Here is a 141,864-nt window from a genome sequence, read left to right as displayed (position 1 = left end):
ACTTGACACCCCATTCTCCCAAGTGGGGAAAGCCTCAGTTCAGGGCATTCAGCTGCAGCTGGGAAACTCTGTGTGCATGGGATCAGAGGGATGGTACCACAGCAGGGAAAGGGAACCAGAACAGCCAACATGAACAGATGTTGGATTTGAGGGCACAGGAGAGCAGAGCAGCAGCACTGTGAGAGCTGCAGGCTTGGTCTCAGCACCCTCACTGCTGATCAGCTGATGTGGACCTTAGACACTGTCCCAGTTGATGGCATTGTGTGTGACAAAGCTACACACCCAAGGAACAAGCTGACCCCACACTTCAGCCCTGGTTTGTAATACCATGGAATTACAGATTGGAGCCATAAAAGAAAACAACCAAAATGCCTCACTGAACTGTGCAACAGCACAACTTACAAATACACAATTCTTATTTTAATCAGTTATCAGAAAAGTGATTACTCTGCCACAAACAACTAGCACCCTCTCCCTGGGCTTTCATTTATTTAAGGTGCTGTCTAGAGCTGCAATAATCACATATTTGAGTCAGATACAAGCTTTCTGTTCAAAACAGGGAAAGAAAATGTTTTAGCATAAGTATCTATAACATTATTTCTCACTTCCTGCAAGTTGCAGAGAGCCATTTCTTCTCACTATGTATTCTCACTTGGTGTTCTGTTAAGCTTCCAAGGAGAACACAAGTCAGAAGTGTGCTGGAGAGCAGCAGGAGTAAAAATACAAAACATCATCATTACCTCGAGGCAAATCACTGCCACTGGGATCACAAGAATAAGCTGGAAGAACAGCACTGGCTTCTCCCACCTCACTCACTGGGGGAAGAGGAGCTGAATAAATTGGGAATGGCACCGAAGAAACTGCTACAATTGGAAGGAAACAAATGTCACCCAAAAAGTCAACTTTGTCATGGTATATCAAACAAGTGAGGTGTTAAGTTACACAATTCAGTACGTACTTTGACACCTCAGTGCCCCTAAATACAGACTCTAACACAACTCTGTTCAGCAGTCACTTTGAAAGGTGCCCAGAAGAAGTTTTAAAACTAGATGGGAAGGTTTCAATCTCTCAAGCCTTAACTGCACTTCTACCTGCCAGCTGTATTATTCCCAGTTAAAGGAAAAAAGTATTTTTCAGTAATTTCTTTATATGAGAAGGCAGGCCAGACTTCTAGGACAGACAGTTATGTAAGAAAAAACAGACAAACTAATTACTTCAAGTCCTCAGAAGTGACAGTAAGCCCACAAAAAAACCAGGAAAGGTTTGAGACGGATTAGGACAAAAATCTTCTGGACAGACAACTGTTAAATATTCATTTAGGTGGCTCACATCTCTAACACAGCAGCAGGTTGGCACCAGTGAGCAGACAGCTTTGAGAACCCTGCTGACTAAACTCTTATGCAGAGTAGAAAAAAACAAAAAGAGAAGTGAGACAGAACTGAACAGAATGGAAGGTAGGGATTCTTTAGATGCTAAATGAAAAGTCATAGAAGACAGAAGTGCTCTTTGCAAGAAGGAAAATAACTCTTTCATAATCGCTATTTTCCAAGAATAAAGCAGGTACAGTTTTTACAGGTAGAGAGTGCCCCCTGTGACTATCCACAAACCTGATCTCTTTGCACAGAAGAAACAAAGGGTGACAAAAATGAACTGAAACACCCCAGCCCATGACTCTCCTGGCAGTGATTGTGTTCTAGAGGCTTGCTACCTCAACTCAAGAGGAAAATTAGCTGTAGGAAAAGGGAGGTGAATGAAGGGAGCTGCACTGAACTTCTGCTTTCCAAAAAGGATTTTCTAGCAAACACTTGGCATTAATGGTTAAAAGGTGGCAAGGGAGGAACCCCAAACAGATTTCCAATTCCCATAAAAATTCAGGTGCAACAGTCCCTTCAAAATAAGAAATCAGCAGCCAAGTTATAACTACAGAATTTTAAACCAAAGCAAGTGCCACTTTTTAAAAGCCTTTTAACACTTGTTTTGGATGGGGGAGGAAGGGAGGGGAAAATGTAACTGAAAACTTGGAAATCCAAGTCTACAGCTGCAGTCTGTACACTCTACCTGGCCTCCCCACAGAAAAGGGAGATACTAGGACAGGCTGAACTGCTGTTTGTGGGGGAGCTGCTGTTATGACACTGGCTGGAGTGGTGGCAGCAGAATTTGAAGAGAGACCTGTAGCTGGAGCAGTATAAACATCTGTGGAGGTGGAAACTGTTGCAGAGTTCACCAACACCTGGGAAAAGAGTCAAGAGTATTCAACAGTCTGCCTCTGCAACTGGCTTTGACAAAGACTATGAAAATACCACACACTTCAAAAATGCTCACTTCACACAAATGCATCTTGTAAATCCTAACTGTAAAGGCACTATCCAAACTCTCTAGAAACTGGCTTGAAAATACCAGTTTAGAGCTGCAGACACCTGCAAGGCATCTTCTGTTTTGCTTGTATCTGCAGGGAATTGCATTCTCTGCTACCAGAGGTTGTGAGGGGTCCCACAAACTGTCACAGTCCAAGCAGAGTGGTTACCTCTCTGCAGGGCCAGCACAATGAAGTGTGAGATACAGCTCAGAGGACCAGACACTACCTGCTGGGGATAGCTGTAAGAAGCCACTTCATCTTGAGGTGCCATCGAGACTGGCCCTTCTTCCTGAAGGGATTCCAAAGCAAAGCATGGTCCATTTCAGTGGCAAAAAAAGCCACAAGGCACACACACCACACTCCTATTTTTTATTTTTCAATTTATGGACTATACACCCAGAGTGTCTTTTGTAGCTCAGTTAAACACAGTTTGATTCTGGCATGTTCAGGACTGCTTTCACACACACTGTGGAGCAGCAGGTGACTAATGATTTCATTTCAAGTAAAAAAAATTCAAAAATTCCAAGATAAATTCTGTCACAGGTGAGATCTCTCCAGTCCCATAGAGGACTAAGATTAACTGGAATATAACCTGAAAGGTGGCCTAATAAAAGCAAGTGCTGTCTGGAGCAGATAAAGAAAAGTAAGCAGTACTCAAATTCACATTCTCTCTTTGCAGAAGAAAAGGTGGAAAATCATCAATGTATCCCATGCAATTCAGACTGCACTTGCAGACTCAGATAAAAACCTCACCATTCAGGGAGGAAAAGAATGGTGAATATATTAAAGAATGCTAATTTCACTTCTTTTATTAAGTCTCTGGCCTATTATGCATCCAAGGATAGTTTCCATGAATTCCACATACCTCAAGGATGTCAAATCTGAACAGTCTGAATAAAACTTACCAAGTTTGCTGTAGGTTCTGCTGAACTAAACACTGTTACAGTTTCACAGTTGGGATCTGGAGGACACAGGCAAAAAAAAATTGAAAAGAGATCAGTTAAATCTAATCCTTCAGAAATCTATAAAAAGCTCATAATTGAGTGTATTACATTCATCAAATGTTCTACCAGTAAAGACTAAACTTTTACTTACCTGGAGATGCATAGATATATTCCTCATGAAATTTCCCTACAAGGGAGAGAGAATACAAAGTTTTGATTCAGAGGAAAAAAAACCAACAAAGGAGGGGGGGAATAAAAAAGCTTAAAGTTGGAGTTACTGAATTACATTTCAGTGCATCCCTTAATAAACTCCTTTCAATATCATCTCACTTTGTCTCCTGTAGAAGATTAAGGAACCTACTTTTGACAATGAGAAGTACATTGACAAGATCTTAATTTTTCCCCCATCAATACTTTAAGAACTCACCATTTTCACTTGCTTCTTCCTCCTCCTCCAAGGCACTTAAGGTCTGCTTGTTAGATGGAACAGAGTTTGGATTTCTCCTTGCTACCCAAAATGTCCCTGGACCATGGACAATGGGAGCAGGGCTACTGTGGCTCTGAAAAGCAAAGTTAGAAATGATTTAGAACCTTTCCATGCTCTATAGACAGACACACAGAAATGGGATGGCAGGCCCAGCTTGCTGCAGCCAAAGCTTTCTAGAAGCATCATCTGTGTGTCCATTCCAATGCAACAAACATTTCTTCCCTTCTCCTTCTGTTCTGCCTTGCACTCTTAAGGCAATTTAGAAACTTTACCATTGTCCTATGGCATGCAGTGAAGCTGCTCCCTCCCAGAACTCAGGCAGCTTTATCCCAAGCTCTAACAAAGCTGCAAAGGAGGGAGCAGATCCCAGACAAGGCTGCTACCCCCAGCATGTACTCATGCATTCCTCGTTCTAGAGCATTCCCCCCACACCAGCAGCACATCACTTCAGCCAAACACTGATCACCAAGGAGAAAGATCATCCTTAGTCACAACTAGTGGAAGCAAAAGGTGGCTGTTGGCACAGACAGCACTGTGTGCACTAGGCTGACCCACACTGACTATTTCAGAGAGCAGCACACCCCAAAAAAATCACCCACAGCATTCCTTCAGTGTTTTACATGCCCTTTGCTGCTGCACTGGAATCAGTGCAGTGAAATCTTTAGCTGCACCCCAATTTACAGGATCAGTTCTCTGAAGGAGGAATAAGGATTGAGATGCTCCAGTGAAAGAAGCTGATTCACTCTTTTGTGATGGCTAAGGTGACACTCAAAACTCTCCTCAGAAGACACTGGTGACTACGAGATCGATAAAAGGCTCAGAGAGGCTTGAAAGATTCCCAAGGTTGAAGCAGAGGTGGCAAGTCAGAAGATTCTCCCACCAGGCCTCAGCAGCATGGCAGAGTCCTCTGTGAGATGCATCTTTCCCCAGGAAATGTCACATTCCTTCAGTAAACAAGACAAGGAAGAGACAGAGAAAAAGCTTTGGCATAGACAATAAAGTCACTGAATGAACATGAAAACCTATTCATTAGGAGCTGCAGGCAAGTCTAGCAAAGGGGGAGAAAAAGCCACTGAGCTGTATTGATTTCATGCTGGAAAAAAGAAATTGCAGGATAATGTGTCCTTATTCCTTGGCACTCTCAGAGGAAAAAAAATCAGAGCAAAGATTACAGATCTAGTACATCAGAGCAAAGAAAAATTGACTGGTTCTAAAACAGCCCTAAGCACATTCTCTCTCCCTCATTTAAATACAAGTCTAACATTAGTTAAGTTCACTGCTTCAACACAGCAAAAAAATTCAAACATACCAGGGTTTTTTTTTAAAAGTCTGTTTCCCTATTCAGATACTTATGTATAAATTTAACTTTTTTAGTACACCCAACTTTGGACTAGGTTTAGATTCTAAATAAAGGGGAAAAAAAAAGGCATTTTAAACTTTAAGAATACACTTTGCCACTTAATCTGTAACTCAACAAAATACTGCTTTAAGAAAAGTCTAGGTTTGTAATTTTTTCTTGTTTCTGTAGCAAAAGAAACTGTGTCAGGAACAACATGTTAATCCAAAACATCACAACTACCAATTCAAAGGAAAAAATCCAGGCTATCACTATCCAGTTTCTGAATTTTGCTACCCAAATGATAAATTATAGTGTGGCAAACAAGTGAAAAGCTTTCTCCCACAATATTCAGAGCTAGACAGACATGCACAGGAGGAAAAGATTTTGTTTTCAAACTGCAATAGAAAGGAGAAACATTATTATGTTTATGAAAATATGCTTAAAGGAAAACAAGTGTTGCTACAGATGATACAAAGAAAAGGAGTATCTAGAAAAACTGAGGTTTCAAGTAGGTTTTACAGAACTAGACTAATTTCAGTCTTCTATTATCAGAAATGCAGTCACTGCTAAATCTCACTCCAAGAATACCTAAATATACAACAGCTTTTTTTGGTTAAGAATCACTGTGCATTAGTTTCCTCCTCTCTGCATGAGAGGCTTCAGCTTACCCTTTGTTCATAACTCACAGGCAGAGCAGGGAAAGCAGGGTCATCATCTCCTTCAATCTCACAGAAGGTTACAGCTCCTTCTGGCCCCTGGGGCTCCTCTGCAGCCCCTGTCACAAAGCCATAGTGGCACTCCTTGCTCCCACACTGCAGCGGGCGGCGGCTGCGGCTGTACGAGCTGGGGGAACAGAGAGCGGGGCACAGTCACCACCACCTGCATGTCACCTGCTTCCTTCTGGCAGGAAAATTAACCCACAAACACCAGAGGTTCATGTCCAAAAAGGAGACAGAGGAGGAGACAGAGGAGTCCTTTTTGCTTTATTCCAATAAAGGGAGAGGCCATGGGGTCTCAAATTTTTGGAGGATGCAGCCTCCTTTTTATCCTCATTTCCTGGATGCATTTCCCTCTCTCTTTCCCCATTGCTGAGGTACTTGAGAGGTGCAGACTTCCCAAACACTGATACCTGAGATTCCTCTCTGATGTACAACCCTCCCTTTTAATTTTTAAATCTTACAGAATTCATAGTTTTTCCCCATTGCTTCTTTCATCTTTCAATATCCAATTTCATTTCTCAGCAAACCTACAGTTTATAAAGGCAAATATCTCTTTCCATTCATCAACCAATGGATCCATCCCATTGTTTATCTCTCATTGCTAGTTTTATCTGCTAGCAGATCCACAGCTGATTTGTAAAGACAAATCCAACATTCCTCTCAACTGTAACTCAGTTCTTTCTGTACAGCCACAAGAAACCTGCTCTTTCACACTCTGCTGCAAACAGGCAACTCACACCCCACCATCCTCCTCCCCAGTGCTGGGTAGAGCATTTTTTGGTGGAAGAAGTTTGTTGTCAATCACAAGGACATGCAGGAGAAGCTGTTACAGCTCTGACAGCCTCTCTTCCCTGGGCTGGGGTAAAATGCTATTTGAGGGCCAAGCATGCTGTGCCTGTCTATAACCAGGCAGATCCCCTGAGTCTAAGCTGCAATTCTCAGGAAGTGCCCCTCAGCTGCAGTTTTACCTGAACAGCACAAACTCCCTCCTGAGCAGTCTGCAGCAGGAATGAACACAAAACAAGAGGCCAACTGGTGCTTCCAAAGCCCCCTACCTCAGCATGGCGGAGTCGCGGTGGTGCCTGGGAGGGTTCTGCTGGTGATAGGGTTTGTAGGGTGCCATGGCTGCCCCTCCCTGCGAGCAGTGGATGGCAGGGAAGCGCCCTGAGGGAGCACTGTGCTGCAGCCGGGGGGGCAGCACCGGCTGGCCCCTGCTGTAAGCCACAGCCATGAACACTTCCTTGCCACGGACCTTCTTGAGCATCCTCTTCCGTGTTTTCATGTCCATTTCTGCAGTTTCCATTGAGGACAGAAAAGAGATTTACACCTTAAACCTGAGCTAGGGTCTCAAATGATAAAGAGAAGAATTAATATTTGAAGCCATAGAAAAGAAAGCCTAGTGGCCTAGTACAGAAAAAGTGCATTATAAATATGGAAACTTCAGACCTTTCTTTAAAAGGATCAAGCAGGAATTCTACATGATGAGGACACAAGCATCTGACATGGGAGCACCTTCCCAGCTTCAACTGATCCAACCACTACTCAGTGTTAAAATCTCTCTATGCAGGCTGCATTTATTTATTAAAGTAAAAAACCCACCCAACTCCTCCAAATGAAATTGAAACCATATTTAAGTGACTGAGGAAGCCCTGGTCCATCCATGCATTTCTGCTAATTCCAGATCAGACAAGCTCTCTGTTTCACTGACATGTCTTTTAGATGGTTCTAGTTGGTAAATTTGTTCTGGGCAATTTTGAGCAATACCAAATTTACTCTGTATTTCAATGGATTTACTCTTCTGCAAAGGCAAATTCATCACTGTCTGAAAGATAACTTTCCATCAAACCCCTGCAGTGGCCAAGTTTTACATCACAGGGTGAATTAAGTCCCTTCCACTATCCAGGCTGCAACAGCTACAACTGTCATGAGCACCTCCCCTACTTCCCCAGGGATGGAATGCTTCTGGAAGCCTTGTACAAACCTATTCCTGAGAAGTGTCCACCTGTTACTTTCTGGTAAGTTCCTCCTCTTCTGTTGGGAGCCACATTCCAAGCAAGGACAGGAGCCACTTGTGACACTGGCTTTAAGTTTGCCAGAGGAACTGTGTGCCTGCAGGAAGGACAGCCACCTTAGCAGTGCCCCAGGGATATACTCTGCACAACAACATAAGCTGAAGTAACACCAAGACAGAGGAAAATAGTTTGTGAAAATAAATAATCTGTTTCTCTGGATCAAGCATACACTACTGATAGTTGTTAATTAGAAAAGGCAAGGCTTTAATTTGAACACTATTTACTTTCTGGGTCAAGTCTCTCTCCCCTGCCTGCATTTATGTGCCTCCAGAGGTACATCCAAAAGCATGGGACAACACAGCATTTTTGCAGGAAGCTGTCAATCCCAGCTTTGCAGGAGGGTGAATGATTGAACAGCAAGGGGGAGAAAGTGATTAGATTCTCCAGAAGTGCCAATTATTTCGTTGCTTGGGTACAACATAAAAACTCCAGAGAAACCAAACAGCAGAGGGCAATTTGCTCTCTGTGAATTAAATCCAAACTGCCAAGATCACTTTTACATTCCAGTGAAGGAAGAGCAGCAAGATTTCACAGAAAGCATTACAATAATGATTTTGGTCATTAGAAATCCAAGAGGAAAATCAAACCCCTCAACCAGAAAGAATTTAAACTTGAAGTCATCACCAGACTGCTTACTTTTCTGCCAGCTCCTCAACAAATACAGTCAGTGTGTTGCTCTCCTGTCCAACTTCCTGGATATGAGCATTGTAATACTTCTCTCCTGGTTCCAGACACACCTGGAGAGAGAACAAGGGAAGCTCTAAAAAAACCCCAAACTGCATCAGAATACTGTCCACAAACCACTAAAAGCAAAGGCTGCTCCTAGCATGCCCCATGTTACTGAGCTGGCCCAGGAGTCTCAAAATACTTCTTCAACACTGCAACCAGAATAAGGAGCACTGTACTAACTTCAGGGAGGACAAAAAGAAGTAAAATCAGTCTTGTGAGCAACTGAGAGGCAAGGTACCTGCTCCCTAACTTATTTTTATCCCCTGTGCCAGCAGATAAGCTCCAAGGAAGACTGCTGCTTAAGAACTTGAGGAGAATAGAAGACAAAGTAGGAAAAGGAAAGCTCTGCTCAGTGAGAAACAACTGAGTGAACCATTAGCACTACCTTAAAGAGTGATAAAAAAATACATCCTCACTATATATGACATCAGAATTCAAAGAAAATTGACCTTCCTTTCAGCATCTCCTGTCCAGATCATTCTACTCCTCTCTTTTTAGCTCCTCCCTTTTTATGTTATCTTTCTCAACAGTGAAGTAGCAAAATATTTTTATAAGACTATCCAGAATTGTTGCTTAGCCCAAGTGAAAAATCTAAAGACAACGACATCAAATGCACCCCCAGTGTATTTTGAGCTCTGCTTGAAACTTCCACACTCAGACAATGTGGATGACTGGTTTGAACTGAATCCTTAAACTGCTTTGCTATCACACCACCAAGTCTAAGGGTGGATTTTAGAAAGAAATTACATTTAAAAGAACATCTACAGGGAAATGAGAATGAGAAAAGTGTCAGAAAATCCAATGAAATCAAATGATTTCATGGTTTATCACAGACCATTTAAAGTAGTTCTAACAGTTTAGCATAACTGGGTCTCCTTTGAGTACTAACCTGACACTTGTCTCCTAAATAGTATTGTCTCCCAGCAAACACCATGTAGTCAGTTTTTTGAAGCTCTAAAAATAAATGAATAGATAAATATATAAAAGGAGGGAAAAAGCCTTTAAGCTACTATTCTTTCTTCACATATCCTATACACACTTCATGACAGCACCCAACTATAATTTATGGGCCAATTGAGTTAAATACTTCCTGTGCACACCTGAACATTCCCCATAGTAACAGTGGAGTAACTCTAGATGTTCTTACAATAGATTATATGTCACATGAGACATTAACAGCCAGATAATGCAGCAAGCAGCACTACTGTAACACTGCAGCTTCTGTGGGGGCACAGAGCTAATCCTGCGTTTCATACAAACCCTGGAATTAAGAATGTTGGACATCTCTTATCTTGCCAGAGTCCCAGAGGCACTTGGCAAACAAGAAATGCCATCCCTGAAAAGCTAACATTGCCTTAACTCTCCTTGCTGTTAGATTTCAGCTTTTTTTACCTCTGTTCCTTGCCTGGCTTCTCTGCATGTCAGTATTCTACACAGATAATTGGTTACCACACTCTGTTCCAAGAATTTTAATGATCCTCATTACTGATTATGCAGTGGTGAAATGCTGGAGTTCTTCAGCATGCAAAGCACTTTGGGTCAGACATCAAGTATCACTTAAAAACTTATCTTTCTTGGTAACTTCTTGCTTTACAGATCAGCCACTGTGAATGCCAAAAAGCAGCTAGCCTTTCTCAAGCCACAAGAACTGAAATCTCTACAGAATGTTCAAGCCCAGGAGGGCTGGGAGGCAGGAGAAAAACTCATCTGACAGATCTCAATGCTAAATTTGAGATCTTCATTATTATACAATTCTGAGGCCAAAATCATGCTCTAAAAAGAAGTCTTTGCACACATGCTGTAACAAATACTTTGAATGCTTTCCAATACAACAGAATGGCAACAGTTCTGTGCTCTGCTTTGAATCCTCCTATTTCCTGTGTACAGTCAATAAGTAGCAGAGATCAGATTTTTAGCTACCTTGTACCATTATACAGTATCACAAGCTGGGTATTTTGTACTTTGAATGCCAGACAGGAAACCAAGAACATGTCCTGCCTATCTGCTGGGTTCACCTGTGTCTCTCACATTTCACTTGTGAGTAAACAGGTGACAGGACTCAGATTCATAAATTTAATGCTAAGCCTACTACAGGAAGGGTTTTTTGGCTTTCCCCTTTCCAAAGATACCTTTTCTGCTGTCCAGCCAAACATCAAACTCCACATTTCGATAGATAGTAGAGTCCAGTGCCTTCAGCACTTTATAAGGAACAGGCATCTTTGGAGGATTTTCTGGAGGCTAAAAGCAGAATTGGAATGGAGCATTAAGTGCATTTCATGTCTTCAGCACAGCTTCTATCCTGCCAGCATCTGTGCACCATTAAAAAAAAGTACAGATACTATTTTCCAAAATTTTCACTTCCACTGAATATCCCTAAAAACTAAAACTCAAGAGTATGAAAACAGATCCAGGCATTCAGGTGCTGAGCAAACTGACTCTGGAAAGCAGAACAGGCTCAAGAGTAACACTTGGCAGGCTCTGTACTCAAAAAAAAAAAAAAAAAAATCGAAGTCAGCCAGACCAATGAAGCCACAGCTTCAAAAGTTGGTGAGAATTTCAGTTTCATCTGAAAACTCTACTTCTGTAGAGTTTCTAAAAGTATTCTGAAGCAATTTATACTATGGTCAAGACAAAAGTGAACTAATTTAAACCCCATTCAGGGGAAAAAAACCCAGCAAATCAGGAAACATCTGCTAAGCTCCATCTTTTGGGGGAAATAAAAATCAGCTAGAGAAGAACTAGAGAATTTCAGAAGGGAAAAGAGCATTTCCAATTTAAGAGAAACTCCAGGGTAAAATCAAAAGACAAGTAGATGGAAGAAATAAGCCACCCACTTGCCAAAAAACACATTTTTAGAAAGTGATAAAGAGGATTTAGCCCTAACAAGGCTAACATTATACAAAGAAAAAAAATCCAAAAGCAAACCACATGGAATTTTCCCCAAATTGCAAAACCTTTTGTTCTTCAATGCCTTGCTTGAACTTGGTTTCCTGTGGATTGTCAGCATCATTGCCTTCCCAGTCATCCAGCCTAAAAAATTGAAAACAAGATTACAAAGAGCTACAACACACAATTTCTAGCTAGCATTAATATCACCAACTGTTCATACAACCTGAAAAAGCACCATGGTGCCATCAAGTGGCATGTTTAGCCTTAAACACCAGCAAGATGCAATGCAGTGCAGGACAAGCCTTTTCCAAGCTTTATGAACTTGACCTTTGCTTGTTCCAAAGTCCACCCCTAAGGAGGACTACTGCTGGCATTAGGACAGGATGCAGGTGATCCCACTGATTGAATTCTTGCATTGTCAAGTAAAACAAGACACTCTGTAGCAGGTACCATCAAATCAATGCTGTCTGCAAGCATTCAGAGGCTGCTCTCAAGCCTTTCAGAGCTATGGAGGCTTACAAGAGTAATAAGTTCTCACTAAAAAAATAAAAAAGCTCTAATGAATAAGGAGCAATTTTACTTACAAATAAGCTGTCATTTTACAGAGTAACACACAACTATAACACAGCCTGCAGCAGAGGATATTCAATTATGTGACACTTCCAGCTCCAAGGAAAGCACACTCTGTTCCACTATATACTGCAGCTTTGTGTATGTGTCATAACATAGGAAAAGAAGAGTTACTATTCCAGAAAAATTCACAGAAACTTGGAAAATTTGTCCTCTGCAAGGTTTAAGGCTTTTTTTTTTTTTCTTCCTTCTTACCAGATCCCCTTCCCAGCATACTACCTCTTTTCTGATGGATTTCTGGGCACTTTTTCATGGAGACAACCAAAGTTTGCATCCTCACTTCCTACAGGAGCACTGTTTCTGTTCTTCTTGGATCCACTTCGAAACACCTCAACTGCAGACCTTAATTCTTCCTCATCCATGCCAAACACATCTTTGTAGAGGATCTCATATAATACAGCTGAACAAACCAACACAAAGCTCAATAATACGAGATCCAGAAGAACACCTGCTGTTTTCAAGGCAGGCAGATCTTCAGATACTATCTACTGTTACAAGGCAGCAGTGACATCAAATGTAGTTAAGGAAAGCATGATAGAGTGACTCAGCTGGGAATAAGGGACCTCTGGAAGTCATTTGGTCCAACACCCACTTAATAGGTAAAAAAAATGGTATATTTTTATGCATAGACTCATAAGTGAGCTTTCATCTCTCTTCTCCCCACCCCTGAAAACTGAAACCTGCCTCTAAACAAATGGAAACACACTTCTCTTCCACAGAAAAATGATTTCAAGTTTACCCTGGCAAATGGCAGCATTTTCCTGAAATTGTTTTGTGTACACAGAGTCATAATGGCCGTTACCGGAACAACACAGTAAAATCTGGGAAAATAAAAATAAAATAAGGTTTTAAGGCTGGAATGATGTAACCCCAAATTCTGATATCCTTTTATTCTACAGTGGACATCAACTCATCAAGAAAACAGTAAATATTCTTCATAAAATAATGAAAAAGCTGTAGCATCAGTTCAAAACTGAAATCTACATAAAGTCTTGATATGATACAAAGAAAAAAAAACCACCTGTACATCCTGCTGTACTGAACTTGAAACAGGTTGTTTCCAAGATCACCATTTGCTCAAGAGGTGAAATAAATACAACTCACTGAGTGCAGCACCCCCAAGACATACTGTATCAAGTGTGAAAGGCACATTTCATCCTTCTCTGCCTGAAAGGCTAGAAGAGAATTTACTTCTCTAGCCCTTAAAACCTTGCTTTTAAGAAACAGAAGAGATGCTTTCAGCAACACATGCATTGACACACCACGAAACATGTCCCACCAAACTTCTTGGCACACAACCACAGGCAACTACAACAGGCAGAAGCCCTGAGGCAGCTGTCAGCACACTGCCAGCAACGATGCTTCCCAGAAAAGCAGCTCCCAGAGGGAGCAGAGTTGCCAGGACTCAATTCTGTGTGTTCTGCCAACACAAGCTCTCCTCTCGTGGTGAGGAGGAGCAACACCAGAAGGAGCTGCTGCCTGAACTCACAGTGTAATGACAGACAGCTTGCAACACTTAATGAGAGCTCTGGTGGGAAAGCCTTGGAGGGCAAACACGCATTTAGACCATGCTGTTTGATTTTTAAACTCAGCTCGTTTTGGATTTAAATTAAGCTACACAGGAAACTGTGCAGAAGAAGAAAGAAGCACATGTAAATGAAGACAGCAATGCTCATCAACAGATCAGCAACAGCTGCAGCAGCACAGGTTCAGAGCACACTGGCCACCTTGGCAAATGTGGCAGCCCACACTGAAATCCACACCACAGCAGCTTCACTGGCATCACGCCTGAAGCAGCCACATCATTGTGCACCCACATCTACACAGCTCCAGAAAGCACCAGAGGGGTCAGATGCAAGGTAATACAGAATATTTGTCCTTTCTGCTCCTCCCTCTTGCCCCCAGCCGTAGTTCTGATGTAGATAAGCTGTTCCAATAGCTCCCACTCTCAACTGGGATCAGTTTGTAGGTTACAAAAATCAATCTGTTTGTTACAGTCATCCCATCTCAGTAGCTTCACCTCTTCAGGGGAAAAAAAAAAAATGCACAACTCATCCAGCTCCAGGAAAAGTAAGAAAACAGACTGGCAGGGGAACAGAAGGAAACTGCCTTCACTTCTACTGACCTTGTCTTCAAAGCCATTGTCTGTAGCACGTGTGGGTGGCTTCCCGGGGTACCGGTACACAATAAAGTCTTGCCTAGGTAAGCAGAGGGAAAACAAAATTTGCAAGAGCACACCTTCAGCAGAACCAGCTTATGAAGAAGTTTCCAGGGAGCAGTTTAGAGCTGTTGGTTTACAGTAAAATCAAGCAAAGAACTTTTCCTGATAAATGAATGCTACCATAAAGCAAGATGACCAAACCTATCTTGAGGGGAAAACAAAAATTATCTGTGAAAGACCATGATATTTACTCACAGATTAAGTTAAGTACTTCTGCTTACAGAAGGGTGCTCAAACACTGAGACAATTCAGTCTAAGTCACTTAAACACCCTGCAAAAGTGCAAGGAGCTAGTCATTCTTACTAAACTTCAGTTATTCCTTTAGTATTGCTACAAAAGGAGGCTTCTATTTTCTACCACTAGAGAGCCAGACTGCTTTTTACAGACAGCAGCACCTGCACAGGTCTGTGTCACCTATGACATAAATAGCAGCGTTTACACACAGGTAGGAAAGATGCTCCTCACTTCTGGAGCTTTCAGGAACACCTACATGAGTTTTAGTCACACCAATAACTACCACACAGGGTTTCCACTGCACACAGCTCCTTGGTTTTCCCCATTTTCCACGCTTCAGCCACTAAAAGCAAACATTTGGCATTCAAATTTAATATCAACAAAAAGATAAAAAACAAGCATCTCTGGAAAGCAACCCTGCCTTTAATCCCCATTAGAATAGGTGCTGTGATGGTCCCATTTACATGTTAGTTAATTAAGTTTTTCAGGGAAGCATTTCTCATCATGTTTCACACACTCATCTCTCAGTGACAAACACACAAAGTTCAGAACCTCCACACCAAGTGCAAAACAAAGCAAACCTTAAGAAAGAGGCACTTACTTGTACATCATTGATAAAGCACTTATTTCCAGCTGGCCAGCACTTTCCTATGCAAGATTGAGATCATGTGAGATAGCAGAGACATCTAAACATCAACAACTATATTCTACATTTCTGTAGTATTAAAATTCTGTACTATTAAAATACAGATTCAAACTCACCAGTTTGTTAAAGCAATAATGCAGTGAAAGCTGAGCTGTAAGGATTTGGGTGAGAGTGAAATAAAAGGAGTCTGGCTATAAGGGCTGGCCACAACTGCCAAAATCAGTAAGACTGAGCTGCTGCCAGAGCTGCTCCAACATATCACCTTAAATAATTTTTTAAAACTGCCATTTATTTCAGAAACTGCTGCATTCACCAAGATGATTGGTTAAAGACTAAAGAACTAGAAGTTTGAATGGCAAAGGAAGAAGCAGGGGATTGTAAAGCCTGACATACATTTCATTTAAGGTACACTCCACATATTTTGCTTTTTTTCTTCTTAGAGAACTACATTTATTAATAAGATTTTACTTTCCAGCCTGCAGAAATTGCTCCTTTGCACCCATGCAAATTCCCCACTAAAACTGAGATTGTATACAATTTATTCAGTACAAACCCTTAGTATTACTTATGCAATTAATTCCCCAAGATTTGGGACTAAAACAACCCCACAAACTCAAATAACCACATTTTAAATAACTACCTAAACACCTTCCTGTTCTAGTCTCTTCAAATTTAAATCTCTTAGCAAGTCTTAGATCAGGCTTACCTTTGGATCTCCTAGACGTTCTAGGTACTTCTCAAACGAGCCTTCCACATACTTTTAATGAAACAAAGAAGAAAAATATAAAAACGTATGCAGTTAGAAAGCCAAATTAAAATTAAACCTAAACAGTACTTAGCAGCTACCAGTTGTTAATTTGGAGGGGGCAAAGCATAGGAATGATTTGGGGTATCAATGTGAGAATACCAAGAGATTCTAAAAAAAAAAAATTAAGGACATGAGTCTAAGTAATATTCAAGTCCTCCCTAGATTAGATGGACCACTTAAATGCGATTACAGGGAAAACAAGCAAACAAAAACTCCAAAACCACAACAATACCCTACAAACCCACAATGCACAGACAAAACCAACCAAAAAACCCACTTCAAAACTCCATGAGTCTATGCAATTATTCCAGAATTTCCTGACATCTCTCAGTATTAATTTCTTGCTCCAAAATCCTTCACATTTCCCACCTACTGAACTCTGCAATGGTCACTCCACAGAGAATACACTACACAAATAACTTGCCCTACACGCTGCGTAGGTTTTAGTAACTTGCTTGTTTTCAGGAACTTCAGAAATGAAGTCAAATAAAAGTTGTGCAACTGCAACGCAACATAAAGAAGCAGGCACCCTGTCATTTCTCTGGTTTTTCAGGCACGACAAACCATCGTGTTCTCACCACGGCCCCTTCCCAACCACACGCACCCAGCTCACACAACACACGGTACTCACGGATTCAAACCTAGACTGGTGCTGCCTCATGAACGCGACACAAGCTCTCCTGACTTCCGCGTGATGAATTTGAGATGAGAACAGCTGGGAAAACAACGGTAATAGAAGAGAAAGCGTCAAGAGTTTAACTTGTTAGGCATAAATTCTCCACCTTAACGCCACCACGACGGGGGCAGGACAGAGTCTGGGGGGCACCTCAGGCTGAGGGGGGCTCAAGTGCCTGGAGCCGGTCACAGCCATCCCCACCTAGCCCCACGGCCATCCTCACAGCCATCCCCACCTAGCCCCACGGCCATCCCTCCCTAACCCCACAGCCATCCCACGGCCATCCCCACCCAGCCCCACGGCCATCCCCACCCAGCCCCACACTTTCCCCGCCATCCCCGCTGCCGTGCCCTCGCTCTGGGCCCCCGGCCGGGTCTCCAGGAGCACCCCCGGCCCACCCTCACCCCCAGCCCGCTCCGGGCCTGAGGCGCCCCGGCTGCCCCAGGCTGCGCACCTGCTCCGAGACGGCTCGGAAGAGGCAGGAAGCGTCCTTAGCCGTCATCTTGCGGTAGAGCCCCAGGCTGCCCAGGTAATCGTCCATGGCCACCTCGCTGAAGGACTTTTGCCCGAAGTACTTCTTGGAGCCTTTGTGCATCTTCCCGGCCGGGGCGGCTGAGGCGGGCGGGGAGACGCGGGCGAGGCGCGAGGCGCTGCGCGCGGCCGCCGCTAATGAGGAGCCGCTAATGAGGCACCGCGCCCACCTGCGGGACGGGATGGGATGGGATGGGATTGCCCGGCCCGGCCCGGCCCGGCCCGGCCCGGCCCCGCCCCGCCCCGACCCCTCGGAGCCCGGCCGGGGCCATTTTAGGTTGTTTTATGGGAATTTTTTAGGGTGCCCGGCTCCCAGCGTGGTGCGCATCCCAAGCGGCTGCTCCCTCACCTGCCTTGGCCGAGCTCAACTTCATCGCCGGACTGCAGAGAACCAGCGGGAACATCAGCTTATCCAAAATTCCCTCCTGGCTGCAGGCGAGTTGCTAGCAGTGGGTATGAAATAACTCCATATAAATCGTTAAGGGAGTGAAAAATCTTGGTTGTTTCTAATTAAGTATTTGGGGCAAACTTTGGGGGATTGGCAAAACTGACCCTTGCACAACTGTGCGGCCTGATTTATTCCACCTGATTTGCTTGATTTGAATGCCTCTGTGTACATTTAATTTCCTCATCAGATGGGACAATTCAGGAGTTTCATTTTCTTGTTTTACACAACAAAAGCAACCCCCTTCCCAAATGAATAATGACCTTGTAGGAAGGGCAATTAGCACCCATTAGGCACTTCTAAAGTTCTAGAGCTTAGAAGCATAAGAACATGCATGAACATTTTAAAGTTTAAGCTCCCTTTGGTTTTCAGTTGTTTTCAATTTCAATGCTTTAAATTGGAAGCTCTGATCAGCAACAAAAAATCCCAGAATGGCTTGGGTTTGCAGGGACCCTAAAGTTCATTTGGTTCCAACCCCCCTGCAATGGGCAGGGACACCTTCCACCATCCCAGGCTGCTCCAAGCCCATCCAACCTGGCCTTGGACACTTCCAGGGATTCAGGGGCAGCCACAGCTGCTCTGGGCACCCTGTGCCAGAGCCTGCCCACCCTCACAGAGAATTCCTTCCTTCCATATAATGTAAATAGGAGACCGTGGATGTGCAGAAGTCCAGACTGATGGGTTATGATGTGCTAACACCATGCAAAAGGAGTGATTGTACTGCCAAGCCCCTTCCTGTCCTGTTTAACTTTGTGGGTAAATCACCCAAACCCAGGGCAGCAGTTTGGCAGCAGGTTTGCAGCTCATGACTTTTTTCACCCAGATTCACCACGTGCCTTTTTCCCTTTTGAGGCTTAAATCTCTTACTTTAAAGCTGTCTTTTCAATACTTCTGTAAACACATGAAACAAGAGCTGAAGGCATCTGCAGAACATCACAGAAATATCAACAAAGCAAATTTATTTCCACCTCTACTTGGCAAAAATGGTCAGGAGATCACTATGCATATGCCATGTCTGTAAACAAGTAATTTAGGTTGTCCTGATCCCTGGAATTACCATCCCAGGGCAGCTTTTGTGATATAAACATGTCAGTCCATGCAACCAGACAGCTCATACTCCCTCCTTATTGGCATTGTACTTTTTTAAGCATGAAGCTGAATGAGTTTGGCACTAAACTGGAAGTAATTTAATATCAGTTTATATTAAATGATATTTCCTTTGAGTGTTAGGCCCAGTTGGCAGATCTTAAGTGTAGGAGATGAGACATTTTATTCCAACTTTTTTTTTCTCTGTTTTGTTTATTGTAACCCAAAAACTTTATCCAAGAATGAAGCAAACTTTTCTGGCTGTCCAGGAGGAAAAGGTTTCAAAGCTGACAAGTCCATTGACTGCAACGTCTCCACAAGAGTGCTGTAAAAACAAAAAGCAAAAATTAAAGAAGGAAGGTCTATCCCACAGAAATATTTAACACCATTTTCTTTCTATTCATCCATACATAACTCTTTAGTATGGAAATATTAAATAAAGATATGTATGGAAAGGAAGAGAATGCACAGAGCAGCAGGCCTCAGCCAGGACTGGCTCATAGGCAGCACTGCTGAGAGCACACTTCCATCAGCTTTCAGAGACAAACAACTCAAACTTTTTAATCTTCTGTGGTTGTAGTGCTGGGAGACTGAACAAGATCTGAGGCTCTTCTCCATAAACCATAGGAGGAAATCCATCCTATCTGAACACATGGCAGAGTTCTCCCCGATCACAGAGCCAGAAAGAACAGCTATGTCAATCTGTTACTTGCTATTATCAAGCTGCAAATAAAATGCTTGGCACTGCCCAACACAAAGAAATAAAAATTCCAAAGCTGACAGAAGCACCAAGATAATGAGTTTAAGAAACTTGCTCAATATAAATGAATGCCAGGCCTGTTCTGTTCAGAAAGCTTTTCTGGAAGGTGAAATTCTGCTTGCAGGGCAAAAGGAACAAGATGTAGACTAAGTAATGGGAGTTAGATTTTCTCTGCCTTCAGCTTAAAAGTAATCTGTTATTTTTAGAGTGGAGTCAATTACAAGTAGAGAAAATAGTAAAATAAAGTAAAAACCAGGAGAGTAAATAGACCCAACAGGAGGTGGGATTTTTTCATGTGTTGCTTGCTTGTGGGGTGGGAGTTTTTTTGTGTGCTTTCGTTTTAGTGGGTTTTTCTCCTGAAGTGACAGGCAGTAGATCTGTGAAACTCCTTGTCAGAGGGTACAGTGGATTCAAGAAGTTTGGTTAAGAGGGCAGCCTGAGAAAGCACTTGAAAGACAAGGGTACTTAAAGTTGCTAACCAGATAACATCTGATTTATGAATCTCCCTGAATCCAAGTGTTTTTCTTCTTCTAATCTAAATACATGTACCCTCAAATGGAAAAAAATAATTAGAAGAGACCACGATCAAAAAGCTTGGTGAGTGTATTAAATTACTACCTAGTGTTAGTCTATTCACTCTGGAAAATCTAATATCCAGATAGAGATTACAGAGAAGGATGTACATTTCCTTGTTGCATTCTCAGTTCTGCAGTCACACGGACCGAATGTTCTTGTCCAGCAGGAACAGCCACAGCAGCTCCCTACCTGCAGTTACAGTAGAGGACACAGCCATCTCTGTGCAGCTGTTTGGCCAGCTCCAGCTGATGGTTGTCCATCAGCTTGTCATTTATTACTACTATTAGTGGTTTTCCTTTCTCTAGAGTCTCCAGGCAGCTACCAGCACCTATGAGAAAAACAGAAAACAGGGTGAGAGATAAAATGTATGAAATATCCCCCTATTTGCTGCTGAAACAGGGGAGCCTCTCAAACAACCCAACTCTAGCTGTGGATCTCAGCATTCCCAGCCAGCCCCTGAGCCAGAGAACCTTCACCCCAGCGACCTCCCGCAGCCCCAGGAGGCAGCCGGGGCTGTACCTGCGTGGCTGATGACCAGGTCTGCGCTCTGCAGCTCCTCAGCCAGCGAGTCCTTGAAGCGGAACACTTCCACCGCCACGGCCGAGCTGCTGCCGGGCTGCGGCAGCGAGCCCCGGCCCACCTGCAGCACCAGCCGCTGGTAGCCGCGGCTCTGCAGCGCCTGCGGGGCAGGGCGGGGATGAAGAGACGGATGGTGACGGGGGTGGAATGAAGGGGACGACAGAGAGGGTGTGTGAGGGGTGTGCCCAGCTCCCGACTATCGCGGCCCGGGTACCGCTGCTCCCTCCCCTTCCCACACAGCCCGCCCTCCCCTCCCTCCACCCTCCACGCTTGTGCCCGCGGCAGCCCCCGAGCGCTCCGGCCCCTCGGGCACCACTGCCACAGGGAGGGCGGGGCAGCTGAGGCGCGCAGGCGCCAGCCCCGGGAAGGCGGCCCGGGCCGGAGCCGGGGCCGGAGCTGGTGCCGCTGTCTCGGCCGGCTGACCTGCAGCGCGGGCGGGGAGCGGGCGGTGGCGATGAGCTCGTCGAAGCTGGTGGTGCCCACGGTGACGAACACGGACTTCATGGCCGCCGGCCGGGCCGCGCTGGGGCCGCCAGGGGGCGCCGTGCTCCCGTGCAGCGTTCCCGAAATGGCGGCCGGGCTGAGGGGAGGGACGGGGAGGGCCGGGCCCGTGAGGGAAGGAGGCGTTCCCGCCCTCCCTTTCCCTCCCTGTCCCTCCCGGTCCCTCCCTGTCCCTCCCGGTCGCTCCCTGTCCGTTACCCTGGCTTCTCTTCACGGTTTTTCCCCGCCCGTTTCCTCGCGGAGGTGCCGCTGCCCTGTGGGGTTTGCTGGTGTCACACCAGCCGGGATAGTGGCCGCTCTAACGAGCCCACAGTCCGGCAACGTTTAGAGGGGTAGGCAAGACTTTCGGATTTTTTAGACTTTTAAGGAGGAGAGGTAAAAAAGAAGTAAGTTTGAAAAAGGGATTCGGAAAGTTTTGGCCTCCACGTGTTATTTCAGCATCGGGGACCCACATAATTCACGGACAGCCTGTCTGGGTGTGTTCAGAACTGCCATTGCCAGAGCAGGGCTACAGCACCTTCCCTCCACAGACTGGCATTGGCACAAGCCTCCCACAACACTTACTGCGGGAGTAACACTTTAACTTCTACCGCAAAATTATGAATATTAAATGTGTTAACACAGTGTTATTCTCTGAAGAGTAAGAATGACCCCTTAACAGTTGCACAAACCAAGCTGGCAGTTTTGTTTCTTAATAGTAACACAAAGGTAAACCAAAGTTAGACATCTAAATCTATTTATTCCCTAAATTAAATTCAAGAGATGAGGTCACAACTGTATACACATCTGTGTATACAGAGTGTTGGAAGAAAGATGCAGCTGTCTTGAGGATACCTCTGATTGCCATGTTAATGCCTTGTTCACAATGCTCATTAGCCCCCTGTTGTTTTCATTTAGCATAATGAGCCATGCTGAAATGTATTTATTTTTTGATTAAAGCAAGTAGTGCTGACAGCAGGCACTGTCTGGAGGAAAAATGCAGTAGAACAATATTGGTGTCCTGAGTGCACAGGAACTTAGTGGCTCTGCCCAGACTCATCCAGCTCTTGCTGTTGTCCCTCAGGAAAAAGAATCTGGGAGCTGACGGTGGCCACAACATGAGCCAGGTAAAGTCCTCACCAACAGGCCATGGTCTGGCAGTAACAGGTCCAGTGACCATCCAGAAAAGACATGGACACAATGTCAGTCCAGGAAACCCAAACAGCAGTTCAGGAATAGAATTAGCAGCAAAGACACCCACAAGTCACTTCTGTCACCCCAGCATGGGAAGGACATAGCTAGGTGGGTCTGGAGGAGAGCCATAAAGAGGATCAGGGGTTGGGAAGACAGGCTGGGAGAGCCCAGGGTGCTCAGCCTGGAGAAGAGAAGGCTCCAGGGAAACCTTAGGATCCCCTCCAGTGCTGAAAGGGACTCCAAGAGAGCTGGAGAGGGACTTTGGACAAGGGTCTGGAGTGACAGGACAAGAGGAATGGCTTTAAACTGAAAAATAGCAGATTTAGACTGGATATTGAGAAGGAATTCTTCCCTCTGAAGGTGGTGAGACCCTGGTGCAAGGTGCCCAGAGAAGCTGCGGCTGCCTCATCCCTGGAGGTGTCCAAGACCAGGTTGGATGGGATTTGGAACAACCTGGGATAGTAGAAGGTGTCCCTGTTCATGGCAGAGAGTTAAAACTGGATGAACTTTAAGGTCCCTGCAAACTCAAACTATTCTATGGTTCTATATAAACCCCAAGGTTAAATAAAGTCCCTGTCCAAGAGTGTGAGTGGAAGCCCCAGCTGAGACTGCTCTGGGCAATTAGGAACTATTACTGCAGTCAGGGCCCTGACAGCTGTTGGACAAGAAGGTAGACTTGGCATGAAAGGAAAATGTTAATTTTTCAGGTGTTGGAGATGAGGTTCAGCACCTGGTAAAGGACAGGATAACTAAATGTTAGTGGTTTTGGTTGGTTTTTTTTTTTTGCCTGTGTCATTGAAAGTCAGTGTCCTCTGCAGCTTGCTCTTCCATCTTCATGCTGTATTAGGGGCTAGAGGAAAAAATATTCACATGTAAAATTGCAACAACTTAAATTTGTGTTGGAGTTTTCACTGGAGGGTACACCCCACTTGCACATTGCATCAGGCTTGTTAGGGAGATTTTAAATGGAAGAGAAGAGGGAAAACCATCCATTAAGGCACTCAATTTCATGCTAATTTGTACCTGCTGTTTTAATTAGAAGTTGCTAAGGTATAAGTAGAATTTTGCCCATGAGTGCTTATGCTGTGGTCTGTAAGAACTATAGATCACTCTCAAAATGGGGTACTTGGAGCTGATCCTGTGCAGTTTTAAGGCAAGTAGAGCTCATGTAATCCAGGCTTGGTGCTGTGCCTTGCTTCATTGCTGCCTCTGGCCTGTGTTCTACAGCTAAAGCACACAGGGATCCTGCTCACAGAACTGACTGACAGTGACTTGTTTGCAGTCAGATCAGCTCACTGAGCTGCACAAGCAGCACTACCAGCACAAGGGAGGTGGCAGAGCTGTACTTTAGATTTAGTCCATCTTAAACATTGGGGGATTGCACTTCTGTTCACCCCTTCTTTGTCATAAACTGCAGGTACATTCTCTGAGCCCTGTGGCCCAGACAGCTTTTGAGGCTGACCTTGTGTGAGCTTAGCCCTGCTTGGGCTGGGCAGTCTCTCTTTGCAGTGCCAGTTGTCTCTCTTCAATCTGTATGTGTGTGGAATTATCAGGACAGTGCAGAAACAGGGGCTCAGTCTGGTCCTGGACCCCTGGGAGCAGCTAGGAAAGGGCTGAAATGGAAAATAGGTTCTTGGGAGACCTTGTGACCATCTGTGCTTTATAAGGCATAATTTATATTTTCTTCCTGTGACAACATCTGGGCAAGAAAGTGAAGATGTCATGATTGCAAGCTGTTTTTTGTTGAGAGAGGAATGACATATCCCTCCCCTCTTCTCTTTAGCTGGTATTTGAAATGTTTCTGGATGGCTCAGTTTTGAGCATTGCCACTTTGTATTCAGTTCAGCTTGCCACAATTTGCCCAGAAAGATGCATAATTGTACTATTCAGGGGTAAGAAAGTTCATGGAAATAATCTAGTCAGCTCACATCTTTGTTTCTGAAAACTACATCCTGCCTTTAGTTTGCTCTTGAAGTCCAAAGGCTGACCCACAACTGTGGAGATAAAACTCTGATGACCCCTGAAATGCATGGACTGCAGTGTGTCAAATAATGAATCATTAAAAAATACACACCAACAGGAAGGCAGGAAACCTGTATGAGTCTACAAACTTTGATTTTCTTTGAAGGAAAAAAAAGCCAATGACTGGATAGTTATTGACTTTCCTTTCCCTTGTATTTTGTGCACAGATTGATTCTCCATGTGGCTTGTCCTATAATGCTGCAGCAGATGACATGAGGCACAGGAGAGCAATTAGACTTCTCCACACTAAATTTATGTTATATTTCAGTACTTTTTCTATGTCTATAAATGGGCAAAAAGAGTAAAGATAGTCCTGCTTCTCTTTCTGATTTGCTTTATATAAATATGAACTGAAAAAAGGCTTCCTTTTACTCTCTCATTGAGATATAGTACCAATGAGGTTTGAGATTTTTATTGCTGTGGGGAGCTTTGAAAATCAGATAGAGGATCTTTTGGGGAATAATTCCTTCATATTACTGTGATTCAGAGATGCTTGGCCAGGGAAAATAACAGAATAGCATTTGTCAGGCAAATGTCAACAGTATTCTGTGAAATATTCCATGCCATTTCTACATCCTTTGGATTGTCTCTTTGTGGGTTTGTTATTTAGCAGCTGGATTGACAGGTGGATACACAAAGGCTCAGACTGCCTGGAGACAGGGAGATGTTGGATCACCTCCTCCTCGGGGCTGGCTGGCAGAAGACAGACACCAAAGCACACAGAGGAACTCTTCTCACTAAATACCCCACGTGTGGAGTGGGAGAGGAGGCTTAGCCAGAATGAGTGGCCACCATTGACAACTCTCCTGGATTTTTCTGAATTCTGCCTCATTTGATGGTGTGCCTTGAAGCCCCTGGTTCTAGAATTATAGAATCACAGTTTTTAAGGCCTTATGTTTCTGAAGAGGAGGCAGAAAACCAACTCAGTGACTCTTAAGGCCCTGAAGACACAAATAATAATTGTTAGAGATCTATAACTATGTATCTGTTTGTTACTCCTGTTTTGCTTTGTCTTTAAACAATGTAATGATTCCTTGTGACCTGAGCTTCAGGAAGCTCAGAGTTCGCTCATTTATGAAAATAAAGTGCTGCTGGTCTTTGCTCTCACCTGAAACAGGAGGGCATCTCTACACTGGGATACAGCACATGCTGTGTTTCTATCTTTGTTACAGGGATTTGTACCAGCCCTGGAGCTGGATCCTTACTGATGCTTGAGGCCTCTGCTAATTTTCTGTCATAAATGAAAGAACCAGAAAATGGGCTTCATCTCAAATAAAATTTCTCAAAGCTGGCTAATTTTCAGTAGTGTTTGGGTTACTGGGAGATAAAAGGAAATAATTTGAAGAGCGGTGGCAAACCAGGCAGGTGTGCAGAGGTGGGAGGGAGTGTGAAGTCTGCTGCAAGGAGCATTATCCTGGCTGTGTGCTGATGTCTCCTGGCAACTGGTGCCCTCAGCTCCCCTGGGATCCTCCACTTGTGACAGCCTGGTACTGCTCCTTGCTGTCTGTGGGAAACACTTGCCACCATTGCTGCCTGCTGGCCACCAGCAAACACCTCCACGACAGTCCACCGTGCCGCTTCATATTCCTGCATAATCCCTCTGACAACCAAATCTATTAAAAATTCATTTTCATCCAGGCAAATCAGACTCCCTGAAATCAATTGAGCTTTGTTCTCTGAGGGCAGCTTGTGCTGGTGCAAATATAATCAAATCCTGAGGTGCCTTGCATGCATTTTTACAAGCACTGAGATGGAATTCATGTTTCAATTATTCTTTTTTATGTGCATTTTTGAAGGACATTAGAATATTATGCTCAAGTAAACTAACAGTCTTAGATCTTTGGGAAGGAACTCCAAGTGAGCTGAATTACTTTTCCCAGACAGTCCCAATTATGCAAGTACATACAAATATCTCTGTTTGCCATGCAGCATAAAATCAGGTAAGGGGGTGAACCTAGTGTGAACCCAGACTAAATTTCACTTCTGTCCATTTGCCTGCAGGTTCTCCAGAAGCTGGCTCAAGAGAGCAGCAGTTCATGCAGTTTGAATTGTCCTCCAGAAGTATTCAGGGACTCCTAAGTCAGTCCATCGATGAGGTAAATGGATTTTGGAAATATGTAAGCTTTCTGAATATGCCATACAATTAATGAAAGCTGTTCTAATTCTGCTAGGAAAGCAAAGGGATGTTGAGCAGACGTGAGCAGTGGTGTTTATACCAGCAGAGGGCTGCCTGCCTTGGCTGCAGTGAGGGCACCCAGCCTGCAGGCTCCGTGTTGCTCCGTCTTTTCTGCACAGCATCAGCATCTTCCCATTTGCAGTGCCTGGTTTTAATTGCCAAGCTGCCTCTCAGAACCGAAGTGAAACAGTGAAAGCATTTGAGGTTCACTTCCCAGCTGGCCAACAGCCACAGCCAACACAGATCAGCTCTGTGTCTGAAAATCCAGTGGTGGTGCATGGACTGAACCTGCCTGTTTGCAGCCAGTCTTGTTCAGAGGAGCTGTGCCCTCTGCATCATCCCCTGCTGCTTTGCAACAGCACTAGGGGTGCTAAAAGCAGTGGCAGTCATGATTCATTTCTCTCTGCTGTTTGTTTGTGCTAACAAGATGATAGCTTATTATTTACAAGCAGTCTAGTTTCCATTAGACATTAGGGATCACAGCAGCCACAAGATACTCAGCAAAACCACTGAGCTCAATTTGGAGATTCTTTAACAGCTCTGGGCCACCAGTTTTTTGTGTGTGCATGATATACAGTGTGTACTGAGGAGAATCAATAGCAGAAAAATCTTTGCATGCATTTCCTGTTTATGGCTTTCTTTTTATCACCAGAAATGCGAGAAATGTTTTATGCAGAGGCAAACCAGGAGGTTAATGGTATGCAGTGAATTTCACAAAGATGAAAAATTGTGGCTTTTAATTTTCTATGGATTTGTGCAGAGAGACATGTAAGAGAGCTCTAAAGTCATATTTACACTTGTGTTTTGAGTGTGTGTGCGTGTGTAGTTTACAAATAAATCCTCTTATTTAGGTATCAACATATACTGGTGAATCTTCTTTCAGAATTTCTTGTCATAATTCCAGGATAACATTAAGCTGTTTAAAATAAATCATCATTCTACAACTCACTGGGAAATATTGGACCAGATTAATCTGAGGTACAACTGAATTGAATCAGACTTCAGTGTTACATTTGGGAGAGCCATTGTTACTGCATGCACTAATGTCAAAACAAGAATATTTTTCATTATCTTGCCTCTAGAGAAAGCTGCTGAACTCAGACTAGTCCTGTTTGCTTCACCCTTTAGCACACTTCTGCATGGCCACCTGTACTTTCATCCACAGTAATTTTCCTTTTCCTTTTCCTTTTCCTTTTCCTTTTCCTTTTCCTTTTCCTTTTCCTTTTCCTTTTCCTTTTCCTTTTCCTTTTCCTTTTCCTTTTCCTTTTCCTTTTCCTTTCCCTTTCCCTTTCCCTTTTTCCTTTCCCTTTCCCTGCTGAAACCAAGAGCTGTTCAGCTGCTGAATGTTTGTGTTCATTAAGTGAGTCTTTGTGTACCAACGTTTCCTGTTACAAAACACTGTTCTTGTCACTGTGCCATCTTAAACGGTGATTCATGGTTAAGTCTGTCCAAATGAAGGGCCTTGGTTTTGGTTTTTGATTTGTAAGGGTATCACAGATTAGGCTGAGGGTAGACTTGGTGGTGTCTCAGGAGCTCAAGACAACCACCTGTGTATGTTAAAAGTCTCTGTAGTCCAGCCCAGTCTTTCTCCAACCGGATAAAGAGTCAGGAGTTGTCTCCTGTTGTTTCCAGAGGTTGTTTATTTTATCTAATCTAAGGAGTTCTTTCCCTGACCAGCCAAGATCTGCTCAGCAGGTCAGTCCCAGACACACTGCCCACCTTCAGGGTGGTATTATCTTTTTATACTATAAACTACATAAACATTATTTACAATTATCTTCCAATACCTATCACTTATATTGTACAGTCTGGTTCTACTCTAAACCAATCTAAAAGTGCCAACATCACCCAGAAGATGGATGCTAGGAAGAAGGAGGAAGAAGAACAGAACATGCACAAATTCCTCCATCTTGACCCTAGATCCCTATTCTAAAAAATCTTAAAATTCTACTTTTTTACCTTGTGATAAACTAACTTATACTCTACTTATTTTTTGTGGCTTGTAACTCTTCATGCAAAGGTGGCAATTTTTTCCAGGGGCTAAAATCAAAGGCACAGGGGTCTTGGGCTCTGTGCCAAGGTTTCTGAGCCCCCTGCCAGGGTCTCAAGCCATCCAGGGCAGCCAGAGGGATGTCCTGGGTCCCACATAGACTGAAGCCCTAAATCTGTCCAAAAGTGGGGTGAAGCATGGCAGATGTACAGACAGGTCGTGTTTCCCTGCCTTGCTTGGAAGGTGGAGCTATTAAAGCTGAAAAATTCTTCACACTTCACAGCATGGTCCATGTTTAATCCTTTTGGTAATGGCTCTGAGGTTTCAGTGTGGGTATGGGCAGCTGGCCATCAGAAATTGGGCTGAGGACCCTTGCAGGCTGCTGGGCCATCATGGTGTAGAACAGCATCAGGCTGCTGTCACACAGTGCTGAACTTGACCCAATGCTTTTGCCATGAAGCAAATGATTTCCTTTCCTGTCCCTTATCAAATGGATGGAATTGCCTGGCAGCACCCACACTTATATGTTGACACTTCTGGCATAACTAGGAAAATAAATTAATTTTTTGAAAGGTAATAAGCTTGATATTAAAGAAATGATTCATGCCTAAGATCAAAAGGAAATGTCTTCTGAAGGAGTGTCCCATGTCCCTCCAGGGCCTTCAATTTCTGTCATCATAGGAAAAATCATTCCCTTTGGTTTCTCTGAACCTGGAATTTCACTTTTATTTTGTGAGGCAGTGACTTGGTGAGGATTCAGGTAAAATCTTCATTGATTCTGAGACTGGTATTACACAAGGTACTGCTGGGATATAGTGGTCCCTTACTGTTTTCTGTTTATGAGCAACCTACCCCAAGGTGCTAATTAGCTGGAGGAGCTGAGTGTGCACAGAGCACTGGTTTGCTCCTCTGTAAAAATACATTTGGGGTTGATGTGACTCGGCTTAATTGTGAACATCCTGTGTTTTCTGAAATCAGCAAGGTAACAGCAAAAATTTGCAAGACTGGTATTTTTCTCCTAAAAACTAATTATAAATATTTGTTTAATTTTTAATAACAACTGTCCTGATTAAGGGTTTGTTAGATGCAATAAGCATATTTAAATACTTTGTTTCTCTTCCACAAAACCTGGCCACATCTTGTTTGTAATCAATAAGATCTGTTCTTGGGGGTTGGTACCTTTGTTCTGTGGTTGTCATCAGCTATTTTCTCATCCCAGGTGCTGTGCAGGCTGGAAGAAATTCTTGTGTGCCTTACTTTGACATGCAAATATAATTTGTGCCATTCCAGGTGTTTCTGTTCTGACTTCAAGGATGCCTGAACAAACAGGCAAAGCATGGCTGGTTGTAATCTGTGGCTTCTGAGATTGGGTAATGCACATGCCTTAAATGCTTAAATGCTTGAAAAAATTAAACTGATCTTAAGTTTTATTTTGCTCAGAGGAAGAAAGTTCATGTCAGACTCAGATGAAAGTATTGAAGATATTTGTGGGTTCTGGATAATAATGGTACATCAGATTTAAATTGAACCCTGTGCTTCAGAAGTGGCTGCAATAGGAGGAACCAGCATGATCTCCATGGGTTTATGTAACAAAAATGAACACCAATTACAGTGCATTTTTTCCACTGGGACTTAGCCCATCATTTTGTCTAATTATGGTGTGAATCCCAGAATGGAGAAACCCTTCCTCTGTAAAGAACTAATTCCCCCTAGAAATGCTAAAAATCTCAAAGAACTCCAATTATAATGAATTTTGCAATAACTGAAGAGAGCCTGTGCCAGCCACAGAAAAAAAAAAAAAGAAACAAAATGAAAAAACCCAGAAAAACATGAAGGACGAGCCTGGGAGACAAAGAAGGAATGTGTAATAGTTTGCATACAAACTTCTCTTTATGTAGACTTGTAGTAAATAAAATGACTGATCTATGAAATGTTACTGTGAATTGATTGCTGATGGATTTACTGATATACAATCAAGGAATGTTGTTGGATCAGAGAAACTTGGCAAGAAAATGACTGAAAACATTCTACACCGCTAAGAAATTCTGAGACAATGAGACCAGTAGTTCTGACACCAGGCATGTTACATCCCAGAATGGTTTGCTTGTGGTCAAGAAGGGAAAAAAACCTCTGATTTCCTCACTCACAGCCCTATTCTTCAGCCCAAGTTCCAGCATTGATTTGATTGGATTTCTGCAGATCTGAGATGGTTCACTGAGCTGCAAAGCTCTGCTGAGGGTTGTTCAAAAGACTGCTGAGCGACAAAAAAGTCAGCAGAGAGGAGAGCTGCAAGGCTTCTTTGGCACAAAGGAGGATGAGAATGACAAAGATTAGGCTGTGGTCACTCGGGGATGAAAACTCCACATACATGTGTTTTATTTTGCCTGATGTTCTCTTACGAGTTTAAAACCAGCACTATTAAATAAAGAGGCAATGTTTAATATTGAAATTGCCTTCCCCAGCTGTCTGGTGAAATTGAATCCAAACTCTTATTTTCCTTTAATAGAATGTTCATACTTCAATATGTTCATACTTCATAGCACTGAATGAAAGATCTTTCAGACTCACTTACAAGAAAGAATAAACAGCCTTCCCCAGAGCACGACTGGATTTATTTACAGATTGCTCTGCTAAAAAAACCCAAACCAAATGATGATTACTGCTGCAAGATAATACCTTGGGAAGTGAAAACCTGGTACAGCTGGATCTAATCACTTGAGGGAGTGACAACAGCTCTCAAGGCTTCCTGGCTGTGGAGATGTTTGTCAAGTTTGTCTTTCCTTCAAAGCAACGATTGAGAGAATTTATACACCCAGAAAGACAAAATCTCTGTTAGACAGAACCTTGCATCTGTCAGCTCTTCCAGCTTCAATAACACTGAACTCAAACCACGTAGCAGCAGTCCAGGGAGAGCTGGTAATTTTCTCCTTATATTACCTTTAAATTGCATTCAAAGATTTTATCTAGATAACTCCTTGCTATCAGTTTCCCGTGTTCTTCTGTGAGTTGTTGTCACAGTGATGTGCCAAGGTAAATGGAAGGAGCAGCACATGGGATGTGCTGAGGCAAACTGGGCACAGCCAAGCTGTGTTTGCTGCAGCTGACCTCAGTGGAAGGGTGTTTTTGCTTCTCCAAAAAGATTTTCAAAGCAGGTCGTACCTAGAAAAAGCAGACTCATGGTCTGACTGCACTCCCAAGTGCTAGGCTGGCAGTGCAGCTTGGACTCCTGCATTTGGTTTGGCTGTTTCTGGTTTCTCAGCATCTGCTGCCTGCTGGGAGGGAGGTCACATTGCTCTGAAGTGACAAATGACTGGTGCTTTTGTATGTTTGTCTGAAAAAAGTGTACTTTTACTTTCTGTGAACATCACTGGCACTCTGCTGTGATTCATCCCTGATTTACTGTGTGGCTGTTGTGTTTGGGTTCAGCTGGATCATGAGTAAAACAGCAGGAGAAAGCTACAGTCACACATCCATGCACAGCAGACCTTCCTTGGCCTTGCACACCCTTACATGGATTAATATTCTCTAAATAAAGTCATGAGTACTTGTGTGCCTGCATAAACTGGACACTCTGACCTAAAGCTTTCATAAATAACTCGCTCTGTCCCCTGCTCTTGAGGTATTAATAATTCTACTGTTCTCAAGTTTCCTCAGGAGGATAAAAAAAAAAGAGGCAACAATGCTGAATAATCAGTGTTCATAAAATGGAAAGGCTTATCTGAGCTTTTAAGTGGAAGAAGTGGCACCAAATGTAAAGGTGTGCCTACAAGCTTTATATCTGAACTGTGACTTGCTGATGGATTTGGAAAACAGTTTTCTAGAAAGGCCTTCAAGACACCCCACTACCTCAAAGTGTGATAAACTGTTCCTAATCTCTTTGTAATTGCTGTTGTCTACCATGGACTGTGAAAGCACTGAATTTCCACAAAAGGAGTTTCCTTCGGGGGATGTTTTAAGAATTCAAAGCCAGCAAAATTAATTGAAAAAGTAGAAATAGAACAAAATCTCACCTAGGCTGGGTATACACTCAGTCTGTCAGCATTTATTTTCCAAATTGCTTTGCAGCAAATTATTATTCATCTGAAGAGTGTGAGTGGAGGGAAGCAGGTCAGCAGAACAATGATGTATCTATAGAAAATTGATGGATAGTTACCAGCAAAAGTCAAACAAAGGAAAAGCAGCCTCAGCACTCTGATCCCAGGGGTTTCTTCCTGAGAAGCTTGCAGAAGTGCATGTGGAGAATATTGCTGTGCTGTGGTTATGTTACCCATCCCTTAGTGTTGGTCATGCTCTGAAACAATAAACAGCTTGGAAATTCAGCACAGCATTAGCCCAAATCAGATGCTTTCAGGGTGCTTCCCACTTTCCTCTGTTTTGTTGGGCACAAACAAGAGGAAGTCACATTTCTTCCCCTCTAGGTGTCAACATGAAGTGCAAACTCTGTGTGTGGCATTCCCATCCTGAGAGAGTCAGTGCTGAAAGGGCTGTTCAGAGCTTTCCCAAGGTGTGAAAGCTCCAAAAATGTGAAATGTGAAATGAAAGATTTGTGAACAACAGCAAACCCACGTCAGATTGATTCTGCAGTGACAAGCTGTAAGATTTGCCACTGAGTCTAGTGCAGCAAACTCACCCAGCCCAGATCTGAGCTTCCTGGGGCATTATGTGCTGGTCATACCACAGCAACTTGGGCAGGTCCCTACCACCTAAAGGTTATGGAGTAACATTACAAAAAGTGCTGCAGGTTAACTGCTGGGAGCATGAATTAGTTTGAATTAGGATTGCTAAGGCATAAGGAGTCGACTGGAAACACCACTTGTAAGTTCTGGGCCAAAGACACAATTCTGATATGGGAAGAAGAATGGGAAGCTGGAGGATGCCAAAGCCTGTGGTACACTCAGATCCAGCTCATGGCTCTGTGTCCTGTAAAGAGTTTGCCATGCGGCACTTGTTCAAAGCATAGTCCAGGGCCAGTTTGCTTCCACATCTCCCCTGCATTGTAAGGAAAAGCTTCTCTGCCTGTTTGCTTACACATGTGGGGCACACAGAAATATCCCAGAGGGGTCCCACTTGATCCTTCAGGATTGTTGGTACGAATGTGTTGGATTTTTTTTTTTTTTTGCTGTTATTGTAGTTGTTGATAGGATTTTTTGGTGGTTTTTTTGGTTCTTTTTTTCATAAAACTACATAAATAAACTTCATCCAGTAGCTATTGTGGTTCCAGTGTTTGAGGACGTGGAAGAGGAGCTGGCTTCAGGAGAACAGCCCAGCTTAAGAAAGATAAATTTCTTGCTTGCAGAGAAGAACAGATTTCAAACATCAAAGAATGTTGCTGAGCTCTCATTCGGCTTTCAGGTGCCTTTTGTTGTCTTGTAATTGATTTTTATTAAATGGTGCTGTGAGAGTAGGACCATGGCAATGCAGAGAGAATTAATGCAGAGTCAGTCAGCTTAGGAAGTCTGTGGCTATTAGCTTGATCAAATTATACTTTGAAAATGGGTTAATAAATCTAGAGGAGAAGGGAGGGAGGAGAAGGTCTTTTGAATTATTCATTATTTGTTTGACAAGTTTACATCACCATGAAATGCAGGTGGGAGTATAAAGAGTGGGTTATTTATTAATTACATATGAATTGCACAGACCTTTCCCTCTTGCAGCCAGATCTGCTTTCACAACTTAGCTTTGACTACAGCTGGACAAATTATTTTTGCCTTCAGCTGAAGAAATTCTAAGTACAGTAGTTTCACGAATACAAGCCGCACGGATTATAAGCCGCACCCCCGGTGCCTCGACAATGTTGCTGTCTTTGTCAATAGATAAGCCGCACCCCGAATATTAGCCGCACTTTCGTTCGTGCGCAGCTTTCACAAATTGGCCAATTAGTAACAGGATCGCGGCATAGGGGGCTTTACTGGCTCGGGGCGGGGCCAGGCAGGCTCGGCCTGCTCATGGTTGCCGACGGGGCCGGGTGGCCTAGCTCAGCGCCACGGCTCGGCGGGGCTGGCCGGGTGGTACTGCCGCCGCCGCCGGGCTCGCTGGCCCCCCTCTCCCGTCAGCACCGCCCCGCTGCCGCGTTCCCTAGCCCTGCCGGCGGCCTGCCGCCGCCCGGCTCGCTGGCCGCCGCCGCGTTCCCTAGCCCTGCCGGCGGCCTGCCGCCGCCCGGCTCGCTGGCCGCCGCCGCGTTCCCTAGCCCTGCCGGCGGCCTGCCGCCGCCCGGCTCGCTGGTCGCCGCCGCGTTCCCTAGCCCTGCCGGCGGCCTGCCGCCGCCCGGCTCGCTGGTCGCCGCCGCGTTCCCTAGCCCCGCCGGCGGGCTCACCAGCCGCGGCGCGCCGCGTTCCCTAGCCCCGCCGCCGGGCTCGCCGGCCGCGGCGCGTTCCCTAGCCCCGCCGGCGGGCTCGCCGGCCGCGGCGCGGCGCGTTCCCTAGCCCCGCCGCCGGGCTCGCCGGCCGCCCCCTCCCGTCTGCACCGCCGCCGCGTTTCCTCGCCCTGGCCGGCACTGCAGGCCCCCGCACCGCCGGGCTCCCCCACGCTGCTGGCCCCGATTCTGCTGGGCTTCCCCCGCTGCCAGGCAGCCCCACCCGCCGGCCTTCCTGCTTCTGCCATGCTCCCCTGCACTGCTAGCCCCAGTTCTCCCGGGCTCCCCCGCCCTGCTGGCTCAGGCTCTGCCGCCCGCCCCCCACACTGCTGGCCCCGCCTCTGCCAGGCTTTCCCACCTCTGCCGGGGCCGGCCGGGCTCCAGCTTGGCTTGGGGCTGCCGCGGGCTCTCACTTCCGTGTTGGCAGCTTTTAGAATTTTGTTAATAGATTAGCCGCCCCGGAATATTAGCCGCACTTCCGGGTTTCCACCAAAATTTTGGTCAAATTGGTGCGGCTTGTATTCGTGAAATTACTGTACCTTTGAAAAATCCAATCCATCAAAATTCAAATCCAGTTTATTTTTTTTTCACTCTTAACATCAGTCAACTGAAATGATACTTTATTCTTCATAATTAAAGGACTGAGGAGGAAATGTTCATATATCACATTCTGGAGAGCCAATGTACAATAAACCAAATTATCATTGTGGGGTTTTTAGGCTTTATTTTGATATCTGTGCCCACAGAATGAACACCAGGAATTGAAGACTGCTCTTACTCTTGCTGGAACTTCACAACCTTCTGGAAAAGCCTGAGGAAGGTGAAGATCTGAGAGGGCTTTATGGGGTAAGGTTTCTGGCAGATGGAATGCATAACACAGAGTTCCTTTTTGTGAACAAATGTGAAATCTGTGTCAGGAACCATAAATGAAAATACCTTCCCCAATCCATAAGTGTTTTTTCCTTAACATTCTGTGTAGTCTTTTTTTGAGCTCACTGCAAAGATCCAGCAGACTTCACCATCTCTTGCTTTATTTTTCTACCAAAATGTCAACATTTGAGTCAACAGCTCGTGTACCAACAAAATACTGTTTGGGATTTCCCCTTTCCAGATATATCTGCATCTGAATTTTTAATCATGAATGTCACTGTACAGCTGCCCACTTTTTGTAGGGCACACGAATAAACTGTGAACAGACTTCCTTTCCTTTCCAGAATTAAGCTGAAGTGTAGGCACAACACAAAGATGTATCTTCTTTGAAAAGAGGTACAACCATTGCACGATTTCACCTGACTTGCTGCCTAAGCTGTAGCACAGCAGGTGATTTGTGGCATTACCTGCCAGCAGAGGAATTTTCTGCATGTCTCCTGCTCTAAAGCTGGATCTGCCTGCACTTCCCTCACAAGCAGTTAGCTCAGCAGTGACTGCAGGGTAAGGATATGTAAGGATATAAGTTCCTAGTGAGGACAAGTCACACATCTAAGTTTTCATTAATGCTGTCAGTTAGATGGATGGGTGACTTCACATAATTTTTGGATTTTGAACGTTTTTATTTCTTTTTCAAGTAAAATCGAGAAAGGTGCTTTGGGAAGGATCAAGGATCAGGGTTGGTCCTCTGCTGACTTATGTTGTTTGCAAAATCAAGTTTTTCTCTGCAGCCCTGAGAGGATATGAAAATATTTATGTTTATTCTGACATAGAGAAGGAATATATTCTACATATCAACCCTTCCTGCTGGACACTTAAGGGTGTGTTAATACAGGAAGTTCATGCTTGTGGAAGGAAATCACCTGGGTGAGATTACTCAAGGACTAATCCTGTATGGCTTGGGGAGTCACACCATATTCCTGACTGTGCAGAACTTCCAATAACCACTTCTTAAAGCCAAAGAATGCCAAACTCCGCTAGAAGCCACCCACCAAACACATCCCAACACATCCCTCAGGTCTGGGACACTGCAAATGATAATGAAAAGAGGGGAAAGGCATTCTTCTATTTCTCAGTGGGAAAGTTTTAAAAATATACTGGCATTGTACAGACAAATGAGGCACCCTGAGTGCCCCTGGAGGTGCAGATGTGTCAAGTGGGACAGAGACTTGATGTGAAATGGAGTTTAGAAAGGAAAAGTTGTCATTTTTGTGTGAGAAGATAGGGCTGCCTTCCATAAGAGTACTCCATAAAAATATCCAGTCTGCCCAAAGATACCATCTGATATATAAAGAGATTACTCATTTATTTAAAGGAGAGTTACTGAATAAGTGTTAAAGTGTTGTGAGACTCTTCTGAATTAACAGAAGTGTGATGGAAAGAAGCTCAGTCCTGACCTGTACCTCAGGGGCCATTTTGGCTGAGATCAGAGCACTCAGAATTTGATACTGTCATTTTCCATCAGTAGGTCTGGTATTTTATGTCAATAAAAGCCTGTCAATAAAAGCTGAGTCTGTCCTGCAGACTCTTGGATACAAAGCTTTTCTGCAGATAGTTGTGCTGGGAAGCTAATGTGGTTTAGTTGCTGATTTAGTGTATTAGAACATTTCTGGTCTAGGTAAGTTGTAGCTTTTGAATGGAGAAGTTGTCCAGGGTAAATCAGATGTTGAGCCTGGGCTAAGCTGCCTCGTGATGACTCAATGAATGACACATACCAAACCAATCTGAGCAGCGTAGATTTTTGTTAATTTTAAATGTCATTGACTAACTCAGTAGCCATCTGTCTTAGTTGGATTAATATCCTGATCATCACACAAAATTCTGGCTCTTGTGCAGTACTGAGAGTCCAGGAGCCAATCTTCAGAGGCAGTGTGGAGCCACCACCCTGCCTGGTGTTGTCCCCACAGAGGATAACCTGCATCCTGCCATTTTTCCAGGAAAACACAGCCAGGCATGGCATGGAGACACTGCTGAGAGTGAATTTTTTGCTGTATTCCCTCACACAATCACTGTTCTGGTTCACTGTCCCAAGCCAGGTTGGACAGGGCTTGGAGCAACCTGGGATAGTGGAAGGTGTCCCTGCCTATGGTAGGGGGTGCAACAAGATGGTTTAAAGTCCTTTCTAACCCAAAACCATTCTGGGATTCTGGGATTCACAGATGTCAGGGTTAATGAAGTAAAAAGGAATTATTCAGTGTAAGGAAGCAATGTTTAAATGGTTTTGTACTCAATACATCAGTGAGAAGTAATCCTGCCCATGGATCCAATCTATCCAGTGGGGGTGTTGCTTGTGAGAGGAATGTTGGATTTGTCTTTACAAACAAGCTGTGAGTCTTGTGCTGGATAAAACCTGCACTGAGAGGTAAAAAAACAATGGGATGGATTCCACTAATTGATGAATGGAAAACGATGTCTGCCTTTACAAACAAACTGTAGGTTTGCTGATAAATGAAATTGGATATTGAAAGATGAAAGAAACAATGGGGAAAACCCATGAATTCTATAAGAATTTAAAATTAAAAGGGAGGGTTATACATTGGAGGGGAATCTCAGGTATCAGGTGTTTGGGAAGTCTGCACCTCTCAAGTACCTCAGCAATGGGGAAAGAGAGAGGGAAATGAGGCCGGGAAAATAGGATAAAAAGGAGGCTGTGTCCTCCAAAAATCTGAGAGATCCCAGGGGAATGCCCCATGGCCTCTCCCTTTATTCCAATAAAGTAAAAGGACTCCTCTGTCTCCTTTTTGGACATAAACCTCTGTTTGTGGATTAATTTTCCTAATACTTGTCATTCTGCTTCCCCCCTGCCAACCATCTGTAAAAGCCCAGATATTCCCTGTCCAAACAGCTCACCCAGACCTTTAAAGGTAAGCAAAAAACCTGTTGTACACAGAGCATTTGAAGAAAAATTCTGTGCTCCTATCACAGGTTCATCTGACAGTGTCTTCTCTAATTTTGCACTGGGTTTGTGTGAGGACTTTACACTTTCCAAGCCTTTGCAGAGAGGAGAATTGGCAAATAAGAGTGTATGTACATGTGGAAAACATCCAGGGGACTTTATTGCTGAACTAGAGTTAAACTGTAATAAAGGGGATAAGCTGTGTAAAATACCTGCCCTTTAGAGATGTGGCTGAAACAATTCACTGCAGGTTTTTCTGTAAGAGGCAGTGGCTCTCCCAGGAATGATTTACCATATTTGGTTCCATCTTTTCCATGCACAGAAGCAAAGCCTACCTCTGTACATCACTCACAGGACTGGGACAGATTGCTGTTCCATAAATTCAAATAAACATTTCTTTCCCCCGTGCAATTCCATCAGGATCACTGCTATCTCTGTCTCTCAGTGCTCAGTGAGTTTGTTTTTCCATCTGCATCTTCCCTATTAGTCTGTGTCCAAAGCTGTTCCCATTCCTTCTTGCAGTGCCAGGCCTGGGCATTTCCTCAGCTTTCTTTGGAGGAAAACAAATGAAAAAAACTTTGGAAGAACTCCTCTGTCTTTGGAGGAAGAAAACCCAATATGGATATGAGAGAACATGTTATTATGAACTTGAGTCTGTTAGGAGAGCAATGTCAATTGGGCTCTCAAAACTTAAAATGGATTTTAATTACTGAGTGATACTGGGAGGCCCAAAAGGCATAAAATGTTTGTATTCAGCTCAGTTAATATAAGGAGGACTAAGGAAGGGGTAGAGTGTCTTTTCAGTTTTTTATCTCATTTTAAACCTTGCTTAAATTTTGGCTTTATTCTCTTTCCTCTTTAAAGTTCTGTCTCTTTTTGATATCTGGTGTGCAACTATTCACTACATGGGTTCTAATGTCAGAAAGATGTGGTTCCAGCAGGTGATGAAATATTTCTGTATTTGTGAAACTCCATTGTTTAGTTGCTGTTCAAGTGAAAAAAGAGAACAATTTAATGTTTTCCTTCTTGAATAGGGGAAATGCCTGAGAATTTTCAAGCTGCTGACAATTCCTGTGTGTGCCCCGTGGGCTCTTCCCACTTTCACTACTTAAACTTTGTTGATTCAGCGAGAGAGGTCAGCAAACACAGGCTCCAGGACACATTCTGCTATGTTCCTCTGGCTTTTTGGCTGTCATTAATGCGGTTCTTAGGTTTTTAGAGGGGTGTGAGCATTCCCTGACAGCAGCAGGTTTCTGTAATGTCGATTTTATGGAGGCTGCACACGTGCTGCCTGTGGTGCCAACAGCCAGTGACACTCTCCAGATGCTGCTGAGGGGCTCAACAGGCAGCCAGAGCTTCTTTCCAGCACCTTTTGCTGACCAAAACACCTTTGCCAAGCACAGAGCTCTCTTTGCTGTGGGCTCCCTAGGTGGTGGGGATCCTGCTGTGCATCTCCACGTCTGTGAACTGCTGCGCGTTCTCAGTGCTCTCTGGGGAGGTGATGGGGGACACCACGTGCTTCAGGCGCAGGAGCATGGAGAAAAGCAGGATCAGGAGGAGGGCCAGGAGGGTTAGGAACAATCCCACATACACATAGAGGCCGGAATATTTGTCTGCTGCTGTGTCTACTTCAGTAGCCAGAGTTGGAAGGTGGACGCGGCCAGTCAGGTTTCCGCGGAACTTGAAATAAATCTCAGTCATTGCTCTCTGTCAGCTCTGGTCCATTTTCCCTATTTACCTTCAGATCTCCTGTCTCACCAGACTCACAAAGGAGGTCAGAAGAGGAAGCTTAGCACAGATGGCATGATGGCTTCAGCATGAGATGCTGCATCCTCTCGGTGTCAAGGCTGCTGCTCACACAGTCGAGCAAATTGCGAGGGACAGGGCTTTGCAAACCACTTTGCACATTGCTGTCATGATGACAGCGAGCATCACACTTGTGTTTCACACTTCCTTCTGGCTTTTATTTCATCCTAAAAATACTTTGGGTCTCCTTTTGGGAGGTCACCTTTGGGTGGTGAAAAGCTTTGGTCCTTCTCTCAAGCTGAGCTGCGAAGGTTTGCACAGCTTTGAGCTTTGCAAGTGTTGTTTTTCCAGACAGACTGAGCAATCAGCTTTCTGCCAGCTTCTCTCTCCCACAGCAGGTGGTTTATCCTTGGGTGAGCTGGGGAAGGTTGCTTTCTGCTTTGCCAAACGTCTGGGGGAACTCTTCTCTCCTAATTCAGGGCTTAAGGAGTATGGAGCTCTGAGTTTCTCATTAGCAACGGTCAAAAAGTCGCCTTTCTAAAGGGAAAAAAGTGAGAGAGAAATGACACCAGGTACCAAAAGAGCCTAGCCTGGATGTAGTATCTTGAGAGCAAATAGATAAGAAAACCCCTGTCATGCTCCTGCGAGACACTTTGAGATGAGGAGAAACACTGAGTATTTAACTTTAGAAAAGCGCTGTGCAAATCTAATTGTTAATGTCCTCTCTGGTAACACATTACTTAAAGGTGCAAGAAGACCCCACAGGCTGTGGAATCAGAAGTTAGAGAGGAAGGGGAGATGTGAATCCAATCAGTTTTTTCCATTCTATGTGTCATTTACTGTGTATCAGCACCCTCCTTTTCTGAGGCTGGATGCACCTGGCAGCTGTCCAGAGCCCTACCTGTGCCCCTGGAGCCACTTTGCTGCAGGATGTGACACTTCCCTCACCTCCTGGCAGCAGAATTTACTAGAAATTGAGGGAATCTTAACGTTTTAGCAGTTTTAGTTCTTCCAGCTGGAACCAGAAAATGAAAATGCTGAAATTTCACTGTAAATGGTGTACTCAAAAGCATTGTGTTCTGCTCTGATAAGACCAGAATTTTGGTTTTAGCTGAAACAAAAATGAAAGCACTGAACAAACTAATGCAATAATTACCATTAGCTTGGTAATATACTATGATGATCAGAATAAATGAAACATTAGGTCAATATAATAAAAGCTCTGACATGACATTTCACCTAAATGACATATTGCCACAAAACATTTTGACTTTCAAGGGACTCAGACTTTCACTACAAGCTGCTTTGGCTCATGTGATGAGGAAACACCTGATTTGCTGAGGTTTTGGAGAAGGGACATGGGGGCTTGGATAGACTTTGCCTCCCAGCTCCTTCCTCAGTACCAAAGCATTTGAGATAACAGCCATCCACTTTAGGGAATACTGGAGCAGATCCTGCTCAGCAATAAACTGGCCCAAATTTCTGATTGAAAAAATGACCTGGGGATTTGAATTCTGCAGTCCCTGTGTGGGCAGGGGACTCTGAGCTGTGCTGTGTGTAGGAGGCTGTGGGCAAGCTCAGTGTTTTTCCAGGGGCTGACCCAACCCCTCTGGAGTTATTGTGGCAGAGGGTTTGTGGCTGGTTTTAGGCAGGGCAGCCAGGCTCTTTTGCTCTCGATTATAGGGCAATAACTGTGATTTTCACACTTGCAATCTATAAATGGAAATTCTTCCCCCGTGAAGAATATTCTCATGTTACACAGCAGGTGGGAAATGGAGGGTGTGAGGGTAACTGTATTAAATTCTGCTTTTACAATATGATTTCTCTGCTGGTAATGAAGTGCAACCAGTCTGGAATCTGACACTTGTGTGAGTTAAAGTACAGAGCAATGTCTTTGCCCACCCATCTGCTCTGTTACTGAGATAAAAACCTAGTGCTGGTTTCTCTCCTTAACGAGCACAGAGCTTAATGACTTTATATCCTTCGTAAAATTAGACTGCAGAATGCTAAGGACATTAGTCTGAAGTTCAATAATTAACTATGAACCAAGATGTTGAATTAGTAAAGCTCAGCTGGGCATTTATTGATAAAGGGAGCAGATTAATAGTAAGAAGTATTAGCAATGGGGAGCTGGCACTGTTTGGGTGTTTTTTTAGGCTCAACTATAGATTTGTCAGGAGCAATGAACTATTGAGGCTATTGAAAGCTGCAACATTAACTGCATCTTCTCCAGAAATGAGCCAGAAATAATTCAATGGCTCCAGGCAGCCCCAAGGATTTTTGCTTTTCAATCTATCAATTATCCCATTGAGCACATCTCTTTGGATACCAGTAGATTTAGATTTTGTACACTCCCCTTTAAGGAATAGAAGCTGAATGACTGTAGAGACCAACACAACATGAAAATAGGTGGTGCACAATAATTCTGAGTGTAAAGCAGGTCAGGCTATAGCTGTGAATGACTGGGGTTAGAGGAGGCAGAACCTCACTGGTTACCATGAGGAGCCCTGAAGTTCTTGACACAGGAACATTCCCTGTGATCTCAGTTTCCAAGATTTAGGTTTCCAAGATTTCAGTTTCCAAGATTTTATTTCATTCTCTGGCTCGACAATGCCCCAGTTCTGAGTGATCACTGGTGCTCAGTGGGTGCAGATTGATTCCGAGCAGACGCCTGGGGTTTTTTTATCATGGGATTTAAAAAAACCAAACCCAAACCCAACACATTTCATTTAATAAAAATCTGTAATAAAAATAGAAGCCTTCACACACAACAAGAGAAGGGTTTTTTCCTAGAGTGTGTCACCAAGACAGAAAATTCATCAGCCAAAACTTCATGGGTACTGACATTACCAGCCTCCCACTGCAGCTATCAGGGTGTGGGGAGCTTTAGGTCTGGGGAGTGTTTATGAAGCTGCATTGCTCCATTCTGCACATTTGGAGGTCACAGGGGAGCAGAAAGAAAGATTTTCCCCCCAAACAATGCACACAGGCAGTACAAACTGATCCTGCAGCTGCAGTAAATGTTTTTGTCTTGCCCACCTGCTTCTTTCTACTCCCACGTTCAGTGTGAGCACCACTTGCCAGCACAGCATCTCTGAAAGTGCAGGCAACTTTCCTGAGCTCCCCTGTGCTTCTCCTCCCACTCTGGCTCTTACACACAGGTAAGTGGGACAAAATAGAACAATTATTTGTGTGGCTTCTTCAAGTGCACCCACCTGGCTGGCAAGTGCAGGGTGGTTTGGGGCTGGACACACAGCACCAGGTGTGTTCTGTCTAGGTCACCCTTATAGAAAAATATCAGCACTGAAGAAGGGCAAATAAAACGTCAAAACTATCAATTATTAGTTATCAATTCCATGATGGTTTGCATTTTCTCCCTCAGATCCAGGGGGGTGTGAGGGGTGGAAGAGAGGCAGAGGGGGGTGGTGGTGTCTCCTCTTCTACTGGCACAGAGGGTTTGTTCTCATGCTGAACATGTGTGAGAGTGCTGGCTGTGGTGGGGAGAGAAGAGAATCAAGAGATTCAAGAGAATCAGTTACCTTTCAGAGCAGGCAGCAGTGTTGGGATGAGGCACCAGTCCCTGCTCCAGAGCACGAGCTCGCTGCTGATTTTCCTGGAACATCTCCTCCAGGTGCTGGGATCTGTGCAGAAAGGATTCTCTGCCTTATCCCCGGAGCCAGGACAGCATCCTTTCGGCCAAGTGCACTTTTCCTCCTGTGCTGTTGATCTCCTGGCAGGGGTGGCTCTTTCTGCCGGTGCTGGGATGTCACCAGAGCAGCATCACCTCCTTGGCAGGCAGCAGGACAAGGGGGCGAGGAGCCTCCTGTGGCTGAGCTCGGATGGATGAGGCAGGCAGACCCTCCCTCGGCAGCGAGGCAACAGGAGGGGATGAGCCGAGCTCACGGGGAAGGGAGGCAGGCTCTGAGCTCAGCTCACTGCAAAGTTTGTGCGAGGCTCGGCTTAACTCTTTCGTGCTTGCAAGGCTGTGCTGCCTGCTGATTGAGGAGTGGGATGAGCCTGGAGGGCTATGAAACAAATACAGCTTAGCAGTTTCTTTCATTTTCTGGGGGTGCAAAGGTTTGGTTTGTTGCTGTTTTGTTGTTTTGTGCCTCCTGGGGAGGATAACTCCCAGCTGGGGTACAGACAATGTCACCTTTCAGCTGAGACCCCCAGGATAGTCCCCAAGCACTGTTCTTTGTTGGTGGAGCTTCTGGTGCTGTTTGGTGATTTGGGAAGGGCTGTGTTGAGTTTACAGGTCCTGCCTCCCCTGAGTCGTTTGAAACTGCAATAATAAGATAACCCAAACTCTGCAGTGTTGCAGGCAAAAATGATTTTTGCCAATTTACAAAGGACAGATTTGCAGACGAGATGCCACAGAAATGACGCAGAGGGAGCCAGGGTTGGGTGAGAACCCAAAGCAGTGGATCTCTCTGATTGCCACACCTTTGGACCTGCATTTCTTCACCCTCCCAGGCTGACAGAGGGGGTGTTCTGTGACAAATGTCAGTTTGGGATGCATTGCAGCTGTCCCCAAGGTGCCACCGGCAGAGGAGGTGACCAGCACATGAGATGGAGGAGCTGCAGTTTGCAGCTCTGAGCACAGAGCTTGTGCAGCTGTGAGCAGCTGGATTTCATGTGCCTGTGTCCCTGTGTCCCAGCAAGGGCTGGAGGCACCTTTGTGGGGTGAACCTGACCCACAGCCCCACACTGACCTCTGGGCTTGTGGCAGCTCCCAAACTGTCTTTCATGGCCTGTTTGGGGCACTGGAAGCTTCCCCTCTGAAAAGTAGGTCCCACACAGGGGTTTGGGAAAGATGAGTTAATTCTCTCTCTGCAGCTTTCTGTGTGACAAAATAGAGACATTTAATCTCCAAACTGTCTCCTAGAATAGCTTTCCCTCTCTGGTTCCCCATGGCCACAGCCTGAGCAGAGGGGCCAAAGGGTAATGAAAGCCAGAGCTGCACAGCTCTTTCATCCTCCTGGGATGTATTATAAATCCATCTCTCTAAAGGCTCTCCAGTCTCTGGAGTTCACAAGCACAGTGTATTATTACAATGCTGCACTCTTTAGATAAATAAAACATAGTCCCTTAAAAGAAACCCCAATTCCTCCTTGCTTCTGTGCAGGGATGAACTCTCTGTAAACCAAGACATAAAAAGTGGCTTTGACTGCTGATTTTATTTCGTATTTCCTTTGTTGGAATATCAAGTGCTGTCCCCAATATTTCAGTCTGTGCCACCATTCCCTGCTAGGCACACAGGAATGAAAGTGCAGTGATAAAGCAGAAGGAAGACTGTATTTTTCTCCTAGAATTGCTACAATTGCTGCTTTACCAACAAACCACCTGACAGCACCTCCAGACCCTTGGTACACATCCTTTATTTAAGAAGAAACAAGTGAGAGCTCTGTTTAAGCAGGAATTATGTTGCTGGTTGAATTTATGAGACCCAGAAGAGACAGATATGTTGAAACCTTGCATCTTTGTTTGCTATATAATGCTAATGAGCAGTGCTGAAAGGAAAGGCTCTCTCCCTGTCCATGCCATCCAGCTTCTCTGCTCAGCTTTTTTCCCCTTTGTTCGTTTTGCAGTAAATTATCTCTCCCTTTTGTAGGACCAAACTGCTGCTTGCTGGGTGGGTGCACTTGGATTTCTTGTTTGCTTTGTAGCAGGGTGTAATAATGACAGATGAATTTTAAATACTGCCACAATTTATACCAGCTGAGGCTGATGAATGCTTGACTGAATGATTGCTGAATTCCCGAATTGTTGAGAAGTATGTAAATTTTTGGGACAATCAGTGACAAATTTGTGTTACATAAAATGAAGGTGTACAAATTCCCTTGGAGATACTCAGGAATATCACCCCAGTGAATGTATATTTTTAAACAGCCTTTGGAAATTTGGGGGCAAAACCCCAGGGAGTTTGTTGGACTCTTCCCTTTGCACTATTTGGTCTGTGTCTCAAGCTTTTAATCAGGCCATTTTACACATCTTTCTCATAATGATCCCCACCCATCTTAGAGTGAAATTTGGATTTAAGAAGAAAACAAGATCTCTGAATGATTGTTAGTGAGGGTAATCTGTGTGTTCCTGTAGGGATTCTTGTGCTACCCTAACTCATGAATCCTATGAACACAGTAAATGCACATTTTGGGTCTTTAAAAATTCCTTGCAGTGCAGCTGCAGTGAATGGAGAGATGCTGAAGCAAGGGGAAGCTGTTTGTCTTGGCAGACTGGGATCTGTTGTAAATCTGTTTAATATGTTTTGTTCTGGACTACAAACAGGCTTGTAGAACACGTAAAATACATGTTTTGGCAGATTTTAAATCAAGGGTCTCTAATGGGTGGAATTTAAAATATGATAAATATTCAAGTCCATGTGAATTGGGTCCAGCTGCCACCAGCTTTGAGGGAGAAACAGCACAGTCCAAGAGGTGGCAACCTTGGAAGCAAAGACAGTTGCCACAGGCTTGTATTAGCCCACAGCCAAATGCTGTGACTTCTCTCTGTCTCATTTCTTTTCCATGAAAAAGGAAAAATTATTGTTCCCTCCCTGCAAAGTGCTACGTAAATGCAGTGGTCATGTGTGCCCTGCTCCACCCAGCCTCTTTCCCTCTGTGCATTCCCACAAAACCTCCTTCTGTCCAGCACACTGTGTCTGAAAATGCTTCAGCTTGGACTGAAAGAGTTTTGTTGCTTTGAAAGGCTCTGAGGCTGTTTTGACAATTTGGCTTTGTTTGGAACTTCATCATGGCAATGCTTCAGTTTATTTATAGAAACTTTGTCTCCCACAGATGACTGAAGAGATTCAGTGTTGTCTGATGCTGCTGCTAATTTTTAGGAACATTTCTAATTTGATTTACAGTTGTCAGTGAAGGGCTACATTGTTCTGCACAGAATTCAGTCTGGAACAGCCTTGAGCTTCATTTTTGTGAGTGAGCTTGTGGAGAAGGCATTGCATGTCCCCAAAATGGAATCAGCACCACTTACAGAAGGGCAGTGTTTGAGATAAATCAGTGAGGGCTGGCTCAGGTAGGGCCAGCTGGCAGGAACAGGGTCCTGTGAACAGCCTTTGGAGCAGGGGGTGTTTGGGAAGCACATTCCACCAGCATCCAAACCACAAGTTCATGCCAGCCACCCTCCATCCAGCTCCCACATGGATCACATGGACCTTGGCAAAAATTAGTTGAAAAATGAGGCAGGAATTGAACTTTAAACAGATCCTGTGTTCTCCAGCCCATAGTCTGGTATATTTTCATTTCTCCTGAAGTAAGATAGCCCTTGCAGCAGTGCCTATTTTTAAGGGCATTCAGCACAAATTCCAGCAGCTTCATGCAGGTCTGGAGAAACTTTGAGATGCACTGATCCTTTGGTTTTGGCTGGCCAGTTGCTAAGATACAACCTGAGAGATGACAGTGAGCCACTGTGCTTCACTCACTGGAAATGGGCTCTGGTTTTTCACCCTCCCAGCCCAGCCTGTCCCAGAGCTCAGCAGGGCAGGGTGGCAGGACCTGTATGATGGATGAATAGTCCATGAGGACAATGGAATTTTCTCCTTCCCATCTGCAGGGCAAGTGCCACAGGGGCTTCAGTATCAAACCAACACCTGAGCTGTGTAAATGTGTGAATTTTGCATGTTTTGTGCTATCTGCTTTCCTCTGGGCATTCTGGATGGAGCCTGGAAATACATTTTGTACTCCCAGCTCACTTCCCCCTACCAGTTCCCTGCTCTGGCTGTGGACAGCATTTCCCTCAGTGTTCTTGGCATCACTCCATGGTCACTCCTGTCACCTCAAAACCCCTCCCAGTCCACCCAGAGCTGTGTGCAAAGAGCCCTTGGGCTCCTGTGGCTTCTCCCAGAGTTCTGCCTGCAGGAACAGCTTTAACAGTAGGGTTAATGCTTAGCTAGGAATCCTGAAAGGTGCTTTTCACAGCACAGGTGATGTGAGGGAGGTCTCAGATCAGCTCACAGGTGTCAAAACAAAGGCATCACCTGAGCTTGCCAGGCAGCACTTGTGACCACAATATTGATCAGTAATTCCTGAGCAGATCCATCCCTAAGTTAGGGTTAGCTCCAGCCCTAACTCCCCATGGAGTTCCCTGTTAAGCAGGATGGCATTTTGGCTTGAGCCCAGTGCTTGTAGACTCAGGTATTGACCAAATCACTGCTGCCAAGGGACCCACGAGGCAAATCTTTAAAATAGGAACAGATAATTCCTGGATTGGGACCAAATCCTCCCAGCCAGGCTGTGGAGCTGAATGCAGGGTGGGTAGAGCATGGGGAATGTGAGCTGCAAAACAGTTAAACCCTTCTCTGAAGCCTCTGATGCCACATTATTTGCATGATTCACAGTTAACAGATGGGCTTCTGCTTGTATTGAGGGGGGGACCAGTTCTTCAATTACCATCATTAAATAATAATCATGACTGTTTATACTGAAAGGAAAACAATTTCGTGATGACCCCATTACACCAATTTTTGTTTCCTCAGTTTGTTTGTTTTAATTCCAGTCTTAGGGAAGAAAATCTCTTTTCTCAGTTCTCATTTACAGAATATGCAGCTGAGAGAGCTCTGCCCACCCACACACTTTAACATTTCAGATATCAGCATTTCCATGCAGGACTGGATGAACTCTTTCTAAACCTGTCTGGAGGAAACATGGTTGAAATCTTCACAGCAGAAGAGTGAAAAACAGTGAGGGATACAAATACTGCCATGTCTGCTCTGCCACCCATTTCCACTGCAGTTTTGAGGAAATCCTCTGTTTGGATGCATCTGTTCTGTACAGGAGAGCACAGCACAGAAATCCTGACCTGCTGCCAATTGTACTAAAAGAGTTATCGTAGTTTAAGCTCTAAAAAATTAATCTTACAACTGATACAAAAGCCATTCATGTGTTTCCCTTTAATCCCTTCTCAACAGCAGGGATCTCTCTCTTGCCATGGCTCCCTAAATACTTTGGGCTTCCACCCCAAAGCATTTGTACCTCAATATCTGCCATTTCCTGACACAGAGCCCAGGAGTTGCCCTGTGCAATGTTACCCCACTTTGTTCTACTGCACTGAGGGGATGGGCAGACAGTTAATTCACATGAACCAGTTCTGAAATCCTTTCTGATTCATGGGGAGCCCAGTTGGTGCTTGGGCAGTGCTGAAGAGGAGAGCAGGCAGGATGAAGATGTGAATAACAACTGCACAGTGTCTGAGTTCCCATTTTGTTTCACATGAGGCATCTTTATGCAACGATTTTTACCTTGTCCTGTTCTCATGTGAGAGTGGAGACAGGATGTCAGCCCAGACAGCCCCTCAGTCTGAGCTGTGACAGCAGCTCCTATACATTTATAGTAAAGCCAGAGGATGTTTCCATTTGATGCCTTTGTTTGTCTTATAGCAGTCACAAGTTCCCTCTTCCCCAGCCCCTGGGTCAGTAGCAGAGCAAGCTCACTGGGCAGTTCCACTTAATTATTGTTCATTTTTGGTGAAAAAAAAAAAAAAAAGAATAAGCATCCCTGTGTGATTCTGCTTAACTGATGTGCCCTGTTATTTATAGCCAGTTTTTGTCCCCCTTCCAGCCTATGTGCCACAAAATACATTTCCCTTCTGTCTCCAGGATCAAGTTGTCTGGGAAGAAACTGTTCTATGAAAACACTGTACAAAAAGCTTATTGAACAACCCTTCCTTTTGAACAGAAGACTGATCTCTCTTTTTATTTTTAGCCTATTAACAACAAATGCTGCTTTATTGCCTCACTTTCCATAGATGAAGACATGTTTTCAATTTGGACAAAGATCTCTACCCAGAAGGATTCACCACATGGCTCTGCATGGCCACTTGGTCCTTTTCCTCTGCCTTGCTCTCACTGAGCTCTCACTGGAAGCAGGTTTATCCATGCTCCAGACTGACTTTGCAGCAAGTCCCCGCTTCTAAAACCCCACACTTCTCCTGCCCTGGGAATCAGCTCCACACTCTGAGCATTCTGCCACATGGACCTGGTGCTGGAATTGGGAGAGGGGAGCCCCTTGTCCTCCCTGCAGGGCAGTGGTGGCCAGCTGAGCTGTCCCTGGCTACAGGGAGGGCACTGCAAGGAGATGGGTGGGCATGCCAGGCTGCTGCTGAACATGGGTTTTGTTGGTATTTAAACAGCAGTTCCATCATTGAGGGACATCATTTAAACACCCTGGGCCAGGTCCTCTCTCCACACGATTCCCACTGGAGTTATAAAGGCATTCAACCCTTCTCTGGCAGTATTTAGGAAATATGAGGTTTGTTCAGTGTCCATTCAGTGCTAGTGCTGTTCTCTGTAAAGCTTTCAAATACTCTATTTCCACTTCTGGAAGGGAGAGGAGCTTTTTCTGTCTTACCCACTAATGCCAGCAAAATCCCTGTTCCCATTTCCAAGGATTTCAGTCCTGTGCTGCAGGGAGGACAAGGCACATTAGCTACTTCTGCATACAATTTATTATCAACATTTCTTCCTGCTTCAGCTTTGCTTCTGATGACAGGCTCAAAATAATAAGGAGAAAGAGTAGCAAGTGCAGAATAATGTGCTGAACTGCTGGTGTCTTTCTTAAGCTGGAACAGGAGCATGTAGAGTCTGTGTGATGTTCTGGGGCTCTCAGCACAGGTCAGTCCTGCAAAGATTATCCTGGGAATAAATATATGCATTAAAATGGGATGAAAATGTAAGAGAATAGACCTCTGAGGGCCACTGCTTTAGAATGAAGAAATCTCCACAGCCATGAGCTTGGAGTAGGCTCAGAACCATCAGCTATGAGATTTTCACACTGCTCTGTAGAAATTTCTATGTCCCACCAGGCTGCAGGAGTGCCCTGCCTGGTTTAATGCAAACAGCTGAATCAATCATACAGATAATGGTGAGAGTGCAGCTTAAATTCCACTGGGGATCAGTAAAGTCCAGTCAAAGAACAACTTTACAACACCCAGCAGTACAATCAACTCTGCTGATTTAAATATAAGTCCTCTGAAGGGAATTTACATCTCTGAATCTTCCTGAACCAGCTGAACTGCTTTCAAGAGGGAAGATTTGTACCACTACTTTTTCTACTCATAAAATGCCTCTTGCCCTTTCACATTTTGAGATATTTCATTTTCAGTGCCTATAATTCCACAAGGTACCTTCAAGTTGTGTAAAATACACAGACACTTTGCAGTGCATGACCTGTGGTATAGAAGCTACCTTCTCCCATCCAAGATTTCCTGTTGACAGGAAAACACTTTTTAAAAGAAAATTAGACAATCTGGAATCCTTTCCTGCTCTTTGTCCCAGGAAAGCACAATATCAAACCTGATGGCAAGACAAGGTCCACAAAAGAATCACTCTTTTCAAAGGAATCCAAGACAAGCTCCACAAAAGAATAACTCTTTTCAAAGAGTTCAAAGAGGAATCCTGTGTTAATAGAACCTGGCACATCAGTCTCTGCACTCCCAGGTTCCTGTGTCAGGAAATCATGGCTGTCACTTTTGGAGACACATCCTGTTCTTTCTGGTGCTGGGAGATTGAGGTCTTGCTCAGATCTGCTGACATGTGAGGATTCTCTTTGTTGCCCTGCTTGTGGCTGTCACAGCACATCAGGTTCATTACCAGCTGAGGTAAGATTTGTTTTATGAGCCTGACAGGAAATGTTGATGTGTCTGAGGTACTTGGGATAATTCATCTGAGAAAGGGGGTGAGTTCCTTGCACAGGAACATGCTTGTGTGCTGGAAGGAGCTACAGCTGAAGGGAGTGCAGCTGTACAGAAGAATTCCATCACAAATGATTGCACCGTGTCACCTTCCCTTAAAAACCTTGGCCTGACATAGCCAGGTGAGGGATGCAGCTGGCAAGCTGACATTTCCCTCAGGAAATGCTCTGTCCTTCATCTGGTTCCCCCCTCCCTTCATTAGCAAAATCTTTGATAATTAAATCACTGCAAAAGCAAATGATCTCTTGGTGTAATTCATTTGATAATTCAGCCTAAGCCCCACATTTCTCTTTGCACAAATGAAATTAGCTCTGCTCACTAAAGATCTGCTCCTGAGCTACCTGCTCACTCACACAACCCCTTTCCTAATTAGATGGCTGATACCAGCAAAGCATGGCCTCATTCCCAGCACAGGGAAATCAAAAAGGTGCTTCTCACTGGAGAGGTCCTGGCAATGTAACTGATGTAAAAGAGAGGGAGAGATTAATTTCTGATTTATTTTTCTCCCATCACTCAGCTATGCTTCCTTTTCTTTAATGTGTGTTTCTGAGAGAACTGGATGAAGTTTTCATAAATGCCTATTTCAGAGAAGATCAGCATCCAGGTTTGGCCTGGAGAACACAGACTTTTTAACAAATACCTTTTTGAAGAAGAGCAGCACCCAGGTTTTTCCAGCACAGACTTTTTCCTGGAAGAGCTGCTCTGTAAGTGCCAGCAGACAGTTTTCCCCATTGCATCCCAGTCCAGCTGCCCCAGAGGGATGCAGCACCTGCAAGGAGGGTTCCACTTGAAACAAACCCCATGGACATGCTTTCTGTAGTTGCTGTCTGTGGATGAAACTTGAATGTTTTTTCCATTAGAAATCAGAGGGGTGTGATGGTCCTTGGCTCTACATCCTTCCCCCAGGGGAGGGGGTATCAAACAGCTTCCTCCAACCACAGATCCCCAAACCTCTCTGGGACTGCAGAGATAAAAGCAATCCTCTCTGTAATTAATATGTCTGATGAGTAATGGGCAACCAGTTAAAACCCAGGAGATGCAAGCAAAGGCAGAAGTGGCTGAGGATGGCAGTGAGAGAGGGGTGGAGAGCAAGAGCCAAGCAGGGAATAGGCTGGGATAGGAACTGCTTGTTCAGGTTCACTGGGACTCCAGGAGAAAGGGACAACTGAAAATCAAGACCCCAAAAGCTGTAGCTGACATAAAAGGGTCCTGCACTGCCAAAACTTCACAGCATGGGCAGCCAGCACCCACGTGGGGCTGGCAAACAGCCCAAGGATGAGCTGCTGCCCCAGCCCTGCTGCTCAGATCTTACAGCAAATTCAGAAGCAGCTGTCATGCCTTGTCCCTGACCAACAAAACCAGATGAACCCTGATCTGATCTAGCTTCCAGCTTGTGGCTGGATAAATCAGTGTTACTGCTGGCCTCCTGATCATCTGGTGATTTCCCCCTAGAATCAGCCCAAATGAGCACATTTTAATTTGGGGGGAAAAGGCAAAACTGTTGTGTTTGACCTAAAAATCCAGCTTGCCCATCATGTACAGGGAAGGCTTTGTTGTCCCATGCTTCCAGAGCAAGGGACCCCAGCTCTGCAGCACAGCACTGCTGCATCAGCTCTCTCTGCAGGCATGACCCTCATGTGTGCCTTCAACAGAGGAACAATTTTCATTAGGGAGCCTGAGGGAATCAGGAAGGAGAAATGGGGGAAGCATCCATCAGAAGCCTTGACTTGAAGAGGAGAGTACCACAGGCTGATTGATATCCTCACACCAACAAGGCAAACCCAGCTTTCCTGGCTTCTCTGTTCAGATTTTGCTGTAACCCCCTTCCAACACAATGGGCTTAGACTTTAGGGGGCCATAATGACTGAAGAGAGAAATAAACACTTTGTACAGCAGGCCACTACAAAGCTTACATACTTTTGAAGTGTTAAAAATTCTCTAGCACACCATACCAGTATCAGCAAGCACTAGGAAAAGAACAAGGAAATAATCCCTTTATTTAAAGTACTCTGAATGGTCAGACCTGGCCCTTGCTTAAGAATCACTGAAGTTGGAAAAGATCTTCACAATCAAAGTCCAGCCTTTGGCTGAATACCACCACAGTACTGAATTTTTAACCTGAAAAAGAAAAAAAGTGTTTTGGACTGTGCAAAAGGCCTGGTTTCACTTGAGTGCTCTTTGTGCTGCAGTATCAGAATAAGGCAAGGGAAGACTGTGATGACTTGTGCCAAAGATGCCAGGCATCCTATGGAAGTCTGTGTGCTGAGCTTTTCAGATCCTGGACTCCCTCAGCAAGAGAGCTCATCTTTGTTTCTGCAGGTGTGGCAAAGAACTGTGTGTTGTGATGTCCCTGCTGCCATTTTGTTGTTCCCATCTGGTATTTTCACTGCTGGAGGATTTCCTGACTAAGTGCAGTGAAGTGAAGAACTTTCCTCAGTCGCTTTTTCCCCCCCTCTTGGGTTAACTCTCCTTTCCCTGTCTTCATACGAGCAAACAGACTGGAAATAATCAATATTTCCTATTCCTACAGTTTCCAGCTGTGCTTGCTCTTAGTGAAACATCAATCCCAGGCTCTTTAGGAGTAGTTCTCCCTCAGTTTGCTCCTTCCCTTTCTCTCCCTTCTCTCCACGCTGTGCATGTGCTCCCTGCTCAGAGTCACCCTGCTCCAGCCCTCCCTGGCACGGCAGCGCTGCTGGCACGGGGCCACCTCACACTCCAGATGGCTGCCACTTGCTGCTTCTGCCAGGGGCTCCTTATTCCAGACACAAATCCAACACTCCTCACCCCAGGGAATGCTTACACGAGGGGGACTTGCTGCCTGCTCCCTCCTGAAGGATGCGCTCACCGCTCCTTCATCATCTTTGTTCAGCATCCTCTGAATCTGCTCCAGGGCTCCCTGGCTGAGGCATGGAGCAGGCTGCTGTCTATCAAAGGTGTAGTAGCACCTCTCCCCCTTGCAGCTGGTGATGGCTGTCACTTTAGGGCTGGTTATTCTTGGTTTTATCCACCCCATGGTTTTTTTCCAGCTGGTGTGGCGAACATAAAGGAACCAAAAGCTCTTTTGCCAGCTGGTGTGATGCAACCTCTCCCAGCTTCTGAGTAGCTTGCTGGTGGTTCTTGGGAATGGCAGTGCTCCACTCACATTGTGCTCTTTGTTTCAGTAGAAATGTGGATCTAGGGCTTTAGGTCTTATGTGTTGTGGTTTGGCTCATGGATCCCATTGTACCCTCTGGAGACTTTGCAGCACCCGAGATTATACAATAGGGCAGCCAAACCATGAATACTTTTCTCCTGCTGTGGCTGAAACCAATATGGGCTGGCCATAGCAAGAAAGTTGTCCTAGAACGAGTTCTTATTGATGGGAAAGTAACTGGAAGCATAGGGAGAGGCCAGTGCATGGGGATGTGTGTACAGGGAGTCCAGAAAATGGTGCCACTTTCTGGGATGTCCATATCCAGCTGGATTGTGGCTAAACTGGAGAGAGGAGTTTAGGTGGGCAGTAGCAAAGTTGAAAATGTGATGAGTGATTGCTTCATATTAGCAAGTATAATTTGGGTTTGAGCTCTCCATTCCTTTGGGGCAAAGGGATGTACAAATATGTTCAGGAAATGCAAGACAGAGAACAATTATTATGCAAAGGAGAGGCTCAGAGAGCCCCTGAAGAATCATAAGATAAAGCTGAACTCTACCTCCTCTGTAAGTTGAAATTAGTTTGAGAAGCCAGAAGTAGGAAAAGCCCATGAGATTGTGTGTGCTCATCCTGGGGCTTGTCCAGCCCCTGTCACTGTGGCAGAAACCCAGAAATGCCACCTTCCACATCCCACAGCTGTGAGCTGTGCTCACCCTGTCACAGCCATGCTCCAACACCCCCTGACCCAGCACGACCCCTGCTCTGCAACAAATCCAATGTGTGCAGTGACACAGCTGCCATCCACAGCCTTCTAAATCCTGCAGTGGATTAGAAATGTATTTATAGGAGCTGAGATGAATATTAATAAGTAGTTCCTCCCTGAAATCTAAATGTCTCCTAAATTCACCAGCTTTTCAGCCAACATAAATTAGCATAAAACTCCTGCTAATCTGTGTCCTGGGTGAGGGGTTGGAAAGCAGCCCTGCAGCACAGCAACTCTGAGTCTAATTAAAAGCACCAGCTCAGTCAGTAGTTCAATGGATGGGACTTCCTGCCCACTAATTAGCTGGATGTTGGTGCAATCTCATCCCTCACCAGGCAGATCACTCATATCCCCTTTGATGACTCCAAATGGTCACTACAAGTCCTAGTGTGTTTGCCATAGTAGTTACTTTGCCCTGTGCAGGGATAGTCAAAGTTTGTCTCTTTTCAAGAAAATTCATGTTGGTGAAGATGTGCCTGGGTTTAGGGTTTGTTCAAGTTCTGGGAAGCCTGAGCAGTCTTCTCAATTTCAGATCTAAATTCTCCACTCTGTAGATGTAGAGGCACAGGTTTAAGAATAGGCTGGACTCTAATCTGAGCAGAGATCTCTCATGTAGGCCAGGTAAGACACAGTCACCAGACAGGCACCTTGAGGTGGGCTCTTCTCAGCACAGAGCTGACAGAAAATGATGGAAAAGCATGTGGTTTTCTGAATTCCTGCTCTAGCTTCAGTCCTTGGGGTTCTGCTGTGTCCCTGGGCACCCTGGTCCTGTGGCTGTGGGTGAGAATTGCTCCTTCAAAAGAGGCAGCACAGCACAGCAGGGAACATCAGACCTGCTCCCTGACAGCCTCTGAAAATCCAGGAGGACTCTGCTTAAAGAAATACTGAAAAGTTTCTGCATCTAAACTCTAATCAGAGATTGCTGGAGGAAGAGGGAAATATGGACAGCAAATCACTGCAATTCACTGCATAAAGTAGGAGCTCTTCTAGAGGTGGCTGAAATGAATTCCTGGCCATGGGGACTTGAGAAGATGGGCTGAGTGCACGTGGATTTATGGTGTCTGAAATGCCAGGGTGTGTGAGTTCAATGCTGTGCTAAAGGAAACCACCTGCATCCAGCCTTGAGTGTGGCAGTGAAGAGGGACACTGACACTGCTAAATCACAGGGATCAGTGAGCACCTGCAGTGGGGTGAACTTCCCATGTGCCAGCCCTGAAAAGCCAGCCAGAATTCCATGGAATGAGTTAAAGGCTCTGAAAATGGGTAAGAATTCCATTGAATGAGTCAAATACCTATTACTGAAATGGGTAATTTGGGGAACACCACAAAGGTGTCTCTGCTAGAGTCTAAAACACCCAGATGTTGTATTTAAACATTGCAAACACTTCAGCCTCTGAGCTCCTTCAGAGGTTTGGCTGCAGTGGCACAGAGCTTGCCTGACCCTGAGGCAGGAAACAGCTGCTGGGAACACAAACCCTTCTTGGATTGCCATCTGCTGGCACTGCATTTAAACTGCTGCCAGGGCAGCAGAGGGGACACTACAAAACTGGGAATAAAGGTAAAGTGCCTGCTAACTCGTTTTATTCCAGTGTCTTCACTTGGTCTGACCCCATTCCCATACGGTGAATTTCAATGCAATGTTGACTCAGCTAAAATTCCATCTATAGGGTTTTTTTGTTTTTTTTTTTTTTTTTTCCCTGAAATAGCTCCAAGTCTAAGTTGGTATAGCCTAAGCAAGGGCTATTCTGCTTCTGATCCTGTCAGGCCTGAGTAACCATTCAAAATGATTTGGGAGAGGCTGAATAGGGTGAGAAAGATGTGATGAAGGCTCGTGGGTTGAGATAAAACCAAGGAGATCACTCAGCAATTACTGTCACGGGCAAAACAGATTCGTCTTGGGGAAATTAATTTATTACAAATCAAATCAGAGTAGGGCAGCGTGAAATAAAAGCAAATAATGAAATGTTTGCCCTCCCTTCTTCCTGGGCTCAGCTTCACTCACACACTCTCGCTCCCCCTTCTGGTGTTGTGCAGTTTGGGGTTTTTTTCACATTTTTAAATATCCCAGAGCTGCTGCTGGGTGGGTCATCCCTGTGTCCTTGCTGGGATGGCAGGGGAGGGATGTCCCTGTCCTGCTGCTGGGTGTCACCACAGGGTGGCATCGCTATCACCTGGCATGGGGAGGTGACACTGCAGGGTCCGAGCATCCCCTCTGGACACTGAACTCACAAATCTTGGTGCCTCACAAATATTTCCTGTCCTTCCTTCCCAACTCACAGGGAGCCAGCGCTGGTGTCGCTCCATCTGTGAGTGGAATGAGTTAAAGGCTGATTGAAATGAATATTTTGGGGGACACCACAGAGGTGTCTCTGCTGCAGAGTGGTTGGGTAAAGTCTAAACCACCCAGGTGTTCTCTTTAGCAAGGGTTTGGGGCAAAATTAGCACAGTGAGACCTCCCTGCAGGTCCTCTCTCCATGGAAGAGGCAGGGAAGGAGGCCTGGAATGATGTCCCACAGTGAAGTGAGGGAAAAATGCCACGAAGAAGAAAATGAAAGCAGCTCATCACAGCCCAGGCCTGTGTGGGCTAAAAGTGAGACAAGCCCTGCCTTTCATAACTCCCTGGCCGGGTTCTGGCCACAGCCTGAGCCCACAAACTGGAGATTTGGGCTGGTCAGGGCTGCAGGGTGACCACAGTGACACCAGCCATGGCCATGGCCAGGGGATGGATGAGCAGGGGTGTTCATGCTGGGTGGGCCAGCATTAAACTGGGAATGGGGCAGAGTGCTCCCTGGGCTTTCAGGGGTCAGAAACACAAACTGAAAATATTTGTGGGGTTGCCTAGAGAGTGCAAAGTCACCTAATCCAACAGGCAGTTTGGGTTTCTAATTGGAAACAGAATAAAGCTTGGGCTCAGAGCAGCAGAGCACTGCATGGATACAAAAGATAAAACAATGGGCTGTCAGTGTTTGTGGCTCTCCCTGCTCCTGCTGCTCCAGCTGAGCTGCCTTCCTCTGCAAGTCAGAGGGAAGCAGGAGCTGGGCAAAAGTAGTGGCTGCAGCAATGATATGATAATATCCCATTATCCCATGGCACAAAGGTGGGTGGGCACATTCTGCTGGCATTTAATGTACACACAGCACTGGGAACTGAGGCTGCTGCTGCAGGAGAGCCCTTGCATTAATGAAAAGAGATGACTGTGGTTACAGCCCACAGGGCCCTTGGTGCAGTCAGCCTGCTGCTGATACAATTTTCTTGCAGATAGCCAGGATGGAAACTCATCTTTTTCTTTTTCTTTTTTTTCCACTACCACAGGATTTCAAAATTTGATTTTCTGGCTTAGACTGCTTGCCCTGTGCATCCCATGTAGAGACAGTGCTCAAACTCACTGAGTGAATTTAGGTCCCATTTACACCACACTGCACAGTCAGAGGTTCCAGGGCTTGTTTCCCTGGAGTTTGAGGCCCAAGAAACAACCATATTTCCTTGTGACTTGCAAGTAGCTGCTCTTTGGCTCAGTGGTGACTGATGACTGCTCAGAATGGATTTAAACTGGAAAGCTGCTTTTTTTTTGGTACCTGAGCACCTTGCTCAATGTCAGTGTTTACACAGCTGATGTTGGGTAACCCTTAGGAGAGCTCATGGAATCAGAAATGTAGCTGACAGCACTTTCAGATGAGACCAGGAGTTTCTTCTTGACCTGGCTCTTCATCCAAACTTTGGGATCCTGATGTTCTGATATGAATGTCATTCCCCTGTTCAGTTATTCTGTGGTTCACAAAGTTTTCCAGGCTGGGAATTTCAAATAATCTGTATGTGCCCCCCTGGGAGGGTTTCCTAATGAACAGAACCTGCAAAACCTGAAGATAAAATATCAGAATCATCTCTGTGGAGTTTCTGGTGTTGCCTTCTTGTCCAGTAGCTCCTACAATCATCTCCTACTGCCCTGCAAAGTTAAAAAGGACTTAGTTTCCAGCAAGCTGCAGATGTTCACAAAGTAAAAGGCTACTACTTTTTTTCCTAAAAAGGTGAGTACCAAAGTCATTGTCCCTCTGCTGGATGATGCTTCTCTCCAGTGATCTCTTCAGGGACAGTAATGACGCTCAGTGCTCACTTCTGATGGTCTCACTGTAGTGATGCCTGGAGAGGCTGCAGGGAAGGGAGGCTGGGCAGAGTTAAAATAATAAAGCAGGGATTTATCAAAAGATACACAGATACACCTTGGGCAGTACAAGATCCTGGCTGTGGTTCCACTCAAGATGGACCCCAAATCATGAGTTTTCACACTTTTTAAAGTTTTGGTCCATTTCCATCTTGGGGTTCATTGTCCAATTCCAGCTCCAGGTTCTGCAGTCCCATCCTCCCAGATTCTCTCCTCAATTTGCTGCTGTTTGCACTTTTTGGGGCTGGAGCTGCAGCAATGTCCTTGGTTCTGGGGCTGGAAAAGAATTGTTTTGTGTGACTGAGCTGTGAGTTTAACACTTTAGATGAAGTTCAGAGTTATATCCTAATGCAGTACAGAAACTGGAAAATATAAAAACTAAAACTTAAGGCATGAGTAGACAGGGAGAACTTCTGCCTGAAGCCATCTCTCACTCTCAGCACAGCTGTGGTGTGTGTGGAGGGAGCAGGGGAAGAGCTGCAGAAGTTCAGCTTGGAGTTTCAGTGCTTGAAATAAAGCTATTTAGAAGGCAGAGTGTCCCACAGCATTTCCATACCATAACCTTTGCTTTAAAGATTAAAAATACACAGGGTTCTACCTACACAGATCTTCAGGAGGTGTTTTAGAAATCCCTGGGAGCCTCAGTAGCTGCTTGGGCCAGGGCTTTGCATGTCAGGATGTGTTTGGAACATTCCTTCCTGTGCTCAAGGGGTGCCTTGGACTAGAAACCAACAGGGTGTTGCTGGCTGTGCTGTGTGCCAGACCAGCTTTCCAAACCTGGCAGGAGTTATGGCAGCAGAAAACCAGATTTGGTTGAGTTTGAGGCAGACTTTGCAGTGCTGGCTCTCCCTGCTGGCAAAAGGGGGCTGAAGATGCCAGTGCTGACCTTGTGCTCACAGTGTTGAATTGTTTCCCCATCCTGTCAGACCGAGATTCTGTGTCTCTCTGGATTCAGGGACTGCAGCTCTGCAGACAAGAGGCCCCAGTTCATTGATGTTTAAACAATTGTCTTTCAGTGTGCTCCTAATTTGCATGAGACTTCGGGCAGATAAGCTTTTCTTTTGATGTAGCTAAATGAGTTTTCTCATTGCTGTGTCTACCTCTAAATGCCAGCACAGATGCAGAGCACCGATTATCAATAGTTTATTGTAGGTACATGGTATGTGTGCCTGAGGAACAATAGCAAAATAGCTGGGGAATATTTGCTGCCATGAAAAAAATCAGCATTCATTAGTGCTGTCTGTATTTTTAGGATAAAACAGATTGGAATCATCTCCTGAAAAGAGTAAAACAGGCACAAAAGGTTTATTTACCTGCTCTCCTAATCCTTAATTCCTACTCTACTACCCACCCCACTGATACAGCAAATCCTGCAGCCTCTGTTGGTCTGGGATGACATTTACTGAGGGCACTGAGTGGAAGTCTCTTGGAAAACAACTTCTGAAACAGTCTGTCGTTGGGATTTCTGAGCTTTTAAGATGAGCTGTTGGGTATCTTTTACAAATGCTTCCCCAGTGTCACCTGACTTCACTGTCACTGCCTTCAGAGTGACAGGAAGGATCTGCGTTTGAAAGGAAACATCTTGCACTTCCAACTTGAATGTGACATGATCCCCCGTGATGACTTTGATGGGATTTTCCTTTCTATCACTGAGAATTCCATCAGGAAAGTCCTTCAAGCCAATGTTACACTCAGCAGGCACTTTGAGAGAGGCTGGCAATCAGGTATTCATTTACAATTACTGTATAAAATGAAATCATCAAGAAGTTATTACATTCTTGGTCACAAGTCTCCTAACCACTATGATGCAGCCCACGGACAACCTCGGAAAAAGGAGAATTTGGATGTTTTGTTATTCCATTTGTAATGATGCTGGCTGGGGCTCACAGACCACAACTTAGCCAGCAAAAAATGTACTGACAACCTCAGAAGGGTTCTGCACATCCCCTGGGTACAGGCAGTGCATGAGGATTTCTGCAAGCTTTGCACTTTGAATTTAAGGGAAATGCTGCCACTGAGCTGCCACCAGAACCTGGCTCGTGGAACTCTGGCTCTGGCAGAGTTCACCCAAAATACACAGGGGGTGTGCTGGGGTGGGGTGCTTCACTTCCTGCTGTCAGGAAATTTATTTTCAGCTGGGAAAGATTTATTAATTGTGGTGGTTTGTTGTAGAAGAGAGGGAATTGAGCCAGGAGAGATCTAGTGCAGAAGGTATTTTTCTTTTGGATGACTGTTGTGGGGTTTAATGCTTTGTTGCATCTGGATGTGTTTGGAATATCTTGAGTTCCTGCACAGTTTCCAGATACTCAGCACGGAAAAATGGCCTTTCCACTTTCAGCCTGCTTCCTGATGGTCCCTCAGAGGATGCAAAGAAATAGATTTCAGAAATACCTGGAGGTGAAGGCAGCTGCTGAGACTGAGGGCGTCTGCCAGGGCTGTGGGGCTGGCATGGGGTGGAGAAGTGGCAGGTCCCACCCAGGACACCTGGGCACACCTGAGCAGTCCCACACCCAGGTGGCCTCACAGCCCAGCTGCTTCTTCCACCCTCTCCTCCTTCCTTACATGGAAATCTTTGTCCCTGGAGGTTCCAGTGGTTCAGACTGAAAAGTTCAGTCCTTCACCCTCAAGCTCTGAGCAGCCCCTGCAGATGTTTCCAAGGCTGCTCTGGATCCTCCACCCTTCTCTCCCCAGTGGCTGGGCTGACTTTGGCTCTCCAGCATTGGTATTTAAAAGACTTTCACATGTGTGTGGTCCCTATAAAAATAAATCTCCAAAGGAAACAAATGTTATGCGGTGAAATTCTGCCAAGTCCCCATTATTAGCTCGTAGTATTGTGTAGGAGGAACTTAACTCTATAGCCTGATACAGCATAACTCTGATGAGCTCCCAGCTCTTCTGAAGGTTCAGGACTAAAGGATGTTGCTCCATAGAGACTGAGCCACTGACTTTATGGGATTTCAGCTGTGTCTTGACACACTTGTGAGACCTCTGAAATAATAACTTGTCATTTCAGAGAGTTTAAGTTACATCAAGCAGAGCTTTGACAGTGGTGATCAGGGATGACAATTTCCAAACAGTCCAGAACAATAGAGGTTAAATTAAGAAATGTAATTAAACATGTGCTTCTAAATAGACTGACTTGAAGGTGTTGATCCAAGACTTCCTTCAAACCCAGTGATCACTTGATTTTTCCATGATTCTGTGGTACAGCCAGACCTTGGCTGCTTATCACCCTAACTTACATCCTGTTCAGAGAATGTGCTGTGCTATCAGAGGCAATTTTTATAGAAGTCAGGAAGTTGCATAGCAAAGCAACTGGGCATTGACATGGAGTATTTGAGACTGCAGCTCCTAGTGATGCTAGAAACTAGATTTCCTGGGTGTTTGTGAAGAAGTCAGCACAAAGCATTCACACAACCCCTGGCACCTGCAGTCTGTCCCTTTCCAACATGTCACAGTTGCTCAGCAATGTCAACAAACACGTATTTATACGGATTTAGTTACACAGGCAAAAGTCTAAATATTACCTTCCTGGAGGAAAGATGATTCACCTGATTTGAAGTAGATAATTTAATCTGAAGAGCTAAATTTATCTTTCCTTTGCAGCTAGATGAAATTATTGATGGGAAGTAGAATTTTCTTTCCAATTCTCAACCACTCACGCTGCCTAAAATTGTTTAGATTATGATGTCTCAGGGCGTGAGTCTCTTCTGATGTAAATATGTTTTGACTGGCATTAACTCCTTAAGGCCAGGGAAGAAGCTCTGAAGAAGAAATGAAGTCAGGAGCAGGCCCTGGCTTTGCTCAAGAAACTGCTGCTTATTTCTGTGCTGATGTCTGTGGTTTGAGGTGATTCTGTTGTCACTTGGAGAGAAGCAAATATGGTGTGATTTCACTGAGGACATGTGAAATCAGTCTGGCTGCAAGGCTCTTCACCTCTGATGGTGCTCTGCCTTGTGAGATCCTCCAGGTCTTGTGGCAGGATTAAAGGAGGTGTTTTGGGCACTGTTTGGGAGGAACTCAAGGTTTTTACCCAAGATGAACATTACCATGATTTCCTATAGCAACCTTATCCTTCAATGAGGGACAAATTCCAGTTCTCCTGGTAGAGTAATTATTTAATTATTTTAAAATGCTTTCCAAAGGAGGTGCCTGTGCTTCAAAAAGCTTCTGTCCCTGTCCTGAGCAGACATGTCCATGCAGCCACACTCATTTCACAGCAGGTTTGGGCTCAGATGAGAAAGAGGGGCCATCTGTTAATGATGCTTGACACCCTTTGCTGTGCTCAGAACTTCCCATACAAGTCAAATTTGGGAGATTAACACATTGTGGTACAATTCCACCTGGGTCTACCTCATCCTGCCTGGTAATTTTGGTGTAGTACCTGGATCCTTAGCCATCATCCCCAAAATCTTCCTCCTCTCTGTCAAAGCTGTGTGTGCCACTGAAGGCTGAATGAAGACTCTTCTTTTCTCTATTTTTGTTGCTGCTGTACTTGGCTCATGCTGAATGATTTATATTTTTGGCAAATTTCTAAAGCATGGGCAGATTCATATTTACAGCAGTGTTGTGTTAAAGGAAAGAATTGTTAAATCTGGACAGAGTAAGCTCATGGTGATGAACAGCCAGGAATGATCTAATTCAGAATAGGACCTAATGGGAAGGACAAGGTTTGAAGTCCCACATACCTCTTGAAACTGCATCCAGAGACCTACCCTGGAGAGGAAATCCACCCTGTTCTTCCCCGTGGTGCTCTCAAGGGCTAATTCCTGAGGGAGGAGAGCAGATCTGTCTTCTATGCAGTGATCTGGCCATGCACACAAGGGAGCAGCCAAAAGCTCCAGCAGAGGATGCATGGGAGCCTTTGAATAAAAGGGTGGTGTCAGGGAATAAGAAACTTTTTACAAATGTCATGTGTGAAAGTTGCTGGCAAGCAGAGACAAACTCTCAGTGGGTTTGTGTCAGTGTTGCCTGGACTATCATGCACAGGGCAGACAAAGCTGGAATAAATGCTAACTTCTTCTGTGTAAATGTGATACTGCTGTGATGTGCCAAAATGACAACATCTGATGTTTTCACTCGAAACAGACGCAGTGTTGTTAGGAAAGATTTCCTTCTACAGATGGGAAAACTCTCCCATTTCCAAATCCCATTCTTTTCTAAAGCAAAGATGAGGCCAGCACCAGTGGGGTTAGGAGCAGGGTTAGTGGTGCTGCAGCATAGAGATCTCCACCCAGAAAGCAGGTGAAAGATTTTGCTGTCAAAGTGAAAGAGCCCAGTACAATTTTTTAACAGCTGGGTCCTCCTGTAGTGGAATCAGAAATAAACTTCTCTTATTATGGGACATGAGCCACGCTGGATCTGCTGGGTTTAAGTTGTGTTGAATGACTCCATCCCAATGCTCCTGGGGATTTGAATGAACTGGGATTCAGCGCTCTGGCTTTGGCTTGTGTCCAATGTTAACAGAGGAAAAGTATTCAGGGGCACCTCATACAGAACCACCAAGTGAATTCTCCCTTTCTGCTTGCCAGTGTAAACCACAGATGCTGTGTAAAACCAGCACAGGAGCAGGACTTTGCCCAGTTCCACTGGTCAGAGATTTTCTGTTGCCTTCCTGACGCACAGGAGTCTTGTGCCAGCACTGTGGGATTGTGACTGTGACCCCCCCTGTACTGCTAATCCTCTAGGAGGATTGGGGCAATTATCCTGTTTTGTTTTTTTTTTTTCTTTTTTTCCTTTGGTTGGGTCAGATGATTTCTTGATACAGCTGGATTTGAGGGGAGATTTGCATCCTTCCAAGCATCACCCCTAAACTTGCCCCTCTAAACCTTTTGTTTATTCATCTGCTGACCTATACAGAGCTGGAGTCAGCACCCCGTTTTGCCCTCACACACAGACTGTGAGCAGACGACTGATGGTGAGAGTGAGAATCACCGAGGCAAAGTTACCGTGAAGGGATGGAACAAGGCACTAGGACCTAGGAGGCGTCTCATCCACCCTGGCAGGAATTTCTTGCTTGGAGCTCAGACAACAAAGGCAGAGTGAGCCTGGTTTTCTTTCTCTGAGCATCTCCACCCTGCACGCTGAAAACCGGTGAGTAGAGCTTTCCTGAATGACTTGCATGCAGAAAAGTAACAGAAAGGAGAAATCTCTTTTTTTTTTGGTGCCTTACAGCATCTGCAGTTCATTTTAAAATCAAAACCCCTGCATCCTCTGATTCATTCCCGAAGTTGCTTGGATGTTTCATTGTTCAGTGCATGACACCAGGCTGAATCTGCCCCGGCTGGCATCGTGGGGGGAATGTTCCCAACTTGGGGTTTCTGTGTGGATCTCCTACATTGTCATCTGCCTCGCTGCAGCCTGGGGACAATGATTTTTTCTTGCATGGGTCACGCTGACATTGTAAAATACCGGGAAGGAGCTTCATTCCGGCGAGTGTAAAGGGCGGGGATGAGATAGCAACAGCTTTTCCTGGATTTGTACCTGGCTGCCAAGTGCTGTAAATCCCTTTCAGCCCTGTGTTATAACAGGAGAGCAATACGTGAGGTGCATGTGCCTGGTGCTGCTGGGGGAGTGGAAGGGTCTCTATTGCAGGGCTGGGGGATGTTCCTTCTCCTTTTGTGTTGGGATTTGGTGCAGGAGAAAGGTTTTTAAACTAGAGACAGTGCAGAATTCCTGCTCGCTGGGTGTCAGCTCCAGCCTCGGCTTTTCTGTGCTGGAAGCCCCCGTGCTCAGAACAATGAAAGGTGAGGAGCAGGGGCGGCGTGTCCCTGGGGCACGGGCACTTCCAGCTATTAAATCACTTAGGGCTGGGAGCGGGGGGTGCAAATAGTCCCTTTATTTTCTCCTCCTCATTAAACGGGAGCGAAAATGCAATTCAGAGGAGGCTCGGGCTGAAAAGAGCTTACCGAAGCTGCGTTTCAATGACAGATTTTTTCTTTGCAGTCATTTCTTCTCAGAGATGTAGGCTGGTCCTGGGAATTGATTGATGGGCTAGGAGGGGGCTGCGGATAGGGGGAAGGGTGGGCTGGATCTCATTGCTAACCCTTATTGAACAGGCTGTCACAAAGAAACTGCTTATTCCCCTGTGGCCATTCTTTCATAAATGCCAGTTTATTCTAATGTTAAACATTCAGATGCTCTGGGTCCTTCCGTGATTCGACAGATTGAAGGGCTGACTTACTGGGATCTCCTTGTTTTCTGTTGCCAAAGGAAACCTCACAGGGCTCAGAGGTTTAATTCATTGCCAACTGGTGTTTGGATGAGTTTTTTTGGGGCTGAGCTGTGATTGCCATGTATCCCTTTGGCCCCAGGTCCCAATTTGCTGCACTTTGAAAACTCCCAGGTGCAGGAGCAGGCAGCTCTCTACAAACGCGTTCCCTGCCCCCAGTAGTTGGATCGCTTTCAAAATGCGAGGACCCCTCCTCCTCTCAGTGCCCAGAATCGATACAAATCTGGGTCAGGGGAGGGGGCGCTTCCCAAATGCATCTGTCCTGCTCCAGACACAGCCCTAGTGTCATTCTGCTCCCCGGATCGTGGCTCTGCTGGGCTCTAACCCGTCCGTTTACCCTCCTTCTCTCCCCATCTCCTTCCTGCCCAGCTTCAGATCTCTAGGGTTCACCAAACTATGGAACTTGATTTTGGACACTTTGACGAAAGAGACAAGGCGTCCAGAAACATGCGAGGCACACGGATGAACGGCTTGCCCAGCCCCACTCACAGTGCCCACTGTAGCTTCTACAGAACCCGGACCTTACAGGCGCTGAGTAACGAGAAGAAAGCCAAGAAGGTTCGTTTCTATCGCAACGGGGACCGCTACTTCAAGGGGATTGTATACGCCGTGTCCTCCGACCGCTTCCGAAGTTTTGATGCTCTCCTGGCGGACCTGACCCGCTCCCTGTCCGACAACATCAACCTGCCCCAGGGAGTGCGGTACATCTACACCATCGATGGCTCGCGGAAGATCGGCAGCATGGACGAGCTGGAGGAAGGTACTGAGCATCCCTGCACAGCCTGCTGCAGTGAGGAGGAGGGGTGGGCAGGGGGCTGCACCAGCGAGGATGCCCGGGAGCTCGCGTTTGTCCCGGCTCTGGGGGATGCTGAGCCCCGCTGAGCGCTGCCGGGACGGGTGGCGGTGCCGGTGCCACCCCCGCCGTGTCCCCAGCGCGGCCGGAGGGTGTCACAGTGTGTCCGTGTGTCCTGCTCCTGGTTGTGTCAGTGTGTCCTGCTCCTGGCTGTGTCAGTGTGTCCGTGTGTCCTGCTCCTGGCTGTGTCAGTGTGTCCTGCTCCTGGCTGTGTCAGTGTGTCCGTGTGTCCTGCTCCTGGCTGTCTGTGTGTGCAGCTCCTGGCTGTGTCTGTGTGTCCGTGTGTCCTGCTCCTGGCTGTGTCAGTGTGTCCGTGTGTCCTGCTCCTGGCTGTGTCTGTGTGTCCGTGTGTCCTGCTCCTGGCTGTGTCTGTGTGTGCAGCTCCAGGCTGTGTGTGTGTGTGTGTCCTGCTCCTGGCTGTGTCAGTGTGTCCTGCGCCTGGCTGTGTCTGTGTGTCCGTATGTCCTGCTCCTGGCTGTCCGTGTGTCTGTGTGTGCAGCTCCAGGCTGTGTGTGTGTGTGTGTCCTGCTCCTGGCTGTGTGTCCTGCTCCTGGCTGTGTCCGTGTGTCCGGTTTCAGTGTTTGGGGAGCGTGTGCAGGGCTGTGTTGGAAGCTCTCACAGCCTCATTAGAGAGGCGCATTAATGAGCAAGCTTTGTGAATAGAGAAAGGCGTATTGGCCAGGTTGCTCTTGGTGAAATGTGGGGTTGATGCGGGTGTGTGTGTGCAGGAAGGCGCGAGGAGGGTTAATTCCAGGCGGTGTGGGGGTTCTGTGCTGCTCGGGAGGTGTGGAGCTGTGCTGTAAGGGGGCCTGGGGGTGTCGCAGAGCGATGTGTGCGCAGAGGGCACGGGGAGTTCATTGCTGCACACGAGCGGGTGCGAAAGGGAGGTGCCTCCTGTGGATTTGGGGAGCGTTTCCGCAGGGGCTGAGCCTGGGTGGGCGCTGTGGTGGGTCTGGGGGCATCCCCTGTGGGTCTGGGGGCATCCCTGTTGGGTCTGGGGTGCAGGGGATGCTCACAGCGTGTCCCCGTGTCCAGAGGGGGTGTGGCTGTGCCTGCTCCTCTGCTCTGTGCCACTGCGAGGGGTGAGCCAAAAATCAATGCTGCTCGGAAGGGGTGCCCTGGGGAAAGGTTGCTCAGCTGCCAGCCGTACCTGAGCCTGGGGTGTCCCCTGTGCTGCCCTGGGTGCTGCCTTTCCCGGGAGTGCCAGGACAAGCCCTGGGATGAAGCTGCCGGGATGGCCGGTCCTGCATCCTTCCTTTAGGATGGATAGAGGGCACCCACAGCCACGCTGCTTTGCTCTTCCCCGAGCAATTCATTCTTTGTTCGGATCCTGTTGCAGCAGGGGAGGTGCTCTTCCCTTTTCCTTGCTGCTTTTCTCCAAGCAGGCATCCTGGCCAGTTGGGTGACTACCGAAAATCCACGAGGCTTTTGCCTTTAGTGAAGACAATGGATGTGTGAGGCATGAACTGCAGGGGCAGCCTCGGCAGCGAGGCTTTGTGTGTGACCTTGACTAAAGCAGCTCTGCCTAGAATCCCTTCTCTGTCAAGCAGGATACTCATCTCCCCAAAATACTTTGCGGGGACAAGGACGTGGAATAAATCTTGGTTTCCATAGAGGAGTTTTCCTGGGAAGAAATCGCTGCCTTTCAGAGCAGTGATGCTTCCTAGTGGAGTTATTCTCAGCCCAGTTACAGCTGTCGAATGGAGGTGTGGCCTCCCTTAATTTTGGAGATTCTGCCATGTTTTATTCTGGGCTCTTAATATGGCCACAGCCTTTCTCTAATGGCAGCTCTCTGTCCTGCTTGTACCAGGTTTTATGCAAATCTTCAGAAATAACTCCAGGAGAATATGCACTTCTTTATTCTCTTTTTGCACTCTTCCTCCTCTTACACTCTTCCTGCTTTTTGTCAGTGAAGTTAAGAGAGGTGTAGTTGTTACACCTGCTTTAAATGGGTTTTGCTGCAGGTAAGGAGGCACCTAGTTCATGAAAATACATTTTGCTGGTTGAGGTACAGACAGGAGATGCTGGCATTTGGCTTTGTTCTGCCAAAATGGCACCTGGAAACAGCACTGAAGAAGAGGCACTGAAACCAAGATGAGATTTTCTGTGTCGCTGTGTCCTCAGCAGAGCATCATCTAGGAAAATAAAACCTGAGCAGAGTGGAGACAAATGAATCCATTTTTTTAACATTCCAGAGTAGGTCTGCACGCTGCTCTTGACCCCACCTTTCTAGGGGTGACCTGTGCTTCTGTTGTAGAAAAGCAATTTAAAACACTGTGGTTATAACCAGCCTTGTGGTGAACCCTGCCCTTAGCTTGAGTGTTTGCAGAGCTGTGTGCAAGGTACCTGCATGAAACCCAGAATTTGGGAGTAATTCTGCTGTGACACACAAGGACAGTGCTCACACAGTCAGGGCATGTCTGCCTCATAATTTGACCTTCTGCTGAGGGACTGAGGGTAACCAAACCAGTCCTTGTTGCTATAATGGGGCTAATTTGTCATTGTAATTTCCAACAAACTAGTAGACTCTAGGAAAAGTCATCAAAGAGGCTCATCTCAGAGGTTTGATGGCAAAAATCTGGGAATTACTGACAATACTTCACACATGCTCTGAGTACTTGATTACTTCTGATTTTAAAATGTATACATATATAGTGTAGCCTGAATGTAGTTCTGGAGGGCAGAGAATGATATTGCACAGTACCAATATCCTAGAGGCAGACATTTCAGGTGAACAGAATCCTCATGGTGTGCTGATAATTAACTGGGGCTTGGAATCACCCTTTTGTTCTCCAGACCCAGAGTTCTTCCCTGGCACTCAAGCTTGCTTTCACAATGAGAACAAGTGAAGTTTTTAATACTCTGTTTTTACATTCCTTCCATCTGTTGGGATGAGCTTCTTGGTCCTTTCCTAACATCTCACATTTTGGGAGCCCTCAGAACTCTGTCACACAGGTGCCTTTTGCTGCCAGCTGAGTTCTCCCTCACTGGTCACAGGTTGCTTTTTCCATCCTTTAGAAGCTGTCTCATCTCCCAGTGACCTTCTCTCAAAATCCACCCACATGATCATTTTTTCTTCCCCTTTTCAGTCCTAGCATCCTTATTCCATCACTGTAGTCATTGTCTCAATCTTCAGTTCCTATTTTCAGCATTCAGCTTTAATATATTTGTAAATAATGCACCTGCTGATGTTGATTAGGACTGCATTCCTCCTTAATCTCTCTGCTGGTTAAGTGCAGAGCAGAATCCTGTTCCAGCTCATCCTGGCAGCAGTGAACTGCTGACAGCAGCTCCCACTCATGTCCCACTGCCTTGGTTAGGTCAGGAGTGCATGTTGGCCCAAGGTGCTTCTATTTATTGTGGCAGATGATTTTTTTTGGAAAAGAGCACCAGGTGAGCTTTATTCCCCTTCATATATAACTGGTTCCAGTGACTAGGGCTTTGGGAAGTTGATTTATGTAGCTGCATTTACTGGTGAGTCACTTGTAACAGATAATTCTGTGCCTTGTGCTGTGATAAAACTTCTGAAATAATCACATGCTATCCTTTCCACCCTTTCTCAAGATGACTGTAGAGCAGCTCTCATTTCCTCCAAGATTCAGCTAAAATTTAGTTCCTTTGATATCTGGACATGGTGGTTTGGTCCTTGGTTCATTTTGAGCCTCTTCTTGTAGACTTGATGTGATGAGAAGTTGTCCCACCTCAGCTCTATTTTTTGTCCTTGAATGGAGAGCTGGGTAGAGGTGGAAGCTGATGTTGAGCATTGACTTCAGCAGCAAAGGTGGCTTAAGAAATGCTTCTCTTGGCCACTTGTTCTAGTCCTCACTGTCCCATAACTGGGGACAAAATTTTTTAGCCCTCTCCATAGTAATTTTGCTTCTTTCCTGTATCCACCTTCTTGATCTTGTCCATAATGAAATGGACAGTGAGGCACAACCTGGGACCGAAGGCAAGGCACATCCAAAGGTGGATTTTTGGAAATTTGCCCTTGTTTCATATCAAGCACTAGAAAAAGCTGAGCAGGATTTGTTTTGCTCCTTGTGGTTTCATTGCAACTGTCCTTGGGCTGTGTGAGATATTCCAGAAAGTGATTCCAAGCTTTTTGTATCCTGTCATGCCCTTGGGAATATTTTCCAAAATCTTGTCCAGGAGTATTTAAAAGTAATCATAGGAGGGGCTCCACCCTGGAGCTGTGCAGAGTGTGGTGTGTGCTGGGACTGAGGGGTTTGTAGGAAACATCCTGGAATCTCCACCCAATGAGTGTGTTCCAGTTTGCCTGGAAAAATGAAATGCCTTTAGTTTCACACTGAAACCTTGGTAACCTGTGGATTTGTTTTCTGTGGGTGTCTGTTGGCCTGATAGCTCAGCTAATTACATCCCACATAACAAAAATTGGGCTCTGTTTTATTTGCTTGCTCATCTTGACTGTCACTCTGGGACTGGTGTGGTCCCAAAATTCCTTATGGGCACCGTGTGGTTTTGAAGGTGATTTTTAATCAAGCATTTCTTCCACTTCTCCAGCAGAACAAGAGGTGCTTCTGTCCATGGAGGAGCCAAGGGAAGGGAGCTCTTCCAGGCTTCATTTTGCCACGCTGGAGCAGGTCTTTCTAACTGTTGTAGGTCTCTTTAACTCACAAAGCAGCAGCAAGTTCATGTATTTGAAACACAAGTCCTCCTCCTACACCATATGGAATGAACTCTGCAAGGTGTTAAGTCCACTTAATTCCAAGCTGGGCACAGTAGCACAATCTCAACTTTGCAACTGCAGAGCTAACAGCCAAAATAATTGACTGCTGCCCACAGAGACTGTTCATGGAATAAGTGCTAACACTTAGACATTCAAAATGGCCTCAATCCAGCTTTCCTGACTTTTCTCAAAAGACTTCTTCCCGCAGTTCATTATCCTTGGAAAGTTGCTGGTGCATGCTGAGGAAGGATAAGTTTTTCTGTCATTTTTGGTATTGTCACAGCGAGCTGCTGTAAGAGGGTTGGAGGATTAGAGCTCATCTGGAGCTTAGGGTTTTTCTAAGGAACCTTCTCTGAGGCAAACCTTATCTTTGCTGAGATCATCCCTTCTTTAGGAGCTGAATAATCTCCTTGTGCTTCCAGCAAATCAGTGGCACTGGGATGTGTCATGCACTTGGAGTAATTCTGTGTGATACAAGCCTGGCTTCAAATGGCAAATCTGATGGTCATGGCAGGAGAACTGGGGTCTGCAGTCAGCACAGCCTTGCTGAGGGCAGGCAGGAGGAGTGAGGAAGTGCCTGGGCTGGTTTGGTGGCACGTGTGACACCATGGTGACACTGCACATGCCCTGTGGGCTCTGGCTCTGCAGGGCTCTGAGCTGGCCCTGCACTAAACAAACTCTGTCCTTGGCACCTCAGGGACTTTGTCAGGATGATGCTGCCCACCCCCAGTGCATGAGTGGGTCTCTTTGGGGATTTTTTGGGGTTTGTTTGGAATTCACGACGTGGCTGTCCATTGTACCTCCTCATGGCTCGCACTGGGATTTCTGCACAGCTGCTTGCTGGCTCGAGAATTGTGTTCCTGAAAATATTTGTGCACAGATTTTTGTGCTTAGGGCTGGGGAGCAATGTTCTTCTCAGAGCTGTTTCTTTTGCTCGTGACAAGCTCTCACATCCACTTGCCATTCCTCCTGTTCTGCTGAGCACGTCATGCTGTGTCTGTCACTCACATTCCTGTGCCTGCCACAGTTGTACACCTTGACTTCTCATTAAAGGCTTAGCACAGACAGATGTGGCAGAGAAACCCACAGAGAACCCACTCCTCCCTCCATGGTCTCTCTATTCCCTGTAAGATTTCTCTTTTTTATCATCTGGCCAGTTAAAAGCTGGAAAGTTCACAGGTCTTCAGCCCATGCTTGCTCAGTGCCACCATGGTGAGGTTTGGGTAAAACTGCACTGTGGGAAGTGAAATCCACTGTGGAAAGTGTGCTCCTGGCTGGCAAATGCATGTGCCTCACTGAGGAACCTGAATGATGGTTTTGCTGCTATTTGAGGGTCATAAACTGAGTTAGGGAAGACATTAGTTGAAGTGGTTTTTAAATGAAGTTGAAGCTTCAGGTCACATTCTTAGGTCAGGGAGGAAGGAAAGGAAAGCTCCTCTTCCCTGGAGCTGTGCTGCTGTGACTGCAGAAATGATGCTGAGAAGACACTGCTGCTCTGGAGTGTCACTCCAAGGAAATTTCTCTCCAGTTTTAGAATCGAGTAAAGTATGGATTTTATTTGCTGGGGTTTGGGTTAAATGAGAAAAGAGAGAAAGAGAAGATTGCATTATCCACTTGTTAGTGTGAGCACAGCTTGAGAGGCCAGTGTGTGGGTCTGCACACGTGCCCAAGATCACATCTGTGGAACAAACCCTACAGGAGTTTTGCCTTCACCACTGCTTCTCTTTAGTGTAGAGTGGTGTAAATGCACCAACAGCTGTGGTGTGCAGTGAGGAGTTCAGAAGGGCTCAGCTGGAACTCAGAGTAATGGTGCTGCACTAGACAGATCAAGAATCCCTTCAGCTTACTTTAAATATGCAACTTGTTAATAGAAAATATGCTCCAGCTCCTCATGTGTCTACAGAACACAGTGCAGATGTGCACTCCCTTCACTGTGAAAATAACACAGATGGAGGACAAATGCAGATGAAAGCCAAGCCTTGCACACTTCAGTGCTGATAGTGCACTTCTGGTTTTGGGTGGGGAAGCAGAGGTGCAGGTGAGGTCAGCAGCTGGCACAGGGAAGCTGGGGCAGGGGTGGGTGACAGCAGCATCCAAATCACTGATTCTTAGTGCTGCATTTAACCAGAGAAATCTCTTTTCTCAGAGGATAATGCCCAGTTCTGCTGAGCACACTTAGGAGAGCTCTGCTGCCCAGGGATTATGGGCTTGGGAGGGCTCAGGTTCTTAGGCTGGTTAATTCCCTGGGAGCACTCCAGACTCCTTGCTGCCCTTCTCTCAGTCCTGAAACTGGAGAGAAGCCTCTGCTCTGCACCAGGTGTTGCTTGGCTGAAGCAGATGAATAAACCACAACTTATCACTTATTAATCAGAAAGATTTGAAGTATTCAAAGCTTCTGGAAAACGATATCCCCAGAGAGAATTTTGTATAATGTGTGATACTCTGGGGGTACATTTGAGTTTCTGTTGAGTCAGATTCACAAAATGTAGGGGATTAAGGAGCTCCAGCCATGGGCAGGCTGCATGGTTAGTTTACTGAGGGGTGCTGCTGTCAGCAAACAGAATTTTTACTGAACCTGCTGGTGGGATTATTGCTAGTTTGGGGTACACCAGCTGACAAAATGCCCAACTGAGTGTTCATCATGAACCTTGTCAGCTCTCTTCTGGATGTGTATTCCATCTGTAGAAGGGGAAACAGAATATCTGCTTCCTGTTGATCCAGGATTTTGGTCATTTTTATACAACTGATGGAGAAGAGCTGCAGTTGGTGATGTAAACACCATGAGTAGGCACCATGGGAGCAAACTAGGTACAAATGTGGGGTTAAAATAAGATGGAATCCTTCATCTTTTCTGTGGCTGCTTGTGACATCACACCCTGATCAGCAATAGGGACACAAATACACAGAGTGCTGTTATAAGCTTGTTAAAATCTATTTATTGTGTGTCTGTTGTGGTCTCACCGTGGGTTCTGGTGCCTCCAGAAGTGCAGTTTAGTCAGCAGAAGGAATTCCAGTATGAACTTTATCCTGGGCATGTTACACGCCTGGGCCATGCAAAAATCAGTGGGATGGTTCAAATCCATATTTTGCCAACTGGATGTCAAATCCTGTCCTAGAGACCTCTGGATGGGAAGCCAGACTTGGCTGTGGGAATTCAGAGATGTCTGAGCCTTGGAGTTTGCAGTCAGGGACAGACAAGGAAATGCAGCCAATCTGGTTTTTTTTGTAAAGAAGGATTTTTTTTTTTTAATGTTTTCCAAAATAGTTAAATCTCTATTTTGATTTCAAATGTATTGCAGTACATGAAGAACTTAATTCTGTAAGAGCAGACAAAGAAAACATCTGAAGAGACTCTCAAATCCTACAGGTGCCCATGTCATGCCTTCAGTTCCTATTAAAATTTTATCTAATGGTGAGACAAAAGCTTCTTCCTCCAGCAGTGAGTGACTTTTTTCAGTGCAGCCTGAGTCATTTCAGACCAGACAGCTACATTCCCTTAGGGATACTGGTTTACAGTCTCATTCTAGTAATAACTCTTCCAGCATCCATCAGATTTGCAGACCCAAAAGAAGCTCCTACAAATCCTTTAAGGTGCTTTTAAAACCTTAGATGGATAGGATCCTGTAAATTACAGACAAAGCCTGAAACTAATTTTGGGTGGGATAGGGAAGGGCTTTCTGTGAATTACTAAAAAGACCCTGTAACTCTTCTTTGCCATGTCTAAATTTGGGTTTAATGTATTTTTGGTTGGTACCAGCCATGTAAATCAAGGAGTGGTATTTGGTGCAGTGTTTAATCTCAGCTGCCACTAGGTCTGTTCCTTAATAAACCACTGATGCTCTAACAGTGCATATTTGTTATGCCTGCTGGATTTATCGAGGCTACTTTTAGTGGTGGCTGCTCAGGACAAGATTTTGATTATTTTTCAGGCATGATGCAGAAGGCATTTTGTGGATGAATGTTGATGTCCTCTTGGCAGGGAATGACACACTGAGGTAGTACCTAGGTCTGTAAAGGTTAAGGGGAAACTGAAACATTCATAAAATAATCGGGGTGGCCAAATGAATTTGGTGTTCTGAAGCTCTTGGAAAGCTTAGCTTCATCTTCAGGTACTTAAATATATATATTGATGATATTTATAACTCAACATCTTTTAACCCCTGGGTCATGTTATTGTATGTATTTACTGATGGCTGACTCACTTACTTTGTGGAAACACAGCAATATTTTAAATAACCATGAACATAATATTAAAACAAGGCAGAATGTTTTAAGAACAAGCTGTCATGGGACTGCTAATGGAAACAATTATTAATGGTTTGCATGATTCATGGGGGAAGAGCCCAGAGCTGGTGCTTACAGCACAATTCTCATTTCTTCCTCCAGGGGAGAGTTACGTCTGCTCGTCCGACAACTTCTTCAAGAAGGTGGAATACACCAAGAACGTCAACCCCAACTGGTCTGTCAATGTGAAGACCTCTGCCAACCAGAAAGCACCTCAGTCCCTGGCCAGCAGCAACAGTGCCCAGGCCAAGGAGAACAAGGATTTCGTGCGCCCCAAGCTGGTGACCATCATCCGCAGCGGCGTGAAGCCCCGCAAGGCTGTGCGTGTGCTCCTCAACAAGAAAACTGCCCACTCCTTCGAGCAGGTCCTCACTGACATCACTGAGGCTATCAAACTGGAGACAGGGGTGGTCAAAAAGCTCTACACCTTGGATGGCAAGCAGGTAGGAGGTTTTACAGATGTTATGCCTTTTTCTTCCTCTCGTCGTGCGGCTTTGCTGACTCAGAGCAATTCCTGAAGCCTAAAATTAAGCTGAGATTATTGCTGCCATCTGTTCCCTTAGAAGTGTAGCTTCTCATGCCAGTGGTTAGGTTACTAAATTCTCCCTGATATTAATACCAAGTAAAGAATGTAGCCGTGGGTCTGGGTGGAACAGATGCTCGCCCCGCACGCCAGCATGTGGTGCGTGTCTCTGGGCCAGCGAAATAAATAACAGGGGGAGCTGGGCTCACAGCCACCAGCTCATCTGCCTCTGCACTAAGAGCTCTCCAGCTCTGGTGAAAACGTGTTGCTTGACTTTCCTTGCCCTCTGGTGCGGGCTGGCTAAGATAAAGGGATTAATCCAAGCATGCTCCTCTGGGCAGCTCCAGAGTGAGCAGGGCCAGTGTGGAACTGTGGAGCATTTCCCTGACTAAATGCATGAGGAGGTAACGTGCAGAAAGAGAAATATTTAGCAGGTCATCAAAATGTGCTTCATGTCTACATGTTGCTGGAGCTGAAGGAAACATCTGTCTCTTGTTAGCAGCTACAGAGCAATGAGCCATTTCATATTGCTGTATCTATGAAAAGCCTTAAAGGAATGTGGGGGATCATTTTTAGAGCTGAGAAGAGCTAGATTCTTCAAGGACAATTCTGAGCTTGATTAACATTTCTGTTTATTGTAATTGAGGAATGATCTTATTTTTGTCACTATTTTTCCTGCTCCAGATTCTGGAGTGAGGCAGCACAGCTCTAGTGTGGATTTGGATGCTGGCTATTCTAGGGACTGATGGTTTTGCTTTAAATTAACTCTGTCTTGTCTCTGGAGAAAATTATTCAAGTACTGGCTCTGTCCAAGAAAATGCAGATTTTACAAATAAAAATGTTCATCCCAAATACAGGTTCCTACAATATCCTGCACAGTCCAGGAGTGTCACTCTGACTGACAGTCCATGGCAGGGGGCTGGAACTGAATGATCTTTAAGGTCCCTTCCATCCCAAACCATTCTGTGATTCTTGCTTTGTCCCATCCTGCATCCTGCACATTAGTTGCTGTCTGGTTCCAGCTTCAGATACACAAAAATTCCCATCTGTCTGCTAAAGCTTTTCTTTCCACTTGTCTCAGCACAGCACTTCTGTGTCCTCAGATGCACACTTTGAACATGACAGGGTGACTGTCCAGCACAGTCCACAGACACAGTAACCTGGAAAGGAGCAGTGATACCACAAGTGATGCACTGGAGACCTTGGGAAAGACATGGGGAAGAGGAAGGAGAGAGTGAAATGCCCTGTGCTCCCTGAGGTGATCACACCTGGGCACAGGACCCTGCTCTCTGTGTCACAGCATCTTTGCAGAGGTTTTCATAATTCCATAATAATCCTGCTGTGCTGACTGAGTCCTGTTGCTCTCCCAGCTGGGAAGGAGGGTCTTAATCTGAACCTGTGGGTGGCCTCAGTTCTTTGAGAGCTGCTGGCAGTTTAGAGGTGAGATGTTGCTTTGGATGGTGCAGAAATAGGGATGCTTCCATTAGACTGCTCTCCTCTTCTCCTTTTAGCTGTTCACAGGAGCAAGTGGTGATTCCCTTCCACCTCTGGCTGGAGAGCAAGACAGGACCAGCCTGACAGGACATTGGACATGTTTCTCTGGCTGTATAATTCACCATTCTATGAAATGAGATATTTGACTGCAAGTTAGAGACACTGCTGGGAGTTTCAGTGTGTGCAAATGTACACCCAGTAATGAAGTTATTGAAAACAGTGAGACTGTGATGAGATGTTTGATATTTGTTTGCAGCACCAATTGCTGTTGAAGCTCCTTGAAGAGCAAACCTGGTTCACCAAGGCTTTGTTTTTAGTGGAAGGTTTCATTCAATGCTTGTTCTTTATTATAGATGTGTGTTCTACTGTGGAAGAGCTAGAGGCTTATGCTGGCTGTTAGGGTTTCCATGACATACTGCTCCATAAAATCTGACCTCCTGACATGACATTAGGGGGTTTTGCATGTCTGATGCTGACATTAGAAAGAGATTACTGCGTGCCTGATTCTGACAAACAGCACTTTATTTTCAGGAGGAAATATTCATGCAAAAATGCAAGCTGCTCAAAGCTGAAATACTGACAAGAATCCTGACAGTCTGTCTCTTTGAGTGCCATCAGAGGCACATTGCTCCCTCTGTTGTGAAGTGATAAAATTTACAAAAGGAACGTACAAAGGGAAATCATCCTTCCTCAGTCCACGAGCTGGGACTTAATGAGGGGAGATGATTATTTTATTTATAGGCATTTCCATGGTGCTCATCAGTGGAGTAATCAAGATGCTTTAGAAGTACAGACAGTGGTGGCAGTGACAGGGTGCTGTGTGAATAATTACATTTCTGTGCACTGCAGACCTGCTGCAGTTGGAGTGCAAAGCAGCTAATTGAGAGCTGGTGGGCTGTGTTTGAATAATGTGGCACTCGAAACAATAGTGGGGTTAGGTTATTTTAATGAAATTGTGTCTTTTTATGTCTTGGGTTGGATGGAGAAATATGGCCCTTGAAGCTGCTAAATTAGCATCTCGTGTTTAAGTAGTTTATTTAACTTGCACATATTTCTAATGTCTGTTCTCAAGCTCCTTCCCTGCCTGGAGCAAATCATTATCTCTTGATGCACACCCCTGAGCTCAAAAGGTTTTTCAGACAGTTGACCAAAAATGAATCATGGCAGGGGATCACAACAGAGATTTACCTTTGGAACTTCCATGGCTGTACAGGAAATGGTGTGGCTCAAAGAATTCAGTGCATTAAACAAATGCTGTCATGGGCCAAATTCAGTACCTGGTTCCATGACTACAACTGCTGTAGAGCTGAGATGTGTCACACATACAGTTAACACACACACATTCAGGATTTAATTTGGTCAGGCCTGTGGACCATGCTGGAAAACAGCTATTTTGGTAGATTCTTCCTCCTGTTTTTAACTCCTAGTTGTACCCAATGTCCCAAATAAGTCAGGATTGCTGGGAGCAGTGGCTGCTTCACTGATGACAGCCCCAAACCAAACAGAACCAAATTGGAAAGCAGAATTTGAGACCCTGGGTGAAGTTGCATTCAGATATTTTGAATGCAGCAGGCTGAGCTAGACTGTGCAGAGGCTGTGTGGATTTACTGTCCTGCTCGTGGCTGAGCTCCTTCCTCACCATGGGACAATGGGCTGCTGTTCTCTGGGGAGGAGCAGGCTGCTCCATCCCTGGCAGCACCTGGGCTCTGCCTGCATTCCTTCCTGCTTCTCAGTGACCTGGGAAAGCTGCTGCCTTCTGTGCACACTGAACTTCTCTTTTCCTGCCCTGTGTTTTATCCCAGGGTCTGTGAGTCCTGCCAAGTGCCTGAAGAGATGCAGGGACAAAAAAATCAGTCCCTTTTTTTGGTTGTTGGCTGAGTTTGGTGATACTCTGGCATAAACAAATTCATCAGACATGTTCAGTTGTACTTTAGCATTAAGATAATTTTTTGTGGTATGGAATTTCTTCTTTTTCTCCAGCTGTTTTATTGCCTTAACTGACTAAACACCCCATTGTGTCACCCAATAATTATCATCACCAAAAATAAGCAGAATAGGTGCTGTTCGGAGCAGGGAGAGCTTGTATGCCCCAGCTGCACATAAATAGAGATATTCTGTTCAACAAGCAGGGAACAGATTGTGGTTTTAGCCATGATAACATGTAGTGATCTCCTCTGGCCTTTGAAATCTTCAAACCCAGGGAGAAGTCACCCATGCCCAGCTCATTGGCTGCTCCCTTGCCCAGACACAGTGCTGCTGCTCCATCTGAGTGTTAGCTGTCTCATCAGATGAAATTACATCCATTTCCATATGTCAGGGCACTTGTGACTGCGCTCCCAAAAGAATTCCCAGTCTTGATAAAATGGTCCCCTCTAGCAGCCTTAGCTTTGATAAGGATATCAAGTGGCAGGTGATGAGGGGAGTTCATTCTCTGATGCCAGTGCCCTGGGGGCCAGCCCACCTCTCCTGGCCAGGCAAGAAGTTGCCATCTCATTTTAGATTTCCTGCACTGAGGAAGGGCAGGAGTCACAGATGACAAAGGTTACAGCAAGTTTAAGGTTGGGACTTTGTGATCAAAATCAATAAATTAGTTGATAAAGCATCTCCTACATACTGCACTAAGGCATCCCTACAAGTTGCACTGGAGAAACCCAACTTTGGAGTTGCTGCACTGATTTTAAGCTGGTAATTGGAAAAAAAAAGTAGTAAAATCACTCAAGTGTTGATACCAGCAATGAACCAAATTCTTCCAGGATAATGTAATATATTGATTGTATTAATGAAATTGTATCAATGAGACACGATAAAAGGTTTGTACAGAAATATAAAAATGCCTCCAACAGCTGTAATCTGTAATTGGTGCTCAGGAAGAAGGTGACACCTGTGTGACTGTACCCAGCAGCATCTGCACTGCTGGAAGATCAGAGGGAGCTATTCCCTCCAGAGCCCTGGCAGGAGTTAACTCACAGCCTGAGGCACCAGGTTCAAGGTTACAAAGTGAGCAAATTGCTCTGTGTTGTGTTGAGGGAAGGATGTCAGAACAACTGGTCCCTCCAAGTCGTTGTCTGGCCTTTAGGATACTGAAAAACCTCATTGAAGTGAGCACAGAACAAGCAGTTCCACGCACTCGTGTAAAGCTGGAATTGAGCCTGGAAGGAAATCAGGGAGGAGCAGGAGAGGGATGCAAGTGTGCTCTGTACATCCCTCCCTCTGCCAGAGCTCCTGCAGCAGCCAGTGCCAGGGGAGCAGCGAGCCCCACCTTCCTGGAACAGCAAACCTACCTCTGGTTTGCATCTGTCCCTCTCTGAGCCTCTTGCTCATACTGAGATTTGCCAGGCCCTGTGTAAATCTCCTGTTCTGACAGCAAGAGGACAGGTCTGGATGGGCAGAGGGGCTGAGCAGGCAGGATCCCTGCCCACATCACTCAGGGTGGGAGTAAATCCCAGCCTTGCTCCTCCCCAGGGCTGTGCAGATGCTCTGCCTTTGGGTGCTTGCGTGAGATTGTTCCTCTGCAGCAGCTCCGTGTCATGAGAGGAGGATTAGTAATAATGTATGGGCTGGAGAACTTGTGAACCCAAGTCACTTAGAGAGCCAGACAGCACAGCCTAGTTCTGCATCTTCAGGGAGCTCTCAGTGTGAGCTGGAGGTTCAGCACTGCCTGATCCATGCAGTGACTAGACACTAACACAGACAAAACCAATTAGTCCACAGGTATCCCACAAGGATTTTAGCACTCACTAGAATGAGTAAGCCCAGCTTCCATGAGTGTGTATCTAAGTACTCATGGTAAAATATTCAGAAGACTTTCCAAGATGTTATTTAGAAACCTTGTGCTTATTAATTTCTGTTTCCTCGGGTCTGTGGGTCACAGAATCTGGGTGAAGAAGGGAGATTCACAGTCTGGAACACTGTGAATCCTAATTCCTGTGTTTCCTAAAGCACAGGCACAGGCTGATCTGAGCAGCTGAACTCTTGCTCAGACCTGTTCTCCTGTGAGCATTGTACTGACTGGTTACCACTGGTGTGGTCTCTGACTACTCCCCAAATAGGTGGTGATGGAAACACAGGAAAATGAATTTAAACTGTCAGAGGGCAGATTTAAATTAGATATTGGGAAAAAAAGTCTTCCCTGTGAGGGTGGTGATGCCCAGGCCCAGGTTTCCCAGAGAAGCTGTGCTGTGGCTGCCCCCTCCCTGGCAGTGTGGCACTAAATGAGCTTTGAGGTCCCTTTCAGCCCAAACCATTCTGTAACTCTGTGTGTAGAGCAAGGGGAGACAGTGGAGGACAACATCATCTTGCAGACTTGTGCTGGGTGTTTTGCCATTGCTTTGCCTCGCTCTGAGGTTCTGGAGGAGGTGTGATCATCCTGCCATCAACCCACAGGGTTTTGGTGCTGTGTGCTCATTGCTGTTCTGCAGATCCTGCCTGGGGTAAAGATCTCTGGTAAATCTGTTTTTCTCTCAGCAAGGCTCCCAGTCCACAGACAGGCTCCAGAGCTGCTGTTTGCTGGAAATGGTTGATTTTAGAACCATGCACTGACCACTCTCCACAGGAACACCTGCTCCTCCTGTCACAGATGGCAGGCTGTCAAAATTATTGAAAGATGCAGTCAGAGCTGACCTGGTGACCTAGGAGTGCGTGGCCCCTGGTTCTGCATCCTGGTGCTATTCACACCCCAAAAGAGACGTATGCTAAAAATTCGATCCTCAGCAGCATCTTTATTTTAGCAGTTCTCTCTGTCATACAGAGTGACATGTTCCCTTTTCACTCTGAATCCCAAGAGAGAAGGGTATTATTCACTGTAGTGCCAGAGGGTTTATCTTGGAATAAATGGGCTGAAAATGAGCAAGGGAAATAAGGCTGGGTATCTGGAGCTGTGGACAGGCCAAGAAAGCCTTGTTGTTTTTTCCATTGTGAGTTTGTGTCATTGTATGAAACTTCAGTTTCTGGTTCCTTTTTGATGCTTCAGCAGCAATCCCACCAATGTGAATGAGAGTCCTCCCTGCTCTGAGAGGGAGAAGGTTACACTTAAAATATCCTGAGCAAGAGTGTGGATTCTTGTAGATGTCTTACTTTGATCACCTGGAATAACCAAATACGTGAATTCCCCCTGTTTGTAATGGGGAAATGTCTTGCTTACTCTGATGTGCCAGGGTCCTTAGTGTTAGGCTGTGGCACCACACATCATCTTTGCTCACCTCTCTCAAAGACTGAGGAAATTCCCCCTGAATTCCCTCAGCCTGAGAATCTCATGGTGGTTTGTGCCATGTCCACATCTTGTTGCCAGTTCACCTCTTTTTCTTGACTGCCTGAAACCACTTCTTCCTTTCCCTTCTCAGCTCTTACTGGCCTTCAACCAAAAAGCTGTTTTCACTCAGTGGCAGGTAAGTTATGACACAGTTCACACTTTTCTCCAGGAAAAACCTGCTCTGGGTGTGAATAAAGGCAAACAACCAGGTGACAATTCTGGTGAGAAATGTGTGGTAGAGCTGTCAGCCAGCACAACAGCATTTCCTTCTTTCTTGCCTCTGAAACTGCACATGGGCTGAACCAGTGATTATTCATTTTTGTGTTAGAACCTGCATCTTGATGGAGCTTAAATATTAAGGAGATTAATCTGTGCTGGAAAGGGCCCTGTGAGTGTGAAAGGTTCTCAAAATCCTCCTAAATTTTGGCCATGATGCCAAAAACGAAGGTGTGTTTATGGGTCAGTAAGGGAAGGAGGGATTGCCTTGCTCATGTGCAGAGGATGCAGCCTCCATCCACCCTCAGCTCTGGCAGGAGTGACAACAGACATGCAGAAATGTTTGTCATAACAGAGTGTCTTAAGGAGCTGAGGAGAAAAAAAAAAAAAAAACCAAGCTGGATGCAATCCCTGGAGCTTTTCAGAGCTGGCCAAGGTAGGTGGGGAGGTGCAGAGAGGAGCTGTGAGAGCACAGGGCTGTCCCAGGGCTCCTCAGGCTGCAGAAATCGATTCAAATAAAGCTGGAACTGCAGGTCTGCTCCTGGAGGTTTGCTCAGGCTCAATAGGGAGGAATAAACAGGGCTAAGTCACAGCATTCTCTGAGCCACAGGCACACCCTGCCCCTGTCAATGTGCAGTCAGGCCTTGCTGGATGTTGTGTACTGGATATATAATAATAATAATAATAATAATAATAGTAGTAGTAGTAGTAGTAAATAATCTGTACTATTACTCCCAGTTCTAGTTCCCTAGTTAACTGCAGGCACTGTATGTGTGAGTAAACACATTTTTATCTGTATAAATACATGTTACAAAGTTTTGTACAACACAGCTCTGCTGCTCAATTTGCTGTCTAAGCAATCTCAACTCTTCCTGCAGTTAAAGAATCCCAGGGACTATTGTGCTCTGATATCCTCCAGCCATCTTATTGTTTTTTGTTCCCTAACCCTAATAAAACAAAACCCAAAGGCATCTCACTGCGGTCTTTAACTGCACTTTGAAAATGTTTGCTTATTTTTACATTATTCTTTGACAGAAATTCAAATCTCAGTGTTATTAACAGTTTTAAAATTAGCCACCTAATCTAAAATAAGTAGGAAATTAATTTGTATTAGCTCATAGCGCTTTTGTATTTTTTTTAATCTTGAAAAATACCTCAGAACAAGGATTTTTCAGCTGGAGTGGGTGTAAGATCTATCCTACCTTTTACTGTTTCTCTTTTATTTTTTTTCCCAAATGGGGGATTTAGTTATGAACAAAAACGTGATATGGGGAAGATATTATGCCCCATTCATTAGCAGGATTTTTCCAGGGGATTTTGCTCCAGTCAGAACTGGTATGAGAGGTCAATCCTGCCAGTCCTCCAGGTCTGAGCTCTGTTATCTGGAGGACAATGAGCTCAGCGAGCTTTTATTGGCTCCACAGCAATAATTATGCAGCCCCTGAGCCTGCAGGGGAGAGCAGGACTGGGGCTCCTTCCTCCCTGCCCTGCCCTCACCATCTGCTCCAGGCTGCTCCTCTGCTGCTCCATCCCCTGGGGCTGCAGGACCCACAGCTGGGGCCTGGGGGCACCAATTCCTGTCTGGGGGCATCACTCCCTGCCTCTGAGTATCAATCCCTGCCTATGGGTATCAATCGCTGGCTGTGGGTATCAATCCCTGGCTGTGGGTATCAATCCCTGGCTGTGGGTATCAATCCCTGGTCATGGGCATCAATTCCTGTCTGTAAATACCAATCCCTCTCTGTGGGCATCAATTCCTACCTGTGGGAATCAATCCCTGGTCATGGGCATCAATCCCTGTCTATGGGTATCAATCCCTGGCTGTAAATACCAATTCCTACCTGTGGGAATCAATCCCTGGTCATGGGCATCAATCCCTGTCTATGGGTATCAATCCCTGGCTGTAAATACCAATTCCTGGCTGTGGGTATCAATCCCTGGCTATAAATACCAATCCCTGTCTGTGGGCATCAATCACTGGCTGTAAATACCAATTCCTGGCTGTGGGCATCAGTCCCTGCCTGTGGGCACTAATTCCTGCCTGTGGGTACCAACTCCTTTCTGTAGGTACCAATCCCTGCCAATGGGCATCAATTCCTGGCCATGGGCACCAATCCCTGGCCATGGGAATCAATCCCTGCCCATGGACATGAATCCCGTCTGTGGGCATCAATCCCTGCCCCAGGACCTCAATCCCTGCCCCAGGACATCAGTCCCTACCCATGGACCTCAATCCCTGCCCCAGGACATCAATCCCTACCCATGGACCTCAATCCCTGCCCATGGGCATCAATCCCTGCTCCAGGACATCAATCCCTGCCCATGGGCATCAATTCCTGCCCCAGGACATCAATCCCTGCCCCAGGACCTCAATCCCTGTCCATGGACATCAGTTCCTGCCCATGAACATAAATCCTTGCCCATGGACCTCAATCCCTGCCCCAGAATATCAATCCCTGGCTGTGGCAGTCCAAGCCCCCACCTGAAACACCTCCCTGTGCTCCTGGCAGAACAGTTTATGGCTGCAGGACTTGCTTGTTCTGTCTTCATTCAGGTTTATTGAACAGGGAACAGAAATGGGTTTGGGAATGCATCTCCTGGTGTGTGCACTCTTCTGTGAAAGAAGCATTTCCTCAGGTTACTGCTGTGCCTCTGCACTCTGGACATCACCTTTCTCATGCCCTTCCTCACTTCCTCATGCCCAAAATAGTGCAGAAAGAGGAGCAGAGTGGGAATAATGGTCCCTGCTCTCCTCTGTGTGTCTGGCAGTGAAAATACACCAGGAAACTCAGCTTCTGTGCTAGATAAATCAAGTGAAGGATAAAATTGTGAAGAAACATACAAAAACCCCTTTCACCCTGATGATCTATTAGTATAAAATAATAAAACCATGGGTGGGGGAGAGCCAATAAACATTTGGACTTCAAAATTCATGGAGCAAAGAAAGTCTCCTTCAGGAACCTGAGCTAGTGATAAGAAGTGAAAATGTTATCACAGATTTGAAACAGGTTTAGAAGAAGAAACCAGGATAGAAATAGCTTCTTATCAGAATAAAAAAAATAAAAAAACAAGTGGTGTTTACTATCTTCTTGAGTGATCTGGAGGTGGAAGTACTCAGTGACAATGATGAAAGGACTGTTGTAATAAAAAAGTTGGGAGACTGAGATGAACAGGCAGTGTAATGGATGATCATAAGTTCAAAGCAGCACTGATAGAAATTACTCTTATATTTGTTTGGGGTTTTTTTAACTAAAAATAACTATTCTGGAGAGAGGATTGCCTTTGCTGAGGCAGGCTAGTAAATAATATCTTAGCTGAGAATCAAAACAGCAGGCTAAAGCATATGGTATCCATTTAAAATTCAGAAAGGAGCAGCTTTTAAAAATATTGCTGTGTTCCATTTATCTTTCCACTTCACCTCTCCACGTTCTCAGATGTGTCTCAGAGTGTGGAAGGAAATAAAGAGCTGCTGCAGGGGCTGTGCTGTGCTCCCACCCCCTGAAGCAGCCAGGAGGGCTGGGCTGGCTCCTGCAGGAGCTGGGGCTTGGGTGAGACACCAAGGGGGTCACAAATGGTCAGAGCCTGTTTTTTCTGGAGTTCTGAGTGCTGAATCACCCCTGCTGCCCAGTCCTGCTGTGGTTTTGTGCCTGCAGCTTTGAACCTGGGAGTTTGACTGTGGCTGGGCTGTGGGGGTGACCTGTCTGCCAGGTTCATTTCTATTGGGGACCCAAAGTTTCCAGTTACGCAGAGAGGTTGAGAGAAGATCCAGCTGCAGCTCTGCAGATGGGGAACACCCTGAATTTCTACAGCCAGGAGTAGAAATCTTATCCCACTGCATGGCATGGCATGGTGCAGCCTTTCTGCAAATAAAGGGGGTTTATAATAAAGATGGAGATGTTGCAATGCAGTTTCTCATGCAGGAAAAAGCCCATTCTTTATTCACATAACTCATTTTGATAGTTTTCACAGATCTCATGTTTAACTCCATTGGCTAGTAGTTTTCTTGCCACCTAATTAATTGGCTAAAAGATGTTTTGTGTGTACATGCTGAAACTCTTTCACTCAGATGTTTACATATTTTCTTCACTGATTCTCATGGGACAGATCTGTTGTTTACGCAGGTGTACACTAATTTTCCTACTAGAATAGATAATTGTGTTAACTGAGTTTTCATTCTTCTGATTCTATCTTCTGGGAACTTAAAAGCTACTGCTAGCTTAGCTAGAGCAGCAGGGCCTAAGCCATATTTTATAAGACTTTTTTTTTTTTTTTAATATCTCTGTCTGTGACATGGGGACAGATTTTTAGCCTGGGAAAAGGTGTAGCTCTTTGTAGCTTCTCTCAGCCCCTTCTGTAACTTTTGCTCTCCTTTTATCCACCAAACAGTATGAATGGAGAGAAAAATACAGCCCTCGCTTTCCTCCCCACCACTCAGTGTTAACAGGAACTCATAAAACATTCTAACAGTGGAAAAAAGCAAAAATCCAGTGCAGCCATTTCAACTTGGTCAAGAATTTTAAACTTGGCAGATAAATTATTTGGGGAAAAATTGCTGAGAAGCATTTTCAGACAAGTAAAAAAAAAAAAAATCTGTGTGAAACCCTAAACCTGAGCAGCCTTCCATCATGGAACTCAGCTTTAGCCCATCATGAACTAAACTTTTCTTTCTCAAATGTGCAGATATCAGGAACCTTATCAACTGCTGGCAGGCTGCAGGATTACATGTAAATGAAGTGTATCAAAGAGTTGAGTTAGGTAGCCAACATTAGGTTCTAAGAATTTTTTTCTTGCCTACTTGAAAGCCCTTCATAATGGATTAGAAACAAGAACTTACATCTCTTAATACCAGCTGAAATTTGAAGCATCTTTTTTTGCTTCTAGTGAATTTTAATATTTTGAGAGTAAATGGTACTGGGGATTTCCTTCATTTTAGACAGCCTCAGTCACGGAGGTTTGCAGAATGATGTGTTCACTTCACAATCAAAATGAAAGCCATAAGGCTGAATTCTGTGCAATACACTCAATAGAGTTGTTGGCAAATGTTATTTTTAGCACTGTAGAGCAACAGAGATCTTCACAGTCTTGGCATTTCTTGCAGTTTTAAAATGGAGAACAGCTCTTGAAATGTCTGCTTTCCCTTGAATTTTCATCCATATCATGAGTTTCTTCATGAAGTTTTTGCACTGCTCTTGGCAGCAGGTAGTGATACAGTGCCAAGCAGTGCAGAACTGCTCCATTTTACACCATTTCTGCACAAGGCCCTTTCTTCCAAGGAGGAGATGCCGGAGAAAATGCCATCTGATCCTCACATTCATTGTCTGGGCTGTTTCCATGTGTTCAGTGTGGTGTGAAATGGACAGCAGATAAGGAAAAATAAAGTTGGGCCAAAAGAGCACCGAGCACTGTTTTACAGATCTCACAATGAGTGAAAACCAATTTTTTTTTTTCCTCAGCACAGCTCACAAAGACCTTCTTTCTCCCAAAAGCAGGAGAAAATAGCCCCAGGAAATATCTGCTGTCACAGATGAGTGGCAGTGTGCTGCAGGTACTGAGGAGTGGGGCTGGGGGCTCCTGGTGTGAACCCAACTGCTCTGTGTGACCACGAGGAAGGCAATTAATGTGTGTTTCCAGTCTGGGCTGCTGTGGCACATTTAAACTCACAGGGAGCTCAAATGACTTTGTCAATTTATCTTTAATGTCCAGGTTGGAAGAGTTTTCATGCATCTGTGTCTTAGCTGCCTTTAGGGCCAGCAGGACTCATTTGTAAGACTGCTGAGAGCTGGGGAATGGCTCAGAGAAGGTGGCAGCCAGGGTATCTCAACCCTCCCTAAATTCTGCAGAAGAATGTTAAATCTATCTAGCTCTAAGCAGAACTGTACAATCAGGAACAAGCAGAGCACACTTTGAATGCTCATTTATCTCTGCATTTCCCCTCCTCCCATTTTATTCACTCCCTGCCTGTGTGCATGGGGATTTGCCTGTTTGCTTTGCTTTCCTTGCCATACCGTTCCAATTACCAGACAATCTTTTTTCACCTCCACTTAACATACACGTGGTGGGTGTGACTTACAGCTGGGACAATGCAGTCATTCTGGCAGCTGCATCCTGGGCCACCTTCTGCTGCTTTTTGGACCACCAGCAAAGACTGATGGAGGGTAGAAGTCTCAACAGCATCAAAACACTGAATCATAACAAAATCCCCCTTCTTTTCACTGCACAGCTTACAGGATACCTGTATTCTGTAATACCTTAATAATTCTGTAATACCTACAATACCTTACAGAACACTTACTTCTGCAAGGGTCTGGCTTCTGAAACAAAAGGAGCATCCAGGTTCTGCCCCCTCAGCGGGTGAGATCCACTGAGGGCAATCTCTGGTGCCACATTTAGGCAGGAGACAAAGCTGGGATTGATTCAGTCCCACCTTCACGTGTGCTTCCTTTCCATGAGGGATGCTCTCAGTCCTTTTCTGCAGCCTGGCAGCTGCCAGGGCTGGTTGCTTGGTGACGCTCTCAGCAGCACAAAGAGCTCTCAGCTGGGAGGCCGGGGCTGGCCGCCACAAACAGCTGGGATAATTCTATTTGTCTTTCTCTTGTTCCCCAGTAATTGCCAGGACCTGAATCAAAGTCAACATAACAGAAAAGGGAGCAGCAGCAGGTACTATTTATGGCTTCTTTAGCACACACCTCTTTCTTCCTGAGTCAGGGAAGTGACAGCAAGTACCAGAAATGGAGATTTCCAGCCTGGTTATTTCAGAAATGCAGGGATGAAGTGAAATGAAAAGGTGTCATTTCCACTGCTGGTTCAGGCAGGCTTTTACCAGGTTCTATATAAAAGCAACATGTGAGACAGGGATTTGGATTTATGAATCATTGTTCCTTAATCCCGTGTGTGACTGCCTGCCTGTTCATTCTTTGCAATAATCCTGTGCTGTGCAGGTCATATCTGTGAAACAGCAGTAAGTGACTCCTCCTCTGCCTCAGCAGAGCACACTGCTCCTTGGGTTTTGTGCAAGGTAAAACAATGAATTCTATGCTGATTCTAGTCAGGTGTTAATGGCTTTTTGGTAATTTTTTTATGCAAGGTGCTATGTGGTAACAAACCAACCCTAAATGTTTACAGTTCTCTGATGAAATGCACACTGATAAACTGATGTGTGAATGCACCAAGGATCTGCTGTCAAACTCAAGAGCAGAAAGTGGTGTTGGTTTCTGGCATTTTCCTCCCAGATCAAAAGCCCTGAGGTACCAAGAAGTGAAACTACCTTTGGAGAGTTTGGGTTGCTCTGCTCCCAGGGCTGAAGTCAAGGAAGATTGAGGAACATGAAGTGAAGTGGAAGCACACCTGCCTAACTCAGTGCTCAGTGTAGCATGCAGAGCTGCAAAGAGCTGTGTTGGTGTGTCTGATCTGACTGTGAGAATGAGAATTCTGAGTTTTAGAGCCTCACACTCCTGAGCTGTCACAGCAAGTGTTGTGGTGGACACCTGGGGGCTTTGGACCTTTTATTTATGCCCACATTCCTGCACAGGGCCTTATTACATCAACTTTCCAGTGAAGAAACAAAGCTGGGGTGGAATTCCTTTCTTTAAAAAACACATATTAAGCCATAATCTCTTCTTTGCCCTGAAAACATTTTGTCATTGTAATACAGGCACTTCTGGCACAGTTTTCACCCCTGAGCTGGTGCTTCCCAGATACTATTTGCATGGATTTAGTTTTCCTCACTGATTACTCTCAGAGGTATCAGCCAGTCATTGGGGCAATCCTCCAGTCCATGCTTTAGGGTTTACAGCGATCACTGAAGGGATCAAGGAGGAATTGGCCTTTGCAGGCAGCATCATGCAGAAAGCTGTAAGTACATTTGTGAAGGAGGAGCTTCCCTGAAACATCAGCTATTAGCCCCTCACAGAGGCTGTGCATGAACTGATCCTCTGTGGCAAATCCTTACGTAAATGCAACAGTCTAATCCCCTTGCCCTAATAGGAATTTCACACCTTAATCCTCACTGCGTTCAGGGGCAAAGACATTGCTACCAGGCAGTTTGAGGAGTATTTTTGGTATAAGTTTGTGGTGCTAGAGAAGCTCTAGTCTCTGATTTGTAGGGGAGACTGAAGCATGTCACTAATAAAAGAGAAGGGATTATGTTCCCAAATTGTCAGTGGATTTCAGAGGATTTGCCACACCAAATGAGACCATTAACCTAGCAAGTCCTTCATTTTGCCCCTGGCTGACTCTGCTGTAGCTGGAAATGCTCCCTGGGCAATACAGTAGGGTTTGCAGGAGTGGGAAGAACAGGATTCCCTCCTGAGCCCTGCAGCAATCCAGGCTGTGCCCTGCAGCTTAACTGAGTCCTGGCTTCCACTGCTCAGCTTGGAGGAAGTGTCCATCAGTGCAGGTGGTGTCACTCTGAATAAACCTGTGATTTACATCGTTATGTAACCTCGAAGTTCTGAAAAGGCCGGAGTGCAGTGCATGGCAGGGACTGGGCAGTGCCTTGGACTCTCATTTTTCTATACAGATATGCATTAATTTCTCAGGCTTGCTGAAGTCTGTAGAACACTTCCACAGGCCATGACCTCACTCTGATGCTCCAGTGCCTTCCATGACAAGGGGAAAACCAGCACTGCTCCTGAATTGTCATCTCTGACAATAAGGATCCCCTGATTTCCCCTCACAACAGGGAAATAATTGCTTCACACAGAGACTCTTTTTGTCAGCCTCAGAAGGGCTCAGAAGTTTGTGTCTCTTGTGCTTCTGGTTGTGGGGATAATTTTGGGTGCCAGTTAAGCACCTGGATGTGCTGCTGTGGAGCATCACTCTCCCATCCTGTTTGCCCCCTCCTGCCCTGAGCAGAGTCGGTCCCATCTGGAATCACAGCATCATTTTTACAAGCAGCAGTGCTTTGCTGGCCATTTGGAACAAACCTGTCTAAGTGTGTCCTGTTTTTTCCACTGCCAAAGCTTTTCCAGCCCAGCCTTTTGTTTTTCTTCACTCCTCACTGCAGAAGCTTGTAACTCCCTGCCTGCTCTCTTGTCGTGGCTCCAGCCCCTCTGGGCTGCTCTTTGTCTGCCCTGTTGTTACTCCACTGCACTTTGGACTTGCTTTTCACGAATGAGGCTCTTCAACAGAGCCTTTATCCCCATTCTCAGCAGAGTCCATTCTCCCTGTGCAGCCCGTGCAGCATTTGCATCCAAAATGCCAGCATATTGACTCAAATCTGCTGCTACACAAAATAAGCCTTGATTTTATGTGGGTTTTTTTTTCCCCCAGGCCAGCTGGCTGAAAGTTTTGTTCTTTGCAACTCTAAATGCTTGTGTTGTTTTTAATTGAATTTGACTGTAGCTCACTTAAAGTTTGTGGCTTTTCCTTAGGAATGATATCACTGTCCCAGCCAGCTCCTGTGGAGCAAGGACTGGAAAAACCTACTTAAACACAATCTATAATTTAGGAATCAGCAATGTCTGATGTAGCAAGAAATGCAGTTTTGGAGGGGAAACCATTACCCGGTCATTTAAATGCTTCTGTCATTTGGAATAAACCCATCTGTAACAGCAAAGGTCATGGCATCCCCAAGAGCTACTCTTATTTTGTATTGTTTCACTCTGTCTGGCACTGAGTTAGTGACCTGTGTGCAGGTCTGTCCCTGCCCTGGCTGGGTTCAGTTTGAGATTTTAAGGAACCCCTGAGAAATGCAGAGGCAGCTGTGGCAGTAATCAGGTCTCTGGGTGGATCCCCTGCAAATGCAGCCTTTTCTAATGGTTTTGATAATTGCATGTCATTTTTTCAGCCTGACTAAAGCAATTCTGATATTTTCTGGTCTTGATGCCCTGCATCAGCATTTTCTTGTACTAAAGGTGCCCAAGCAGAGCCTCTTCTCTGTTGCCCAGTGCTGCTTCAGCACTTTCTGCTTGCTCTCTCATAAAACCAGTGCATCTTGTTGAATGCAGAAGTGGACATGGAGCTGGAGCTGCCTCAGCCTTATTTCAGATCTTAAATAATATCTGTAATTGGGAAAACCAAGCTTAGGGAGGGATTAAGCTCTGTGGCACTTGGTGGGTTGGGACCTCAGCCCCAGACTGGGAACATCCCCAGTGCTGCAGTGTTTTTGTGAAAACCAGGCATGATACTCGAGATTTTCACCCATTTTCTTCCTTTTGGTCAGGAGCAAGATGCTGAACTCTCACTGGAGAGCTGTGAGGGAATTACTTGTGGGTAGCACCCATGTAATTGATGGCACAGTGGTGAAGATGCTATTTCTGGTAGCACTCAAAGCAAACATATTCCCAAAGCACAGTGCATGCAGGTCTAGACTTTGCAGAAATCCATTAGCAGGGCTGGTATGGGAGTTGTCTGGCTGTCACATCTGGGGATATGTTTGCAGGAGGACTGTTAGAAAAATAGATCCTTCTTGACAATGGAATATCCCCAAAGCATGAATCTGAGACGCTGTAAATGGGAAGGTCTGAGGTGCTATTTGCAGAGGAAGAACTCATTTAAGCCTGGGTCACTCTATTAAAAACAGTGCAGATTTATTGACTTACACTGGCTGATAATCTGTTCCTAAAGCTGCTTTTAAAACCAAAGTAATGTAGTTCATATTGCTTTCCCTTGTCCTTCCTAACAGTGTTGCTTCTGTCCCTTGTTTAAGTGCTAACAGTTTAAAAATGCATTTGGAAAGGGTGTACAGAGGATTTTGAGCATGATACTGTTAGCAGGAGCATTGTTCTGCCAGTCTCAGAAATTACCCAGTTTTCTCTTAGGGCAAATCTGCCATTTTATCCACTTAGGCACCAGACAAAACAACCTTTACTATTTTCTCCCTGCCAGCATCTGAGGCAGCTCCAGGCAGGAGGTTCAGTGTTTGTCCTATGCATGGCTGCAGAGAAAAACCAAAATGTGCAGAATAAAAATCTCTCCTGATTTACCCAAGCCGAGCATCTCAGGATCATTTGTAGGCAGCTGCATCCTGCAGGGCTCTCTCAGCAGAGGGCAGAGAGGGCAGTGGGGCTGTCAGGGACTGAGCTGTGGAGCTGGGCTCACACCTCTCCCCAGCAGCAGTGATGTAACCCAGCACATCCTTTGTTTGAGAATTACCTCAGCCCCGTGGAACAGCCGAGCTGCCTGTGGCATTCACAGGAGACAGCTCCAAGAAATAACTTCTCCTGCCTGCCTTAGAAGGGATATTCTCCTCAGAGGTGCTTCCCTGATTATCTTGTTTTCATTCTGTTTGTGCCACTGGTCAGAGCTGGACTGTCCCAAGCTCCTGCTGACCAGGACGTGGTCCCTCTCCCTCTGCTGCATCACTAGAGGGTAGCACAGGCACCTTCTGAGATCCTCATTAATTTACAGGGATGTGCTGAACAGACTGGAGCAGTGAGGAATACTGGGGCTCAAATCTCATCTGAGCATCTGTAAGCACAACTGGCCTTTATTCATCCATCCTTAATAAATTCCTCTCTCTACCTGCAGAACACAAAACAATCTCCCAGTTCCAGGTTTCCTCTGCTTCTGTGGTAATTTTCAGATTTTCTTTTTACTCACTGAGCAGACATCTGCTCCAGCTTGCACTTGGCTCCCCACTGTGCAGGGGCCATCAGCAGGCAGGAGTCATCAGTGTGACAGGAAAATGAACCTGGACAGAGGGATCCACTTAATGTGCTGAAAGGAAAATAGGAAAGTGTCTGACTGGAGAGGATGAGGGCATTATATTGAACTTCCAAATATAAATGTGAGTACCAATATGCTCGGTGTGCCTGCCCCAGAGCTGCCACCTGTAGAGTCAAGCACTGCAAATTGAGGGCATGGCCCCAATCTGACTGTTTGTAAACTTGACACACTAATCTAGCAAGAGTTTAATCCTATTAGTGGAGGTGCTTGTTTATTGCCCAGCTGCCACAGAGCCCCTGATTTTCTGTCTTCCTGCTCTCACTTTGTGTTGGTGTAAATGGCTGAACAAAGCCTGGGGCTGCTGGTCTGAGCAGAGCCCTGGTGGGGTGAGATCCTCAAAGCCAGAGCACATCAGAAGTGGAGCAAATCCAGAGCTGTTCTGCCTTGCTCTGGAGACAGCCCTGCTTCAGCCAGGTCAAAGCCAAGGTGCTGCAGCAATTCCCATTAGTGTGGGTGGCTGGCAGGTCAGCAGCAGCTTCCACATGTGCCCATGGAGGGAGGCAGGCAAGGAAAGAGACATTTCTGCACACCCCAGTGGGCACAGGATTAAAACATGGATCTGCACAGGTGAATGGAAGGGTGCCCATGGGACATGCTGCCTCCTTCTTGCAAAAAAAATAAAATTGTTGTAGCAGTGCTCTAATTCCAGCAGGGCCAGTGCGCTAGACTGGAAAAATTCATCTTCTTGTGGAGCTCAAGAGGGCCATCATAAGGTCCAAAAGTTCATTTCCTTGGTTATAGGAGGTGTCCAGTCTGATGATTATTTCAGCCTTATCAAATGGGTTGCCTGCATTTGCTTGCTGGAGCAGATCTCAAGTCTGAAGGGCCCTGGGTACAGGTAAGCACTGTTCTGTCAGGGCTTTGTCTCTGGGGTAAGGACAGTGAGCAGAGCCATTGCCTGATCCTCTCTGTCTGTGGATCAGACAGTTGTCACTGGATGAATTATAACCATTATACCAGGTATTGGAAGTCACAAAAAAAACCCCAAAACCTGTAGGAGGCAAGTATCCAGTGCCTTTTTAACCTACTGTAGTGAACTTGGCCAGATTATTCTCTGTTTTACTCCAGCATTTATATCAAATGGCTGGACTGAAAATTAAGCTCAAACAGGATTTGGCCCTGGAACACCAGTAATAAAGTTCAGTTATATGAAAGAACCAACATTTACCTCCTGGGGAGATGTTATAATAATAATTCCTCTTGTTTTCTATCCTTCTTTTTCTCCCTAGAATAAGAAAGAACATGGATATTTTAGTATACAGGTTTCCAATGCATGGGGCTTTGGGGTTTTTTTTGTATCTCTTCAGAAGAAAAAAAATAATGCAGGAAATTTTAATTTATGTACTAAGTTAATGCAAACTAGTCTTGTTTATTTGCCTGATGTAATGGAATAAAAAGAAAGCAGTGGAAAGGGAGCCAAGTCATTTTCTTGTAGTCTGCAGGAGGGAAGTTCAGTGCATCTGGAAGGCAGCAGTGTGGAGACAGAGTATTTGTAATTGAACTGGCACATGGCAAAAGAAATGTTGCAGCAAATCTGCGTCAAAAATAAGGGTGGTGTCAAATTGGGCTCCAATTCAGTAATCACAGGTGCCAAATGGATGAATTTAGGTTCAAAGTTTAGAATTGTTGTGATTGCTGTGGTTATTTTGGGTTCCTTTTTCAGACAGTCCCAGCAGGCGGCATGAAAGATTAAAATTTTTAATGTAAGAACACTGATAGGGAATGATGCTTTCTCCTGCAGGAATCCAGAGTGGGAAGTTCAGGGAATACTGATGAAATGGAGAAGTGCTTGTGATTCAGTTCAATATAGGACACTCTTTTTTTGAGTTTTCCAGCCCTTAAAAGCTGAGTGGTAACTTTGGTAACTTGCATAAATGGATTTGTGCCTTAACAAAACAAGATTGCTTTGGCTGAGCACACCTTTTAATTTGGGGGGGAAAAAGCACCTTCCAAAACAAGTAATTAGTTAAGTGTGAGAATACCAGGCACCTCATGCTTTACTAAATGATTCAAGGGTGAGTCAGACCAAAATCCAGGGAAATCAAGAACTTTTGGAGAATAAAGAGACTTGGTGTTGGATGTGGGAGGTGATGCTGCATCCTCAGGAAGGACAGTGCAGCTCAGGTGTGTTACAAATGAAGCCTGTGCTCCATCTCATTTTGTGGGTAGGAGATGTCCCACTGGTCCTAAAAGCAGCCAAGACCCCTTTCCTCACTGATCTCTTTTTATTTTACACCCTCAGCTCTTTTGGCTGGTCCAGGTACCACAGCAGAGAGGTTTCAGCATTCCCTTCCTGCCCAGTGATCCTTTCCACACCTCTCTCACTTCCCCCACTAACATAACCTGGCTCCCTACAGCCCTTGGAAGGTTTATTTCATTTTTCCTTGTCAATTAATCAGGGTCCCACCTGCATTGTGCTGAAGTGCTGCACTGTGTGCACTCCATACCTGTTAGAAATTGCTCTTCCTGGACAAAGCACGTAGGCAAATTCCATTTATCAAAGCAAGGAGTTTGGGGAGAGCACAATTAATCTCCACTTATCCCTGGAGAACCTCCAGGTGGAAATGGGGTCTGTAGGTGTGAGCAGCTGAAATAACTTGATTTTTTTTTTCACAGTTTCAAAATGAGCAAAGAATTCCTTGTGGGGGAGGTGTGCATGGAGGGTACAGGATGAAAGGAGAGGGCAGCAAACAGGCTGGTGACCTGAAGCTTGGGATCATTACTTGCCCCACGTGTGGCTGGTACAAAAGCCTCTCTATCCTTACTCTGCCACAGGGAACAGAATGATTTGAAAGAGCAGGAGAAGGGAATTAGCTCAAACAGAGTCATCAATGCTTTTCCAGAATGCTTTGCAAACACTGGAACTTGCTGTTTAGCAGAAGATGCTTTCCAAGCTGTTTTGCTGGATAGATAAATGCCCTTACCTGTTCCTGGAGCACCTGGATGCACAGGGAATGTCTCCTGGGTGCAGGGATGGAATCCTGCCCTCCACCAGGCTGGCACTCACTGCCTGTCACCTGCAGGATGGCAGGCTGCATCTCTGGGGCTTGGTTGGTGGCAGTGCTGTGTGGATTGGGGATGCTGGGAACAAGCTGGGTTATATCACCTTCAGGGAGAGAGGAGAATGATTGAATTGAGCTAAATTCACCCAGTTTAGTGCCTGTGCTTTGCTGGCCAAAGAGCAAAGAGCCAGCCCAGACAAGATTGAGGCTGCAGCCATGGCAGGGATCTGGAGCTGCTCTCCCTGTGCTTGTCCCAGGCTTTGTGTCTGTGATATCCTGTCCCAGGGGACCCTGTGGCCATCTGCTTTGGGGAGCTGGCTCTCAGTGTGCTAATCCAGCCCTTTGGAACCTGCCAGCCTGGGCTTTGTTCTCTGCTCTCCTGCCCAGAGAACATCAAGAGTGGGGAAAAAAATCTGCAAGGTTGTCATTTGCTAAAACACATTTTTCCTTCTTTTTTTTTCTTTCCCTGCTTCTCTGTTACAAAATCAGGGCATTGACTTGGATTTTCAAAACTGCAGATAATTTGGGACATGAGAGGGCTTCTCTTGCCTTGAGTGCTGAGGCACCAGCAAAGTGAAAAATTCCCAAATCCAATACCTCAGGGATAACTTCACCTTGATGGCCCTCACATTTGGACACTGCCTTCCCAGTGTCCAAAAACACATTGAAAAAATGTCAGAAACACTCTTGTGTTTCCCTGGGCACGGTGACATGTCCACAAAGATGGTAATTTTACATATATATATATATATACACACACATATTTTATATATAACATTATACATATATATATACACTCATATATGTGTGTGTACATGTATATTTTTAATTAGTTGCTGTCAATCTGCCCTGAAGTGTGTTAGGAAGGGGATGTATTTTGTACTGCTAGAAATAAATACATATGAAATCTGTTTATTCGATTTCTCTTAGGGAAACAGCCTAAAGTTCATGTGCTAAATTTGAGTGTAAAAACACATATGGCATTTGATTAAAAAGACATAGCTCTGCAAGTGTATTGATTTAAATTATTTTGATACATTCATGGAGCTTTATTCAAGTTCTAAGAAGGGTCATTAATGCCACTAGTGATTTCTGTAGACAGGAATCTGTTTCCTTGTAGGACTTTCAGTAGCTGCTTTGACATTTTGTCCTTGAGGATGTGATGGTGAAACCATGTCCTCATTTCCTCTGGGATATTGTAAAATATTATATTGTGTGTTCTTTCAAGATGTGCAATCATCTTTGTGTACTTGCACAGAAGGATATAAATATACATCAAATATATAAACATAAGCCCACATGTACAGCTCTGCAGAAATGACCTTTTATGCATTTTCAGGTGGCTCTTTGTAGGATTAGCTGTGGAATGAACTGAATCATCAGACTGTGCTCTACATCTTTCTTGTTGAGATCTTAAAAACTGGGGGACTTTGGTGGGTCAAACAACATGTTGGAAATAATGCACTGCACAAATGTTCATGGTTTCCATTGCCTGGTTTTGCAGAGTGTGGTGCAGTGCAATGGCCACAAGCCAGGAGGCTCTTAACTCAGAAATAGCAGCTCAGAAAAATAAAAAAAATAGGTGGTGAACACTGGTTCATCTTTTGTGCAAATATGAATTTTTCATAGTATTTTAGCAAATAAGAATCTGTATTTCTATGAATAAAACTTACTCCAATCAGGAGGGCTGTGGGTGAAAGTAAAAATTCCAAGATGTGGGTGGAGTGGCCATGGATGTTGTATCTAAAAAGCTGGATGGTGGAAATTTGGAGCTGGGAACGGGATCATTCTTATAATTAAAAAAAACCATGAGAAACCCAGGGAGGAAGAACTAAACTGGAAGCAATAACAGGGAAAACAGGACCTGGGAAGATCATTCCCTCCTCAGGGCAGGAGGAAATGACACCAGTCACAAACACACAGGGCTACATGCAATCATGGGTTATTAGGCACCATTGCAAAAGCAAAATGCTGGAGGAATTGGTACAAAAAGTGCAATAAAATATGCATCAACATGATGAAATATGTATTGGAATGAATACTAAGTGGGATGAAGTGTTACTCTCAACTGAGTGGTGGCCTTGGCAGTGCTGGGTTAGTGGCTGGACTCAGTGATCTTGAGGCTCTTTCCCAACATAAACCATTCTGAGATTCTTTCCTGTGAGACAAATCAGGATGCAATTTCTTTTTCTGAGATTTTTTTATGTTTCTTGCTGCACAGATCACTCCTCCTCTGTGATGAGACTGTGCTTCAAAGGGGGATTTAGCACCTCCTGATTTCCCCTTGGCAAGGCAGGGGTGTCACAGGCTCCTGGGGAAGCACAATGTGCTGCTGCAGGCTCCAAGCACAGGGCTGAGCTGTGGTGAAGTGGCACATGTGAGCCCACAGTGAGAGCTGTTCTTGTGGGAAAGAAGGGGGAGATGAATTATTTTCTGTAACTCTTCCCCATTCCAACACATGGAGAGAAGAACGAGGCAAAACCCCAAAAGGGGAAGCCCTGGGCTAAGTTCTGCCCTGCCTTGTGTCATCTTCAATTTTCCTGAAGACATTGGAGTTGGACAGGGCATAGTGGAGGCAGTTCTGCAATTCTGGCTGTGAAATGCAGCTGAGGTCTCTTATTACCAGCTCTTCACAGTGATGTTGAGGCTTGTAAAGGTCTCCAGTCACACTGGAAGGACACAGAGCTCTGAGTACATCTCCACCAAACAAGATCTCTTCAGGAAGGAAACTCCTGATGTTTCTTAGTAGCTGTTTATGGGTTTGGCCATAATTCTATTGTAACTATTACTATTAATCATATTCCTGCAAAGCACCAGGGAAGGTTTTCTTGAACAGATTAATCACTAATGAATTTGTAATCTGGCTTTGATCACTCATTCCTTTTGAATGCTGGTAGGTGGAGTTTACATGCCAAGATTTTCTGAATAATGAAGATGCTGCCTCTAAGGACCCTTTGGAATTAATTTTTTCAAATTTGGATCTAATATGTAAGATGGGCTCCCATAGTTGTCAAGAAGAAGGGAATCCAGCAGATTATACAGATATGGAGGCTTCCACGTGCTCCTACTGAAATAAAAAGCAACATTCCCTCTTCTTCTGGGGAAAGCTGGAGCAGACAGGTAGAAGAAGCAGCAGTCACAAGGGCAGACAGGGTGTTATCAGAAGGGTTTGAGCAAACAGCTCTTGAAAGGTTCAATCTGATCCTTCCACACCGTGGTTTCCAGCACTGAGCCCTTCTGCAATGTCAGCAGCACCTGACAGCAAATATCCAGCCAATAATTATGGTCAGGTCTGACACAGAAAAGTATAAATCTCATGTCTGGCGAGGCGTAAGTGTCAGAATACAGTCTGCACAATAGCCAAAGGCAGTGCAAATTGTAATTAAAAGCATTTAATTTCAGTTAATCTTCATTAGAAACATCATTATGTCCGCACACAAATTGCTTCAATGTAATTGTCACAGTTGTAAATACCTAGTTCTATTAACCAGCTTTTCTTCAGGATAAACTGGCTGGGAGATTATCAACTGTTTCAGAGCAAAAACCCATTAGTGTGTGTGTGGCACGTGTGTGTGTGTGGAATTAGAGCAAACTCAGCACCTCTGTCCCTGCAGGGTGGGACCAGCTCACAAATCCCCCAAGGCTCCAAATAATCCACTGTGCAGAGATGAGAGGATGCTGTCTTGGAAGTTCATTAATTTATTAAAATTTGGTTGCAGAGAAGCAGAACATAGCCCCCCCCCCCCCCCAAAAAAAAAAAAAACATTCCAAGGGATGTTTTATCTACAATGGCACTGGTTTCAACCTTGTAGGTTTGAGTACATGGGAAAAGTCCACTTTCCATGAAGGTTTCCTTTTCCTTTTCTGATGTGATGATCAATGAAATCAGTTTGTGGATTTGCTGTCCTGATGCCCAGAGGAGAAGAGCAGGTTGTAGGAGCTGTGTTCCACCAGCAGTGTTCCTCTGCTGGAGCTGAGCTCATGTGGCACTCACCAGCACAATTCTGGAATTCTCTCTCTCAGGTCCTTGATTAGATTTGGGCCTGATCCTTCCTGAATTGAGCAGGGAATTTCCCCAGTGGGGTCAGTGTGGTCAGAATCACATCTGCTACAGAGGAGTGCAGAACACAATAAATGCTGGGCTCTGCTGAGGGCAGCCTCACCTGAATCCAAAGAAATCGGAAAGTGCAAGATTTATCTTAGGAAAGGAACAATTCAGTCTTCTTCACTGCCTCAGGAAACAATGCTGTGAATGAATACATGTAAGAAATCAAATAGCACTTGGGAGATGAGTAAAAATAATCTTGTAAGTGGACTTGAACACTTGAAATGGATGTCCCAACAACAGAGTTTGAAAGTAGAGGGAGCTTTTAACTCTTGCCAGTGCTCTTCCCAAATAATCTGCACTGTTACTGCTAATTGGCATAAATGGTGCCCATAATACCCATAGCAGAGATTTGCACAGAATCCATTGCTAATCCTATAAACTGGTGAGTTTGATAAAGTGGGTGCTCTGGGCATTGCTAATTTTATTTTCATGCTTTCACTTGCTATCATTCATTAACCCCCAAACAGCAGGCTGAGCTGTGTACACAAACAAGGGAGCAACATCATCTTATTAGGGTCTGTAATCATGGGTGGGAATTACAACAGAATGAATATATACACAATTCAAACTGGATGCCTTTTCTGGTGTGCTGGTGTGATGCTACCTGCTGAAAAAAAAAAAAAAAAGAAAAAAAAGAAAAAACAAACCTAAACCAAGCACATTCAAACTTCAGTCTAGTACAAGAAAATTTTACATTGAATGAATTACATTGAATATTTTTCACATGTAGCCAAGGCACCACAAGATGGGATGCAGCTGCTGTTTGTGTCTCATTATTTGTTTCAAAGCACCTGTGTTAAATTCTGCCCCACATACAGCCCCAGGAGCAGCTCTCAGGGGTTGATCTCATGTCAAGGGCTCAGATTTGCTCTCTGGGTGTGGTGCTCACCAGGGTAAACCCAAAATTCCCCCAAATTCTGGGAGATCCCTCATCAGCATTAGAGGAGCTGCAAAGGACTGAATAAAAGCAGCCCAGGGCTCTTCAGAGGTGTCCCTTAATGCAGAGCTGGAGTGGATGACAGTGGCACAGTCCTCACAAAAGTGATGCTTTATTTCTAATTCAATATAGGTGAGTTGAAATGGGATTAAATGGGCACCTTAAATGGGATTACAAAGACAAAGGCTCAGGTCATAAGGTAAGACTTCCCAGATTTCTGTTTGCATCCTGAAGAGAAGAAAAAAATCTGTTCTGGAAAAGACTGGAAACTTTTTCTGCCACTCACTGGCCCGAGTTTTCCATGCAGTAGCCAGAACAGCACTCTTGTTATGAGTCAGTGAGTCAGTGTGTTATTGTGGTGTAATGCTTATTTCTATGACCACCTGATGGCCCTTAAATAAATGCATATTTATACAGTCTGAGTTTGCTCCCAGTGAAGGAGATCTGAGTGCAAAAGAGCATTTCACTGAGTAACCAGGAGAGTTTGGTTTGCACACAGTGACCTGGAGAGCTTCCCCTGCTCTCCCAGGGGCTCCTGCTCTGGACAAGAACCTGCTCCAGACAAGTTGTGGGTGCCTAAAGTGGGATTTCCATGGTCAGAACACAGCTGAATAAAAATTGTTACTTAACACTGGATGTTTTATTCAGTTAACTGAATAAAATTGTGACAATCCAATGCACCCAAGGACAATGAGTGCATCTACAGGACCATCCATCTACAGATAACCAGGGGAAAGGACAGCAGAGATCTCAGTAAAAATTGAAATATAACTCAGCTTGGATAAGTGAATTTAATACTTGCAGTGGTATTACAAAGAAGTGAAAAGGAGTTGCAAAGAAAATGTACCATTCATTATCTAAGGCTGATTTTCTAGGCAGCCAGTATTTTTCTTTTGTCTAACAAGGCTGCCTTGGAACTAAAACAAGACAATAGTGTAGATTATGTATTCTCTGGAGGAAAGAAACAAAATATTTAGCCTGGACTACAAAGGGAGAAGAGTGTCAGGTTTTTAAATTACTTCAGCATGTTTGAGTTCAAGACAGCAAAAGCAAAATGCTTGTTAAGCTGTTGTAGTGTGCAAATATCATGGCTGAGTTGATGTTCCAGGAATTGACTGCACCAGCATGTTAATTGTCAGGACATGGTTCCCTAATTCTTTTTTAAGGATGCTCATGTGTTGCCTTATTTGGTTACAGATGTTTCACTGCTGGGCACACAGGGGGAAATAAGAGAAAGTTGTTTTAGCCCAATGACATTTCAGTGAACTCCAGCACCATATTCTGGGTGGAAATGTATATTCTGAACATGATTTCTTCAGAGACACCAAGGAAAGCACAGCACTGGTTTTGTTACAATTACCTCTCTGCACTTACCCTGCTATCCCAAACTTCAGAAATGCTGTTTTTCTGCAGCTCTCCAGACATTCAGAGTTTCTTAAAAAGCTCAGCCTGTCTGTGCTGGATGTTTATGAGAGTGCTGGAGCAAATTGAAAGCACAGCACTGAGGGGAGGAGGGGAGAGGCTGATACTGCTGGATTACCTGTCAGAAATGATCTGGTGCTGAGATGAAAGGGGAAAGCAGCAAAGGGAGGCTGTAAAACATTTTTTGGGGGAAAAACTAAAAATACAAACTTTCAGAAGTGCTGTCAGTATAATCAGGGAGTAAAAGCTGATTGATGCTCTGGAATTCTGCAGTGGGTTTGCACCAAGAGGTTCATGTGTCAGTGTGGCTCTGGCCCTTCTATTTACATTCCTGTTCATGGCTGGATCCTCAGTCTGTGCAATGTCCACAGATCCATCCATCCATGAGCAGCATTCCCATCATGAGCAGAAAACAAACCTTGTTTCTGTCTTGGCATCCACAACAAAATTAAATCCTGAAACAAGCCAAAAACCCCACAATGACAAGCCAACCAAACAAAACGTCTGCATATTTTAATGGATATGATTAATGTGTCAGCTTTGCTGAACCTAGCAAAGGGTTATTTAACATCCTTTTGTTTAACTGTAGTTGCACACAGTCACAGAGAGGACTCAGAATGCTTTGACCAGGGCTGGTGGGCACATAACTGAGATCAGAAGCTGGCTCAAAACCTGCCAAGGAACAAGAAACTCTTTTCTGCAGAGGGGAGGCTCAGCAGGAAGGGTCAGGGAAGGAAAGAATTTACAGTATCAAATATACAATAAAAGAATTCACTCCTGGAAAGGTGAAGAGCACTGTGAGGTGCCCCCTGGGTTCATTAGAGCCTCACACCTGAGTGCCAGGGGAATGAGCAGCTCAGCCCAGCTCCAGGCTGGTGTCCTTCACAGCAGCAGAAAGGATCCATTTATCATGGAAATGACACTCAGTCTCCAGGGGTGAGGGCTGGGGAGGAGCTGGAGAGCAGAGGGAAGGTGAAGAGCTGATGGAGGAGTTAAAAATCCCCATGCATGATTTCTGTGGTTCAAACAAGCAAAGCCATACCCAATTATCCCAGAGTGCACAAAGGGAATGTCAGAGTGTGCAGCCATCTGTGAGCTCCTGCAGCCACCTCTGCACCATTCCAGAGGTGGAATGTGCTGTTTCCTAGAGACTGGCAAAAAACCAGATACACTTCTGCCTGCAAGTCTCTGGCCACCTCCTGTTTCCATCATCTCTCTCTTGGGGGAATCTCATAGCAATTAGTTTCTAATTGCTTCAGTAGTCTACAACTGATTTGATGAGCAGTGCCATGCAAATGTAATGGTTCTTGCACGTTTCACAGGAGCAGAAATTAATTACATCATAATTCTAAAAACTCATGTTCTTTCCATTCCCCCTTCTTCCACCACGTAATATTTTATACTGCAAGAAGAAAGGTCAGATATGGAAAAGCCATATTTTCATTTCTCTAATCAGGTGCTCTTCTGCTCAGTGGCACAGATCCACCCTGATGTGCTCTGTGTTTATGACTGTGCTGTAATTTGAGTGGTTGCTCCCCAGACCAGCGTGAACCCTGCAATGCCTCTCCCAGGTGCTGTTTAGTTGGGCTGGAAGGTTTTTAACCTCCTGCCTTCTGGAATCCCACCAGTAAATCAACTGCATCTTGGGATCATCTCCAAATGAAATCTGCTTGCAAGGAGACGTGATGGGAGTGTAAAACAGGACAATTTTTCACTGCAGAAATACTTGAACTCACTCCAGACAATTATGCATGCTGCCATTTTACACATCATCTATTTCACTACCCCTGCATCAATTATTCCATTAATGTTGCTGCACACTAAGCTAGAACCTGTCACTGCTCCTGCAGACGTGCAAGGGATGAGATACATTGCAAGAAAAAAGGCAAAAAAAGTTATTTTCATGTGAAAGGCTTTGGGACATCCATTTCAGCAGCCTCTCTACAAGTATTTTTATCTCCCAGCCTGCTTAACACTGTTAATTTCTACCCTAATATGGTTTAGCTCAGGACATAATGCTGAATTTTCCACTTCTCTGTTCGCTGTCAGCTGAGTTGAAAAGACCTGTTAATTAGGAAAAAAAATTAATAGCTTTATTCAAAGATTAACAGAAATTAGGGTGAAAACAAAACTCTTCTGATAAGGAGGGGATATGCATTCTCTGTAAATTCAGGATATCGCCCAAAACACAAAGAGCAGGTTGAGAATTATAATTAAGGAAGAAAATTTAGCTCCCTGCAAGAACAGCTTGATAACAATTGTTCCTTTCCTTTAGATTTCATGTAGCATCTGTTACAATTTAATTTTTAAAGGCCACCATTTTTAATTCCCAGAATTAAGAGTGTGATAAAGATCCTGGCAAACATTGAAATTTAACGAGTTAAAATGCCTCCAGGAGCCTTTACAGAATATTTAAGGAATTGAGCAACAGCACTGATGCTTTGAGCAGAATGAAATGCAAAGCCAGTGTTAATTAGACACAGACCAGTTGCATCTTCCCATGTAATTCAGGAATTTGGCTGAATTGCATCCATAGGCCATATAAATGAATTTATATTGCTGACTTTGTCCCTCACCAGGTTTGGAGATGTATTTGGAAGAGTTGCTTAGAGGTTGAATGCTTCACACTGGTGTCTTTTTTTTTCCATGAGGGTTGATAGCAGGAGGTAAAAATATCAACTCCTCAACATCTCCCTGGATGGGGAAGTGTGTAGGGTTTTACAGATGTGCAAAACAGAGAGGACAGACCCTGAACCTGTGCCTGGATTGATCCTCAAAGGATTGGGGTCCACACCCCTGTCCCTGTGTCCTCCCTGGGCTGGGAAGGCACAGAGGAGTAAAAAAAAATTGGCTAAAGTGCCAAATAAGATGGAGGGAAAGCATTTATCCTATTCATTTCTTGATTTATTGTAGTTTTAATTTTTTTTTTGTTTGGGGTTTTTTGTTTGTTTGAGATTTTTTTGTTTGTTTGGTTGGTTGGTTTTTTTATTTTTAATTTTTTATTGCCCACTCTTAAAAGAAGGTTACATAGGCCAAACAAGGCCAGGCCTCTGTGTCTTTTAGAGTGAGATTTGTGATTTTTTTGTGACTTAATGCTAATCAACATATTCTGCCAAGGAGGATGGGGTGTCCCTACTGAACTGTGTTAGTGAGCTGCTGTGCCAGGAGAGACACAAAATTTCTCCTTCAAAGGCTTGCTGGTGCCTGCCTTGAACTGAAATGCCCCCGAACTCTCCTGATGCTCTGATAAAAACAGCAAGTCTGACACTCATTTTTCCCTTTTTTGGAAGGGAGTTACTGATGTCAGCAGATGTGGGACAGCCTCAAATAACTCCATTGCTCAGAGGCTGCCTCAGTGAGTAAAACACATCCATGTGCTACAGGGAAACTAAATGATGTTTCATCTAATTTCCTTTGTCACTCTGGGTGACTGCTGGAGACACAATTTTCTCTCATGTCTCTTTACGCAGAGGATGTAGGAACAAATGCAGCTGTTTTGTGTGATCTCCTTTTTTCCATTTATTTGTGCTGGGATGCTCTCTCCCTCCATGGCTGCGTGCTGGGAGCAGTGGGGAAGAAGGGGTGGGTTGAAACAGAGTGGATTTACCCCTGGAAATGGAAATGCATGAATAGCCCAGGAAATGGAAATGCATGAATACATCAGTTCTGTCCCAAACCACTCCCTCCTGGCAGCACAGTGTGTTGTGAGTGCTGTGAGCAGGGTGAGGATCTTTTTTCCCAAAATCTCATCACTGTCAGTGCCTCCTTCAGGAGAGACCTGCACAAAGCTGAACAACAGCCTTTGCCTTTTATCAAACTCTGCACAGCAGCATCAGCAACAGATCTGAGGAGGTTTTTGGAGTTGGGAATCCCATTAATGGATATTCCAGCCTCACCTTGTCCTTAAAGACTCCCATTTCAATCAGTCCTGCTTGGCCATGCAGTTGTGCCACTTCCAAAGTCTCTGCTGCTCTTCTGCCATCCAAAACTAGAGCTTCCTCTCAAGACTGACAAGGAGATGCTGATTGTGATTCAGTTTTCTGAATTCCTAAGTGCTACCTGTTCTGGGGCAGTTTGTGCTGCAATCTCTCCTTTCAAAGTCAATCTGTCCCCCAGAATTCCTCATTTTATGGTTTTCCGACTGGAGGAATGCTCATGTTTTATATATTGGTTTGGATGGCTGTGCTCTTTGTTCCCCCAAACTGCACAGCACATTTATATCCTCGGTGTAATACCCTCATGAATGCAAGAGCAAGCCTTTCTGCTGGTTAAAAAGAATCAACAGCCTCAAAATCTGTTTCAGAGTCTCCTCCATATGTATAGGGAATGGGATAACAAACTAACCTTTCTCCCAGAGGCTAATTGGATTTCACACACTTTGGAAGCACCACTAATTCATCAGATATATTAAAATTCAGCTTTAACATTCCTACTGGGTAGCTTGGCTATTGACCTCCCTCCCTCTTGCTTTTTGTTCCATTCTGTTTCAAACTTCCCCATTTGCAGAATTTAAATAAACAGGCACCAAGTGCTGCAGCCCCTTGAGAGCAGCATTTCTTCATGCATGAACTCTTACAAGCTGCTCTGGACACACATGCATGAGTATTTCTTATTCCACTTAAACAAGCATCACAAATGCTTATCCTACAAATGATGCATATTGGTCAGGAGCTGGTGGCCCTGCTCTGGTTTAGTTGTCTCATAAAATGGGCATGAGCACTCATGATCAACCTGCTGGAGTTACACTGCCTAATTAAGAGGCATTTTTCAGCCTCTTTTACTGAAAAATTTTCATTTTTGAGTAAAAAGGTGTAAATATTGAAGGGCATGCAGGATTGCTCTGGGTCCACTTTGGAATGCTAGTATTTGTGGTTTTCCTGCTCTTCTTTTTATTGTTTATCAATTTTAAGCAGTACTTTTTTTCAGGAAAGCAGATAAGTAATTCTCTTTCTGTGAATGCAAATGTGGAATCTATTGAGTGGGTGTGTGCATACTTTAAAGAAATAATTGAATCCAAACATCTCTTATTTTTAAATGCAGGAAACCAGAATCTAATAAAATGTAAATCAATTCAGTGTCTGCTTTGGGCTTGCAGTCTTCAGACTGTTAAAAAGAAAAATATACTGAGTGCTGTGCATTCCAATACCAACATCTTTATTTTCCATTGCATTCCCTTAACCCTTCAGTCTTCTGAAATCCTTTTCTTGGTGGGTGTGTGGTGAAGGGATTACTACCCATGTTCATCATTCCCATATTGCTTCTGAATCTTTCTGTGGGTCAGTCTGGGTGGCTTTGGTCTCTGTGCTGTGCTTTGCAGATTGCAGACACCCAAGTGACACACCAAAAAGCACAATTTTCTTTGTGATTTAGGACTTTGGCTCCTCAGACCTGAAACAAACAGGCCAATCTCCCTTGGAGTACAGCTGATGGAGTATAAAGAAATCCCTGAGATTGCTGGTGGGAGTTAGAACAGAGTTTAAAGAGGTTTTAGTGACATTTTCAGCTCAGTTAATTCCTGGTGCCTGTCTGGCTGCTGGTCTGCTTAGTGCTGAGAGAGAAAGGACAGGAGCAGGCATCTAAAACACACTAATTGTGTTTATCTGGTGACTGGATGTGTTCAATTTTACAGCACCTATCAAAGCAGCCTAGACAAGAAGAGTGTCTGAATTCAGCTCTGTTCTCTCAGGCTGTATTTGTGTATGGCAGGCAGTTGTATTCTTTGGTTTTTGGCCCTTTTTTGGCTCTTTCTTTAGACATTCCCCCTTGTCCTGAACTTTGGAAGCCTACAAGCTGAAGAACTGTGATGATTTTTAAAAAACAAGTGGAGATCTCTTTTCTTTGAACATAACCACTGCATTTGCAGAAACGTGGGGACTTTGAAGCCACTTCTGTGCTGCGGTCACTGTTCTGCTGCTGAATTCCTGAACAGGAGGGGTATTGCAGAGAGAATGGTTTCCAAAATCCTCACGGCTGAGGGAGACAGCTACAAATATTTAAAAAATAAGAGCTTTTTCTGATTGAAAAAGACACTTTTCTGAAGGGGGAAGAGGACAGTTCAGTTCTGTCACTGCTTTGTCCTGGAGTGACAGTGAAGGGCTGGGAGGGGGCAAAAGGAGCTGGGTGATCCCAAACCTCCAAAGCACCCCAGGCTCTGCCCTGATGGGTGATTCAGGATAAGGCTGAAGTCTTCAAACTCTTTATTTCTAATTATTTTTAATCGGTTTTATTTATTTTTTAAAATTAATAAATTACAGTTTCTAAATACTGCTGCTGCCTCCTGGAGGAAGGTGGGAATTGCTCTGAGCTGTGCCAGTGTAGATCCTGTGTTTTTACTGCTCCTGTTCCAGCTGAATTTCTGTCTGTGCCATCACAGGCATTTCAGCAAACCCACATCCAGGGATGTGTGTGAGGCAAGCTCCATTTTGTCCAAATCCTGAAAAACGCTTAGTTCTACAAGTGCAGTATTGAAATGAAGCAGGGGCTCAGCAGCTCTCACAGGGCTGCAGCTTTTCCTCTCTGCAATTAAAATCGCTGCAGCAGACACTGATGGACTGTCACTGCAGAAATCCCAGCTAGATTGTCCTCTCAGGGAAGCTTTTTTCCTCACATGAGCAGAGAAGGATTTAATTTAACAAGGAAAACCTAAGGAATTGCAAACTAATCTCTATTTCTTCCCTAATATATATTATAAAGGTTTCTCAAGACCAGACCTTGCACAAAGAAAATTGCTACCATCAGATCTATTAGGAATAATGACTTTGGGAGAAATAAATTTGTGCCTCATCGACTGGAATGTGAAGATATGATTTCCTTCCTTGGAATTGCTTAAGCTACAGGAATTGGAGAACAAATATTTCATGCAGTATGATCCCTTCCCAAGTCAATATTGTCCTTTCAATCCTGGATTTCAAATTAAATATTATCCTCCCTTAAACAAAGGCATGCTTGGAAATCAATGCTGTTTATCTTGCCTACTGTAGTTACATACACAAGTTTAATTTTTGTTACAGATGAAAAATTCTTGTAGACTGAAAAACTGTAGAAAGACAAAATCTTCCTGCTGTGCTGGTTGCTGATGTCATTGCTGAGGGTGCATGACAGCAGCCACCAACAAAATCACCATTTTCATGTGGCAGAATTGGTCCTTGCACTATCTGGCTATTATTGGGTTTTAATAAATTTACAACCACACGCAGGACACAGCATTTTAAAAAAATTATTTTCAGGCTGTCATCTGGGGTAAATTTTTGTTGATATGAACTTTCTTTCAGGGTTGTTTTTCATGGTGTTCCAGGTGAATTGTTTGATTTAATTAGAGTGGTAGATGAGAGTAAGCTAAAGCAGAAAATATTCTTTCAAAAAGTCCCACACTGCTTGGGAGGAGACTTCTTTCTTTCTTTCTTTCTTTCTTTCTTTCTTTCTTTCTTTCTTTCTTTCTTTCTTTCTTTCTTTCTTTCTTTCTTTCTTTCTTTCTTTCTTTCTTTCTTTCTTTCTTTCTTTCTTTCTTTCTTTCTTTCTTTCTTTCTTTCTTTCTTCCTTTCTTTCTTTTCCTTCCTTCCTTCCTTCCTTCCTTCCTTCCTTCCTTCCTTCCTTCCTTCCTTCCTTCCTTCCTTCCTTCCTTCCTTCCTTCCTTCCTTCCTTCCTTCCATCCTTTTTTTCCTTTCTTTCTTTTTTCCTTTCTTTTTTTTTCTTTCTTTTCCCCTTTCTTTTCCTTTTATCCCTTCCAGTTATCTCAGCATGGCCCCACCTCCCAGCTTCATGTCCTTCAGACAATCTGTGCTCTCAGACCCAGCAGTGAAGTCACTTGTTTTCCCAAACAAAGTTTACTCCAGTGACTTCCTGTGGACAGGAGCCCACCTGGGACTCAGAGCAATGATCAAGGACTGGAGTTGAATAAACAAAAGGTAAATAGAAAATACCACACACGTGGTGAACATAGGCACAGGACCCCAGCTGTTTTCTGAATTTTGCACTATTTATGGAGAGTGGGACTGGCCTTTGGCTGTCCTTTCTGCTTGTTGTGGTGAGCTCTTAGCAGTGCAAGTTACAACAGGAAACCAAAAAGGAACAAATAGGGCAAATACAGAAGTGATTGTTTCCTGAATATTTGGAGTTCAGCAAGTAGATGATCTGATTCTCTACCAGCCTTCAGTGCTCAGCCAGCTGTTCCTAAGTATAAAATACACACAATAACTGCTCTCTGGAGGGACAGAAAAGTGAAATTGCAGTATCTCCCTTTGAAATGCAGTCAGGTTCCTGTCCTTGGACATGCTGGGATTTCTCCATCCTGTTTGGACCCTTGTATCTGAAGATTTTCTTGATTGCCTGGACTTTGTTTTTGCTTGGGGTGGATGTGGGCACTCAGGGACAAAAATCCACACTTGGACTTCTGACCTGGAGACAACAAAAGCATCTGTGGGTTCTTTCTGATTTCATGCAAAAAGGCTGGGAAATTTCTGAAGCCTTTTGATCCAACTTTAGATCACAGATTTAACTGCACAGTGGAGCAGAGCAACCCACGGGTCTTTTCAGTGGCACAAGTGGAGTACTTAGCATTCAGCTGGGAACTCCTGTGCTGAGCCAAACCCAATTATTTGCAAATGAATCGGTGCCACACATCCTCGGGGGAGGGCTGTAGTACCAAGTGCTGGTTTGAAATGCCATCTTTTCTTTGGGAGAATTCTCTGCAGATGAAGGTAGCTATTTTCAGTCTAATTTTAGGCAATCAGAAATAGGAATTCACTGGAGTTAGCAGAGAAAATTCAAACTCTGATCAAAGCCATGGCAGATTTCAGCCTGCTCCATTTTGAAAGTCGTGACAATGTGAAAAACCAGGCTTTTCACTGAGGTTTGGCACCGTGACCAGTGCTGGCACTCATGGGCAGTGCTTTAATTATACATTACACTAACCAGTGTGAAACACTGAGCCTTATTAAGATAGCCAAAAGCCTTCTTTAGAGTTGATTTATTAGAGCTTGAAATTAACTTTTCACAGTCCAGCTCCATGAGCTCAGTAGATAGAGAAATTCAGCTCTGCCTCCAGTGAGCTCCCTCCCCATGGTTATCTCCAGTGCTCTCTCCAGTCCCTCCCAGTAAAACACTGGGCAGCAGCAGCACCTCTCAGCCTCTTCCCTCCATTATAAACACTTGTGCTTGCTTGGAATGGTTTCCTGGAAAAGTGGAACTTTTAGGAACTTTTGGGCTCTGCTGGGTGCTTGGATGTGTGGCTGCCCCAGGCTGGCTCTGCTGGAGCTGTCCCACACTGGGCTGTGTGCAGATGAGCATTTTTGCTGCTCTTGACACAATTTTGGTCAGTATGTGTCAGGGATATCAGGATATTGTTAGGAATTGTTAAAGCAAGTCCATCATCTCTAGAAAATTGCAGCTCTGCCAGCTGAATAGGGGGAGGAGCTCCCAGCATGATGGGATTTCATTTTTTTCCCCAGCAACCTGAATGCATTTTCACATTTCCAACCTCCCAGGTATCAGTTCTCTGATTAAATCACTGGATCTGGGGCTCCCACATCTTGTGCTTTGTTTCTGTTTGATGCTGCAAGTCAAGGCAGAGTTTGGAGCTCCAGGTACTGCAAGATAAAACTTCCTCCTAATGAGGATGGCAAAAAGTGGGGAGCAAGGCACTCAGGCTGGCACAACACCTGCAGCAAATCTGGATTTCAATGGTGCTGGGCTGGGAAAGTTGTCCTGTCATACTTTGGGTCTCTCCACCAACAGCACAGATAAACATTCTGGCTTTAAAATTTGTCATTTGTACTCAGGAGGGGTCACATCTCTACATCTGTGCTCAAACCCAGTGATTCTTTGAGGTTTAGGCTCTGTGGGTACCAAGCACAGGCAGTGGTGTCACAGCCCTGCTCTGTGCCACGGGGGCACCTCTGTTCTTGTTTCAGAAGTGGCTGTGTCATTCCTTTGGGTGACTGATGCATCCTGTCAGCTGGCTGGGAAATGCCAAACCTCCAACAACCTGCAAGGCAGTTCTTTGGGGGTTTAATCTCTGTTCTGGTGGTTTTTTAATGACTCTGTGAGTCCTGACTTGCCCTGGGAAGTTGTGTGATGAGCAGCAGCCCTGTGGAAAGCAGGACCATCAGCATGGGGTGGGGGAGAGCAGAGAGGCAGAGCCCCCTTCTGCCCCAGCAAAAGCTGAGCCCCACCAGAATGCTGCCAATTGCAAACGAAATGAATGACTCTGCTCTCTCTGCAGGTGACCTGTCTCCACGATTTCTTTGGGGATGATGATGTGTTTATCGCCTGCGGTCCAGAAAAATTCCGCTATGCACAGGATGACTTTTCCCTGGATGAAAGCGGTAACATCAAACACACACTGTGCTTTTATTGCATTTCCATTCACTTGCTCGGGTCTGATAACGATGCTGCATGCTTTTGTTCTGCTTTTTAAGAGCAGAGTTTAGCATCCTTTTGTGATACCAGTCAGCAGTATTATAATCAGGCAAATAGTGACTGAGGTAACCCAAGTCAGAATAAATTAATTCCTACAGCATTTTCACATTTACTGCAAAATCTGGGAGTGTTTATACTTTCAATTTTCTCCAGTCACAGTCAGGTAGATGCATTTTTCTTGAGAACTAATCATCCTTATGTAGACACATGCATATTAACAATGGAAACAAGAAACAGTTGAAAAAAGAAAATCACATTTCCACTGCTTACTTGTGCTGATTCAAAAAGCAGGGCAGTAATTCCCTTTTTGGGGGCATGACTGGGACAGCAGTGTTATTTTCCCTTGTTACCACTGCCAGCAGAAGTCTGTAATAGTGTCAGTCTGTGTGATCCATTAAGCCATGAAATCTTTGATTTTGCAGAACATACAGAGCTTGCTTGTAGGACTCACCACCCACCCCACCTGGCAGCTGTACCCACCTGTCTGCAGGTGCCAGTGAGTGCAGAAACAGGAAATTAATGTCATTTTAACCAATTAAATTAAAAAAAATGTATTATTTAAGCATCTAGGCTTAATTCCCAGAGCTCTAGTATAAGGAACACGAGCCCCTCCTGTCCTTTGTGCTGCAAAGTGGTTCTGTACTGAGGACCAAAGAGATTTTTGCTGGATGCCAGGAAGTCAAGCAGCCTCTAATCTCCAAACACTGTGTTTTTCATTACTCCTTTGCAAGCCTGATTTTATTTTAGTGCTGGCACTCCTGACCTGTGTACTCCAGATGAACCCATTTGATGGTCTTGGGTAACTCAAAGAAAGTTTCCAAGGTTCAGCTGAGACTTTGCAGGCAGAGAATGAAGCCTGTGTCAGGCTGGGGAAGTGATCTGTAAGCTGAGCTTCACGTTGTTTTCCACCACTCAGCAGCTGAGTCAGCTCCACAGGGAGCTCCATGCTGGAAAAGAGCTTGGATGCAGAACAACTGGATGGAAAGCCCAGCTCTCTGCCCTCCCTTCTGCTCACTGCTCACTTCTCCAGCTTGGATTTGTCTGGCAGGAAGAAGGCAGGTTTGCTGTTGGAAGGCAGTGAGCAGCTCCAGAGGTATTTGCAGCTCTGAGGAAGATGAGGAGCCTCAGCACCATTTTCCCACTGAACACCCATCACCCTTCCTCATTCCAAGGCAGATGCTGCCAGGAGAGCTGAGTCCTGAGCTTCTGCAGATGAGTGTCACTCACTGAAATCTCCTCTGTCATGGGGAAATTTCTCTTGCCTCTCTGGATGACTCACACCAGGATTGCTGGTTATTATGTTCACTCTGGCAGGACATCAGGAAACAAAAAGAGAAACAGCACAAGAGAGGATTATGTCATCTTTTTCCTCCTGCCCAGAGGAAAAGAGTAAAATAAAATAAAAAAAAAAATCTGCCCACATCTTCCACCCTCTAATCCCTGCTGCTGAGCACCTTCCAGAGGACACTGCTCTGTCCCTTTTGCACCCACTGCTTTCAGCATTGTGGAAATGTCACACTTTGGTGACATTTAGAGGCACAGCCAGGTTTCCACCTCCTGCAGAAGCTCAGGGATTGCCTCTGGTGTACTGACATTGCCAAGGGCTGAGCTGGAGGAATTCCTCAGAGTCAGCTTTTCTGTGCTGGAAAATGCAAAGCCAGGTTTCCTTCCAAGGAATTACTCCCCTGGGAAGAAGATAAATTTGGAAGCTCTTGCAGAGACCTAACATGAAGTATTTTTACTTTTTAGGGGTTTTTTTTGGTTTTTTTTTTAGTGGGTCGTTCAGGTGACTAAACACAGCTGCCTGACACCCTTTGAGCCCCCTCACAACATCAGTACTGCTCTTCATGTATAAAAAACTGGGGCTGTAATGGTGCTGGACCTCCACAAGCCTTTCTGTGACATCATCTCTGAGAATTTAAGTATTTTTAAAGGAAAAAACCCACAACTTTTTCTATCCCTGATTTACAGTTTCCTAAATTGATTCAGCAGGAGAGAAAATAAGCTGACCATAGGTTTAATTCTGGCCATGCATCATCCCTGGAGCACAAGGCTTCTTCCCCTCACATTCTTGTGCTTCATGACCCAGCAGCAAAATTCTTTCTCAAACCATCCAGAAGGAGCAGAGATGGACCCTTGGCTGGTTGAAAATGAGGAAAGCCTGGGGAAAAAAATTAGGGCAATTTAATTTTTGTAGATACACTGATCTATAGTTAAATAACACATCCATTTAGGTCAGACAGTTGCTTTTGGTTGACCAATTATTTATCTGCTCTGTGCTGCTTAATTCCATCAGGGACTCCATTCCAGGGGTTCTCAGTGTGGAGCATGTGGGGCTGAGCTGAACTTTTCCATAAAAATCTGCCTGCATGTGGAACACATCATTCACATCTTTTAAAAGGACACATTTTTCACATCTTGGTGAGGACAAGCTGTTGGAGGAGATGAGGTGGGACCAGCCAACATTTGAAAAGAGGAAATCCCTTTTTTATTGCCTTCTTCTTAACTGGGTTAAGTTAATAACTTGAGGGGTGGGAAGCTCTTTTTCTGTAAGCTCTCAATGTAAATAAAGGCTGGTTCTGAAGATGAGGCATGCCTGAAATCCTGGGACACGTGGAGGTTTGTTAGCATTTCAGCTCCCCTCTGCAGGACTCTGTAGTTTACATTTTCCACTTTTCCTGGCCTATTTATTTTTCAGGAAAGCACAGTTGGGGTTCTCATCTGCTCACGTCTTCCAGCACATAAATCTGCTGGGCTTGTTTATACAAACCTTGCTGAAAGGCACGAGTGGCCAGGACAGAGGATGTGCTTTGTAAAATCCATTTTGTCTCCTTTCTGCATCTGAAAAGTTGCAGCTTGCTGAAACAGAAGAGGCTGATTCCAGCTGGGTGCCCCATCTGCCACTTGGAGACTCCACAGCCCACCATGAGCTGTTTGCTGCCTTTCTGCACCTGCAGAAAGGGCACTCATCATTCCTGTCACTGGCTCTTCATGGAAGGGTCACAGCAAATTAACTGGATTTGCTTGGCCTGAGTGTTCCCTCAGTCAGTGTTGACCATTTTCATTGTGCTCATGAGATCCAAGGGAAGGGATTTTCTTGGCCTGAGTGTTCCCTCAGTCAGTGCTGACCATTTTCATTGTGCTCATGAGATCCAAGGGAAGGGATTTTCTTGGCCTGAGTGTTCCCTCAGTCAGTGCTGACCATTTTCATTGTGCTCATGAGAGTCAAGGGAAAGGAAGGGCAGAAAATCTTTGGTAGGACTCAGGTAGGAGGCAGCCTGACACCCCCAGAGTCTCAGCCCTTCCTCTAGAGGAGCAGAGCTGTTCTCTTCCCCTCCCCTTGAAGAATCTCCTTTCACCCTGGAGAACAGGGGATGAAATCAGCTTTCCCCTTGCCCTTGGTATTTTCTGCATCTCTTCAGGGAGCAGGCACCGAGCTGTTCCACACCAGGGAGCAGCAGGGCCATAACCAGGTGTGTTTGTGTCTCCCCAGAGTGCAGGGTGATGAAGGGGAGCCCAGCAGGAGCCACGGGCAGCAAATCCTCCCCCACCCCTCAGAAGAGCTCGGCCAAGAGCCCCGCGCCCATGCGCCGCAGCAAGTCCCCGGCCGATTCAGGTAACCACCACGATGGTGAGTGACTCTTTCTTGGTGTCTGGGTTTCACTCTGCTCAAGGGAAAAGCACAAACTCCTTGTGTTTGTAAAGGAAATTCAGGTGTCTTTTGGAAACAAGCAGCTACAGGGGTGTTAATGAATATTGGGAAGGAGTTCCCCATTGCGGCTTGTATCACTCACAGTCTCACAGCCTCCTTCCACAAAAATATTTTTAAATAAGTTCCTAAACTTGGAAATCAGGGCCCACAGACGGTCCCTGTAGATACAGAGTGGTTTAGGGTGACCTCCAGTGCAAAGCAAATGGTGATTATTGCACAGGTCAGGAGTGGCTCCTTCCAGGCATTATTTAGAGGAGATCAGTGACTTGGAGTTGCTGAACTGGTGATGGGTTTATTGATGGGACACTGAGACACTCATTCAGTAATGGAAGAGAAGGAAAATGGGAATCCTAATTTACTGAAGCAGCATTTGAAATGCCTCCCTCCTTCTTCAGCAGCACACATGGAGAGCTGCAGAGCTGGGCTGCAAATTCAGTAATTCTGGTAATTGATAGTTTCTAGAGTCATGGAGAGTTTCTGGGGCTATGATTGATCTCTCACCTGCCTCCCTGTTCTGTTCCAAAAGAGAACCAGATGTGGCCTCTCACTGAAATGGCCAAGTCATCAATTAAACATGTCAGAATTCCATGAGAGCTTCACAGCTTGAGTTCAGGTGTCCCACAGCATCAACACAGGTGATACAAAGCAGAAATTCCTGTTCACATCATGCTAACATGCTGCATATTGCATGGGAACATCACACAACAGCTGACCAGCAGTAGAAATGGCATTATTTGGCAGTAGTCAGAAGGATTTTCCCCAGTTCATTTGTAGGGTGTGTGGGTGTTCTTCAGCTACCCAAAGAGACAGTGTGAAACTGGTTGGCACATGCCAAGACTCTATTTTTTAAAAAATAATTTCTCTCTAAGGTGATTTTGCATTCATAAAGCTTTTCTTCAAGGTTGCATAGCTGGCTAGTCTCAAACTCAGGCTTGCCATAACTGAACCACTCTCACAATCCCAAATGCCTGCTGAAGCTGTGCAGGCACACTGCAGGCACGGTGGGAAACGTGATGCTGATTTACAAAAAACCCAGAAATAACACTCAGTGAGGTGGGAGTCAGCCCATGCATGAGCAGCTTTGAGCCTTCTCCACAAGCATCAGGTGCTGATTCCCACCAGAACCAGAGTTTAGTGCATGAGCATGGAGTTTAATATGAAATGGCAATTATTGTGTGCCTGATTTTAACTGATTGAGCGACTCCAGGCCCAGGATGGTGACTCATCTGATGAGCTTTAATGAACACACTTAACAGAGCTTTTCAGGGGGAGATTAAAACAACCAGAAAGGCTGAACAATAACCAGTTCCTGGAGCTAAGGTCAGTAATGAAGAGCAAATCAGGTTTCTTTAATCTGTCCAGACAGAGTCTTTCGTGCTTTCCTGTAATTTCCATAAAGGAAAAAATGGCACTTGTCCTGCTTAATAAGAAAAAAAAAGACTGAGCTCTTTCAGTACTGAAAAATAGAAGACTCTTGCTTTCTCAGGACAGAGAGAAAAAAGAATGCCATTTTGTATTCCTGTATTGAATTGGTAATAAATTAAGTGGATTTACACATCTTTTAAGAATCAATATTTACATTTAGATGGGATTTTGGAGTTACCACATTCAAAAAGCAAAGAAAGCTGAATGAAGTCTGATTAATAAAAGATGATCTGACCTATTTTTTCCCCACAGAATCTCATCCATTTAATGTGTGAAACTATTTAAAAGCAGTTTTACTTCAAATATATGCAATATTTCTGCTACGTGTTTGCTCTCCTACCCATTTGTACCCCTTGTCTTTGTTGTCTTTCACTCTGCTGTCATGTGGAAATTCATGAGAGTTTCCTTGGTTTTGTGTTGTTTCTGTTCTTTCCAGTTCTTTCCTGTGTAGTTTCTGTAATTTTTTCCCCACCAAGGTCTCCAAGGCCATTGTGACATATCTGGGCACTGATGCCAGTGCAGCTTTGGAGGTAAATCTTTGGGTGAGAGGAGTCTGAACCCAAGTCACAGTGAGGTTTCAGGGCCTCAGTGTGCAAAGCTCCATCCATTTAAGCAACCAGAGCCCTCCAGCTCCCAGGAGATCCAAAAAAGTGAGGTAGCAAATCCACAGAAGCAATTTTAACATTGGGTTTTTTTGGCACAGTGCTGTTCTCCTACCATTTAAATGAATGAATGAATGAAAATGAAATGAATGAATGCAGAACAAAGAAGTGTCTTGCTATAAGGAGATGGGAACACACCCCAATCCTTGTATTCCCAAGGGAAATCCTTTCTCCCTTCCCTCACTAACACCCAATCCACATCTGTACTTTCAAACCAATGCCAGTGGATTTCTGGCAAATTTGGAGTTACAAAGCTTCTGTGTATTTCTTGCCTCAATTTTTCTTCCTAGAGGTTGAGCTTTGCCAAAAGACACAGCTTAGAGCAGTGAAACCACACTAAACCAACCTGCAGGGCACCATCCAGTTCCTTCTCCTAACAAAAGGAAAGCTGGGCATAAGGAGAGAGGTCTCTGTGCTTCTGCTCTGATCCATGAGATTTAAATGGAGTGGGGTCAGCATGAGGTTTGGCAGAATTTCTTTAACAGACTGCTCTAACAAGGAGTCAGGCTCAGCAAAAGCCTGAGCTAAATCTCAGGGGAGAAATACAGGAGAGAAAATGATGATGTCATTTGCCATTCTTTCTTTGTTATAAAACCTTGAAATTACCTTACACTAACTGATATACCAAACAAGAATTCAGTTGTATAAAAACATGGGCTGTGAGAGGAGAACTTACGATTTTCAAAACCAGGACAGGGTCACAGGTACCTGAACTGAAATTTAAAATTTTAAACTAAAAATTTGAAAATGTCTTTGCCTTGATTTGGCTCGGGGAGAACACGAGCAGGGCTCTGAGGCTGCTGCAGGACCTCCAAGTCTCAGTCCACTAATGGACAGAGGGACAAAAGGACATCACCAGGCAGCAGCAATTAGCAAACAGAGTGTCTGTCTGTCCTGGCTGCAGGGCTGCTCCCAGGGTCATCGTGGATGAGTGTCCAAAGGCAGCAGATGTCTGGGGAATGGCACATGGGACAGAGCAGCTTGTCCCCTGCAGTCCCCTGTTTGTCCCCTGCAGTCCCCTGTTTGTCCCCTGCTTGTCCCTGTATCCACAGGGCACACCCAGGAGAGATCCCGTCCCCAAACACAGGATCAAAGGGTGCCAGCACAGCAGAGCTGAGTGCCTGGAGGTTTGGAGGTGCCTGTGCAATCTGAGTTCTTGCACTCCTGAGGATTTGATTTTCTGTCCCGAAGGACAGGATGGCTCATGTTCTCTCAACAAGCTGCTGTTTCTACATTTGCTGTCCTTGTTCTGCTTATTCCCTTTATTTTCCTGGTGGCACTTCAAACCCTGACCCGGAGACCAAACTATCCATGGATTTCACTGTCCTCCCTCTCACTCTTGTGCTGTAGCAGCTCCTCAGACTGGGATCTCACTTGCAGAATGCTAGAAACCCCAATCAAGCACAGATTATTAACCTTATTTAACAAGTTAGTAGAAATAGGTATCGCCACACACTTTGAGCACTCACTATGAGCCTCAGTTCCTGCTTTTTCCAGTTCTGTTTGTGGACAGAAAGGTGAGTTCAAAAGATGGATCTCACTAACCTCATTTGCAGGTCCTGGTGCTTATCAGCACTGGAAATTCAGATCCAGAGCCCCAGTCATCCCAGCAAACCTAAGCAACACTCAGGGAACAATTTCATGGGAGAAATCTGCTAAAAAAGGGTCTAAAAAAAGGCTTAAGAGGGACTTTTGACAAGGGCATAGAGTGGTAGGACAAAAGAGGGAATGGACTTTAGCTGAAGGAGGGCAGGTTTAGTGTTAACAAGAAATTCTTTGCTGTGGGGGTGGTGAGACCTGAGGGGAAGCTGTGGCTGCCCCTGGATCCCTGGAAGTGTCCAAGGATGGAGCTTGGAGCCATGTGGGATGGTGGAAGATGTCCCTGCCCTTGGCATGAGCTTTAAGATCCCTTCCAACCCAAACCATTCTGGGATTCTGAAACCCCTGTGGGGGAAGCAGACAGCTAATTCAGTTTACCTGGATCTCTCATCTCAAACATGACAGGAATATTCTCCATCCTCCCTCCCCTGTGCTGGACAAGGCTGATTTCTCTCCTGAGCACAGACTGCCTCGTGCACAGGGGGAGGGGAGGATCCTGTGGAAAAAGGTGCTCCTGCAATTAAAGATGTGACATAAACACTTCAAGGTAAATTGATGCTGCAGAGCAAATACAATGCCATGAATAAGCCATAACACACAAAGAATAAAACGGTGGAAAAAACCCAAAGAACTGACATGAAAGCTGGTTCTAAAGAACAGTTCCTAATAGCTGAGTGTAGGTGAGATCCTGAGCTACCCTAAATCATCAGCAGGTTTTAGTGCAGCAGCAGTGTTATGCACCAGCTGGGACCTGCTCTTTGCTTCCTTTTATTTTCTTGCATGTCAGTTCAAAGGAAATGCAGGCAAGTTTGCTTATGAACACTATTCTTCATTAGCAGGCAGAGAAAATTAAACTGGGCTTCTTCATTGTTGCTCCTGCTGCAGAATTCTGCTGTATTTGTAATGATATCCATCCATCTCGTTCCATTTCAGATTTGGATGGCACATCTGTTTTTTTGTTGATGCTCATAAAATATTTACATGCCTGCTGTAGCACTTAAACTCTCATTGTATTAGGGAATTTCTGTCCTGCCCTGCAGCAATTGCATCATTTTGCTGCACACTGGCTCTGCTGTTGTTCCAGTCTTGGTTGTGGAAGGGAAATTGGAGTTTCTTGCAGAGTTCTTAGGTGACATTCTTCAGCTTAGGAAGGATCAGTGACAGCTGGAGATAAAGAAAGAGGCATTTTAGAAATTGGAAATGGATTCTAGCCAATGGATATTATCTATCAGTCCTCTTGTTCCCCACATTTTCTTTAATAGGAAACACAAATTCAGTCAGTGAAATAAAACATTAAAGAGATCCAAGTTCTTTTTTACTGAATTGCCTTCATTATTTGGCATATAGTTAGAGAACTCTACTTTTTTTCCCCACCAGCCTGGAGGGCAGCTTGTTTTGTAGAGTGGCACAGCTCAGTGCAGGGGCCAGCAGGAAACAGCTTCTGCCTTTCCAGAACAGATTTTCCCCCATCAATAAAAAATGGTCTGAATAGGATAAGGAGGTGAAGGGTCATTCTGTTCCTCAATTATCTATAAATCATTATTTCTGCCACCTTTTAAAAATATCCATTTCCTCAGTAAGGTGCATTTGTGATAAGAAGACAGCTGTGTGTGATGAATAACCTCTTCCAAAAAAGGAGGAAATGCATGGAAGTGATGGATGTGAAGGCAGAGGAGCCACATCACCATGAATTTCTTGCATCCCAGCTGCTTTAACGTGCTGGCAGCTCCTCATTGTCCTGTGGCATTGAGCACATTTCTTTTCCCTCCTGTTTGACCTCTGCCTTTTCTGCAAACCTGAGCTACCCCCATTTCTCACAAGGAAGTAACAGAGAAGAGGAGTGAGGTTTCTTTAGGCATTAAAGCAAGAGCTGTGCTGGTTTTACTCTTAAAAATACAACATTCACACATTTTACTCTGTGATGCTTTATACACTTCTTCAGTCTCCTCCAGACCCTCAAGTGCTTGATGAATTTTGAGTAATTGATTTGCAGCTCTAGCTTTTACAACTGAAAGCATAATTCCATCAGGCTCTTGGGTCACTTCATCCCACCCACAGCAAACTACAGCCAGGGCAGTCCAAGCTGCTGTTTGTCTAAATTTTAATGTGTATAATTGAAATTGTGTAGGATTCAGGATGTTTTCAGCCTCTGATTTCCAACCATGCTCTTCAACAGTTTGAGAACACAGAAATTTCTGGTTTTTTGGTGATGTGTGCCTTGGATCGATTTGGTGACTGAATATTTGTTGTGTGAAATATTGCTCTCTCAATTTATTTTGTATCTCAGTGTATTTTGCAGCCACCCTGAGCAGCTGAAATCCTTGAGTTATGTTTACAGCTTGCTGTTCACTTGTTTGCTTTTTTTCCTCCTGCCTAACATGAATAAACCATGGTGTTAAATGTTTGGAGACCTTCCATCTCCAAAGGGAGAAAAATCTTGCCTTGCTTGTGTGATTTCCAGCTTGTGTTTTGTTTTCTGCCAGCCAATGGGACGTCCAGCAGCCAGCTGTCCACACCCAAATCCAAGCAGTCCCCGATCTCCACCCCCACCAGCCCAGGGAGCCTCCGCAAGCACAAGGTATTACGTTTCTTATACCTTACTACACCTCCTTCTGCCCCAGAGCTGTGACACTGGAGCCAGGGCCAGATCCTCTGCAAGAATAACAGAACTCCTGCTGTCCAAACAGTGCAGTTTGGCCTTTTACCTGGAAAAGTTGTCTTTTTGGGCAAGGTGGTGAACAAGGCGCTGGCCTGACTCTTCCCCTGGAGTTGTTGATGTGTGCTGGAGACCATCCAGAGGGATCAGAGGAGACAACTTAACCATTATTTAAAAAAAATCATTGATGGATGTAGTTTCCTGTAAACCCTCCTGTCCTGAAAAGCCTCAAGTGATGGCAAATCAGGCCCATTAAACAGCAGAAGCAATGCAAATGTTGCTGGAGCTCTAAGACATCACTTTAATGATGCTCCTCAAGAATTTCATTTTTTTGAATTATTTAAGGCCGTGCTCTGTTTTACAGGAGCAGGTGATTCTTACAGCTGGTGTGGTAAATGTGTTGTGGAACAGTAGCTGTTCCAACAGGTAGCTCAGCATCCTGGCAGAGATCAGGAAACCTGTGCTGGCTCATGGATAATTCATGTATTGATTTATTTAAAAGGTACAGCAGCTGTCACAGCTTTTTCAGTTCCTGTTATTCAGCACTCTGTGCTGACTTCTGACTTTCATTTCCTTTGCATTTCTGGAATAGCCACAATGCTGCTCCCAACAGTTTTCACTTCCACAGGAATTGGAGCTTGGACACAATGTAGGTGTGAGAGGAAGTCAGGGGGGTTTCTCTTGACTAAACAGAATTCACCTCTCTGACTTTGAAAGCATTGACCCAAAGCTTCTGAAGAGTAATTTTATTTTAAAATCCTGGTGGTGCTGAGGTTTTGCAGTCAGCAGCCACGTGGAACCCACCGTGGGCCAGACTGCAGGGGTTGAACTAATTCTGTTTAACAAAGGCATAGCTGAATGCAGATGAAATCTGTGTTTTCCTCAGGACCTCACTCTGTTCTCAGCTGCTCAGCTTCTCTGGGTTTGACAAAACACACCAAATTTAACACAGTGTGTCCAGATTTATTATTAATTTTTCACTGAGAACAGAATCTGGCCCGTGGTGTGAATTCATCAGTTCAGCAGAAGTAATGCTGCAAACTGCATCCTTTGCTTTGTGTGCTTTTGCACACAAAATATTTTCCAAACTTTCCATCTCATTTAGAACTTTGGAGATGGGGATTTGTTTCTTGGTCAAGACAAGTAAAACTTCCCTTTTTAAATGTTTTATGCATGTTTTCAGCTGGCTGATTTATGACTTTTCCAGTGCAGCCCTGAGAACATTTGTAATAGATGGTGACTGCTGAGGGCAAAGCCAACCCAGCAATGATTTTCTCCACTAAGTTAAGCCAATCATAAAACACAGCAGATACAGCATTTTAGGTTACCAGAATATTCATGCATCATTGTCTTTCTCCCAGGAGCAATTTCCTGCTTATGATAAAATCACTTTTCTTTTTTCCCCTTAAAGCTCAAGTGATAAATGCTTAGGTTGAGTTCACCACAAAGTCCTAATTTACCTCTTCTTATATCAAGATTTCTCTGAATTTCCTTCCTGAATATTTGGGTTTTTCTTCATTTTGCTCACAGTTATTACCTGTGTGTGGGTCAGAGTTCAAAAAGATCCCAGGAGAGTTTTAACCCTTGAGTTGGCTCCTGTACCCTTGTGTCGTACACAGAATTTAAAACAAATGGAATAAAATGGTTACCCTAGAAAGAGACACTGGAAAAACTTCACATTGAGCATTTGATCCAAATAGTAAACTTGGGATTACTTTATTAACTTTTCCAACTGAGTAGAAGTTACTTAAAATAAAGAATAAACCATGGAACATGCGATTTTCCTGGAGATTTGTCCTGAGAGCAGCTGTCAAACCAAGGTAAGACTCTTTATTGTGGACTTAGGTTTAAAGAGATGTGTTTAGGGCAAGGTGCTGCTTTTTCATGCATGTGCTGGAATGGACACATTGATCCAGAACAATAAAAACCCACTTCTGGAATACACATCAGGAACAGAGATGCTCTTGCTCCTCTGTGCAAGGAGCCTGGCTTGATTTTAGCCTGGATTGTGGTGAGCCCTAAACTGAGAGCTGCCCAAAACTGAGCCACTCAGCTGCTTCTTTTTGCATGGCCAAGGCTGGGGGTGAGGGTTAACATTTCCTCCTTTCTCCCTACAGGACTTGTACCTGCCTCTGTCCTTGGATGACTCGGATTCCCTCGGGGACTCCATGTAGAGCACCACGGAGCGAAATGTCCAGATTGCATTTGGGATACAGAAAGTACCTCTGCCCAAACAAGCAGATGGGTGACTGGTGCTTGCAAGTCAAAGGACACACGGTTAAATGTCATTTTTGTTCTGTGATTTCTCCTCTCTGTGCCACAAACCAACACCTGCCAGTCTATAGAGATAGAGGGATACCATTCTTCTGAGTCCCAGGGGTGCAAAATGGGCATTGTGAGAAATTTGGGCCAACGATTCTGTGCATTTCCCATTTTCTTCTGTCATTTCTTCTTCTGCTGCAGCCACGTGGTTTTCCTAGTGTTAGTAGAGTAGCTCCCCTGGAGGTGTGCAAAAGGAGCCCAGGCTGAGCAGTTTGCAAGCTGGAGCAGAGCAGATGATGTTCTCCACCCGTGCAAACTGCCAGCCTCTGCCAGCTCACTGCTCCTCATTCACAGCCCCCCTTTTGGCACCTGCATTCCAACAAGTCTTGGTTTTATTGTGGAGGGCAGGCAGGGAAGTTCTAGTTTGATGTTTAATATGCCGGCAGAAGCTTGGATGAGATTAGGAGTGATTGTGTCAGATGCTAAGTAAGGTTAGTACAATAATTCAAATTATTCAAATATTGATTTTTGTTTGTTTGTTTGTTTGTTTTTCAATAACTAAGCAAAACCATAAATCAGCTGAGTTATCTGGAGTAGAACACCTTCCACATGCAATCCAAGGATGCTGCTAGCTGGTAACAAATATTTATACCTCCCCTATGGTATCTCTCTATCTCTGTTTGTAACAGTAATGCCTTGTGAACAGCCAACACTGAAAACACTGTGAGAATTTGTTTTCAGGTTTGACACCCTATAGGTCACTTTTTATAGCAAAAAATCAATACACTTTTTATAAAGGAAAACCTTGTATCTGTGTTTTGGGAGTAAGGATTCAAGCTCCTTCTTTTTTATAAAAGCTGGTAATTTTCTTTTGTTTAAAAAACACGTTCAGAAAAAAAAAAGTACAAAAAAAAAAACCAACCACAACTGCAGAACAATAATAAGAGCAACTCCGTTTAGAAATCTTGTCATCGCTGCCAAAACAGACACGTGTGGGGGTGGGAAATGGTCAATTCAAAATGTTGAATGTTTTGATAGTTTTTGTAATGTTTAAGACTATGTATTTGGTTTTTTACACTTCAGTATTCCTAACTATGGCCAGATTCTCTTCTTATATAACAAATGAAGTTTTGTGGTGTTCTAAAACCCGTATTTTAAGAAACTCTTCTATCTGAGAAAAACAAACTCGCTGTATTTAGAGAAAGCTTTTGCTTTTATTAATCAGCAATGCCTCCTCCAGAATGCAAAGCTCATCTGCTGGTTTTTACTGGCTTTGTCCTAGGCCAGCTGCCATTGCCTCCCTCCCTCATGGACTAAGCTTTGATAAAACTGATTCTTGCAGAACTTTACCTAAATGAAATCTGTGCAATCAAGCCTTTCTTTGTTGCTCTATTTGCCTTTTTTTTCTCCCAGCATAGACACCTACTCCCTGTTGCCTTGCAACCCCTTGTGATTAGGATGGATTTTATCCTTGTGATGTTTGATGCTCCATGTATGCTGGGTTGTTCCCAAAGCCACTCCACGTTTTGTTTGCTTGCATTGCTGGGGTGAAACAATCTGTGCAGGCTGCATCTTTCAAGGCTCGTGTGATCATACTTAAAATGCAACTTTTTAAAAGAGATTTATCCAGAGAGAGGCCAGGATTGGGAACTGTCAAGGGGTCAGAGTTATCATGCACCAAATTTGCACCCAGTAGTGTTAGTGCATGATCATTTGCACCCAGAGTTTTGCACAAGAAACCATTTGTTCTCACTGATAGCTTCATTTGATTGAAGAACTCTCTGACTGCACAACTGCTAACTGGTCATTTTAAATATTGTAAATAAAATCCTGGGGTCAGTTCACAGGCTAAGGGCTCGTGTTGAGGGGTTGGGGGGGAAGGATGGTGCTGTGGACAAAGCTTGGGTGCAGCAGTCAGCACACCTCTCAGCCCTTGGCATTGCTGAATTTTGTGTCTGAATGGGAGCAGGTCTCTGAGTAACCCTGTGCCTCAATCTGTCTGTCTGTCCCTGCAGGGACAGCTCTGTTCTACCTCACTGGGGGTTGTGAGGCCAAATGTTGATAACATTTGTCAAGTGCTTTCAGATCCTCTAACAGAAGGTGCTGAAATATTCTGGGTGCAGATTTGGTTATGGGTGCTAATTTTTGGCTGTTTAATCCTGTGAGTGCTACTGTAGACATTGGTCATGGGCAAAAAGGACTTTTTAAAGCATAAAGATGTCAAAGGCCTTGGTTATGCTAATAACAATACTACTCACCAGAGCTTTTGTCTTGGAAAGCTTTAGTGGGACACATAATTTGACATGCTTTTACCCTGTCCCCTGTTCTGCTGGTGGAAATCTCAGCCTCTCCCTGAGCCTCTGCCTTTCCAGGGACCCTGAGCAGTGGCCATGGATGGACTGGAACTGCAGCCCAGGGTGCTGTCAGCCACACCAGGGACCAGCCATGCAGTCCCATCCAGGCTCTCTTGCTGCTCAGTGCAGGACACCCACCAGGAAACCCAAATCTTTGCTCTCCTGGGCTGCTCTCTGCAGCCTCAGCTGCTGGTGGGAGGGAAGGAATCTGGGAGATGCTTTCACCCAGGGTCTGAGAGTGCAGTTTGTGTAAGGGAAAGGATCCCAAGGGAGGAATGAGCCTTTGTTTGGATGGTGTTGAGAAAGGGTTCCTTTCCTTCCTGCCAAAAGCTCTCAGGATATTTGGAGAGGCTTTTCCTGGTGGAGCATCACTAAGGAATCACTGAGCTCGTCCTCCTGAGCTGCACCTGGTGACACATCTAAAACCTGATCCTGCAGATTCTCCCTTGGGAATGCAGCTTTGTTTGCATGAGGATCACCCTGTGGTGAGGCTGAGATCAGAAATTCCTTCAGGGAATTCGGGGGACCTTGAAAAGGCCTAAAAGAATCAAAATAAATTGTTCAGTGGGAAAATAGCCATTCAAACCAGCAGAAGCCACAAAGAAAACAGGGTATGAGGTCGAACTCCCAAGTTTTAAGAAGCAATTTTCTAGGCAGAAATGCCTGGGCAGTAGAAGTCAGTGAGCATTTCAGCTGTAGCATAGAGTGAAGTTTGTATTAATGCCAATATTGCATGAGTTCTTGTACAGAAATGCATGTGGAATGTTGCATACATTCAGAACTAGTTATCTTTGGCTTTGTAGGATCCCTCACCTAGATTTGAATACAAAGAGAAACAGTGCACAGGCATCACACTGTAGTTATTTAAACAGAAGGACAGCCCTGATTCAGGAAAGAACTTAAAAGCTTAAATTTTAGCACGTGCTTTACTCCTGTTGACTTTTCACGAGATTAAGCTTGGGTTTGGTCAGAAAGCTTTCCTGAACTGCTGTGAATTTGTAATTATTTCCAATATAGTAGAGTAATTCCAGGCCCTGTGAGATACTGGAGCAGATGATAGTAATTCCACTACATACTGCAGAGTTCACCTTTCATATTTATTTTTTTTTAACATTTACAAGCACATAAAGCTCCACATGATATGAGGATTTGCCATATTAATTCTGCTATAAAAACCCTGTCTAATTTGCCACATGAGGCTGCCTTTAGTGCTTTCAGAGACTAATTGAATCACTGAGACTATATTGTTTTAAAACAATAAAGTATTTAAAAACAAATTGGAGAAACTCTTAAAGTAGCAGGGCTTTGTTTCTTTGAAATCTGCCTTTATTCAGTATAATTTAGCAAATTTGTATATAAAGATCCCTGTTTCAGACAGTCATTAGGAAGGAATAACACAGACTGAGGGGTTTAACATTTTTACACTCAGATGATGGTCTTGACTTTATGAGAGCAATGCAGCAAAACCTTCAGCCTTGGGATTTTTATCACTTAAAGCATTTATAATCCTGAAGTTTCTGGTTTAAAGCCTCATCTGGTATAAGATTTGGAGCTATTTCAGTTCCACCAGCTAAATATCTTGAAGTGATTTGGAAAGAGTTTGATAATGGGATTTTACTTTGTGGTGGGAGTTGGAAGCAGCTTTTCCCTACCACTGTCTGTGTTTCTGCACATTATTTATGGTCTTCTCAGGAGCTAGAAACACTAATTGTGCTATTTCCATAGACAATAGAAGAATCCTGCTTAGAAAACAACTCCCACATCTCTCTCATGCTCAGCTAACACATGTGTAGGCATACAAAAAAACCACACACTTGGTCGAGCTGCTATTTATTTATCTCTCATTTGCTTGTTCAGTACTTTTGAAGGGGAAAAAAGGAGGTAGAATAAAAAATTGTGGCAAACAGCAAAGCAGTGTTACACCCAGGCATTTCCAATGGGAAACAAGGGCATTAAAGTGTTAGTTTCTCCTTATCCACGTGGATAACATTCTCCAGGATGCCTTGTCTTTGCTTTTTCACACCTTTGAGGTCAGTGCTGCTGCTTCCCAGCACACCCTGTGCGAGTGCTCTGGGATTCCAGGCTGAATCCCTACCAGGACACTGTTCCAGGGACAGCCATCCCTGGAAGTGGCTCCTTCTCTGCAGGGTCCCAGCGTGGATTTTGCACTCAGAGCCTTCCCCAGAGTGATTTGGGCACTGACCTCGGGGTGCCCCACAGCCATGCAAAGCAACAGAGAGTTCTCTTCCACTGTAGTCGAGGCAGAATCATTTTTAGAGAAAGGGATTAAAAATTAGCCAAGTAAAGTAGATATAAAATTAGTCTAGCAAGTGTCTCCTCAAGCTAAGACAATCCACAACCAGAGAAAAGCTCTTAGAGGTGTGTTTACCACACATCACCACCATGGAACAAAACATCTTTTTCCACGTGGTGGCTTAGGCTCCGGGTTATTTTTCTGGTTGCTGATGGAAGCAGGCTGGGACAGTGTTTGGGACTGGTGAGGTTCTTTGTAGAAGCAAATGGATGGCACAAGATGAGGATCTTTTTTCTGTGTATCTAAAGAGTCAGGTCAGTCCATGAAACAGGAGTGCTTTCCACAAGACACCTGGAAGAGATCCAGCTGAAACCCCACCTTGGTGTGTTGGATGCATCATGATGAGAGCAGGAAGGTGAAGACTTTAAGTGCCTTCTAACATCCCTTGGGCTTCAGAAGCAGGACTGTGCATGTGCCCAGCAAGGCCTAGGGTTCAATGGCCTTGATCAAAGGAGACAGGGCACACTTTAATTCTCAAAGTGTTTATTTTTCTTGAAAATTGCTGTCTCCAGAACCACAGATTTCTTCTGGCTGATGCCTCTGTCATGAATCTGAGCCTCTCCACAATATCTCAGGAAATGTTAAAGCTGAGTCTTGTGTCTCACAGCTGCTCCTCACTGTGGATGAACAGGGCTGGGTTTGCTGCAGTGGTTGTTTCTGCTGTTCAGATGTTCTTCATCCTCCTCCTCCTCTGCTCCTCGTGGCTTGAGCTGGTTTCTCCTGGTGCCTGCAGGTGAAAGGCTGGGAGCAGCAATGGATAGACCCCTCTTTGTTTTGTTTTGTTTTCTTTGGGACAGTTCTAGTCAGATGATTGAAGGTGTGAGGCCAAGCTGACAAACCCATTTCTAATAGGGAGAGGGAAGATTTTCAGGGAATAGAAGCAGGAGGATGGAAAGGCTTTTTCCAGCAGTGTCATTGCACAGCTGCTCTGACAGGATCCCAGCTGCAGGCCATGGTGGGAGTGCTACACCTGCAGGTGAAAATGTGGAATTTTGGGGTCACAGACCAGTGTCCATCCCTCAGAACACTGCTTAGAGGAGGTTAAACACATCAACACCTATTTTTGGCCAACAGATGAGCTTCTGAGCAAATGAGAATCAAACCTAGTGGATTCAGCAGTGGGGTTTCAGAGCCATTGGGGTTTCAGAGCCATTGGGGTATGGCACAGCTCTGGACAGATCACTTCTCCTTTTGCCATGGTGTCCCAGTGCACAGAGGGCTGGTCCCAAAATTTCCCTCCACTTGTAGGGTGCTTTGAGATAAGCTGATACAAAGAGCTTGGTTTTAAAATGCATTCATTGCTCAGCAAAGTCTGAACACCTTATAGAAGCAAACTGAATCTCTGGCAAGTCTCTTACAGACATCTGTCTCTCTCAAAACTCTGCTGTAAAAATGCTTAAATATTTCAGTCATGGGGAAAGACAGACACCTCATTTTTAGTTCCCCATCAAAAGTATGGGGGAGCCAGCAACATCCCTGGGAGGAAGGAGACACCCTCACCCAGCAGCCTAAATACAGCCCCCACTGCCCCTTTTTGTCAGATGTACATGCACATTTCGGGGCAATTCGTGCTAGTAGTCAAAATATGGGCCTTGTGTTTACAAACAGTGAAGAAATCTAATTATTCCAGTGGCTTTCTACCATGAAAACAGTGGGCCAGGTGTTGAAAACCTTGTTTAGAAAACATTCATGGCCAGATGTCCACATGGGAGAGAGCTGCCTTGCAGTGTCTGCTTAGTGCACTTGAACTCACTTCTTGTGACTCTTGCTTTTTATCTCCATGAACTCAGGACTCTCGAGCCAGTTTGGAGGTTCCCAGGTCTGACAGTTCATCACTCAAACTGAAGAAAAAGGAGGATGCCCAAAGGGAATTAACAAATCTTGGCAGTAATTAATCTGTCAGCCGAAGAAAAGAATGTTGGCATCATCAGGGAAAGATGCCAGGATGGAAAACACAAGAAAGGAAGGGAAAAGCCTGTTCCTTGGTGGGGGATGTTTGTTAGGAGGTAGGGGTAGGTACTGAGTCATGAAATGAGCTGGAGCTTCAGAGAAAATCCAATGGCAGGGAGAGCATGAGGCACAGCACAGGACATGTCAGTGCCACTGGTGTGTGGGAATAATGAAAGACAAAAGCCAAGAAATTCTGGGGACAAACAAAGGAGGAGGCTGGGGCTAACTGAGGATCTGTGGCTTGGTTTGGAGAGAAGAGCAGCAGCAGCTGCTGGCTGTTTGTAGAGTCACTGTCCTGCAGGACCTGAGCAGGGGCAGTGTCTGTCCACAGCACTGTCTGTCCCTCTGTCCTTGGCAGAAATGAGATCAAACCTGGCTGCAGGCAGAACTTGGTGTGAGCTCCTCTCCTGCCAGCATGTGCCATCCCTCAAAGGAGATCCAGCCCTGGCTGAAGGACAGCACAAAGCTGTGGGCTGGGTTTATTTACCCTGACACTCCTGCCTGTGTCAGAAATCACTGATCAGCACAAAGCTGTGGGCTGGGTTTACTTACCCTGACTGTTTATTTATCCTGCTTGTGTCAGATCAGAAATAGCTGATCAGAAATCACTGATCAGCACCAAGCTGGCACTCTGGGGAATAGAGGAGAATAATGAGGGCACCTCAGAGCCTCCCACACCTTCCCACAGGGCTCAGCAAACTCTGGGAGAAGTGGCAACCAGGGTGAAAAGCAGGACAGACTCCAGGGGAGGTTCCCTGTGTGGGCACAGAGTGAGGCTGATCTTGCCCAGGAAATGCCCACCCCCTGTGTGAGAGCTGCTGCAGCCACCACAGCTGTGCTGAACAAGGGCAGCTGTGTTTAACACTGCTTTTCTCACGAGATCTTTCCTAAATTCAGTTCAGTTTGAGTGCTTGTGAATTTAATTCTAAACCACAAAATAACTGACTTTTGCACTTTTTTTGCTGCATAGTCTCAGATTATTTTTTTGTTGCATAAATATTGCATCTCTTTTATTTCCATAAATTCTTAGACACTCAATATAATGCAAATGGAGCCCAATGCACCTAATTTTCTGCTGCTTTAACCAGCCAGAAGCTCCTCTGTAATTATTTTATGAATCTCTTTGGTCCAAGGTTGGTCTCCTATTTCAAAGACTGATAATTCTTGTGTGATTGATTACAGTGAGTGAAGATTCAGTTTCCTGGGTGACAGCTGCAGCCTTTGCAGAGAAAACCTCATTGACCCCATTATAAAGTGATCTCTTGTATGGACCTTGAATAGCAAGCTATGGGTGGGAGATATTTTGTGTAGTTTAATTAGAGTATTGATAAAACTGAAATAGTTTGTTGAAATACCTTAAAAGTTTTAGAATTGAAAATTTAAAAAGGAACCTCAGCAAATCAGGGCCTCCTCTATATTTTTTGCTTCTAAAGAGTGTTGGCTTTATCTGACTTTACTCTCAGTTTACCAGTCAACATTCTCTGAGCCCAGCAGGTTTACGGAACTAGAAATAGTATTTCTATTTCTACCAATATTTTTCTACTCTAGTCCCAGCCAGTACCAGGCAGAACAGAGATTTATGGTTGGTTTGGTTTTTAGAAAAAAGCATTGCCAGATGTCTCTGAAATAAAAAGAAAGGTTTGGTTCATTTTAGGTGACTTATCTAAACTCAAGGCTGCTTTGGATTTTATCCTGGCTGGTTCTTCCATCTCTCTTTGCAAGAGGTGTGTAGAGGTAATGGAGCTGAATTGGAGTCACATTTTCACAATGGGGTTGTTGCAGAGCACATAAGCAGTCAGGATGGAACACAGTGGTGGCACCTGGGCAGGGAGAGCCAGAACCAAACCCTGCCTCTGATCCCTGACTTCCCCTGAATTCCCTCTGGGAAACCCCTGCACAGGGTCAGACTTGGGAAATACCTGTCAGGGACCAAATGAACCCCAACCTTGGGACCAGGCCCAGTTCTCAACATGACAAATTTCATTTTCAGAGAATCCCTGAGAAACATTTGTGGGATTTATTTTTGTTGTTTTTTGGGTTTTGGGGTTATGTGGGGGGAGTATTTTGTCATTTTTTTAAATTACAGCATGGGTGCTTTTCTCCATCTGCTTCCAACCATTGCAGAGCAGGTATGAATGCACTTGTCATTTCCTTAGCAGGTGGCAGGTGTGATATTGTTCTTCCCTCTCATACTGACCATACAGTCACAGGGGGTTCCAGAACACACAGCTTTTTTTTTCCTTTCTCTCCCTCTCTTTAAGACAGGGGAGCTTTTTCCAGATTTAGTGTGATGTCTAATGATGCATCTGCCTAAAAAGAAGAATGTCTAGGGAATTAATTGCACTGCTAATTGGTGTTTTTAGATATGGTGAAGCAGGAGTATTGAATGTAAGAACAAGGAAGCCTGTGTGCTATGATTACATGCTGAATTCTGACATGTGAAATTGTTGTTAGTTTGCTTCTTATTTAAATGATGGGTGATCCAAGCAGCTTTAGCACCCTGGCAGTCTGAGTACAGCTGTGATTAGCAATTAGAAGACACCCAGGGTCTTTTGGAAAGAGGAAACCTGTCTAGCCAAATCTATTCTCTGAGATGACACATTCCCCTCCATAATTCTCTGGCTTTTGTGTCACTGTCTAGTCTGGAAGCACAGGAAAGGAGGACCAGCCTGCTGGCTTTGCTGTCAAAGCCTTCTTCTGCTTTCTCAGTTACAAATGCTGTCCCAAGCTGAGGTGAGCAGCTCCCATCCCCTCAGCCTGAGCTCCTCACACTGCTCCTGAGTGGAGAGCAGGAACTGCCTTTGCTCAGGACCCTGCAGCTCCAGAGGTGCTGAGGGAGGGAGATGTGCAGCTGAGCTGGACCCTGACCATGGATTCCTGTCTTAGGTCATTCATCGCGTTCGTGTGATTTCCTCATTAACCACAAAGCTGCAATATAATATAACTGAGAGGCCACTTGCATTTTTCCTCCTGTTCAGAGGGTGGGGGTTGGAGGGGCAGCTGGGTTTAAAGTTTAGCTGGTATACTTTAAACTCTGTGTACATAACCTTGGAGGACACGAGGGTGGGAAGGGGTCCGTGGTTATTTTGGTGGGATTGGTAAACTTCAGGATGTTTTTGTTTAAAGAATAAGATATTTAATTAATGACATTGTACAAAGAGCTATTAATTTAAATGGTGCTTTTGTTCTCCTACCCCAGCCCTGTCTAACCTTTTCTTTTTGGCAAGCCTGCAGCAATGCTGATCATGTTGACTTTCATACCTTGGGGGAGTGTGTGGAAGGGGAGGGGAAATGCTTTTCTCTTCAGACAAATAACGTTGCCCATAGTTAACTTCCTGCTTGGATACATACCTTGAATTCCCTTTATGCTGAGTTTTTATGTGAAGGTCTCTTCAAAGGGACAGAACAAGCAGAGGTTATTCCAAAAGATCTCAACTGTATCATCTTGTAATATATTGCAGCTTTATGCCAATGATTCCTTGCTTACCTGTACACAGTCCATGCATGTTCTGAACTAATTTTGCATTCTCCATTTGTGGTGAGTTATTTAGCATTTTAACCACCTTTTGTGCCATTCAACTTGTACAGAAAACATTTTTATTGACATTTTAAAGGGAGGGGGAAGAAAATAAAAAGACCCCTTCTGCTCTCTAGTTGTAGGTAGAACTCAGTTACTTAGCAAACAGATGTAGATGAGTGGTTGTAGTGTTAGAAATGTTGGCTTGCTCGTGAACAAGCTCTTGAGAGTAAATGCATGGTCCTGTACCTCTCTTTTCTTAATTAGCTCTTCCTTTCCTCCTGGAAAGATTCTCTCCCTCTCTCTTACTCTTTGTCTCTCTCTCTCTCTCTCTCTCTCGTGGTTGTAAAGTACAGATTTGGGCATAAAGAAAACGCTAAACCAGGTTTGAAAAGCAGTTCTCAACAGGTTCTCTCGGGGAACGTGTTTCTCGCAGTGCCTTGCCTCGGCACGCTGATCAGATCCAACTTCCAGGTACAGCAGGTGGAGATCAGTGCCCTGTGACCAACCCCCACTCTGCTGGGGCTGGGGAGCGACCCAGCCTTTGGGAGTTTGGCTCTGGTGAGGGTGAGGTGCTGCTGGGCCACTGCAGCTGAGGCAAGAGAGGCACGAGCGGTGTTGGCCGTGGGCTCCACTCCTGGCGGTGGTGGCTGTCCCTGGACTCGTCCCACGGCCCCTGATTTGCAGAGTTTGCACACACTTTTGATTTTCCTGGATACACAGCGAGGGGGTGGGGATGGGATATGGGAATTATGTCGTTGGGGGGGTCTGTAGACAACTTCTCCAAGCTCTGAGTTGAGGACAAGGGGCTCCTTGTTTATTAGCTGTGGTTCTGTTGGCAGTGGAGGACAGAAAACTCTTGGCAAAGTCTTGGAAAAGATGGGGTCATTCACAAAGATGCATTTTGTAAGAAATGGACTTAAAGAAACCCCAAAAAGCCGTGCCACAAAATCACAAAGTGTACCTAGATCCACACCTCTATTCCCTATGGCTCTTCTCCCTTAACAGAATTTCCTTTTGTCAGAAGATTTGACTAGGAAAAAATTCCATTTTTGTGAGGTGTTGTGAACTGTTTTTACTACTTGTAATAACCATCCCAGGTCTGAGTATTCTTGTAATGCAATGCCATGCAGCAGAGAACCTGTCCACTTTATAGCTTTGCTCTCAATATTTGTTACTCATTGTTTTCTCATCTAAATGTACATTTGCAAGATGTGTGTAATGTCATTTTCAAAAAATAAAATTTGGTTTCAATATTTAGGCCGATAAAAACCTTTCTGAAGCTTTTATTTATTTGTTGAGTGTGTGTTGACTGTGACTTGTGAATTATAGAACACTTGTTCATTTTGATACCTCAGCTCTTCCCAAATCTGCCCCACTTGTATAAATGCAGGAAGAAAAAAAAAGAAAGAGGCTGGGGAGGGAATTTGTTCCCCCTGAATTAATTAAGATACAAATCTTCCTGACTGAAGCAGCCCAAGCTTGTGCAGGACTCATACTTTTACCTAAAGGGATGAGCTCTGTGTGGGTCCCACTCTGAGAGAAAAGGGGAAAATAAGAACAGCTCTTAAATAAGAGCACTGCAGATAAAGCAGCAAATGTGGCCCCCATCTGAACTCTGCCCTGGCATCCAAGGCCTGGCTAGGCTTAAGCAGTCCCACACGAGTTTGGGGAAATTTGGTAAGATTTGAGAGCTGCACTGTGTTTGTCCTGCCTTCCCACACAGGTTGAAAAGGCTCCAAGTTATCCTCTCCCAGCCTCTGTCAGAACCACACTGAGGACAAAAGTTTTTTCCCTGTGAGCCTGAGAAATGATAATAAGGCTTAGGCTACCAACCCATCACCCCTCCTGGCATTGCTGGCACCCACTTGTGCCTGGGCAGGCAGAGCAGCACAGACACTGCAGTGGAAAAAAATGCAGTTCCCATCATGAAACCAGGAGAAAACCACTCTCAGGGCAGCCTTGATGCGATTGTGCTTGGGCTGAAATTGAAGCAAATGTTATCAGAAAAGCAGAGCTGAGTGCTTTAGAAAACTCTCTGCTTGTGTCCCTGTGCACTCGAGGAGCCAGCAAAGCACCCTGGTGTCTCTTTCAGGGGCTCTGTGTTGGATCAGGCCAGCACAATCGTGGAGGAAGTGCTCCTGCCCATGCAAAATGTTCTGAAATGGCAGATTTAAAACCTGCTGTGTGCATCTATCACAGCTAATCCAGGGACTCCAGAGAGAGTTAAAAGGAAATCTAAATTCTGGCAGAGTGGCACCCCCAGCCAGCACTGCAGGCCACTGGGAATGATGCTGCTGTCTTAGCAGGAATTCCTCTGGCACATATAGAATCACTCCAGATTTACTGTCGTGTCAGTGAGAGTAAAATTCAGCTTCCACAGCCCGGCCTTCCTGCTGCATCAGCCTGGATCTTGGCAGAAATGAACATCAGGGATCCTGGAATATGTTGGTGCATCAGAGCAGCAAAAGTGTTTGCTCCTGAAAAGTCTGAGTGTGTCAGTCCTATGTGGTATCAGTTGCTTGGACTTAAATAACTTCTGGCCTGGTTCAAATCCCCTTGGCTGCTGTCTTCTGCTTTTCCTGGTTTGTGAAGACAACACAGAGGAGGATTTTAGATCAATGGAAATGATGCTCATCATCTGTGTTCAGATTTTGGGCTTCTTGAACCTGGGGTATCAAATCCAGAGTTTGCTCTCTGCTGCTCCCTTTCACCATCTGCCATCAAATTTTGTGATATAAAAAGCTTTTTTCAGGCTACCACCCCAGGCTGGCTCTGTGCTGTGCTCCAGACAACACACCAGGCAGTGCTGGTCCACCCTCTAAAGCAGAGGTGTCCCAAAGGATGGGAGTGACCAGAACCACAGGGAGATTCTCCAGGGAGCTGTGAAAACCCCTGAGTGGGATAAACACTCCAGTGGCACTGCTTTAATTACATCAGTGCTTTGTCAGCCTCATCAGGCTGACCTGCATCTTCAGCTGCCTTAAAAACTTGGCAATAAGCTTTTAAAATTCATATATTCTGAACATAAGAGACCTGACTAGGAGTTCCCTGGCCTGG

General features: G+C 44.8%; 4 protein-coding genes across 8 annotated transcripts in view; 1 reads left to right on the top strand and 3 right to left on the bottom strand.

The window, feature by feature from the left end:
• LOC117002994 (putative bifunctional UDP-N-acetylglucosamine transferase and deubiquitinase ALG13) overlaps positions 1–17,345 on the bottom strand; it is a 21,629-nt gene extending 4,284 nt beyond the window's left edge. Inside the window, exons 1-19 of the mRNA XM_042779726.1 lie at positions 17,205–17,345; positions 16,706–16,789; positions 15,973–16,023; positions 15,222–15,268; positions 14,291–14,363; positions 12,905–12,986; positions 12,385–12,565; positions 11,601–11,676; positions 10,776–10,884; positions 9,536–9,600; positions 8,554–8,654; positions 7,827–7,954; positions 6,901–7,135; positions 5,795–5,969; positions 3,728–3,860; positions 3,452–3,487; positions 3,262–3,317; positions 2,059–2,230; positions 741–863 (exon numbers count right to left, since the gene is read on the bottom strand). Of these exons, the coding sequence (XP_042635660.1) occupies positions 741–863; positions 2,059–2,230; positions 3,262–3,317; positions 3,452–3,487; positions 3,728–3,860; positions 5,795–5,969; positions 6,901–7,135; positions 7,827–7,954; positions 8,554–8,654; positions 9,536–9,600; positions 10,776–10,884; positions 11,601–11,676; positions 12,385–12,565; positions 12,905–12,986; positions 14,291–14,363; positions 15,222–15,268; positions 15,973–16,023; positions 16,706–16,789; positions 17,205–17,345 (2,068 nt within the window). The remainder of the gene's footprint in view (positions 1–740; positions 864–2,058; positions 2,231–3,261; positions 3,318–3,451; positions 3,488–3,727; positions 3,861–5,794; positions 5,970–6,900; positions 7,136–7,826; positions 7,955–8,553; positions 8,655–9,535; positions 9,601–10,775; positions 10,885–11,600; positions 11,677–12,384; positions 12,566–12,904; positions 12,987–14,290; positions 14,364–15,221; positions 15,269–15,972; positions 16,024–16,705; positions 16,790–17,204) is intronic.
• Positions 17,346–18,668: 1,323 nt separating this feature from the next.
• LOC117003066 (UDP-N-acetylglucosamine transferase subunit ALG13 homolog) lies at positions 18,669–21,301 on the bottom strand. Its single transcript, XM_033072695.2, has 4 exons — positions 21,151–21,301; positions 20,668–20,827; positions 20,338–20,476; positions 18,669–19,137 (listed from the first exon to the last, which is right to left on the bottom strand). The coding sequence occupies exons 1-4, from the start codon at positions 21,229–21,231 to the stop codon at positions 19,026–19,028; spliced, it is 492 nt and encodes a 163-aa protein (XP_032928586.1). The 5' UTR covers positions 21,232–21,301; the 3' UTR covers positions 18,669–19,025.
• An 18,336-nt stretch (positions 21,302–39,637) lies between these two features.
• SERTM2 (serine rich and transmembrane domain containing 2) lies at positions 39,638–44,430 on the bottom strand. The gene is made up of 2 exons (XM_033072721.1): positions 44,050–44,430; positions 39,638–41,047 (listed from the first exon to the last, which is right to left on the bottom strand). Exon 2 carries the CDS (start codon positions 40,463–40,465, stop codon positions 40,190–40,192), a length of 276 nt encoding a protein of 91 aa, XP_032928612.1. The 5' UTR covers positions 40,466–41,047; positions 44,050–44,430; the 3' UTR covers positions 39,638–40,189.
• A 21,733-nt stretch (positions 44,431–66,163) lies between these two features.
• DCX (doublecortin) lies at positions 66,164–140,076 on the top strand. Of its 5 annotated transcripts, none has more exons than XM_033072715.2 (7): positions 66,164–66,358; positions 67,866–68,256; positions 77,423–77,763; positions 116,157–116,259; positions 119,847–119,984; positions 126,235–126,332; positions 128,525–140,076. In XM_033072715.2, exons 2-7 carry the CDS (start codon positions 67,893–67,895, stop codon positions 128,579–128,581), a joined length of 1,101 nt encoding a protein of 366 aa, XP_032928606.1. In that variant the 5' UTR covers positions 66,164–66,358; positions 67,866–67,892; the 3' UTR covers positions 128,582–140,076. The 5 variants fall into 5 exon arrangements, with proteins under 5 accessions (XP_032928606.1, XP_032928609.1, XP_032928608.1 ...); XM_033072718.2 differs by having other exon boundaries at positions 66,182–66,358; positions 119,847–119,969; XM_033072717.2 differs by having other exon boundaries at positions 66,182–66,358; positions 126,235–126,329.
• Positions 140,077–141,864: the final 1,788 nt, after the last annotated feature.

This window comes from Catharus ustulatus, chromosome 14, assembly GCF_009819885.2.
Source record: "Catharus ustulatus isolate bCatUst1 chromosome 14, bCatUst1.pri.v2, whole genome shotgun sequence".
NCBI classification, from domain to species: domain Eukaryota; kingdom Metazoa; phylum Chordata; class Aves; order Passeriformes; family Turdidae; genus Catharus; species Catharus ustulatus.
The sequence above is the reverse complement of the archived record's forward strand: the minus strand, read 5'-3'. Positions and strand labels throughout refer to the sequence as shown.

Excerpts from the sequence above, each read along its gene's own strand:
- DCX (XM_033072715.2), top strand. The coding sequence starts at position 67,893 with ATGGAACTTGATTTTGGACACTTTGACGAAAGAGACAAGGCGTCCAGA. Across the intron at positions 68,257-77,422 it reads CATGGACGAGCTGGAGGAAG|GGGAGAGTTACGTCTGCTCG; the intron begins GTACTGAGCATC and ends TTCTTCCTCCAG. Across the intron at positions 77,764-116,156 it reads ACACCTTGGATGGCAAGCAG|GTGACCTGTCTCCACGATTT; the intron begins GTAGGAGGTTTT and ends CTCTCTCTGCAG.
- LOC117003066 (XM_033072695.2), bottom strand. The coding sequence starts at position 21,231 with ATGAAGTCCGTGTTCGTCACCGTGGGCACCACCAGCTTCGACGAGCTC. Across the intron at positions 20,828-21,150 it reads GCTCCCCGCCCGCGCTGCAG|GCGCTGCAGAGCCGCGGCTA; the intron begins GTCAGCCGGCCG and ends CCTGCCCCGCAG. Across the intron at positions 20,477-20,667 it reads CCTGGTCATCAGCCACGCAG|GTGCTGGTAGCTGCCTGGAG; the intron begins GTACAGCCCCGG and ends TTTTTCTCATAG.
- SERTM2 (XM_033072721.1), bottom strand. The coding sequence starts at position 40,465 with ATGACTGAGATTTATTTCAAGTTCCGCGGAAACCTGACTGGCCGCGTC.